This window comes from Dermacentor andersoni, chromosome 8 (assembly GCF_023375885.2).
Source record: "Dermacentor andersoni chromosome 8, qqDerAnde1_hic_scaffold, whole genome shotgun sequence".
Taxonomy (NCBI): Eukaryota; Metazoa; Arthropoda; class Arachnida; order Ixodida; family Ixodidae; genus Dermacentor; species Dermacentor andersoni.
This window is the reverse complement of record NC_092821.1, coordinates 79,894,190-80,014,892: the sequence shown is the minus strand read 5'-3', so window position 1 is coordinate 80,014,892 and position 120,703 is coordinate 79,894,190. Positions and strand designations below refer to the sequence as shown.

The following is a 120,703-nucleotide window of genomic DNA, read 5'->3' as shown; positions in this document are numbered from 1 at the left end:
AGGTGACCTTCCGTCAGGGTATTGAAACATGCCCAAAGACTCATCGAGCAAGGGTTAACGTCCCGGTATTATCCATTCTGGCAGCAAACAAGGCTCCGTAAATAAAAATGTATATGTATTTCTTGCCAGGAAAAAGTCAGCTATCTACCACTGGGGGATGTTGGGAAGCGCTTCGAAGATTGGTTTTTGCAAGCAGTATCTGCCCAGCCGGGAGCCAAACACTGTGATAGGTATGAACAATGCTTCCTATCATCTGAGAAGGTGGACCCTCCTCCGAACTCTAAAGCTCGAAAAGAGAAGTTGTAGCTCTAGCTGTACTCCCATGGAAGTACATGGTATAATAACATCACAAACGCTCAGCTCTAGGAGCTCGCGAAGGCGTCAAAGGTTGCCGATCTCGAACTGTGCAACTGTGGCGATGAGTGGGTCGCTGAGCAATAGGGTCATTCTGTGCTGTGCTGCCTTTGTACTAGCGTGAGCTGAACCTATTTGAGCTTTTGCGAAGCCAGCTGAAGTTCTACGGGTTAAAGGAGAACCAAACGTGCGAACTACATGAAGTACAAGGCCTTGTACTGATTTCCATGCAGACTGTAACTTCACAGAACTGGAACCATTCACTGAAGTACAGCACAAGCATAGACCATAAGCTTTGGGATTCAGACGGCCAGATGAACAACGCCGTCACCGTCACTGTTTGATTGGGGACAGGAGCACTACTTACAAAAGCGGTGAAAATTTTGGTTGTGATGCACTGGTCCAGTGAACAGCCAAAACCTTCGGGTTGATAGCATGAAAGTCAGACGATGCGATAGAGCGTCAGTGATACCTTTCGTTCGCAACAAAATACTGTTATGATGCATGCAGACGTTGCCCGTCTCAAGCCGCATAGGCGTAGCAGGTGAGCCTCAGCACAACGTCATCAGAAGAAGGATCGAAGAAGTTAGCTGTGCCAGAGATCAGTGAATTTATTAATACTTGACATAAATGAAGTGAGCAATTCAGCAGAATTTGAAGCATAACACGTATTGGTCTGTAGCACGACAGTGATAATTGGATATATCTGAGACGGGCATGCCCTTCAACCTGCATTATACTTAAGGCTGATGCTAGAGAAGATGATAAAGAAATTTTGTTATTTATTTATGATGTTACTAAGAAAAAGCGTAGAAGGGGTGTTCATTAAAGCTCGTTGTTATCACTGCCATAGATTTATATAAGGCGTACACCAATGGCATCACAATGAATGTGGCTGTCTAGCTTTGGCGCAATGTAGAACACTTCTTCTGTATAGTGCCGCAGAACGCCGCTAGGGCACGAAAGAAAATGGCAGCATCCAGCGCGAAAGTGCAAACACGTGCAGGGAACCGCTTTCTATATTAGAATGTACAAGATGTCCAGAAAATTCACGTCGAGCTGATGGCGTTGTACGGCAACAATGCCTCAGCATATTACGCTGTTGCGAAATTGCGTAGTCAATTTCAGTGCGGTCAAACAAGACTCAACCATCGCTCGACGGTGAACCGAAAATTGTTGCGCAAGTGGAGGCTCTACTGTTCGCGGACCGGCGGGTAACTGTTGAAGAAGTAGTAGAACAGGTTAACGTGAGTGTAGGCTGCCTTCATAAATGTGCTTCATAACAAGCTGCACATGATGAAAGTTGCCGCGTTCTAGGTTCCGCGTTTGCTGGCACCGAGGTAAAAAGACGTGCAACAATCTTGAAGCTCTGCGAGAGCCAAGCTGGCGACTTTATTGATCATCTGATATGGTAAGTGTCGGGTGCGCAATTATTACCCAAAAGCTAAGCTGCCAAGCAAACAATGTAAGCACGGAAACTCACCTGTTCCCAAAAAGGCCAAGGCTGCGCCGTCATCACGCAAGGTGATGCTGAGTGTCTTCCGGGACTGCCGTGGTGCTCTTCTGACAGATTACGCTCACAATTACTAAACTGTTACAGGGAAGTACTATTGCGAGCTTCTCACCAAATTTCGGAGAGGTATCAAGGCAAAGTGCCGAGGAAAGCTCACGAAATGTGTCCGTCTACTCCATGACAATGCACTGGTTCAATGAACACCAGTGGCAGAGACAGGTGAAGCCAGATTAAGCTATGACATTTTGCCCCACGCGCCATATTCAAGCAGTCTCGCACCAATTGATTCTTGCTCTTCCCTCGCATAAAGAGCACAGAGTGCTCAAGACATTCTCAGGATGACCAGGAAGTAATGATTTAGGTGGACATCTTCCTGAAGTCTCAAATTCAAACGTTCTTCTGCGATGGCCTGCGGCAGCTCATCCATCGTCGACAGAGGTGCGAGACATTGGAACCAGTTAATGTGACAAACAATAAAGTTCCACTCAAAATTTTTTTCTTGGTCCCTGTCACTTCAATTCAATAATGCAAACTTTCTGAATGCCCGACGTATTGCTGAAATTACAGCAGAAAACTGTTTTTCTGCAGTTTTTGCTGAATTAGATGTGACTATACATGATTGCCAAAATTCTTGAACTTAAGAGTACAACGAGCATTGATATAAATATAGCTGTTCTTGCTTCTAAAACATGTTTTATTTCCAGTTAGCAACGGCTGACTCCACAAAAGATATTTCTATGAACAGTAAACAGAGCTTCTATCACATCACAGTTAAAAAGAACAAACTCTTGTTTACTCTCATAGGCGTGTATATATCGCCTTCCAGCAATTTCGAAATCAAAAGATTTGCGGATATCTTGAGTGTTTGTCCCGCCCCATGGGTCATCATAGGAGATTTCAATGCACACCATCCAGCATGGGGAAGTACAAGGACAAATGCAAGAGGACGAAGATTAGCAAGCATCGCCCACAACTATGGCCTTACTCTCCTGAACGATGGTAGCCCCACCTTTCTTCGAGGCGTGACATACGGCAGCTGCCTCGACCTTGCTTTCGTCTCCAACTCTCTCGCCAGATGTGTGAAGTGGTTTCCAGACATTGAGACACATGGGAGTGACCACATTCCCACCTATCTGAACATCAAAGGCTTGTCGTCTAGATCAGGCTTACGGAGTACCATTCGGACGATTCAATGGGCCAACTTCAAATCTGAGATGGAAGATGCCTGCCGCGAGGGCCTACCATCTGGGTTAGAGCAAACGATTAAAATTACGATGCAAAACGCCACTCGCATGATGACGATCTCTTCCACGCGAAATGACTTCGACATAGAATTAGAGCGACTTCGAGCGCTTCGTCGCCGGGCGGAACGTCGATATCGGCGTACAAAATCAATCCATGACCTTAGGGCAGCCAGGAGGATGCAAAAGAAGATTCAGCGCCGTATGGATAGATTAGCGTCGGAACGTTGGGCAACGTTTTGCCAGAAACTCGACCCCCGCAAGCCACTGTCTCATATGTGGAAAACGGTGCAAGGTCTGCGTTGCCTTCCGGAACGGCGTTTCCCATTCAAGGCGCTAGCGCTTTTCCAAGGGCGGCAAGACATCGATGTCGCAGAAGACTTTTGTGCACGGATCGCAGACCAAGCGACTCGTCCAAATCCTCCAGCCCGAGCTGACGTCCCCCATTCCCGTGATTGCCGCATGGACCTTCCTTTTACAATGGAGGAGCTTGAAGCGGCTCTAGCTCTCTGCAGGCGCTCATCATCTCCGGGTCCGGATTGTATTTCATACCGGGCCTTGTGCTATCTCGGAGAATCCGCACGGATAGAGTTGTTGAGCCTTTACAACTCCTCATGGCAGGAGGGAAATGTTCCTGACGAATGGAAAGTAAGCCGCCTGGTGCCACTCTTGAAGCAGGGCAAATCCCCATTAGAACTCACCTCTTACCGCCCAATAGCGCTGGCCAGCTGTGTAGGAAAGATAATGGAACGGATGATCCTTGGCCGCCTGGAATGGTACCTTGAATACTACAAGATTTATCCGATTTCCATGGCTGGTTTCCGACGTGACCGCTCTTCCATCGACAATGTAGTTGATCTCGTTTCATATGTCCAGCACGAAAGGTCCCGTAAGCGTATATCTGCAGCTTCATTCTTAGATGTGAAAGGGGCATACGATAACGTATTACATGAGGCCATTCTCGACGCCCTTGCGACGGTTGGCCTAGGTGGTCGAGTTTTTTTGTGGATTGCCAGTTACCTATCTGAAAGATCATTCTATGTCTTAACTGACGATGGCCCAACTACGCGACGCTATACCAGCAGGGGCGTTCCTCAAGGCGGTGCTCTCAGCCCGACGCTATTCAACCTCGCTCTTGTTGGACTTGCTGAATACTTGCCAACTACCATCAAAATTTCAATATACGCTGACGACATCTGTGTCTGGACTTCGGCAGTTACACGTCCTCAGATAAGTGCGCGACTTCAAAGAGCGGCCACTTTGACAGCGAACTACTTGTGTAAACAGGGTCTCAGCATATCACCAGAAAAATGCGCACTAGTAGCATTTACTCGCAAACCGATGACGCCTTATATCATCTCAATCAATGGGCGGACCATTTCCTATGTCCGAACCCACAGATTCCTTGGCGTAATTATTGACCGAGACCTCTGTTGGAGCCCGCACGTGGCCTACATGAAACGGCGCCTGACAGCAACTTCCCAGGTGTTTAAATACTTGACAGGAAAGACGTGGGGGATGTCAGTAGACGCAATGCCTAAACTCTACAGAGCTCTCTTTCTCGGTTTTCTAAGATATAGTCTACCTGTACTGACCAACACCTGCAAGACAAATATTCGTGTTCTGCAGGCAGCACAAGCTCAAGCACTCAGAGTCTGCCTTGGTTTGCCCAGATGCACGTCAACAGAGGCAACTCTTGCGATTGCTCGGGACCACCCAATGCGAACTCACATTACGGTGGAAGCCCTGAGAACGCACATCAGACATTTTGCACGTGCCACCTATCACCACCTTGCAGCACTACCTTCAGACAGGCACCAATCATCATTCTCTAAAACTATCATCAAATACAACGACAAACTTCCATCGGGCTTCACCGCTGCATCTAAACCATCGATACCCCCTTGGTGTCTTATCAGCCCCACAGTCCATCTCAGTGTACCAGGAATCGGGAGAAAGTCTGAACTGTCGTCGCCTGTGCTGAAACAACTGTCTCTACTTCTTCTGCACGAGAGGTACGCGGACAGCGACCACATTTATACTGATGGTTCCACAAACATGCAGTGTTCGTCCGGTGCTGTGGTTGTCCCAGCAAAAGCTATTACCATCAGCTTTAGGACTGACCACCCAACATCATCGACATCTGCTGAACTAGCTGCTCTTCGCGCTGCACTTCGGTTCGTCAATCGGGAGCCACCTCGACAATGGTCAATCTTCAGCGACTCAAGGGCAGCCCTACAATCTGTACTATCAGCTCTGCGTCGCAGGCCATTCGAACAGCTCGTATTCGATATTAGATGCCTACTCCATACATCACAGGAGGAAGGACACCACGTGATGTTTCAGTGGCTGCCAAGTCACTGCGGCGTCACTGGAAACGAAGATGCCGATAATGCCGCTCGGGCAGCTCTTGAAGACGCACAAGAGGAAGCCATACCGCTTTCACGATCCGACGCAGCTAGCAGACTTCGAGTGCTTGCACAGGAGATCACGCTATCTCTTTGGTGCACACCAAAGAGCCAGACCAACCAGAGCAACCGTCAATACCATCTGCCCTCGTTGATGCATCTCTATATGCCAACTGGACTCCGCCGAAGAGAGGCGACTCTGCTTTATCGCTTATGGCTAGGGGTAGCTTTCACGAAATCTTACTCCTTCCGCATTGGAATGGCCGACAACGCTCTCTGTAATGCCTGTCTTTGCGAGGAGACGCTGGAACATATTCTGTGCGACTGTCCTGAATATAATGTTCAGCGACAGTCCCTGGCATCTGTTCTAGCGCACCTTGACAGTAGACCATTGTCCCTCGACACGATTTTCACATGCCGCCGACAGAAGACATCGCAGGTGAAGGTGACTAAGGGACTACTTCGGTTTTTGAAGGAGACTGGATTGGACAAGCGGCTGTGAGAGTGATGTCACGTACCATGCCTGATTGATGGACTCCAACGGACGATGTGTGTGTGCTGTGCTATGTGCTCTCTCTCCCTCTCCCCCTTCCCCATCTTTATCTCTCCCATCCCTCTCCCCTGTGTAGGGTAGCAAACCGGTTAAGCTAAGCTGGTTAACCTCCTTACCTTTCCTTCTCCACTTTTTCCTTCCTTCCTTCTATCAGGTTTTTACTGTTTGTTTCACTGAGAACAATCTGGCTTGTGAGGAGCGAAAAGTCCACAAGAAATGAGAAGCCTAATTATTACTCCAAACAAGGTAGGGTGAGCCAAAAGAGACATGCTACCAAGCGCGCAGTTTTGAGCTCACCAGTCGCCATCGTTTTGCTGCCCCATCTAAGTGATGCGATATTTAGTGGAGTGATGCCCGAAATACCCTGTGCTCAAATCTGTAGTGATTAGGCAGCGTACTCTAGCGAAAACGAAATTCCAACTTTGTGCCCTTCCGTTGTAAGTCACAAAAAATAATCATTAATGAGCTCGCTAAATATTTTCGACCAAGTACACAGCAGTCCCAATATTCATGCCAGCCAACTAAAATTATTGCTTGTTCTTTCTTTGCACAAGCTACACTTTCACCCACTTATTCTCGGTGCGTCCTAATTTGACGCCTACTAAAATTCTATCAGTAATACTCTAGAGCAGGGGTCATACGCGCCAAGGAGGTTTCGCGGACGCCAAATAATATTTTTAGGGAGCTCAGTGCGTCCTTGCTGCACCATAGCATTCTTGTGTTCTTTTCTTATGCAGTAGGCGAGTACAAGAGAAAGACACCAAGCGTGATTTATTCAAATGTAGCAAGCGGTGAGCACATGAAGCCGTTTATCAGAGGAGTCGGTTTACTCGCACTGCAAAAAGTGTTTCGTGTGCCAGGGAGACATTTGTGGGTAATTTGTAGAACCGGTGGGTAATCTAGAAATTATATACCCTTATATGAATTCTTTTATTGTCAGGGAAAATAAGATCTGAAGCAAATAATGCAGAGGTGAGTATAGTTATCACGTCATCTTCCCCCAATGCCGCTTTCTTCGCAAAGGCTGCAGCAGCGTTTGGAATGCCGCAACTCAGAAAAGTAGAAACGAAAAATGGCTAAAGAGTACGAACGCAAAAGCACCCATTCAGTGGACAAGCATCGTAAGCGAAAATATTCTCGCACTAAATGACACTCGCACTGCTTTAACGAGATGAAAGGGGGTTAACCGAGGGGCCCGATTTTTATTAGTCATATCCTAAGAACAACAAATACTGACACCAAGGAGAACATAGGGGAAATTACTTGTGCTTAATAACTGAAAGAAAGAAACGATGAATTAATGGAAACGAAAGTGCAAGAAAAACAACTTGACGCAGGTGGGGAAAGATCCCACAACTTTCGCATTGCGTGTGCGATACTCCACCTATTGAGCGACCACGGCGCATTTACCCATCCACTTCATTGGGCATTTATCTTTCCTAGTAGATCTCTGGGGGTGTTAGCCAGCGCCACCACTCACATACCTTGCCGGCGGATGTGGAAAATCCTTTCTGCTACAGGCGTCACGGGAACGTGATCGTTTTGGGCGCAGGCAACCGGTCCATAAACCCACACCTGCTACCTGAAAGCATCAATGTTGCCGGATTCGAGACGCTCGGTATGTAATAAACGATAAGAAAGGGGGCTAACCGAGGGGCATGCCACCGCCTGAGAAGAGATTCCGCAAGGCTGACATATGACGCACTACTGATAGAATCCCACTGTGCTACCACTGTGGCGAAGCTGGTCATCTCTACAGAATATCCGAATACCGCAGAGTGGGACTTCCGTAAGCGCTCCTTGCCCAAGAAACGATGAACGCCCTTTTGAAATCCAGGAGTATTTGTCAACGCCCCGAAGTCCCCAGACTTCACAGCAACATCAACCTTGGTGAAAAGCGCCGCTAAGATATCAATCACCGACTGACTGTGATGTTGTTTTTACTCTGTTGCGCGTGTATTGACGCACACACACACATGTATATATATATATATATATATATATATATATATATATATATATATATATATATATATATATATATATACATATATATAAAGCTTTTTCGATGACACTATTACCAACCTCGGTACCATTATAGTGTGTGAGCGCTAGCGCAAGAGTGTCTCTTTGTACCAGCGCGTTTCATTTATAATGCAGCCTCGTGAATTTGTCTGTACATATATATATATATATATATATATATATATATATATATATATATATATATATATATATATATATATATGTCAAAGCCTTATGCAATATACCTTACTAACTTGCGATTCGCTGGTGCTACTGCCTTGCTCAGTAACTAAGAGGAACAATTGCAATGCATGCTCACTGACCTGGACAGGCGAAGCAGAAGGGTGGGGCTAAAAATTATTCTGCAGTAAATTAAAGTAATGTTTAGCAGTCTCGGAAGAGAACAGCAGTTTACGATACCTTGCGCGGCACTGGAAGTGGTAAGGGAATATATATACTTAGGGGAGGTAGTGAGCGCGGATCCGGATTATGAGACAGAAATAATCAGAAGAATAACAATGGGCTGTGGTGAGTTTGGCAGGGATTCTCAGATCATGAACAGCAGGTTGCCATTATCCCTGAAGAGAAAAGTGTATAACAGCTTTGTCTTACCAGTACTCACCCACGGGGCAGAAACCTGGAGGCTTACGGAAAGAGTTCTACTTAAATGGAAGGCGACACAACGAGCTATGGAAAGAAGAATGATGGGTGTAGGTTTAAGCGTTAAGAAGAGGGCTGATTGGTTGAGGGAACAAACGCGAGTTAATGACATCTTAGTTGAAATCAAGAGAAATAAATGGGCATGGGCAGGGCACGTTATGAGCAGGGAAGATAACCGATGGTCATTAAGGGTTACAGACTGGATTCCAAGAGAAAGAAAGCGTAGCAGGGGGCGGGAGAAAGTTAGGTGGGCGAATAAGATTAAGAAATTTGCAGGGACAACATGACCACAATCAGCACATGCGCAGGGTAGTTGGAGAAGTATGGGAAAGGCAATTGCCCTGCAGTGAGCGTAGCCAGGCTGATGATGACGATGCTTTCCACATTGGAATGGCCAACAGCCCCACGTGAGACACACGCAACAACGATGAGGCGCTCGCACATATTTTTACGCGAAGGACGAGTCAGTAAGACGAGCAACTATTTACAGTTTATATTTACAACAGCGGTTACAGAGCTGACCGGTTAGATTCACAGCGCGAGCCCAGTTCGTTCTTCCTCCTCTTGTCTCGAGTGATGGCGCCCACGCGCCATCGCTATCAAATACTATCATTATCAAATGCTATCAAATACATCAAATACTATACGCGTGTAGCATAATCTCCCGGCGGCAGAAGCGACGTCCCGGAGCGTCTAAATGCCATCACTGGGAGGGTGATACTGCTTCAGTCGTGAAACGTGCACCGTGCGTCAGGGGCCATCTCGTAGGTGACGGGAGTCAGGGCACGAAGCACTTCATATTGGCCTGTGTAACGAGACAGCAGTTTTTCTTACAGGTCGACCTGACGCGACAGAGACCATAGAAGTACGAAAGACCCAGTCGGGAAGTTCATGTCTCGGTGTCGCCTGTCGTACAAACGCCTTTGACTCTCTTGGGACTTCAGAAGGCGTTCACGGGCAATTTCCCTTGCGTGGGCACAGCGGGCGATGGCGTCAAATGCACATTCACTGGTCGGTGCCGCCTGAACAGGGAGAGTTGTGTCGAGGGGAAGTGCTGGTTCTCAGCCGAACAGAAGGGAAAATGGCGAATAACATGCTGTGTCGCGGCCTGAGGAATCATAAGCAAATATGACAAGTTCAACGTCTGCCATTCTTTGTTGCGGTTGAGCAGGCGTTGCTATAGTGCATACTTTATAAGGCTATTTAAAATTCTCAACGTTATTGTTCGCACGCAATAGACGTCCTTGCTTTATTGAACATGGCCGTAACGTGCAATAATTTGGGAAGACTTCCGCAGTTTCTTACTCAGCAAATAGCCATGACATAAATAAATTATGAAGACATGTGTATGGACATTTATAAAAAAGAAGACAGAATGGAGGGCTATTGAAACAGTGGCTTGCTTCCTGGGGGGGGGGGGGGCAGTTATATCATGAGCAATCTATTAGGATAGCTTGAAAAATTTTCTTGCTTAGAAATATTGCTTTATAGTGACTATGATATGAAAAAGATAGTGATTATTTTTCGAGCACATGTTTAACCTTATCGAAGTATAGATAGCAGAAAAGATTGTACCATTCACAAGATGTTCCTTCATTGGCCGGAATGGGATTCGTAATAGTACAATGCAAACCAGTTTAGGTACTTCGATACATTTGTGTGCAAGAGCGCGTTTGTGGGACGCAATTCTGCCATTGCTGATTTTAGTTCATTGGTGGAGCGACAGCTTGGACGCACCGCGTGAGAAATCTACAAATAGAGATATAGCCTGATCAATGAACCAGAATGTTGTTTAACAGCAGACTGGTTGTACTTGAGAAAACACTTGGAGCAGCAAATGCAAGCAAAAAGTGCAATATAGGCACTACTCCGGGAACAACGCTGGTTGAGACACTACGTGTTATGTGTAGGGAAATTCATCAGCCTGTGGGGAATGGTTAATAAAGGCATGGCACCGGCGGCAGGACAGGGCAGCGAAACGCTCGTAGCTTCATCGAGCCAGCATGAATGCATGCAGTTCACAGTAGCGTTAGAGAAGCTGACGTTCACGGGTCGTTTCATTTGTGTGATCGGAGCAAGGCCACGTGAACTGAGAATGTCACAGTGTTTTAGTGTTGTCGAGTGGCTCTCCTGAACACGTGACGGTGATTTTGTCAGCAACTGTCTCCTGCACACTGAGAGCACGGTGTGCTCGGAGATATGCTTACTTGGTGCTTATGAGTTCCAGCATCAAATTCGTGCACAACTCCGAATGCGTTTCGAGTGGTAAGCACGACAGCCACGAACGCACTCGGACTCATCATGAATATATTCTCGAAACGTTTTGCTATGTCAATCTTGAAAGGTATTTAAAAAAAACGGTTTCAAGGGTATCAAGAAAGCCGTGTTCATAAAACGTAAAGGAACAAAGTTTTTCTGCCGGGAGCTTTACATTTCGGTCGTTAGATAAACACCTTCATTTGAGGTGTGCCGTTATGTATTCATATATTTCATTTAATTTGAACTGTAACTTGTCCTCTTTGTTGCAGGTGTTCCCAATGCCAAGAACTTGTGCACTGACGTGGTCGTTCGTGAGCAGTACTACTCTCAGCCACTCCACAAAAACTGCGCACCGAGACATCCTTGGTTGGATTGAGTTTCGTATGAGCTGGCTGTGTTGCGTTCGGACAAAATTATTGAGACTTAGCATTCATATACACACAATCTTTCTTTTAAAGCCTTCAGTGTTTTTATTGCAGTGAAAGAGTAAAATTTATTTACTTTTGTATCGCTTTTGGCTATTATTGACATCAGCGTGTATATCAAAATGTTTTCATTGTGTCAGCATATGCTGCATTGGTCCATAAGAGTCCTTATGTGCAGAAATTTATATTTTCAGAAACTCTCCTAAAAGAATGTCACTGTTTCGCCCGAAAGGGGAATCACCGATTGCGATTGCAAATCAGTAGATAGCTACTCGAAGTAAAAATAGTAGCTTTATCGGCCATATAAAATCGTAAAGATTCGCCTACTAACCCACTTAAGAACGATATAATGTGTAGGCGCGACTGAATGCGGACTTAGAAAGAAGCAGACAAACAGAGACAGAACATGATATAATGTGTAAGCCCGAGTGAACGTTTAGTCACGTTTACACTTTTATGATGGATCCGAACCAACAAGCCTGCCAACATGTCTTAATTAACAAGTACGGTGTCACGCGCTCGCAGGTAAACATGAACACATCTCGCTCGATGAGCGCGGAAACCCGCCGTCAAAACGCGGCAGTGAGAAATCGCGGCTGCAGCAGCGATTTATTTGACCTTCGTGCATCTCTCGCTTCAACGCTAACGAAATGTCGAAAGCACAGTGCATGCGAAGCTATCGGCACTACGCACACTCCGCAAACATCGCAGATCGCTTTGAAAATGAGGTCCACACGGGCGCACACGTTGACCACGGCGCAGATCTCTACAAAGCGACACCAAAGGCAAGCATTACGTCAAGCGAAAGTAGTATATTAGTGCGTGAGAATCTCTAAGGCGTCAATATATCGCGAGCAGGGCCTAAATAATCGAGAAACTGAGGTAAATTCAGGACATGATTAGAGACTCCCCCGGGACACTGAAGCACGGACTTGCCCGATGACGAAAGCACTACTCAGTTAAATTCTCTCAGTTATGCTCAGCCACTCGTTTGCAAAAACATCATTGTATAGTGTAATAAGACGAAATAAAATTCTGCTTATCCAGTTCAATTTCAATTTTGGAAAGAAGAACTCATTGAAATTACCCTTACAATGACAAGAGTGGACGAAAGGTTTCGTTTTCGCTCGACTCTGCACCGCCCATGCTTTCTCGTTTACGCAGTTTCGTTATAGCGTAGGGCTGCGCTGGTTTCGGTGGCTTGCGAAACTCGCACAAAGTGCAAGTAGCGAAGAATTGAACTTCCATGTTATGTCGCCAGATACGCGAACGGTCTACGAAACGAGCAAAAAGCAGCTGCAGCAGCGAATCCACCGCTCGGTCATTGCTGAGTGCCGCCGTCTGTCGGGCGCCGTTTTACTCACCGACGGCAGCAAAGGGTGATGATAGCGCATGCAACCTCACCCCTCCACCGGTTGGGTGGCGGGAGATTTGAATTTCGAAAAAGGTATTCGGACCCTTCAAATGCAATTGTCTCGTAAACAAAGTTATTACTTGGCACGAAACAGGCGTTGCGAGGTTACTGGTATGGTATTTAAACAGTCCACATCGACTTATTATTTGCCTTTAGTGTTCATTTAAATATGCGATGCACCCACGGCCGCGCCGCAGAAACAGCCACCTCCGGAAAAGAACGCCGTCCCCTAACCCCCCGCTCGCTCACCACCCTGCCTCGCGCGCGATAGGAGAGGGCGTGCTTTCGCCTCGCTTTCATATGCTGCCTTCCTCTCTCGCAAAGGCTAGATTGAGCCGCGTTCGCCGCCACACCCTCACACTCGTTTACTCGCACATACAGCATGCGGTGCGCTGCGACAATTGTATCACCCTTGGACTTTATATTGAACCGCATGGCGACGGCGACGCCGACAGCATAAGTGCGCCTGGAATGTTCGTATAGTTGTTATCGCAATAAAATATTGGAATGGTAACCGACGTGTGCGAGAAGGGAAATATGTCTAGCGAAAGGCCTAGACCTGATAGGCATAACCGTCACTCGAGTGGTGACGCCGCAGTTTGGAAGCGCTGCTACAAGCAGTGTTATTTCTTACAAATATCTCCTCTCATCAGGTAAGATTATTATGCACAAACCTTTTCATCAGGTATCAAAAAAGCATTGCATATTGATACATAGGCAACGGTGTTCGGCGCCAGGTGACCTGTCTTATAGAGTGTTGTGCAGTGCAAGCATCAGGTTTAATGATGGCTTTCATTTGGGCCATGAAATTAATAACTAACCTCAAGGGCTGCAGATGGAGAACAAGTGATTTTGTCAGAAATAGAACGGCTTGACTAGATCTAATTACGGTGTTGCAGCAAATATGGCGTTCTCCTAATGAATACGATGTCGCGGTTTCTACTCCCTGCTGTGATGGCCGTATTCTAATGGACATGAGTGCATATGCGCTGTACTGCTTGATTTACATGAACGTAGTTTCTACGAAAGGTGGTATAAGAGAATCTCCACCCTTCTATTTACGCAAGAAAGGTGTCTGCAGTCGCGAGTATACTGATCAGTGTATATCATGGCCACCACAAGAACATTGTGACCGTGGTTACTAAGCAACAATGAGAGATACAATAGAGGCTTTACCACAAGTTTTCTTACTACGAAGTCTACAGCTCCGCTGCTAAACACCTTCGCAGGGCAGAATGACCTTTATTTATTTATTTATTTATTTATTTATTTATTGACTTCGTCAAGGTCCACATAGACTCCTAGTGGGAGTAATACGTGAGCGGGTTAAGGAACGGCAAAAATATTAAAAAGAAGCTCAGGTCGCCTCGTTACGTCATCCCAAATAAGCTAACAAAACACAAGCACTGCTAAAAATAAAATAAAATGCGTAATGAACAACTTCTTTTATTCAACTTACCTCACAACGCTGGCTTCTTACGGTAAAGGGAGTTGTTGCTGCCAACGGTTTTTCAGCCTAACCAGTTGAAGGCTAAAGTCTTATGTGGTATGCTTCAAGCCCACAGGAACAAAACATGCCTGATCACCCATCACAATAAGTGTGATGTGCAGTAATAAAACAACAGAAACGTTGTACAGGGAAATGATTGGAGACAGCGCCCATCTTCCTGGTTCAATGATCGCGGCGCTGGCAATTACCTCGCAGCTGCATACTACGCTGTACGTCCAGGATTCTATACGCTGGCGATTCGCAGTCAGTGTAGTGATGCTGCTGACACGTATCGACCGCATGTTGCTTTCAGCGCATTCTGGTAAGACATTCATGCTGCATTTATGCGCGCATCAAACTGGCATTATTGTATGCAATCGTATATTCCGTGCATTCGGTGCCATGGTTTATTGTTTGTCTCATACGGAGAGACATGATTCAGGAAGCGTACTTGAAGAGTGCACCATACGTCAAGATGTGATAGTCCTTCGCCCTAGAAATTGGCGTCCGCTAGAGGATGTAGACTAAGTTATTCTTTATTAGCGTTCCCGAACAGGCCTGAACGCCTGTCCTTTAATAAATGCATTCAGTGCATTCGTGCAATAGAGCTAATTCTAGATCTACTGTGCTATACTTGTGTGACTGGACATGCATGACAAGAAAGCTGCGTGTGATAGCAAACGCCCTGAAGAAAAAAAAAGCGTCAGTGAAACCTTATGTTAGAAAACGGCTGTTGGGGGCTTCAGGTGAGATTTTCAAAGGCCCTCGCGGATATTGTCATCACGTTCATGGCAAAAGTCCTTTGCAAGTGGAAGACACATGCTAAGATACATGGTCCTCACGACCCAGCGATTCGCAAGCGTTCGCTACGCAAGAGACTTCGTGCCCCGCGTTAGTTGCCATTCTCGTCAACCCCTTACCACCATTTTGACATTTCCAACGTCATCTGGCCTTTGTGGTACCAGCATCGGCCGTCATCAACGGCATTGTTTTGCTCTGGCAGTCATTATGTTCCTCGTCATCGAATTGGTGTTATCGCGGGTCACATTTTTGTGCTGAAGTTATCACCGGCATTGTCATCATCATCGTGCCGTCAGCGTCGTCCTTGTCGTCTAAGCAGAGACCTCGATCCCTGGTGCTAAGTTAAAATGTGACTGAAGAGTACGTCCTATCAAGAAGAGGAACGAAATAGATAATATCGATAACAGGCAACTTACCAGGAAAATCTTAAACCAGAGGTTAGCACTACTACTACTGCAGTGTTGCTATGTAATGACGGCAGCTACAGGATTAATTTTTGAGAGTATTTTAGCCTGTTGCCCAGACATTTAATACACGTGCGTGAAATAGCATAAATTGTATTTTCTGAAACCCACACGCTGCTGTTCTTTTTACTACACTTGACAGCTGTATGTTTGCACGTTGCTCAATATAAAGGCGAACGATTGGATGTGCGAACCGTACGGAACAGGTAACAGTACAGGACGTTAACTACATCGGCCATGAAATTCACTCGCTGACCCGGTAGTACACAATAGCATTAGGGACACTGTCACAAGCATCTCGATCAACAATTGGGTGGTGAGAAAAGCTGGTTCCAATTGATAACAGAGATGTCATCGCAGAAATACTCCCTGTGTTGGCATTATTAGGGTAGTTGACGCACTTTCCTGGACCTAACTGTAAATCTATCTACCCGCGGTTCTCTGTATCTTGCCATTTTCTCGCCCACCGGGGTCACTGGTTACATAATTGTCCTATGGGTAGTGGATCAGGCTGCTGGACTGAGGGAGCCAGGTTCGAAATCAAATGTTGCACCATTACCACACTGAGGGTGTGGAAATGCGTACATAAGTGCCGACATTCAACGAACCTTTTTACGCCGACGTCAGTCACTTTAGATTCAGGATTCGCTATATATCTCTGTTTATTGGCACTCTTTGATGCCCAATTGGAGGGTTGTGTATGTGGCATTCGGTTACTGCTGGTATTCAATGAATCTCTTTGATGACATCTTGAGTCACCAGGGTGTCTACCAAGTTTACGTTTCCAAATTCCCTGAGCTTTCCAGGTTTTCCCTGAGTGCCTTTGGAAGATTCCCTCAGTTATGCAGAACTAAGTTTTATGTCGAAGCGGGCTGAAACCATATCTCCCGATGCTGTCACTCTCTAGTAAGAATATGAAAATAATTAAAGAAGAACGACTTAATTCAATTTGAATACTAAGGAGTAGTTTTTATTGTATTCACAAACAGACTAGAAGGGAAGGATTAGTAAAATGCACAGCAAATAAGATGTCTTCGAAAATATTGCAAATTGAGTCGGACATTCTCAAATATGAATAAAAAGGTGTGCATACAGAAGCAAATATTTCCGAATATGAGCTATTTCTATGAATTGATAGCAAGCTATGTGGTATTAGATGGTATTCACGATTTAGATTCTCTCTGAACTGTTTGGCGTATGGTGGTAATTTAACCTCAACTGTCCTGACATACTCTCAGCCCGCGCACGACGCCTCAGTGTTGTGTTTCACTGCGTTAAGGTGTTTATTTTGGTTTGGATGAGCGACACCAGCATCTCGGCATCAGCCAACACTTTGTTTTCTGAGCTAAAGCTTCTTCACAACGGCGGCAGCATGCTTCCTTTCCCTTTCATTGATCAATGCATAGGTCCTTTCTGTTCTTGCCCTTCTTCCGCCACTTGTTCGCCCCACGGACCATTTGAAGCATCTTCTTGGTCAGTTGCACAGTCCCCGCCTGATTTGCACAGTCCCCGCCTGATTTCTTGGCCAGTTGCACAATCCCCGGCTTCCTCGGCGTGCCGGATGGTACACAGTTGATCAGTGAGGTCGTGGCTGAGCAGGGCCGCCTCCCAACGCGCCGCACGGTCCAAGACTGCCATGTCTACTCCGTTCATTGGGGACTCCTGCTGCTCCCTACGGGTGCATGCCCACAGTATGTGCTGCAGCGTCGCTCTGGCTCCGCCCGCTTTGCATTCGTCGGACGAGTAAATGTCGGGGTAGCAGAGGTCAGGATCGTCAGGTTCGTACATGTGTGTGTTTGCAATTGCCTCCAGGCAACCGTCTGTTTCTTGTTTAGTTTGGCGTGTGGGGGTGCGTATTTACATCTGTTCAATATTTAGTGTTGCGTGATGTGTCTGAAAGTGGTCATGCGATCCCCCCACGTCCACTCCCGCATCGCTCTCGCAGTGGGCGAGACGTCGTGGTTGCCGGCGGTCGCCGCGGCTCGGCATCTAAGTCCTCTAGCCGCGGAGTGGGCCGTCTCGTTTCCCGGGAGCGGAGGGTCCGTATGGACGGGAGTCCATACAAGGAAACTATCGTTCTTGCGGCAAATATTGCCATGTTGAATTTGGAGAATCCAGGCCGCTTCCCGGGAGATCCGGCCGTTAGCGTAGTTGCGTATCGCTGCCTGCGAGTCGCTTATTATCACCTCGGCGTCCGTGGTGGCTACTGCGAGGGCTATCGCCGCTTCCTCGGTCGCCTCCGTCTCTTCCGTGCGTATCGTCGCGATCGCGACGCAAGTTCTGCTGTGGTCGGTGATTGCGACGGCGAAACCACGTTGCCGCTCGTAACGGGCCGCATCTACGTAATCGGTTTCTTTGCTGCTGCCGTATTTCTTTTGCAAGTCTCACGCGTGCCTGCTGCGCCGTCCGACGTGATGCATCGGGTGCATATTCTTGGGCAACGGCGAAACGACGATGCGCTCGCGAATCGGTGTGGGTATCGCGACATTTTCACCATGCTGCGTGTGGTAGCTGATGCCCAGCGTCTCGAGGATGTGTCGTCCGCTTCTGTTTTGAAGCGAAAAGCTTTACTGTGGTAGTCAACACCGCACTTCGCGCGAGCCGGCGTATGTCTCAATTGGCTCCGTAAGCGTGTTCGGAGTCGGCGCAGGTGGCCACTGCCGCGCGCTATGCGTCATCGTTTGACGTTTGCCACAAGCGCGGGTTTATTGTTGAAGCCGACTATATAACCGCTCGCCAGGGAATAGGCGTGCGCACTCAACACAGAAGGAGAAGAGTGTGATACTACCGATACAGAGAGCTGTGTTGATGGCTGTACAGAAATCGTAAGACAATGCGCCCAACAATGGTGAATAAAGAAGTTTCATAATCCTGCATAACTTATGGTATATTTCATTTATAAGCAATTTGCATAACTACGCAAGGCACATGTAAAGCATAACCATAAGCTAACCATAATCATATCCATAAGTTAAACCGTAAGCATATCCATAGGCTAAATCATAAAGCGTAACCATAAGCTAAACCGTAAGCATAACCATAGGCTAAATTATAAAGCATAACCATAATCTAAACCATAAGCATCATCGAACCTTTTCGCTTCGAGATATCCAGGCTTAACCTTAGCTAAGCCCCAGCCAATTTTTTAAAGCGAAAGCTTTACTAGACGTGAACTTGCGATTTCGCCGTGGCGGTTCTCCGAGGAGGCACATGATGTCACAACGCGCGCCTCGCAGCGGATATTTCTCTTCCTCGCTCCCTAGTCGCTAGCGCGCATGCGCCACTAGTAGCACCGAGCCACATGTGTTCTGCCGCTGCGCAGCGCCGCAACTTTTCGCCGCCACCATTTGGTAGGACGTCACACCGCGTGCTCGTCGCTGCGTTTGCCTACGCTCACTTCGCCAGCGGCGTCGCATGCCTGATAACATGTCGGAGGATTGAAAAGGACAGCTCGCGTGCACCGCAACCACAGTTGAGGCGGCAGTATGGACGGCCACAATTCTGATAAGCATGGGAGGCCTGGAATCGACATCAGAACGAGATGAAGAAGAAACAAATCGCCCAGGAACTAGACAGCCATAGCTAGACAACCCTACTAACTAGGACTTGCAATCAAGATTAGCCAAGGCTAACCATGCTATCTATGCCTTAGCTTTCGCTACGTGTATCCTGGTATAGCCAGGCTAAGCCACCGCCAATTTTTTTTTTGCCGGACGCTGGTACTGCGCCACGCTGTGCGTTTCTATTATCTCATCTATGGTATTGTGTAAACCCAGTTCGAGAAATTTATCCGTGCTGGTATTGATCTTCAATCCCAAGGCACGCTTGTACGCCTTCCGGATGAGGCGGTCTAGCTTCGTTCGTTCGGTCAACCTGCCACTTGAGGTAGGAGGTGACGTACTTTATGTCTATGGTTACGAACGAATGTACCTGGCAAATCGTATTGCTCTCTTTCATTCCGCTATGTCTGTTTGTGATACGTTTCAGCAACCGTATGGTTTCATCGACCGAACGCTCTAGCCTGCGTACGGTTTCGCCGTTGTGGCCGTGGGCTGACAGGTGCAGGCTCAGTACCATAATGTTGCGAGCATGCGGGATGACAATGCCGTCAGATGCGACCATTCTAATTTCTCTGTCTGCGCGCTCGGCTGCGCAATCGGCGTTCTTGGGTTTGCGATCCCTGTGCGTGGGTCTGTAGAGCAGGAGCTCCGATTTGGCCGCGGAGCATTCGAGGCCTGTGCCGCGCAGATACTCGTGCACCGCGTCGACGGCCGCCAGGAACGTTTGCTCTACGTGGCCGTCATTTTCCTCAGCAACACAGAGCGTGATGTCGTCGGCGTACGAGCTGTGGTGAAGTCCTTCTATCTCTGCTAGTTTCTGGGGTAGCCCGAGAATCACGACGTTAAAGAGCATGGCCGAGATGACGGAGCCCTGCGGGGTGCCTGTGCAACCTAAATCTACGTCTTGCGATTCCAGTCCTCCGATCGCTATGCGGGCACGGCGACCAGTAAAGAAGTTCCAGACGTAGTCGAAGGTTCTCTCGCCCACTCCCAATGTTCGTATACTTTCAAGTGTCGCGGTGTGTTCTACGTTGTCGAACGCCTTTTTAAGGTCAAGACCGAGTATGGCTTTTGATGATCGTTTGGGATTGTCTATCATATGGTGTTTGAGTAGAATTATGACGTCCTGCGTAGTAAGGCCACGACGGAACCACAGCATCGTGTGTGATAGCATGTCTCGGTCCTCGCGGTAGTTGGTAAGGCGAGTGAGAACCGCGTGTTCTATGACCTTGCCGACGCGGGACGTCAGGGATATTGGCCGAAGATTTTCGATCTGTACCCGTTTGCCCGGTTTGGAGATCATAATAATGTGCGCCATTTTTCATGTGTTCGTTATCGCGCCCGCATTCCAGCACACGTTAAAGGGACACTAAAGGTTAATATTAAGTCAGCGTGGACTGTCGAAATACCATCCCAGGAAGCTCGAAACGCTTTTTTCGTGCGAAGAAGAGACTTATTTTAAGAGAAAATGCGTTCTGAAGCGTCCGCGTACCCCTAGCGCAGTTCAAATCACCCGCCCTCCGATCGAGGAGTGTTGACATCTTGGTCGCATAGTGACGTTGCGCCGTCGGTGAGTAAAACGGCTCCCGCTAACGGCGCTACGGCTTTTCTGCACAAAACGCAAACACGCGGCCAGAAACAGAGCCAAGACAGAGCCGACAGCAGCGCGAAAGTGGAACTATGGTGGCTAGCGGAAGGGAAAGCGCGTGACGATAAGCTGGTTCTTTATTTTATGAAGCCAACTTCGATACCACTCGTTGCAATGAACGACCCTGACAACGACACATTGGCTCGCGATGCTGGGCTCGAGTTCAGCGATTTAAGCACTGATGAACGTGACTTGCTGCTGAGCGCTCGCGCTGCCGGCGTCGTTGCGTACTACGACGACGGCGGCCTGCTCTGAAAGGCACTCCACGCGACTTGAGTGCCCACACAGTTGGCACACCGGCTCGCACCGATGATCGCCTGGCGGGTTGTTGCATCCACACCCGCGGCACTTCTTGTCGTTCGAGTTGGGGCACACGTCGGTCCTGTGTCCCAGACGACCGCACTCGTAGCACAAGTCGATTTGTTTCTTGAAGAGAGAGCACCTCATCAACATCCCGCCGTAGTTCACGTAAGGGGGCACGTAGTAGCCATCAAAGATGATGATCACATTGCTCATGTTGCCCATGCGCTTGGCATGCAGGATGTTCGTGTTACGCTCGTTTACGAGACTTCTCACGACGTCCGCCGGCTTTTCGTCTAGCGATATGCCCCTGATCACACCTTTGGACGTGTTCTCCGGAGCCGCTCTGTAGGCACTTGCTTCGAACTCGCGGTCGCCGATGCGCAACTTGCACATGCTGTCGTAACGTCTAGCGCGATCTTCTGACGGACTGCTCACCAATATCACGTTTTGACGCTCGTTCAGGCAAAGGCTGTGCTCCTCGGCTGCCTCGCGTCCCACGCCTGCTGCCTTGTGTATGCAGCAGTGGACGCGGTCCTTCTGGTAGTTCCACACGTTGATGCCGTCCCGGGGTCGCACGACGATCTTGCAGCCGTCCATGGATAGGTTGGGCATTCGACTCGCCATACGGATCTTCCGCACGTAGTGTGTTGCTTTCTTTATAGACGCCGCCTTCTTGGAGGAAGCTGTCGTGGCTTGCTGGTTCTTTGCCGGCTTGTCGTCTCCCGCCGCCTTCTTGGTGTTACGCTTGCTCCCACACCGTCCCTGCTATTTTGCGAGCTCCGTCGGCGAAATTTCCTCCCCTTCGACTCGCACGACTTCCATTTCGGGAGCCGGTGTAGCGGATCGGGGCTCCACTGACGCTGGCTGGTAGACAAGGCATCCCGTGCCTTGTCTACCAGCCTGGCTGACGTGCTGACGTGGCGGCACAGAAAATCGTCAAAAAGTGACCAGAAAACGGGCTCACATGCCAAAATATCGTATCGAGCGAGTCCGTAGAACTTCCGCAAGTACGTGGTAATACCGTGAACAGGATAGCTGTAGAGAATTCGCCGAAAACCATAGAAAATATTTGGAGCCGGTGCGACGCGCTTCCGCAATCTGTGGCCCCCGAGCGGAATCGGCCAGTTGGAAAAAATAAATGCATGTGATTTACTGACCTTAAGGGCTCAAACCGCCACAAGCATATTCGAAAACGCTCTGAAGGCCTGTCGGTACAAGTATTAGGCACATCGGCGCTCGTGCTGTGGCAGGAAATACCGGGTTCACGCGTGTATACTTAAGGAATACATACTGTGTCCCGTGGCAATAACCCCTTCCCACGCTTGTTTGCTTCACTGAAATACTTTCGCGTATGCTTCACTAAGTAACATTCGTCTACGGAGGAGAAGCTAACTTTCGGATACTGGCATTATGCAACGCATCGTGCTTTCGAAGCTTCTAAGCCAATTGCGAGGACCACAAAGACAGAATTCGTGCTGAACGCAGCCAATTATTTCAATAAAAAACACGGCACCCAACGGTAAGAAGCTTCATAGCGAACGTCGAAGCAGCTAGGCCTAGCGTTGACGCCGTGGAGGCTACGGCTGCCAGTGGATCTGCGTGTAAGAACGCCGGTTCGAGCCGGCGAGGTAATCAAAACGGCAGCGGTGGTGGCTTTAATTAATGCCTTTTCGGACCTGCGGTCACGGCAAAACGTCAAGAAAATCGGACGCTGAAGAGTTCTTGCGTCCGAAATTTCTGATGTTCTGATACATTGACTCTTTGGGATAGGTGATGGCACCGCGAAGCCGTTCAAATTATCGGGAATCCGGAAAGTCGGTCTATGACTGTACACTGGTAACTCCTCCAGCCGAAGACAGACAATCTAAAACGACTTATTACGGTTCCTGTCGCTTACTCGAGCCAGCATTAACGCGACTTTCGACCCTTTCAATAAAATTACAGCTCATTTTCCCTGATAGAGGCACAAACTCGAGGTTTTTCCCCTGTGTTTTCCAGGCTACTCAATATCGCTGAGAATTCCCGGTTTTCCCGGTTGGTAGACACCCTGGGAGTCCCTGGGTATGTGCCACTAGGATAGCGCCGAGCGACAGTAACAAAAGGATCATTCCAATTTCTCCAATGGTGGGCGTAATTGAAACCACGTCACCCGAGTTCCTCAAATACAAGAACCCGACAATTTAGCAGGCTGCACCACAGACGGAGAGGGTATGTGTCACTTTTCAATAAACGTCTTTCACGCCAGCGCTTTAGCGAGCGTCATGAACGCACTGAGTATGTGCTGCACTTCAATGAACCGTTCCCCCATATGCGTCTCTGAGTATATGCCACTGGGTCTGCAGCAAGCGAGGAAACATTTCTGAGCGCTCCCACGCACCAGCGCACCGAGATTATCGTCTCGGACGCCACACGCAGACTTTTCGGAGGCGACACTTGATGTAGCATCGTGTACAGAAATAAGCGCGATAGCGTAGCCCGACGGCCACATGACGTGTTAATTGAGTTGGTATTCGTAGGGTACTTCACATATTTCCGAGCGTCAAGAATCTATCTAGCTAACTACTTATGTCTACATGTTTTATCTAACAGTTTTCCCGCCTACCCTCGTCCCTGGGTAGTCCTTGGTCGAATAGCTATAGCATCGGGCTGTGGTGCTGAGGGAACATAGCTTAAAAGGAAGCGTCGGACGAACTTGGGCCACATGGCTTATGACATTGTTAACATATGGGCCGCTCTTCAACTGATCTCAATCACTCCGACATAGGTTATTGAGCAAGAGGGAGTGGGTTGTCCTCCGAAGAAACTCTCACACATAGAGCATTGGGTATATACCATTCAGCGTGTGCTGGTCTTCGATGAAACTCTCCGATGCTAATGTGGTAAACTGAGTGTGTGCCAGTAGACTTGTGCCGCTCTTGAATGAATACATTTAACGCCACCTTGTGTATCTAAGTATGTGTGACTGGCAATGTGCCATTGTTTATTGAGGGAAAGGTTCCCATAATTGTATTCGATGCTGAGCGGAATCAAGCCTCGGGGACAAGATTAGTTCAAGGACAGCAACCCGGCGTTTTAGCAGGCTGCGCCACAAATGCTAAAGGCAGGTACTGCTTTTCAAGGAATACCTTTCATCCCAGCGCTTTAGCAAACTGAGCCATGAATTCATTTGGTATGTGCATCTTCAATTACCCGCTTGCCAACTTGGGTCACTGAGTACATCACTGAGGGTGCGGCCAGCGAAGGAACCATTCTCAGCTTTCGCAGTCACCGGCCCGCCACGCATGTTGTCTCGTTGGCCACGCGTCAACATCTCGTCAGCGCCGCGAAGTGGCGCAGCGTGTCCAAAAAACGATATTGTCAGCTTCCACACACGCCGGCGCCACATGTATTTTGGAAAAGGATAGAAAGTTGGGCGAGTTGGTACGGTAACGTGATTTGGAAGCCCGTATTGGAAGCACATGTATTTTGGAAGCCCCGCGCAGGCTTCACGATGCCGGCGTTAGTTGACGCTTATTAATCCTTTATGGGATGCGCGAAAGAGGAATCCCGGTGCACTACGCGCCTCAAAGATAAGTCGTTGCGACGGTGGCAGTAGGTTGCGTGGTGATATTGATTCTATACTAATCGCATTACCGTCGACAGTCAGAATCAAATAGGTTATACCAAATTTTTTTTTCAGCGTTGGCATGCATGGGCGCGACATGAATTTTCGATACTTCATACAGACTTCTCGGCGGTGCGGCTAGATGGCGCCAGGTGTTTTTAGAAAGCTAGATGTTTGTGCTAGACCTTTGTGGGCAAAATAACCTCGTTATCGTGAATACAATGCGTAAGTATGACGGGCAGACCACGTGGGAAGTAGGAAATCAGCAATCGACCTGTGAAAGCTGCGTGATGACAGAATTCATGATAACTTGAGGTGAATGGTCATTGACGAGAAAGGGTATAGTAGCATACGGAGTGACCATAAACGCACCATATTCAAAATGGGATGTGTAGTGGCGAAAAACAGCAACCAGCACAAAATGACCAGTTCAAATTTGAATGCTGAGCAAATAACAAATATAGTCGCATAAATCAAGGTCGAACTTGGTCAATAGTCAAGCAAATAAGATGAGGTTCTAAGTGTCTTAACGACAGAAACACTGAAAGAGAAGCATCATGCTCGTTGGAAAGGAAAAAAGAAACCGAAATGCTGGTGGAACTGGGAGATACTAGAAGTCTCTGTAAAATTATTAATTTATAATGCCTTATTCGTGTCTCACATACATTATGGGCATCTTGTATGGGGCACCACAACTGAATGTAACTTGAGTAAATTATTTCGTATGCAGAAGAAAATAATACGTGTCATCGCTAATGTACCGTTTGCCGCCCATACTGAAAACCTGTTCAAGAAATACAACATTGCGACAGCCCATAAGATCTATGACTGCAGACTATTACGCGAGTATTACTTTAATACCAAACGTAACAATACTTTACTTGTAGAAGTTGCAAATCTATCCGTCAATTCATACCGTTATTCAACTCGTACACCTGAAGTCTGGAAGGTTCCGCGCTCTAGAACTAACTACGGTTGTCAAATGTTGTCTAACAACCTTCCAAGATTACTGAATTTATACGACAGAGCAGGCTTCAATTTACAAGATTTATCACTGTCACAATTCAAAACTCTATTGCTTTCACTTCTTTAGAGCACGTTTGTTAATGATTAGTAATGTGTGTTATGTTCCTCTTTTTTGTCTATGTTACCAAGTGTATATCATTTATTTATTTCAATGCCGCAGTGTGTTTTGCATTGTTATTGTGGAAATATTTCACTGTTATTTTATATATTGTATAACTGCAATGTTTTATGGCCACTAGATAAATGTAATTTATATGGCGCTTGATGTGTTACCCCATGCAGCCATATTGTACCTAAGGGGGTGAGGTTACCTCAAGCCGCGTCTGTGCGGCTTTTTTCCCTCATCCACCTCCATTTACCACTCCTCTGTACATGTGTGTGTGTAAATGGAAATCAATAAATCAAATCAAATCAAGGACAGAAGGGCTCCCGAGAGCCCAGGCAGGAAGAAAAGCGCAGTTGCCGCAGGATGAAGTAGCCATAAAATAGAAAATATGCCGGGAGAAAAAAATCCATGGTTTAAATATTGGCTCAAGCAAAGATAAAAGGTGAAAGCGAAAGTTGGTTGTCAGAAATACGTGAGAAAAAGAAGGCCGCACTTAGAATATTGTGCAACCACGTAAACTTATTAGGCAGGAAGTCTACAAAATATAACTTATCCTAGACGAAGCAGCAACAAACTGTAAGGGGACACGCCCCTAATCTAAATCCAAAAAATAACAGCCGAATACTCCAACCGCATGACGACGTTTTATTTGAAGAAAAAAGGAGTATGAAGGAGAACTGGATGGAAAAGGAGCTGGAGCTGACAAACTTCAACTGGAAGAAAGTCGAAGAGAAAATTCCTAAGCGGACAGCCGCAGGGCAAGACAGACTTACCATTAAGCCGACCAATGAACTAGGTCCAAAAGTGAGGAAGCTATGCTCAAAGCAGTAGAAGAAAGTTTAATGTATAGCTGAATACCAAACAACTGGCGACAAAGTAGAATGAATTTAATTTATAAAGGTAAGGGGTCGATAGGTAGAATTCGCTCATATAGACCGTTCACCATTACATCAATAATATACAGGTTAGCAAAGTAGACAACCAAATTAAAGATCCATGCATGGGCAGAGAATATTGGATTTGTCCTTACTGAGTATATTGAAACATACCGAGTAGAAAGGAGACCATTATTTCTGGCGTTTTTAGACATTACAGGAGCGTATCTTATGGGTTATTCCAGAACGGTAAGGCTTGGGCGACTATTGTATATAGTTTTGAGAGATATTTACCTAGAAAGTACCGTTTGCATTGAATGGGAAGAGTTGAGGAGCGAAGTGAAAGTTGATGTGAACAAGGGACTGAGGAAGGGTGCCTTTATCACCACTGCTATTTAATATGTGCATGGTGATGATGGAAAAGGCGCTAGAGGAAAGTAATATCGGGTTTAATCTCTCATGCAAAGAGGCGGATACAGTAGTAGAGCAGTAGCTTATAGGATGTTTGTTTTATGCGGACAACATTGTGTTGCTAGCTAACAAGCTAAGTCATATGCAACGTCTGACTAATATCTGTGGACAGCGAGGCCAGAATCTAGGTCTGAAATTTAGCGTAAAAATCAGGTATTATGTTATTGAGTGAAAACTCTGAACAGACAGTGTCAATTAGGGGCCATAAAATACCTCGCGTAAGAGAATATAAATACCTTGATTTTTGGACAAACGAAGGTGATAGATACATGGAAACACAGGAAGGAACAATAACAGCAAACGGGAAGAGAAAAGCGGCCATAATGAAACACGGAGACCAAGGTTTCAGCGAGAGCAGGGGGAAATTAGACATATCCGCAGTAGAGCTTGGTAAGCGCCGATTGCAAGATTGGTGGAAGAAAACTAGGGAAACGACAAACAACAAAGGCGTGCAAAAGCAAAGTTGACAATTGGGATTCAGACAGGTTTGTTATGGGAATTCATGGTGTTTTCTTCCATTTCTTTTTTTTTTGTTTTTAACATAGGTAGATATAAGGGAATAAAATAACAACAACTTGGTGGCGCAGTCCACCACCCCGTTCTAAAGGGGACGCTCATAGCGTCCATACATCCAACCATCCGTCCGTCCGTCCGTCCGTCCGTCCATCCATCCATCCATCCATCCATCCATCCATCCATCCATCCATCCATCCATCCATCCATCCATCCATCCATCCATCCATCCATCCACGCGCGAAACAGGAGCTCCGCTGCAATGCGTGGCTCAATTACAAATAATTTTGATGGTGGCAATACGTCGTGGCGGTGTCTTGATTCAATGCTGAACGCATCACCGCCGACAGTAATCGGCAGATGGGTTCTGTGAAATTTTTTATGGATGTCATGAAAGCACTTATACATATTTTGATAATATATTTTCAATTATTTCGAATGCTCTGCTCACTTTTATTCCTTGTATGGTTTGTTTGTTGTCCTCTTTGCTTAGGAGCTGCGCGTCTGTACCACGAATACGCCTAGGGCCTTCCCCATCATCTCACAAACATGTGCCAGCACGCTTCCAATGCTGGTGTCGTCGTACTACTCGTTGCTATCAACTTATCACCACGTAAGTATATGGGAACATACGTTAAGACAGCGCTGTTGAGTTATACTAAAGATCTGAAAAAATCAAATATTGTGCTAGTCGATTCGGTCATCGATAGTAATTAATTTTTTCATTAGGTCCCCGAATTGACTAGTGACTGTTCTAAAGCACAAATATTTCAGGAATACTTTTAGTATACTTTAAGTAGCCGGCCATAAAAGAACAAATGGCAGCTTGAAGCTCAATTACAATTTTTTCATCAGCAACGACCATGACGGAGTGTAGAGCACTCTGTATCGCTCTGTGCGCAAGCCTTATTCGGCTAAACACGACCACTAGCAATAAAATGCTCTTTAGACAAGTCACTGGGCCTGCGTATTGTTCGGTAATATTTATATATGCAGAAACTGCATCTACTCATCAGATTGAATCCGAATACATATCATTGCTACATGCTTTATATAATAGTGGCAACATTTGTCAATGTATTTACAACTAGAGAAGAGGTGCTTTGTTTACGCTGCCGCAGCTGCACACGACACGCATGTCTAGTAGCGAGCGTATACACAGCTTATAATTGGCCCACAAGGTCAGCATTACAAACATTACTAAATGTTGCATGAATACGTATTTTCCTAAGAGTCTCAAATTTGAGAACAATCTGGTTTGTTGCTCGTAATGTAGTGTTTCCTAGTGGACCCTTAATGCCTTTAATGAAGCGTACTTATTTATAATCTGTGCTGTGACGGAAACACTTGATTGTTGGGAATAACAGAATGCTAAAATTGTTAGGTAGTATGGGTCAGAATGCTGTATATTATTTGTAAACTTTCTTTTTACAAAATATCTGATACTTCATTCAGTTTTGGAGCTATTCAGTTCGTACTCAATTCGGACAGAAAGGCTGCTATTCACAACCCTAGCTTGTACGAATAGTGTTGTGGCACAAGTTATTACGCTTGAGAAAAACAGCCAGTCTTGATTGTGCACATAAAAACCAGCGATCGATGTACAGTTTGGTAACCAATATTCTAGAGCGAAATGATTGCAACAAGGGCAGTAATATTGATTGAACAATCGCATTTGTGAGGTTCCAATGGGTAAACAACAAATGTATACGAGTAAAAATTTGTGAAGGTATATGTCGACGGGTATAACTACTTTTGCACCACGTACTTAACAAATGAAACTTATTCTACATAAGAAAGTTCGTTATATAAATGAATGCTTGTTTTAATGGCATCACCGAAAGCTCCTCGGCATTCATAGTATCACACAACCACTTTAGTAAGCGCACGTAGTACAATACAGATGTCAGCACGTGCACTAATGTTGTGCAAAGATATTTGTTTCGCGTATGCTCCGTGGATTAGCCGGCACGTTATTTTAAATACAAAAATTGATATCCAATACATGCTGTCAAGGTGGTTGGACAGCGAAGCTGGAAAGGATAACTAGAACGAGTAGCCATGGTGATGTAAGTTGAAATTATTCACCTGGCAACATTCGCATGCGAAATTCCTTATTCTTAGACTTGGACATCTTGACGATATGCTACTAGGCTCGCGTTGCTACTTCATGCACCTACAAAGAGTGGACCAAAGAGAAGGAAAATTTGCCGCGTCTCCTATGCACTCGACTCTTCAGAAGTCGTCACCATACCCTTCTTATAGGATTGCCACAACAAAACTGAATTGCTAAACGGGTTCTACTTTTACGTAGAAAAGTGCAGTTACGTCACTACCTGCTTCGCATGCAACGGTCAAGCTGTCGTCGGCGTAGCATTTTGCGGAACAGTAATCCGTACCTCTACTTATAAAGCAGCGCTGCAAAGTTACACCTCTACGTATAAAGCAGCATCGCTGCTTTATAAGTATGTTATTCCAACAAGCACCAACGCAAGCCTTAATCACAACATTCTTTAGCACAAAACGTATGTGGGAAGTGCTACGTGCTTCGCATTGAATGTAGGCATTAGAAAGCCTTATCGTCATTATGTGGTTGGAATGCTTGTTTTGAGCTTACTCTTCATTGAAGCGTTCGCTACTTCGTATGTTGTATATGCAATTCCAAAGGATGTATGTGTTATTCGCTTAACTTAGCTGACCGCTTGTAGCCTCTGCCTTACGGGGGGCATGCGCCATTGTATTCGGGGGGATGAACCATAGATGATGATAGTTTTCTGTCGAAGTCACGCCACGAAGAAATCTAGGAATCCTAGGCATAAAGAGCTTCTCTGTAAAAACGATATGGCCGCATTTACCGCCCTCCTGATAACTGGCAATGTTGCTTAGGAATTGTTGTGGAGAACACTTGGAAAAGGAAATCCAGGAATTGGTTACATTTGCAATAAAATCCTACCAGTTCTTAGGTAGAACAATACCTGTTCGTCGTATCCAAACGTAGAAAACGACAATAGAATGAATGAGACCCAGGGAATGCTTCCAGGAACGATCATGTGGTATAATCTTAGAAATAACCTTTACAAAGGCACTGTTCACAATCTTACATCTCTCTTAAATGCTCACTTAAGTGACGAAACTCTAAAGTGCGTGTGTTCATTAGGTTCGGCTGGCAAAACGCATATTTTAATGCATGTGCTTGCTGTACCTAAACGTCCACGGTATACTTGAAGTCATGAAAGGGAACGCAGCTAGTTAGTTTCTCCTAAAACCTTGATAAGATTTACTGTTTCAATTTCCTTCGAAGTGTTACTTCAGAAATTTCTAAAGTAAACGCTTACAGAAGAAACCAGCAACCGAAACAAACTATTTCCTAATTTTACAGTTCATTTAGCTGCAGTTATCTGTAAATCACTCATGCTGGTATTTAAACACGGTTTCAAAACGATAGAAATGAGTATTTTGAAATACGCGTTCCAAGCCAGAACAATAATATAGCGGAGTGAATATGAACGCGCGTACTGTTCAACAATTTTCAAAACAAACTTGACTGTGAGCTTGTGTATTGTTTGCATGCTGGTAAATCCTGTTTCTGTGTTGTAGTTGCATTGCTTTGCTTGATTCTCGTTTGCTATTACGTCCATGTTCCATTTATTGCTTGCACATGTAATCCAGAAAAAGCACAGGGAAGGCGGTAGATGGAAATTCAAGAAGGTGAGCAAAACCAGAGCAAGGTAGAAGCGCGAGTCAACGTTACGACAAGTGGATTTGCCTTATTCAAGGCCACATATGCGTTCCTGGGCACAAATACTCTGTGCCGGAAGCCTACTGATAGCCAGAAATAAATACTTAGACCACAGCAGTCATCACCAGCGACACTGCAAGCAAGGAGTTTTCGTCGGACAAGCGAAACAAATAAGGAGCGTCATGCGCGAGAGGCAGTCACCGTCGGGTGCCGCCGACCACGTTCATAACAAATGGTCAAATCATGCTCCGGTAATCGAAGCGTCCCACGCGGCAGCCGACTTGATGGATCACGGACATTACCCACGTGGCAGAGAGAATGATGGTCTTTCACCACGGTGAAAGGCTGTCCGTACAGGTGTGATCGCAAGCGCTGTACTTGTAAATCCTTCAAGATTTTCTTGCTCTGCGACGGTGTAGTTGAGCTCGGAATTGCTCAGGGAGCTACTCGCATAGGCATTGCCATGTCCTTTCTTATCGACGCGTTGAATAAAGACAGCGCTGACTCCAATAGCGCTAGCGTCCGTATGAACTTCGGGGGGAGCCGCACGGTCGATGTTTCGGAGCATTCGCTACGCTCCCAAAAGGCGTTTTTTGATAATTCAGGCTCAATTAGTCTCGACGTCCATGAACGGCTGAGTGCCTGTCGAGATTCAGCTTGCCTGCCGCACGTCGTCTTTCTTCGCTTCACCCATCCTGGATGTCCCACATCCTGTTCAGGCGTATACCTGGAACGCGTGTAAGATTGTTGCAATATATTTGCTAAGGTGGTTGATGTATGCTACCTGTACTCTTTGTTTACGCAGTGGCTCTATGACAGGTGCTTACTCTACTCAATTGAAATGCCTCGTGGAGAGGTTGGTTGCATTCTTCAGAATTCTCTATTGCATGCTATTTTACATAGATATTGCCCTAGTTGTATTTGAATTTACTATGGTGAGTATTTTGCTCAATAGTGAAGCAATTTCTAATTGGCCTTCTATCCTACAGTATGTTCCTTCTTGTGAAATACGGTGGTCTATATATTTTTTGAAGTAACTGGTCTCAACTCAACACGCTGTGAGAGAGTGTCGAAGTAGCATTCTTGCTAAGACCATTCCGAAACACGTAGTGCCACTAATGCATCATATAGAAAAAATATGGTATCGCCTTATGTCTGTTGTTGAGAAACCAGAGCTCTATGCTAACGAGAATTTTCAGCCACATGACAGCACAATACAATGTATTCAAAATGGAGCATTGATAATAAAGACAGTATTACAAGCTTGTTTGATATAATATAACACCGATCTTTTACCGAATAGACAAACATTCTGTCTTCTAATGCCGCTTTTCCGCTGGACGTATCTTGCAAATACCTTCTAATGTCGTCGCAGTCACCAATAAAAGTTGTTTGCTACTCGGAACAACTTCCAGCAAAGGTTAGCGGGTGCTGTGGGTATTGCGAAGTTTTGCATTGAATTTCTCTGATGCCTTTACTGCGTTGTCGAATTGGATGATGAAATTCTATGATTATCTTTCACTGTATACATCTTGTTATGTGCAATGCAAAGTTTCTTTGTTACGGCTGGGGAAGGGCAGCGAAGTCCTCTATTAGAAGTGAGAAGTTTCACCCGACGTGCATACAATTGCTGACATGCTACTCTACATAGCTGAAGCTGGAGGGGCTAAAATAGAGTGAAGAGAAAGGAGAATCAAAACAGTTTTTACTTATTTTATGGAGCCCAAATTTTTTTTTACTGCTGCCTGTCTGTAGCTTGCCCGTCTGATAAGCTTGAATGTCACTTTATTGTTTACCAGCATTGACAGTTCTACCGAATGTTTCTCTGCAGTTAGCAAATTTCAAGCTATGCCTACACTTTGATCGAACTAAGATCATTATTCCAAATATAAAAATGGTTTCGTTGGTAATTCGCAAACAAGACTAGCAAGTGCATAAAGAATGGTCATTGGTGTTTTAGAACCTTCGCAAAGGCCCTGCCTCTTCTCAGAAGTGCTTACGGGCGATGTGCCTGTGATTTGCACAGCAAAATAAATAAATGTGGAAACATATACATACAAAAGAATATCAATACCAGAGCCTAGAATGTCAGCATCATGTTATAACCGATGGCTACTATCTACTAAATACGCACACTGCGGTAAACATGCGCTGAAGTGTAGGAAGAGGACAGCAAGCGATAATAAGGAACATTTCCGCTATGGAAGCAGAACCGAAGGCTCAAAGCAGTGTGCTTTTTAAGAGCAACACAGCTGGTGTGATGTACAAATGTGCGCATGCAAAGCGCGAGTCATGGAAAGGAAACTTTATCAATAAATTTAAAACGAAGCTCATTGGCCTATAAACTGCAGAGACGCATTATCGCGACGATGACATTAAACAACCTTAACAAGCCGCCTTTTGGAAGTACATATTTATTTACGTGTTTGGTTAGAGCGAGGTAAAAATATTAAAAAGAACAGTTGATGGTGTTCTAGTGGTGGTTCTAATAAGTAAAAAAACACGAGGAAACATTCAAACTGAGACCAAGGCTAAAGTTCAGCAACCCCATCTACACATTCCAGCACTTGCTGGTGGAATAAGACGTTGCTGCCGCACTTTGAGTACAATATGCGCGCTCCCTTGTGACCTAAAAGGCACGTTAAGATAGAACTTTTCTTTTTCAGTACCATCGCAGCTAATGCCATATCTCTTTTCTATGACAGGTTAGTGGTACCACGTACAGCCTGTACGTTTCGGTACGTTCTCTTTACCAATGCTACTTCAGCAATCTCTCGCACCGTGAAGTTGTCTTGTATTTGAAAAAAAATATCATTACCACCGTTTCAAGCAACAACAAATATGCGCTGTGACGGATCATTGGCCAAGAGGTTACTGGTTCCATTCCAGGTCACAGGGGAAGTATTCCGTTTGGTGAACAATGCAGAAGCGCTGTTGCGTATTTATTTGGTGCACGGTAATCAACCCCAAGTTGCCGAAACTAGTTTGCAGCACCTTCCTTCTCCCCACGGGGCTGTCCTTTATACCACGAGTGCCACAGTTTCTTTTTTCAGCTTGTTGATTTCGGAGGGTCTAAATAAGGGCTGAAATTTTAATTAGGCGTTAATTTGGTCTTGTAGTTCTTGTGCCGCTGGCAGTAAATTGCCCATAAAGGGCAGTTACCTAGCAGCTCTGGGGCACCTGAAAGCCTGCAATGTGAATAGAAACCGCATAAATCATGCACCGAGAAGACTAACGAGTCTGCACGATATTGAGCTCTTTGAACAACCACGATTACCGCAGGGAGCGGCGACTGGGCACGAGCAGAGCCCGAGAGAGTCGAAGAGGACAACACCGTGCTTACCCTCGCGGACATCAAACGATTGGCCGAGGCAAAGCTGGACAATGCCACCAGAAACTACATCGCCCAAGGAGCGGACCAGGAACACACTCTCCGGGAGAATACCGCAGCGTTCACGAGGTACGTAATTTGAAAGATTACATTGAAATTATCATTATACACCCACGGACAGTAGTGAATATTATTTATACATATAGGTGGGATACACACCCGCTCGTACCAGCGGCTACAAAGAAAACCTATATGGTTTCCTCGAAAGAAAAGCCTCGCAGTTGAAGAAAATCTCGTCCTGGTCCGGCACTCGAGCCCGGGACCACGCTTTTACGGGCAAGCAGCAATACTATCTGAGCTAACCAGGGGGCTAGCAGATGGCAAGGTATACGATTCAAACAGGTGGATGTCTGATTTTTCTTGCATTGATTATTCCTCTCCACCTTGCGTGTTTCCGCAGAACTGTTACGTCAGAGGTGCAAAATATCCAGAATCCCTGTTTTGAATCGGAATGTCATCGTGCTTTGCATCAAATTTGATAACTTGATATTAACAATAATTGAATAGATGTTTAGATCTAAATATACAGCGTGCCAGAATAAATTGAAGCCTAAAATCCAGAAACGTATTCAAGTCCGCTGTTATTGCAGCTTTAGTGGAAATACACGTGGCCTTTTCTTGAATATCTGTTTCGAGCAAATATTCGTTGGACGCAAGTTTGCTGTGCAGATCCGTTGGGACTGTGCATGGGTTCGTGGAAAATAACTTTAGGCAATACTGGTGTATGCCAGATATAGAATAAGCGAAGTCGTACAATCACCCTTACACATGATAAAGTGACTTCGGGTAGAACTTTCTAGGCGAATGCCAGTTAGATCACCGTCGAAAGTATTCGTGAGATGAGTTCTGCTGTAATTTGGTTGATATTGCAATTATTTCATCAAGATGCTGGCACGTTTTGTTGTGATTTTCGTCGCACTTTTCATCAAGCGCAGCGGCACTCACCTATCGAATTATTTTTTCGCCGTATATTACACCAATCATCCGATTTGCTTTAAGAAGCGGCTTCAGTTCCTCATTTCAGTACTGCTTTTTCATTGTTTTAGAAGATACCATAACCATGCACTCATATTTCATAGTCGGCATTTATGGAACCTTCTGAGTAGGGGCAATACGTGCGGAGGTGGTTGGACGGTACACGCTAGTAAAAGTAAACTGGCAATAAGACAATGCAGTCAAAAAGAAAGGGTGAAAACAAAATTTTCGTTTAACATTGGGAGTAGGCATACTGTGAATAAAACAAGTGATTCAAGCAAGAGTTTCATGCTAAAATCTCTTTCGCAAAGTTTTAAAAATTAGAAACTTCACTCAAATGTGTAATTATGACAAAATGTTCCAAAACTTGATACGCAGGCTTAGGTTCCGGCCTAAGGTCTTTGTGGACGTATCGAAGATTGACACTGCTACGGCTTTGTTAGGCCAGAGAATATCTTTTCCTGTTGGCTTCTCTCCTACTGCTGCACAGATGATTGCCAACCGGGTGGGAGAGCTCGGTACTGCCCAAGGTATGCGCACAGTTCTTTTATCTGCCTTTATTTACAACTGCGAGAAAAATTGAAGTTGTTGCCCTGCTGGTAACTTCATGGGTGTGGGGAGCTTAGGACTTGTGAGAGAAGAAATTTTTAACACTTTACGCATTGCCGCACGGGAAACGTGGAAATTTCAGGCACTGAGGTGAGAGAATGCACTGTTGCTAAGGGCCGATTGGCGCTTGTTAGCGCTCATTGTTGAGAAATAATGACTAGTTTGGGTGGCGAAACAAAGCTGCAGTCAGCCTTGATGAAAATCTTTGATAAGCACCCCTCCGCGCAGAATAAAATGTTTCAAACACAATGAAGCCACTCTTCGCGCACTCAGAAGTAGGTCACTACTAGGTACATCCCACTTCGCGTAGAGTATTTGTACATAGCTTGCACTCAGAGTACGGAGCGAATGCTCGTTTTTGGAAACGAACATTCGTTCTATAGCCGTTGGGCAGTCCTTGATTGCAAAATCTCATTCTCATCTTAGCTTGAAACTAGGCTCCCGAAAATTTTGCCAAATACAGTTCACACTGCAAGATATCTCTGCCACTAATGTACTTCTGTTTCTCGTCAGAAATTTACTAATAATTGTCATGTGGATACAGAAAAATCCTACCCCAAAGGAAGGTAGCGAATTTCTTAGACGTGGGGTACAACTGGCCTTTCATATGCTTCGTGAAAATACAGTTTGTTGAAGAGTTGATTCATTATGATTGTCGACGGGTCGGTAAATAAAAAGAATGCGACGGCTCAAAAAGCTCACAAGGGCAACGCGAGCGTTCTGTAAGTTATTTTTTTTCACCAAAATGATAGCGTCAGTGCGTTCCACACTGCAAGTAGAGAGCTGCTCAGTGCATCTCAAAACACATTTCGCTTGTCTGCACAGTAGCGTTACGCAATGTCGATGCGTCATTCTACTGCATACGGATCTGCTGTGGTACAATCATGAGTGCAGTGAAACTGCCAACGTATCGGCTAAAACGTGGGCATCCAATATTGAAGGGGAATGCGAGTGCCGGGCAAGTGCCAGGTGATCTAGAAGTGAGTTCGTTTGTACTTCATTTGCTGCAGCGGCACGGGACGCGGGCACGGTGATGATCGTGAGCGCCATGAGCACCGTGTCGCTGGAAGACATCAGAGCCAGTGCCCCGGACTGCCTGTTGTGGCAGCATACGTATCTCTTTAGTAACCGTTCCCTCACTAAATCTATAGTCAGGAGGGCGGAACAGCAGAACATCGCTGCCATCGTGGTAACAGTGGATTCACATGTCGATGGACAGGCGGCAAGCCTCAGCAAGAACCAGCTAGTACTTCCGGAGGGCCTCAGGTGAGTACTTTATCTTGGGGTCTTCTCTAATTGCCCAGCAACTACTACTTAACATTGCAGCGCTACGTTCCACCAAACTGTGATGAGAAACAAGAAGCAAACGTTTTAAGCGAGATCGAAACAAATGAGTACGTTTGGAATGTGCGGGATGTTTCGGTACCTTTCGATTTGTGTAATGCAGGGGGTTTGTGAATATTCGAAATATTCGAAAAATCATGCGCCATTCCAGATGGATGACGAGCGAAGCTATGCAGCACACGACAAAGAGGTGACACAATATTTTGAACAAATGTATGAAAAGCTTCATTGTTCAAAAGGATGGCTTGGTGGGCTAATTGCTGCAGCATCTTAAAGGGTTTACTGGGCGCACAGACGGGGTCATGGTGAAGAACAACAGTACATTGCACTTAACTGGAGGAGGAATGAACGTTTATCGTGATAAAGAGCGAGAAAGTTCTTTCTTCGCCCTAGATGGGCGGCTCTTCGCCCTAGATGGGAGTCCAGAAAGCCGTTGGCTAATGCCACAGCCCGGGCCCGGTCCACCAGACTTCACAGATCTTCTAGGCTCTGTGCCTTTAACATTGCCTCCCATGCTTCTTCGATCACTTGTAGCGGTTCTGATGCATTATGTTTACGGTACTTCTCGCGGTGTCGGCACAGGTATGAGAATTTCGTGGGGTTCATCCGGTGCATGATAATTCCATGGAAATACGTATTCGTTTGTAGTCTGCGGACGGCGGCGGTTTCTTCGTTGCTGAACTTTGGATGTGGTTGAGGATATTGTCTTCATGCCAGTCGGTAACATTGCTATATTACGGCGTAGTTGATGCGAATGTCCTCCACCCTCGTCGCTTTCCGAAGACCGTATGGCAGGAAATCCCGGCTGGTATGCTTTCGGGCGATAGCATGCGCTGATGCTTTTCCTGCCAGGTGCTCGTGGCCATGGGTAGATGCGACGTAGGTTTCGTGTAGTTCTTGTCGTCTTGTTATTTCTTTTAGAATCTTCACTGCTCTGGAAGGAACGTGGCCTTTTCATAGGTTTCTACATGCCGTTTGCGAGTCGCGCAAGGTTATTGCTGTGTGTTTGCATGTGGTGATACCGAGGGCGATGGTCACTTTCTCCTCCGTTTCTAGATTACTGGCTGGTATGGTGGAAGCAACTAGCTCATTGCTTTGGTTGTTGGTCACGGTAATTCCGTATGCTCTTCTATCTGGGCATTTTGCCACATCTGTATATTTTGTGTTGCGGTTATTTGAGTATTTCTTGCTGAGCGCTGTAACTCTTGCTCGTCTTCTGTCTTGGTGGTATGTTGCATGCATGTTGCGAGGTATTGTAGCGACAGAGGTAGAGTCACGAAGACGTGACGGCAACCGGGCTTTCTCGTCTAAGTTTGCTATGAAGTTTTCGCTGTATCGAGTTTGCGAAGTACCGCTCTGCCTGTTTGAATCAGCTTAAGGCGTTCCTGCTGGCTGGCTCTGTCAGCTTAACTCATTTCTTCCCAGGTGGTATGGAGGCGAAGCTTGAGGAGTGTCGTGGTTGACGTCGCACTGAAAAGTCCTAGTGCGCTCTTGATTGCTTTTCTGATGTAGATATTGAGTTTTTCATTTTCAGCTTCCTTGAGGAGTAGATACGGGATGCCATATGTAATCCGGCTTACAAGGAGGGCTTGGATTAATTGGACGCTGGCTATACGCCGAATGAGATGGGTTACTTGTGTTATGGTTTTCTGAAGCTTCGGAAGTGTAGCTGCTGCCGAACCGTCTTTATGTATTGTGAGGCCAAGGACGCGGAGGGAGCCAACTTGAGGGATATCGATTCCATTGAGTCTGACGTTGTGTTCTGGGGCGACGTAGGCTGGTGGTCTTCACCGGGGGTTCGCCTTGAGTATCAGTAGCTCTGATTTTTCGCAGGCACACTGGAGACCACATTTTGAGAGGTACTGTTCTATCTGATCTGTTCCATCTGATCTACCTGCCTCTTGGATGGTAGTTTGCTGCCTGCCGGTTGTGGATGCTTTTGTCCTTTACGTTATATCATCGGCGTATATTGCATGACTTGAACCTTCGATGCCATCGAGTTGTTGCGCGAGCTTAATTATGGCGAAATTGAGCAGCAAAGGTGAAATGACTGACCCTTGTGGAGTTCCTTTGTTGGGCATTTCGAACTTGTCGCTTCGGATGTTGCCGATACCCAACGAAGCCGTGCAATCTTTCAGAAAGTCGTGTACGTATTGGTAGGTCCGGATTCCGCAGCGTGTGTCTTGGAAATTCTCAAGGATTGCTTCATGCTTCACATTATCGAGGGCTCCTTTTACATCTATTGTTTAAATAGACAAATTTTTTGACGTTCTAGGTAGTCCAAGAATTCTTCCTTGAGCTGTAGCAGTATATCCTGTGCTGAGAAGAGCTGTCAGGAGCCAAACATTGTGTCACGCATGAGTACTGAGTCTTCCAGGTTTGTGGCGAGGCGATCGGGAACCATGTGTTCGAGAAGCTTTCCAGCATAGGGACTAAGGAAGATGGACCGTAGGTTGCTGATTCGTAGGAGCTTGTTGTGTTTTGGTATAATTTAATAGTTTCTTGTAAATGTTTTCCTTTTTATATATGCTGTGCCTGAATGTAAACTTGTTTCTTGTAGCCCCCCCCCCCCCCCTATGTAATACCCGCCTTCGATGGCCTTTAGGGCTATTGTATATAATAATAATAATAATAATAATAATAATAATGACTTATGCATACTTCCATTCTGCCGGGAGCTCACCTTTTCCCAGCAGTTATTCATGTAGTGGAGGAGTCCATTACAGGCATTGTATGGGAGGTTTCGTAGGATCTTGTTCGTCACCTTGTCATTTCCTGGCGATGTGTTACGGATCAGTTTGGCAACGGAGACATGGAGTTCAGCAAGCATGAAAGAACTGTCGAGGGTGAGGTTTGGTTCGCCTTTGTACGGTCGGGAACCGGTAACCTTGGCGGCATTGTCTCCGACAAGTTCACGCTTGATTTCTACCAGAATTTGTTTCTCAGTTTGCGGATAGGACTGGTCTTTGTCTCATGTCATTATTGGGTCTTGGTTTTGGTGGTAGCTAGAAGGGCTCGCAGTATATGCCAGGTCTTCTTCGTGCTAAGTGTGCCTTGAAGTTCTTGCCTCGATGTGCTAAGTGTGATGCCAGTTCTGTCTGCTGAGTTGATCTCCCTGTTCTTCTGCTTGCTTTGTTATTGACCGATCCGTTTCTGCTGTTTGCGGTTAAGTTTCATCTTTTCCACTACCTCAGTAGTCCTCTTCTGGCATCCCAAAGATTTAGGAGAGGAGAGTCTACGGCCGGCGTGTTCATTGTGAGTTGAATGACTTTAGTGAGCTTCTCCACTGTCTTTACCATTTCGGTGAGCCACTCTTCAATATTTTCGATGTCTTTTTCTATGTCATGTTCTCGCAAGGCCTTCCAGTCCGTCAACCTGGTTGCTCTGGTTCTTCCAGTTTGGTCAACTGGAGGTTTGTTCTTTTGGTTCGGATAGAGCGACAGTTCCGTTGCTACAACTTCAATGTGAATTGTGGTAATCTATTCTTGGTATTACTCACCATCTTGTTTGAAATCGTTGTTTTTGCACCGGGCCATGGATTACGGTCTGGCTACATTCTGGAGGTCTTTACGTGCTTTTTTGGGAGCCGTCTCGGTGTTGTTGAGTAGCTTTTCTACCAGGGCTTTCGTTACGTGGGTCTGCTTGGCATAGGACATGAAGTTGCTGATGTCTTGGAGGGTAGCATGGATAGGAGCGAGCTGAGCGGTGATGTGTTGCTGGATCTGCTGGAGCGTTGATGTGTTGCTGGAGCTGATGTGTTGCTGGAGCAAATCCCCTTTGCAAATGTGGTCATGGCCTCCTGCATCTGCTCTCGCACCTCCATTTTTACAATTTGTTTGATTCTTTCTTCTTTAAGGGGCGGTGGGATGTTTGGCATTCCTTGAGGTTTCGAGGCTTGATTGGCGGTGTCTTATTCTTGGCACCTTTGCATGAGCTTGTCAATGTGGGCTTGCTGATTTTGGAGTTGTGCTAAAAGATCTCGTTCGGTTTCCATGCATGGGTTCTTGTGCTCGTGTGTTTCCTCCTGCAGCGTCTGCATACATGACTCGCTTTTGTGGGCGGCGTGCACGGGATCCAGACAGTGATCTAGACCAGGGTCCATGGTTTGCATGACCGCCTGTTGATTTGGAATCACTTCTGGATCTGCGTGGACTCTGTAGTAAGGTACTGCTTGATACGGATAGCGCCTGGGAGTCAGAGTCTGAATTTCTGTTCCATCTGTGTTGCTGCTCTTGGATCTTGTTTTGCCATTGCAGTCTGATCTTGTACGGTGGTGGATTTGGTTTCAGTTTATGTCGGCGTCCGTTTTATGCTGTCTCATGGTGTTGTTGACAGATTTTACAACTGGGTTGGCAGTCATGGTCTTCTGGTTGATTTTCCATCCCGCATACGTAGCAGAATTGATAAGGGGTTTCGGGCTTATATCTTGCCGGCGCCCTAGTTCTCCTCAGGTTCTGCAGTATTGCACAAATTGCCTGTATAGTTTGCAGCGGTAGTCACAGCATGTATATATGTTGTATGGGACGTCTGGTCCGTTGAAGTCGATGAATGCTGTTGACGATCTTCCTAGCATGCGCTCTGCGAGGACCGTGTATCTTGCGGATACTCGTAGCCTTTTTAGTAGTTTTTCTTCGCTCTGCCTGGCGGGATGCTGTAGATTACGGCTGTGCTGATGCCCTCTGGTGTCCTTACATGTGCCTTAACTTCGTAAATGGACCTTCCAAGCTGTATGCTGGTGCTTTAAGGAGCATGTCGTACGCTATGTCTTTGGTGTACTTGCGATTATTATATTCTCGACATGTTGCACTTGAATCCGGATGTCGTCATAGAAGTCTTTTTGAAACAACTTGCCAGCTCTGCCGATGGCATGTGTCACTGCCACTAGTGCCCATTTGGAAAGTTGTAATCTCGCTTTAAGTCTGTAGGTGATCTTCGTGTCGTCCACTGGCAAAGGCGGGAGTCTCGGTTTTCTATAATGTGGCACGTTTCCCGCAATAAATAGTGTTGCTCCTGCTTGATGCGTTCGCAGTTGGTCTGCTTCATCGGCTGTTGGTTTTATATGCGCCTGAGTCTTCTTGCCTCTCCTCTCCCATGTGTGCCGTTGTTCCTGGATGTTTATCACCTTTCCACTGCTCTCGTGTTACGTCCACTCCGCTTCCATTTGTTGCTGCTTTTGTATCGTCTCCACGTGCATTTCAACGGTGTTGTTTTCCTGGTTCAGTTCTTGTGCAGTTCTCGCTGCGTCGGATGCGTCAGTCATTGGTACTCAGCGGCAGTGCCGAGTCGACCTCACGAGCGCTCATGAGCCAAGAGACACGCTCCGTGAGCCACGGGTCACGTGCGTTGGGCTGGCCGCTTAGTCTACTAGGGTTAGCTCCATTAGCGTGGCGTGAAACCATCAAACGGTAAAAAATGACGGTAATTCCGCGTACCGCTGATAAGCTTGATATCCTCCGGTACCACTTCAGTGCCCATGTCGTACTCTTCAGTGCCCAGCGTCAGAACTGCTTGGCCCCTAGCGGGCAGTCCCACATTAAAGCGGAACTGATATTTTATTGCAACAAGCAAGACATATATAAGTTGAAACAGCGAATGGAACGTGTAACAAAGCCAAGCACCAAGCAATAATAAAAAAATAAACAAATGGGACTCTCATCATATTACCTTCTGCCCTTTACATGTACAAAGCTTCAAAAAAGGGCCACTATCTTGTCTTGTTTAAATAGATTCTTTCCTTACAGCATGTTTTCCTTTGGCAGAGAGCATTTCTTTTTTGCTCAGATGGCTCGCCTGGTGCCGGCTGGCTACTGCTACATCCGCCTATATATTAGTGGCACGTGGCTTACCCAAAAAATTACACCATGATTACCAACCAGGACAGACAGCTGATAATGAAAAAGAAAGAAAGATTCGTGGTGGTGTTCTACATGCACAGAATTTTACAGAATAGAAAGAAAATAGGCATGCACGCTGGTGTAGATGTTATCTTCTCTGCCACCCGCAAACTTTCAAAAATTTGTTATATAGTCAATCATGATGCTAGGAAGAAAGTAGGAGGCTCAGTAAGGCACAAGGAGCAGTTTAATAATTGCCTGTAATATGTAATTTACTCTCTCCTCTTGGCCTGCAGGAAAAGGTATAGTGGCCGGTCGCGAATGTGTGGGAAGAACAGACATGGGGACATAAGAATCTGGTTGTAATGACTGTCGCATCGCGCCACCTGTCGTTAAAGTGTAGATGTTATACTTGTAAACTGGTCTACAGGGAGTGCACAGTGATTAAGACGGAGAAGGAACTGGTCTACAGGGAGAGCACAGTGATTAGGACGGAGAAAGACAAGCTGACACATGAAGTGATCGCAGCATATGAAATCAATCGTGATAAAGATAATTGCGTAAGCGCGCCTTCAATGACGCTGTCAAAAAGGAAATTGAAAGCCTGGATGACGCTATGTAAAGGATAGAGAGCAGTATGATGACAGTTAGGGTTACAGAATGGCTAATAAGAGAACGGAAGCGCAGTCGAGGACGGCGGAAGACTAGGAGAGGGCGATGAAATGAGAAAATTCACAGGTGCTAGTTCGGATCGGTTGGCCCAGGACAGGGGTAATTGGAGATCACTGAGAGACGCCTTCCCCCTCCCCCCCTCCCCCTCCCCCCCTTTGCTGAAGTGGACATAATATAGGCTGATAATCATGACGTTGACAGTCCTATTTATTTTGTCATTTCATGATGTTCGGCTTTGTTTGCCTTCCCATAGGCTTTATTTGTAAATGAGGCATGTACTGCAGCGGGGCTCCTCTTTCACGCTTGAATGGATGGATGGGTGGAGGGATGGATGCATGGATCGATGCATGGATGAATGCATGCTATGAGCGTCCCCTTTAGAACGGGGTAGAGGATTCCGCCATCAAGTTCTTGTTATTTTATTTGTTAATGTCCTATCTATGTTAGAAAAGAAAAAGGAAATGAAAAAGAAAACACATTATGAATTCCCATAACAAACCTGTCTGAACCGCTACTGTGAACTTTGATTTTGCACGCCTCCACTGTTTGTGGCTTCCCTAGTTTTCTTCCACCAATCATCCAATCACCTCTTACTAATTTGGATTGCGGATATGTTTACTTTTCCTCTGCTTTCGCCGAGCCCAGAGGCTTCAAGGAGGCCAGTTGTGCCTAAATCGACCGCTGGGCAGATACAAATACAAATACAAATACCTTTATTTCAACATCAGGGATGTTAGGGGTACATAAAAACCGGCAGCAACAGAACACGGACATAACAATAAAAGAAAGACTACAGTGCACAGGTAAACATCAAATTCAATAAATATTAGTGAACATCCTCTTGCAATAACAAATAAATGAAGGCGGCAGAAATTAACACGAAACGCTCACGAACACTAAAGAATGCAAAACGAAGAATAACAATAAGAGAAGAAAAAAAGAGGAAGGAGACGCAAACTTGCAGTAAAAAAAAATCGTATCATTAGGTTTTCAGTGCTCATTGCGCCGATTACGAAGAGTTGGAATTATATGTCGGAGCATTTGACGACCGTAATTAGTACGAAAGGATGGCACATGCCAGACGTCGTTGTTACGTGTTGGGTAGTAATTAGCTTTGGGCCGTAAGTTACCTGCGTCATCAAAGAATGTGTCATGATTTTTCCGTTTTCTTTCATATCGCTTACTTAGCAATAAATTATATAGCTCATTAATTGGTATTACGTTTAATGATGCGAAAAGAGGTTGAGTGTGAGCAGTAAACGGGGCATTCGCAATGATACGAATGACCTTTTTCTGTATTTTCTGTAACCTATATGTATTTGACCATGTTGTTGTACCCCACACAAGATGACAATATGAAAGGTTAGATAAAAATAGTGCATTATAAACTAAAAGTCTAACACTCAGAGGTAGTAGAGAGCGGACTCTGTATAACATGCCTGTGCATTTTGCAAGTTTTTTAACCAGATTTTCGATGTGCATGTCCCATGAAAGATTGCACTGCAGTGTCACACCTAGACACTTTACTGACTCCGCTGTTTCAATGCTTTGAAAACCAAGCGTTAGTGTAGGTAAGTGTTCTAGTGGTTTGTTCTTAGGTCTAAAAAGTACAGCTTTAATTTTGGTAGCGTTAATTTTCAATAAAGATTCAGTACTCCATTCGACCAATTTGCGCAGAGTTTCATTAGCCTTTAATGTCAAGTCATTAAGTGTTTTAGCCCTAAAAAATATGCTGACATCATCTGCATACATTATACATTTAGCGCTGTTGTCAATATTCACAATGTCGTTAATATAGATGTTAAAGAGTGTAGGTCCGAGAATACTGCCTTGCGGCACCCCAGAATGAATGGATCTAAAGTGCGATGAAGAATTGTTAATTACAACCCGTTGCTGGCGGTGCTCTAAATATGTTATTAAAAGCTGAAGGAATGTGCCGCGAAATCCATAGTGTTCAAGTTTAAGGAATAATACTTTGTGATTTATGGAGTCAAATGTTTTGGAAAAATCCACGAAAACCCCGAGAGTTAGTTCTTTTTCTTCAAATGACTCTAATATAATTTCCTTCATGGTTAATAATGCTGTTTCCGTTGATTTTCCTGCGACAAAACCTGTCCTGTCTTCCTGTCTTTTTCCTGTCTTCACAATCTAATAAAACATTCTCCATCGTTTCCCTAGCTTGACCGCAGCAAGCACATGCTTCTTCTTCCTCCTTATATCTCGCTTTATAGGTGCGTGTTCTAAGGCATCATGATCTAGCTTCGAAAAGTAATGAGCTTCCTCTGAGTTATCATAAATGATTTCTTTCCTGAGTTCATTTTTTCCTCTAATGCTGTTACTCATGACAGGTTTCTTTTCCATTGCCGCCGCCCATCAGATTATTTCAGCCTCTCTTACCTTCCGCTTGACGTCATTTGTTGCTGTGTTGCCGACCTTACAGGCCGCATAGTTGCTGGTAAGCTTCCTAGCTCTTTCCCTCCACTGTGAATCAATGCTTTCCCTGCACAGATACTCTCCCCCTTTCCCAGCCCACTTACTTTCTTCCAAATTTCTCAGTAGTTTTTCATTATCAATTTTAATGAGAGCTTCCCTCACTTGAAAATTTGTCCAACCCATATCACCCTACACAGCTTCATTTGTAGTCTTCCTGGGAGCGCCCAATCCGACGCGACCCACTGAACTTTGGTTCCCATCGAGTCCTTATTGTACCCCTGATTTGAAGCAAACAACCAGCTCTTCCAAAAGTAAGTCCTTTAACCATTACACCTTTCCACATACCCTGGAGCACCTCCTACCTATTGTATCCCTATAGCGCCCTGTGCTTCATTATGGCTGCATTTCTCTTTCCCTTTACTGTTATTGCTATTTTCTTTGTCTCTATATCTCTATTGCCTTCGTTTATCCACATACTAAGGTATTTATATTCTCTTACTCGACGTATTTCCTGGCCCTGTATTGCCCCTGTCCACTGTTTTCATTGAATACCATATCACCTGATTTTCTAACACTAAATTTCAAACCTAAATTCTTGCCTTCTTGTCCCCAGATATTAGCCAGACGTTACAAATCACTGCGCTTGTTAGCTAGCAACACAATGTCGTCCGCATAAAATAAAACAGGAAGCTGCTGCTCTATTTCTGTACCTACCTGTTTGTATGAGAGATTAAAATCGATATTATTTCCTTCTAGTGCCCTATCCATCCTCACCATGTACATCATAAACAGCAGTCGGGATAAAGGGCACCCGTGTCTCAGTCCCATGTTGATATCAACTTTATCCTCGCTCCTCATCTCTTCACATTCAACGCAAACGGTATGTTCTAGGTAAATCACTCTGAAAAGCTGTACACAGTTATCATCTAAGCCTTCCCCTTCCAGAATATCCCACAAAATCTTGCGGTCTACGTTGTCATACCCTCCTGTAATGTCTAAAAAGGCCACATACAACGGTCTGCTTTGTAGTCTTGATATTTCAATACACTGAGTAAGAACAAATAATTTATCATCCAAACGTCTACCTATTCTGAATCTATTCTGAAGTTCTCCCAAAATTCCCTTATTCACTGCCCATGCTTGCAGCTTTAATTTGATTGCCTGCATTGCTAGCCTGTTTATTACCGATGTAATGGTCAACGGTCTATACGAGTGAATTTTATATTCCTCCCCATTGCGTTTATGAAATAAATAATTCCACTTCGTCATCAACTGTCTGGTATTCGTCTATGTTTTAAACATTTTTCCACTGCTTTCACCAGAGCTTCCTTATTTTTGGTCCTAGTTCATTAATCAGTCTAACGGGAACCTCGTCTAGCCCTGTGGCAGTGCGCTTAGGAATTTTCGCTTCGGCTGTCTTCCAGCTGAAATTTGTCAACACCATCTCCTTTTCCACCTGGTTCTTTTTCATGCTCTTTTTTTCTTTAAATACAACCTCGCCACTGGAAAGATTCAGCTGTTATTTCTCGTACGTAATTTATTGCCGCTTTCCCTTCCAAATTGTTTGCATCTTCGTCTAGGATATTTAGTTGTATCGTTGTTGACTTCCTGCCTAATAATATTATGGGCTTCCAGAAGACGCCAGATGCGGGCTTCTTTTTCTCACGTATTTCTGACAACCAACGTTCTCTTTCACTTTTTATCTTTGCTTGCACCAGTATTTGAACCATACGCTTTTTCTGCCGGAATATTTCCCATTTACTGGCTACTTCATCCTGCGGCAACTGCGCCATCTTTGCCTGACTGTGCTCTCGGGACGTTTTCTGTCGTTCGGCGATCACTTCTCCTATCTCGCTGTTCCACCAGCTTTTAGGTTTCTCTTATCCTTTCCAACGAACATGCTGTTTCTTTCCCCGTATTTCTGTTGTTATTTCGCTTAGATGCTCACTATATTCTCACTCTTTATTTGGTCATTTGCAATGTTCTTTCTCGACTCTAGTGACTATATTCGTTATTTTTTTCAGCGTTAAAATTTGGACTGGCCATTTTGCAATCCTTACTCTCTTTCCCAACTATATATTCCAGCTTCAAAACGATACGTTTATCATCACTCCCTATGCTGCTGTACCCTTCCTCATCAATGACAATTGCTATCAACTTATCAGCAATTCCTTCTGTCATCAAATAGCAATAAATGGTTGACTGCCGGTTTCCCACTTCCCTCGTGATCTGTCCTTCACACTTAGGCTCTGTATTCACGACAACAAGGTTATGTTGCTCACAATGGTCTAGCATTGATTTCCCTTTGTTGTGGGTATAGCCATCTAAATCCTGTATGTGGGCATTTATATTACCTAATAGGGTAATCTCAGCATCATTCCCGAAAGCCCTAATATAAGCACTTATGCATTCCGCTAACTCTTTATTCTTCTCTGTGCAATTATTTGTTGTCCATAAATAGGTAACGCACAGCCAAGTTTCTTCCCACTCATAGTACTTCATAACCAAAGATGCTCTTGACAAGTTGAATTTAGTCTTTTCTATTTGGCTCCTTGACAGATGAGCATTCCGACTCCGCTCCCTTCATTTCCGACATAGTTCTTTTGCACCCTTCCCAAACATAATTATCAATCAATGGTGGCTCTTCCGAGTCTCTAAGGTGTGTTTCTGTAACCGATCACACCCCTATTTGTACTCTATTTAACTGCTCCTCAATTTCTGCCTACAGTTCCTTTCGTCTGCCACCTTCAATGTTTATGTAGACTACTGCGTGGCGAGCTCCCTTACTTGCTTTCCTCCTTTTTCTGTTATTGACGGCGATGCTATTCTGAGGTTCCCCTAGGGGACCTTCTTCATCATTGTCTACTCTGTCCTCCTGAGCGCCGGTGAGCTCCCTAAAAAAGCAACAGCAAAAGCGTAAGTTGACAGCCCACTTCTAGTGCAAGTATGTAATTGAGGTGGATCCCGCCTCGTTGAAAACCACCACACCTTCTCAATTCCTTGTTTATTTCGACAACCTCGAAGCCTTTCTCTCGACTCATTTCCATATCGCCTCATTAGCAGCCACTATGGCTCTATGTACGTGACTGTCATGTACAGGCACCTCCGCACCATGCACACCATGATCTGCACTCGAGGGGATAGCTCGCGCAAGTCGTCCACCCCCTTCGCAAAGCGCTGGGTAAGTCCTGTTCCTTTCCTGTTTAGGACGTCATTTAGCCCACCTGCTACTATGAAAAGGTTGCGCACGTGGGCATTTTCCCCGAGCTTTTCTTTTGTTAATTGGTTACCCCCTTCTCTTTCAAAAATATAATGAAAGTTGTCCTCGCATATTTTTAAATATATTGTTTACGTGCATAGTGTTTACACTGTAAATTTAAAATAATCTTGAAATGAGAAAATATGAATGAGGTAGGCGACGCTGGAGCTTCTAATGCGCTTGTCCTCCACTTGTCTTGTCTCCACTTGTCTCCACTTGTTTCCACTGTCCTCTACTTGCAGAAATATAGCGACCATATGTATGAAAAGTCATGCACGTGCGCCAAGAATGATGTAGTAAGCTATTAGCCAGAACAAAATTTTAGGTCAAGAGGTCCAGGCAAGTCAAAAGAAAGCTGAAATGATGTGGGTGAAAAAGCTCTAGCAATGACACTTTAGGTGCGGGGAAGGGGAGTGTAGACTTTGGCATCGCCGAGGGGTGCTCTGCCCCCCTCCCGCCCAGAAAACTCCGAAGGGGGCTCGGACCCCGGCGCCTCTCTACCCCACCCCATAGTGGCTGCCTATGAAAAGTACAGTACATTTCCACCCTTACGTGTATAGTATAGACATAAAACATGAGAACATACGAAAGGGAAAAGGCTATGCCCCCTGGGCAGCCGTACTTTACTGACTGTACAGCGATCATTTGCGCTCTCTGAAGAGTCATCTGCGTGTGACGAAGCTAGTGTTGGCTACTAATGCTCCATTGGTGCTTTTAGCAAATATAGCTTCATAACATACTAGTTACAGAAACTTGCTAACTTGTTCATTATTCGAAAACCATTAGATATTCGATTCAATTTGCTGCTGGCACTATGCGATTCGTATTTGATTTGGCATGAGAAATGACAATTCTTGAAATGTTAATTTTATAAGGAGCACATTACACGCTTGTCTTATATTGTTACTATAATGTGATTACAAATTAAACCCGACCTTTTAAAACGACGCACAGCTGCGTGCGTATAAATCAAGCAAGACAGAAAACAGCCTCATTTCATTAAGGTTCTCGTTCTCTCACGCATAACAACGGTCACAACTTGCCCGATTCTATTGAAATTTTGCACAGCTGCGCAAACACTGATAGTAAATTCAATATCATTGTTTATGATGTCATGAGGCACGCTTCAGAAAGAGTGTCTGGAAAGGCACAGCTGGGCTCTGAAGCGTTGGTTTCCATGCTGGGTTTCAAGTGTTCTTTTGAATATGTGAAGAACAATTCACGGCATCTGTTCTTTCGCACAGGTTCGCTAACCTGGAAGCTTCATGGAGCGCTAGATCATTCAAATTCGACCCTTCAAGCAATGACTCACTGGGCAACCTCATGTCCACTTCCGCGACGTGGGAGGACATCCGCTGGTTGCGCAGCATTTCGACACTCCCCGTTGTTGTCAAGGGAGTCCTGACCGGTAAGGACTGCAGTTACGAACAACTAACACGGTGCGAAAGGCTTTACCTTCCACTTTGTTTATATAGAGAAGCAGAAATCACTACGTCTAATATGTATCTAGCAGTGTGAAAGATGGTTGGCGTTAGGCCTTTTTTGTTACGTTATAAAATGCATAGTTATTTCTATCAGCATGCCGATGAGCGGTTGGCAGCACTGCTTTTCTGGATAATGTTGTTCATGTGGATATGAGCACTAAGTAAGGGCAGTGCCGCGTGTGCAAGAGAGATGCATTTATAATTTCACACATCTCTCGCTCTCTCGTACAGAAGGAAGTAGCCTAAATTTTGTCTCTGCAATTTCATGACGTGCATGATGCTGGATGCCCGTAAATCAGACAATAGTCACAGCTTGACAGGGGTGCAGGGGCCCGTAATGGACTTGAATATCATTAGACACTTTCAAGCTGAAGCACGTATGCTCTTTCGTACAGTCGCATTCAAGAGACCCTTTTATTGAAGAGGAGAAGCGGAGCCACGCTGACATAGAATTCTGCCTTAAGCCGCAACTACTGCGTACGGATCTCTGTTCTCTGCCACACTTTCACTATGGGCAACAACGTCGGTTGCACGCATTTTTGAAGTTATTGCGTAAATTGCTTTCAATCATTTGCGAGCGATTTCATGTTGAGGAATGTTTTACATTGAACTTAGCATAACTCGTTGAACGTGACTGCCATACACTAGCATAACTCAATGGGCTTAAGTACAATAGCGCATCCCCATGGTCAGCATTTTCAAAAAATGAATTTTGAGAAGGTCTGTGAGTTTATCAAGTTTTCTTTAGCAACATCGATAGGGCACGTCTTTCTAATATCATAAGCATTTAGAGCAGTCAGCCGGCAGTTTACCCTGTGCAATTGTCGGGTTTTGGGGAGGACCAAAACGCTTAATGCTGCTATAATGCGGTACCAAGTTCCGACTAAATGCCGTAAATGCGCATAGGAACAGTAGGAATCGGCATTATGAAACATCGTTCCAGGGCAGAATTGGACACGGACGAGAAGAGAAAGACAACACAATTTGCCCGCGTGACTATTCTATTTGAACTGCCGACTAAGTGACGTAAATGTGCGTGGTATTAAAAAGAATCGGGCTCACGACTGTGCTATTTTAACATGTAGAAACTCGGCAGATCTTTTAAATTATATATACATTTTTTTGAAAATACTGCCAATTAGGTTACGCAGTTGTATCGTGGCGATCTTCAGCAGATTGCCGAAGAAGACAAGTCCGAAATTCCTTGGCATGCTCGCCATACGAAGCCTCGAATTTTTCGGCTGCTAACCCTGTGGTTGGCCCTCATGGAGTCACTACAGCCCTGGTGTGAAGAATGTCCGAAGCTGTCAGAAAAGAATGCATGCAATACACACACTGACGTCATACCGAATCATCATCACCATCAGCCAGTTTTTATGTTCCCTGCTGCGGACGCCTCTCCAGTCGACGTGCAATTGCGCCAATCTTGCGCTAGCTGATTCCGAGTTATGCCTCCAAATTTCATAATTCCAACGCACCACCTGATTACCGACCACACTCGCCTGCGTTTTCCTTCCCTTGGCACGTATTCTATAACTCTGACAGAACACCGGTTATCGACCCTACGCATAACATCGTCTGCTGTGGTAAATTTTTTCCCTTTTTGATTGCAACTAGAATATCGGGTACCTCCACTTGCTGTCTAACCCACACCACCATAATCGTAACTCTTAAGATTGCGCCTAATATTTTTCGTTCAGTCACTCCTTGCGCCGTTTTTATCTTCTTCTCAAGCTTCTTAGTTATCTCCACCTTGTGAGTTTCAGCAGAACTATTTCGTCAAACTCTTGCCTTGTCCAGTTGCTGATAAGTTCGATTTCGCCCTGCCATCTGCTAGTAGCCTGGTCAGCTCAGGTGGGAGAGGGGCTGACGCTGGAGGAGCCCGTGTTGTAAAAAATCTGGAGTCGACTTCCCGCGTCGACATCCAGCGTTCGGCGTCAGGCGCGACATCGGCAAAAAGTTCTTCGAACCACACCTACCCAGACCGTTTATGTGACGGAAGAAATTCAATTACATAATTGAATTTCTCAAGGTAAAATACGTGGAAAAATCTTAAACTACGACTTGCACACAATCTACAGACATGATAGCTCAGGGATTGTAATTTTAATATACCCGGGAACTCAAACAAACCCCTTTTCCAGCGCCTCTACAATGCATAGACCGGAGACGGCGTCCGCTATTTGCGCACGCCGGCGCGTAAATATCTCGGAATCCACGGAGGAGCGCGCCCGCTCCTTTAAAGGACTTACAGATGGCGCTCGCCTCCGCCGCATTGCGGCCCCTGCAAGTGGCCGCGTTTCAATCAGATAGCCAGCCTTCGTGCATAGCGTTCGTAGCGAGCGTTTCTCGGTAAGCATGACTGTCACATACGCTGCATTTACCGGGAAGAGTGAGAATCATTCATGGATCTTTGAGTGCTATCGCGTTCAACTCCCGAAGGCGAAGCTTATGTCTCCTCCAAATTTTTCATTAACTGCGAGGCTTTTCTTTCGAGGAACCCGTATCGGTTTTCTTTGTAGCAATTGCTACGACGGGGTGGATGTCTAATTGTGCTATTTAAAGAAATAATCCTTGTGTTAACCTTCAACTGCGGCCCCATATGCATGTGGCCGCAGAATGCAATAAATGTACTTTTTTTCGTGCAAAACACTAGGCTACCTGTAATCATTGAGTTACACCTGCCGTATGGGCTGTAGCCCATTTTATTTCTTCAGTATATTTCATTTTCTTGACCCAGATATCTTGTGAGTAGGAGACCTAGTAAACTTAGTCTTCCACAGTTTGCCGACGCTGACTGCCAATCTTGAACTTATCATCTCTTGCCAAGCTCTCATATAAATATCGTTTATCTTTTGCATGCAGTCCTCGACGCTGCACGCTTTCTCGGCTAGTGACCTCAATCGCGTTCCCAGTGCAGTAAATCGCCAGCGTTCCTGAATGGGGCAATTTATCTGGAAGTCATAGGATGCAGAAGTATTCGCCGATGATTTTTACTCCGAATGATTCCCGGTCTAATAGATTGAGTGTTTTTTCGAATACTACTCTCATGGCTGACCGTTAAAAGCGATTGGGGGATTAAGGAAGAAACTTTTGACCGAAAACTAAGCAAACTAAATAAAATTTCTCGTTTTTAAGTCGAGAAGCAGCCATGCGAAACAAGAATGTTTAGAGTTTTTTAGTTCATTGCAGCATCCGGAGATGTCACTACCACGCTCATTTTTCGTAAACGTGCCACATCTAACGTAGCCACTGATATCTCGATAGGCCATTCTCTAGATGGCCCGGTACAGTTGTGTTCTGATACGCAGTTTTCAGCGCACTTGAAAATATTTTTGCAATATTGTTACAAATAATCTTGACAGGAGGTACAAATAAATGTAAAGCTATTATCTTTCCAGAGATGTATTTAGGGCCTTGCTTCCAGTCAGCTCAGCTGTTCAAGAAAGAGTGTTAATATTTCATTCGTTTACCAACTTGGCGCGCGGTTTTGGTGAGCGCTGTGCTGTTTCGTTCTAATGACGCGTGCACTTAGTTACCATTAGCCTTGCCCTGTCATATGATTCTCCGCGAACATAAGAGCTTATTACAATGAAGATCGGCTTGTACATCCCGCGGGAAGGCGTTTCCACTGCTGGTGCCATCTGCGACGGGCACAAAAACATCCAGCACAGATTTGTAGATTCGACTAAAAGCTCTTGGCGATGTCACAACTGGTGTGTCTTGCCTCTACCCGACCTGTCGGGTGAAGTTACTATTCAAGGGTAGTTCTCGCTCTTCACACATTAGGCCGCTATAGACCATTTATTATTTGGCTACAACCATTTACCTTAAAACAATTACAATGCCGCATTCCTATCAAACGAGAACTAAAGTTTGCTCATGCTGCACCCTGCTCCACGCGGCACGCACTTGTGCAACCACGGCCCGCCAACGCGACAATTTTCTTCAATCCCACGAGGTTTCGTCAAAGAACTGACCCAAAAGAAACAAAGGAAAATGCATCCTTGAAGATAGCTGGAGCCGTTCACCTCGTCGGGAAACTGTTGCTGCTGTTGGCAACCAACGCTTTTGACGTTGTCGAAGTTCAAGAAACGAGGACACATCTGCAAATAGCACACAATATTAGACGGCAGTTCTTCTTTTGTCCCCTAAGTTACTTGAGGCTTAATGGAACTCTGAGTACAAGAACGCTCAGGAAAATATCGTTACTAAAGCCCGACCTGCACGTGCAAAGCTACAGCTAAAGTTACAGCGAATGCCACAGCAAACGCCACAGTCTAGGCCACATAGGCTTCAAGGAACACAACAGTCTTCGGCAGAGTGTAACATAGGCCCGGGTCGCGACGAAGTGCCTGAACAAGACCGGTATGTAGTACTGGTTAGATTTTTCATGTATACCGTTCGCATGCTCTTGAGAAAGCTGTTGCCTTCGTCAGCCAGAAGTACTCTGTGAGCGTTGCATGTTCCTAATGCATTGCTTACAAGCCTTCATTCAGTAACCACCAAGGTGCGCGCATTGCCCTATTTTCGCACTGAAGTCAGGAAGAATGCGATCTTCCAGGAGAATCACAGAGGGCAAAAGTACACTATCAAAGAGTTCCCTCCATTTGTCTGAACAAACTGCTTTCTCCTGCTTTTCCCTTGTGAACCGAATACATCAGTTTCTATTATGCTGGCAGCTTTAGCGTCTGCTGTTTTGTCCACATTCTTTCTGGAGAAAAAATTCATCGTCTAGTTTCACACATATTTACATATGTCGCATGTTCTCTAGATTTATATTGACAACCAGTGTCACTGCCTTCATATAAAGCAGGGACACTTCTTAGCAATCATTGCCTACTTAAATCCAGCAGGTAGCTTCGACTACAACAGACTTCAAAACATATTCAAAAAGAGCATTTTTCTTGGGTTTTTGCAGTTGACTAAAACGCATATCATATTTTGAACAGAAGCTTGAAGGCTGAGTCCAAGAGCAGCAACCTTGCATCTTTTTCCTAAATCGCCACTTCTGCTTTTTTAATTAGGGCATCCCCACGTATCGATGATGAGCCACTTTTATCAGTTGCACGTGCATCACTTTGGTGCCATGGTGCTTCCATTCGAGATAACATTAGTTTACATAACATAAGTTAGTTAACATAATTTAGTTCATAAAAATGAACAGAAGCAACCATATCCAAGCCTATTTAAATATTTGTGGAGTTGGCGGATCCTTCTTTCGCGTATTGTCTATGTACGACTGGTCTAAGTATAATAGGAAGACTTTGGGATCGTTCCCCACCTCCGGCAGATTGTTTTGCCATTCACTTTCATTTCTATTATTTATCGTTTCTTATTTCATTTATTAAGCACAAGTAATTTCCCTTATGTTGTCTTTCGTGTAAGTGTTGGCTTCTTGTGATATGACTAATAAAAATCGGGCCCCTCCTTTAACCCCCTTTTTTCTCGTTTATACATAACGAGGGTCTCGAATCCTGCAACATTGATGCCTTCAGGTAACATGTGTGGGTTTAGTGACCGGTTGCTTCACCGAAGAAGATCACGTTCTCGTGACACCTGCGGCAGAAAGGATGTTCCACGTCCGCCGACAAGGTCTACAGAAAAACACAAGTACCCAAGAAAATGGACGAGGAAACGACGCGGCGTAGCACAATTGGTAGAGCATCTCATGCGAAATGCGAAGGTTGTGGGTTTGTTCCCCACCTGCAGCAAGTAGTTTTTTCATACAATTTCATTTCCATTTAAATCGTTTGTTTATTTCATTTATTAAGCACAAGTAATTTCCCCTATGCGGTCCTTAGTGTCAGTGCTTGTTGGCTTCTTATGATATGACTAATAAAAATCGTGTCCATCGGTTAACCCGTGTCTAGTCTACGTTTAAGGAATATATGGACAATTCATGTAGAGACCTTTCGCACAATAGCAAGAAATGTTCCCATGGTTCTGAAAAATGTTATGTGTACGTTTACTACGCCAATATCGTGAATAAACCTTGATGCAGAACTCAAAAGACATTGAATGGTACGTCGACAGACAGAATGGTGACATTCGCAAACAATGACACTTTTGGGTAATAGGGCTGCAGAACCCATACAAACGAATGTTCGATGCCACACAGACAAAGTGCTAGAATAGCATTGGGAGTCGTGATGCCAGTTGTGTGATGCCGGGAAACCACTGTCGCAAATATGGAGTATAGTGAAGTGTTTTTTTCGACGCCCACATGTAAGGCACTGTTTCCGAGCTTTGTCCCTACAGGAACGTCGCTACCATCTTGATGGGGCGGAACCATCTTGCACGTAGATTGTAAGCGCGTTGGTCACCATCATTAAATCGGCTCAGAGCGTCGTCTCAGAGGCATGGATACCTGAGAGAACCGTCCGATGGGCGACCTGCCAACATTCTTTGCCATCGGCATCAGATGGCGTCATGTATGGAGCCCTTTGTCATCCGGGACAAACTGCACGTTATAAGGTACTCTGTCACTACATTCGCTCTGCGCACGATGGTGCCACTGCATATTGATAGCAACTCTGCTGCTTGATCCCCATTCTACAATGCGGAAAGTATCCCTTCGGGTTATCGTCCTAGTGGCCGATGGTATTTTCTAGCCCCCAGACAAAATGACCGAGAGTGTTAATCTTTCTTGTCTAGAGTTTTATCATAAACGCTCTAACTTATTCTCGTTTTATAGTTGGAACTCGGCGAAGTCGCTCAACCAGTGACGTCATCGAGCTTGTTTTCTGTATCAGAGTTCATAACATCTCCATCACTTACCCAGTTGAAGAACACAGCAGGAAAAACATAGTAGAAAATACATTGTCGTATTTTCGGACGCTCTGTTGTCTGACGCCTGTTGTCTGTAGTGAGACATCCAATGGTCAGACATTCTGTAGACCTTGATTATTATTTAAATAAGAAATGACAGACGCATCTTTAGGAATACGTAGGTTTGTTAGTGCAAAAAAGTAAGAGATTATAAGTAAAAATAAAGGTTTCCGCCGGGGTTTCTAACTTGCGACCTAATGATCCTGAAACCAGTTTCTTACCACTAAACCACGCCGTTTTTTTTTCTTTCTTTCGCGCTATTCAACCTGACATTCACCAGTTGTGCATAGTCAGAAAAGGGAGAGCACAATGAAAGTTAGACACCGAAAAGGCAGCGTTCATACTGTGGGTCGAACTGTTGCTTTCACTTTAGAAGGGTGGTAAGGATAGGCACCTCCCAAAAATGGGGTACCAGTACGGTTGTATATCCAGACCATCATAAACATGTTTTAGGTGTAGTGTCATCTGGATGACATGTACCCTGTAGGTACAACCGTTTCGGCGTTTCGGTCCATCATTCCCGTTTTCTATAAACTGTGCATTCCCATGACAAAAAAAAAAGATATCGAAAGGTGCATTATTATCAGAGGTCGGCAACAGGTATCGCCCACTATGAGTGTTAATCTCAATGTCTTTCTTCTAAGCCCGTTAGAGGTCATCTGAAAAGAGGATGGCATCGGCACAGCTAATAAAACAATTAATAAAAAGAAAATAAGACATCCACCCACCTATTACGTCTATTACGTCTAATAAAACAATGTACAATTGTCTCTGGCATACTACAAAGGCGACAGTTAACAAAAGAGGCAAACATACCCTTTTTCGTTAGCTAGTTTTTTGCCAGAAGGGTTTTACTATGAAGTTTATGAAATAATGTTTTGCAGCAAGGGCATCTGTACATTTTTCCAACTCTCTTTAGTACATCGTGGCATGGCCATTTAATATATATTGATCAGTAAAATGTAGGCGGAAATATCATGGACAGTAAATCTTTGTATAACGTTTTACGCTAGAAACAGTGCAAGTATTCCGTGGAAAACCTAACTGTCAGGAAATGAACCAAAAAGTAAACTTCTTGCATGAATTCCCACAAGCATAAATGCAAAGAAAGATTGGAAGAAACAACTAAATTACGTAACGCATTAACAATTGCGACTTGCATGAATGACAGATTTATAGGATGCGAAATATCGCAAAAAAGAAGAAGCGAGACACTATTTGCCGCACATAAAGGTGTACTAAGCCCAGCCCGCGTTCACTAACTTGCGTGAATGACCGAATTATAGGATGCGAAGTATCGCGAAAAAGGAAGAAAGGAGACAGTATTTGCCACACATGAAGATGTTCTAAGCCCAGCCCACCTTCACTAACAAGCCTGTCCAACATCTTTATTCTCAACAATACAGTTACCCCAGGGACCAAAGACACCGATTCGCGTTCTTTGTGGCGAGGGCCGCGGGGCAAGCGTCAGCTCTCCAATGGTAGTCAGGGGCGACACGTGCAAATCAGGAAGGGAAAGACGGCGGATCACACAGACTTTAACGAATGGTTGTCGTAATTGAAAAAGGACGTAGAGTCCACCACCAAGACGGTCCGCACGAACCTCAAGGTGGACTGGATCGATAGTCGTCTCACCCACTTCCTCGAGGCCAAGGCTGCTCTCCTGGGCAGGCGTAAGCAGCTCCTGAAGCAGCTCCTAGACGAATCGACCTCCAAGTCCAACCCGTGTGCGCAAACTCACCCACCGCTCCGGGGAAACGCCGCTCGTTGGCGTGGACGCGGATGCAGGGCTCGACGAGGACTCTATCCATGCTTTCAATGAGATCACAAAGCACTATCAACTCGACAGGAGTGTCGATCCCTCGTCCCACGCCAAGCTCTTCAGGCCTCAGTCTTCCACCCTTCGCATGCTGCATATCGGGTCCTATCCCAACCTAGCCAGGGTTAGGAGGTACGTGGACTCATTTGAGTCTGATTGTCAGGATTGCGGATATCCCTTCTGCACTTTATAACACATGCTCTGGCGGTGTCCCTCGTAGGGGACCACGATTATCTCACCACGGAAGAATGGGAGGAGGCGCTCAAGAGCTCCGACCTCGCCGCTCAGCTACGGGTCGTCTAGAGGGCCCGCGGCGCGGTGGTCTGGCACGGCCAGACTGACTGCCATACACTAGCATAACTCAATGGGCTTAACTACAATAGCGCATCCCCATGGTCAGCATTTTCAAAAAATGAATTTTGAGAAGGTCTGTGAGTTTATGAAGTTTTCTTTAGCAACATCGATAGGGCACGTCTTTCTAATATCATAAGCATTTAGAGCAGTCAGCCGGCAGTTTACCCTGTGCAATTGTCGGGTTTTGGGGAGGACCAAAACGCTTAATGCTGCTATAATGCGGTACTAAGTTCCGACTAAATGCCGTAAATGCGCATAGAAACAGTAGGAATTGGCATTATGAAACATCGTTCCAGGGCACAATTGGACACGGACGAGAAGAGAAAGACAACACAATTTGCCCGCGTGACTATACTATTTGAACTGCCGACTAAGTGACGTAAATGTGCGTGGTATTAGAAAGAATTGGGCACACGACTGTGCTATTTTAACATGTAGAAACTCGGCAGATCATTTAAAATATATATACATTTTTTTGAAAATACTGCCAATTAGGTTACGCAGTTGTATCGTGGCGATCTTCAACAGATTGCCGAAGAAAACAAGTCCGAATTTCCTTGGCATGCTCGCCATACGAACCCTCGAATTTTTCGGCTGCTAAGCCTGTGGTTGGCCCTCATGGAGTCACTACAGCCCTGGTGTGAAGAATGTCCGAAGCTGTCAGAAAAGAATGCATGCAATATACACTCTGACGTCATACCGAATCATCATCACCATCAGCCAGTTTTTATGTTCCCTGCAGCGGACGCCTCTCCAGTCGACGTGCAATTGCGCCAATTTTGCGCTAGCTGATTCCGAGTTATGCCTCCAAATTTCATAATTTCAACGCACCAGCTGATTACCGGCCACACTCGCCTGCGTTGTCCTTCCTTTAGCACGTATTCCATAACTCTTACAGAACACCGGTTATCGACCCTACGCATAACATCGTCTGCTGTGGTTAATTTTTTCCCTTTTTGATTCCAACTAGAACATCGGGTACCTCCACTTGCTGTCTAATCCACACCACCGTAATCGTAACTCTTAAGATTGCGCCTAATATTTTTCGTTCAGTCACTCCTTGCGCCGTTTTTATCTTCTTCTCAAGCTTCTTAGTTATCTCCACCTTGTGAGTTTCAGCAGAACTATTTCGTCAAACGCTTGCCTGGTCCAGTTGCTGGTAAGTTCGATTTCGCCCTGCCATCTGCTAGTAGCCTGGTTAGCTCAGGTGGGAGAGGGGCTGACGCTGGAGGAGCCCGCGTTGCAGAAAATCTGGCGTCGACTTCCCGCGTCGACATCCAGCGTTCGGCGTCAGGCGCGACATCGGCAAAAAGTTCTTCGAACCACACCTACCCAGCCCGTTTATGTGACGGAAGAAATTCAATTACATAATTGAATTTCTCAAGGTAGAATACGTGGAAAAATCTTAAACTACGACTTGCACACAATCTACAGACATGATAGCTCAGGGATTGTAATTTTAATATACCCGGGAACTCAAACAAACCCCTTTTCCAGCGCCTCTACAATGCATAGACCGGAGACGGCGTCCGCTATTTGCGCACGCCGGCGCGTAAATATCTCGGAATCCACGGAGGAGCGCGCCCGCTCCTTTAAAGGACTTACAGATGGCGCTCGCCTCCGCCGCATTGCGGCCCCTGCAAGTGGCCGCGTTTCAATCAGATAGCCAGCCTTCGTGCATAGCGTTCGTCGCGAGCGTTTCTCGGTAAGCATGACTGTCACATACGCTGCATTTACCGGGAAGAGTGAGAATCATTCATGGATCTTTGAGTGCTATCGCGTTCAACTCCTAAAGGCGAAGCTTATGTCTCCTCCAAATTTTTCATTAAATGCGAGACTTTTCTTTCGAGGAACCCGTATCGGTTTTCTTTGTAGCAATTGCTACGACGGGGTGGATGTCTAATTTTGCTATTTAAAGAAATAATCCTTTTGTTAACCTTCAACTGCGGCCCCATATGCATGTGGCCGTAGAATGCAATAAATGTACTTTTTTTCGTGCAAAACATTAGGCTACCTGTAATCATTGAGTTACACCTGCCGTATGGGCTGTAGCCCATTTTATTTCTTCAGTATATTTCATTTTCTTGACCCAGATATCTTGTGAGTAGGAGACCTAGTAAACTTAGTCTTCCACAGTTTGCCGACGCTGACTGCTAATCTTGAACTTATCATCTCTTGCCAAGCTCTTTATATAAATATCGTTTATCTTTTGCATGCAGTCCTCGACGCTGCACGCTTTCTCGGCTAGTGACCTCAATCGCATTCCCAGTGCAGTAAATCGCCAGCGTTCCTGAATGGGGCAATTTATCTGGAAGTCATAGGATGCAGAAATATTCGCCGATGATTTTTACTCCGAATGATTCCCGGTCTAATAGATTGAGTGCTTTTTCGAATACTACTCTCATGGCTGACCGTTAAAAGCGATTGGGGGAATAAGGAAGAAACCTTTGACCGAAAACTAAGCAAACTAAACAAAATTTCTCGTTTTTAAGTCGAGAAGCAGCCATGCGAAACGAGAATGTTTAGAGTTTTTTAGTTCATTGCAGTATCCGGAGATGTCACTACCACGCTCATTTTTCGTAAACGTGCCACATCTAACGTAGCCACTGATATCTCGATAGGCCATTCTCTAGATGGCCCGGTACAGTTGTGTTCTGATACGCAGTTTTCAGCGCACTTGAAAATATTTTTGCAATATTGTTTCAAATAATCTTGACAGGAGGTACAAATAAATGTAAAGCTATTATCTTTCCAGATATGTATTTAGGGCCTTGCTTCCAGTCAGCTCAGCTGTTCAAGAAAGAGTGTTAATATTTCATTCGTTTACCAACTTGGCGCGCGGTTTTGGTGAGCGCTGTGCTGTTTCGTTCTAATGACGCGTGCACTTAGTTACCATTAGCCTTGCCCTGTCATATGATTCTCCGCGAACATAAGAGCTTAGTACAATGAAGATCGGCTTGTACATCCCGCGGGAAGGCGTTTCCACTGCTGGTGCCATCTGCGACGGGCACAAAAACATCCAGCACAGATTTGTAGATTCGACTAAAAGCTCTTGGCGATGTCACAACTGGTGTGTCTTGCCTCTACCCGACCTGTCGGGTGAAGTTACTATTCAAGGGTAGTTCTCGCTCTTCACACATTAGGCCGCTATAGACCATTTATTATTTGGCTACAACCATTTACCTTAAAACAATTACAATGCCGCAATCCTATCAAACGAGAACTAAAGTTTACTCATGCTGCGCCCTGCTCCACGCGGCACGCACTTGTGCAACCACGGCCCGCCAACGCGACAATTTTCTTCAATCCCACGAGGTTTCGTCAAAGGACTGACCCAAAAGAAAAAAAGGAAAATGCATCCTTGAAGATAGCTGGAGCCGTTCACCTCGTCGGGAAACTATTGCTGCTGTTGGCAACCGACGCTTTTGACGTTGTCGAAGTTCAAGAAACGAGGACACATCTGCAAAGAGCACACAATATTAGACGGCAGTTCTTCTTTTGTCCCCTAAGGTACTTGAGGCTTAATGGAACTCTGAGTACAAGAACGCTCAGGAAAATATCGTTACTAAAGCCCGACCTGCACGTGCAAAGCTACAGCTAAAGTTACAGCGAATGCCACAGCAAACGCCACAGCCTAAGCCACATAGGCTTCAAGGTACACAACAGTCTTCGGCAGAGTCTAACATAGGCTCGGGTCGCGACGAAGTGCCTGAACAAGACCGGTATGTAGTACTGGTTAGGTTTTTCATGTGTACCGTTCGCATGCTCTTGAGAAAGCTGTTGCCTTCGTCAGCCAGAAGTACTCTGTGAGCGTTGCATGTTCCTAATGCATTGCTTACAAGCCTTCATTCAGTAACCACCAAGGTGCGCGCGTTGCCCTATTTTCGCACTGAAGTCAGGAAGAATGCGATCTTCCAGGAGAATCACAGAGGGCATAAGTACACTATCAAAGAGTTCCCTCCATTTGTCTGAACAAACTGCTTTCTCCTGCTTTTCCCTTGTGAACCGAATACATCAGTTTCTATTATGCTGGCAGCTTTAGCGTCTGCTGTTTTGTCCACATTCTTTCTGGAGAAAAAATTCATCGTCTAGTTTCACACATATTTACATATGTCGCATATTCTCTAGATTTATATTGACAACCAGTGTCGCTGCCTTCATATAAAGCAGGGACACTTCTTAGCAATCATTGCCTACCTAAATCCAGCAGGTAGCTTCGACTGCAACAGACTTCAAAACATATTCAAAAAGAGCATTTTTCTTGGGTTTTTGCAGTTGACTAAAACGCATATCATATTTTGTACAGAAGCATGAAGGCTGAGTCCAAGAGCAGCAACCTTGCATCTTTTTCCTAAATCGCCACTTCTGCTTTTTTAATTAGGGCATCCCCACGTATCGACGATGAGCCACTTTCATCAGTTGCACGTGCATCACTTTGGTGCCGTGGTGCTTCCGTTCGAGATAACATTAGTTTACAAAACATAAGTTAACATAAGTTAGTTCATAAAAATGAACAGAAGCAACCATATCCAAGCCTATTTAAAGGTTTGTGGAGTTGGCGGATCCTTCTTTGGCGTATTGTCTATGTACGGCTGGTCTAAGTATAATGGGAAGACTTTGGGATCGTTCCCCACCTCCGGCAGATTGTTTTTTCATCCACTTTCAATTCTATTATTTATCGTTTCTTATTTCATTTATTAAGCACAAGTAATTACCCTTATGTTGTCTTTCGTTAAGTGTTGGCTTCTTGTGATATAACTAATAAAAATCGGGCCCCTCGTTTAACCCCCTCTTTTCTCGTTTATACATAACGAGGGTCTCGAATCCTGCAACATTGATGCCTTCAGGTAACATGTGTGGGTTTAGTGACCGATTGCTTCACCGAAGAAGATCACGTTCTCGTGACACCTGCGGCAGAAAGGATGTTCCACGTCCGCCGACAAGGTCTACAGAAAAACACAAGTACCCAAGAAAATGGACGAGGAAACGGCGCGGCGTAGCACATTTGGTAGAGCATCGCATGCGAAATGCGAAGGTTGTGGGTTTGTTCCCCACCTGCAGCAAGTAGGTTTTTCATACAATTTTATTTCCATTATATTAACGTTTGTTTATTTCATTTATTAAGCACACGTAATTTCCCCTATGCTGTCCTTAGTGTCAGTGCTTGTTGGCTTCTTATGATATGACTAATAAAAATCGTGTCCCTCGGTTAACCCGCGTCTAGTCTACGTTTAAGGAATATATTGACGATTCATGTAGAGACCTTTCGCACAATAGCAAGAAATGTTCCCATGGTTCTGAAAAATGTTATGTGTACGTTTACTACGCCAATAACGTGAATAAACCTTGATGCAGAACTCAAAAGGCATTGAATGGTATAATACGTTGCCACACAGAATGGTGACATTCGCAAACAATGACACTTTTGGGTTATAGGGCTGCAGAACCCATACAAACGAATGTTCGGTGCCACACAGACAAAGTGCTAGAATAGCATTGGGAGTCGTGATGCCAGTTGTGTGATGCCGGGAAACCACTGTCGCAAATATGGAGTATAGTGAAGTGTTTTTTTCCACGCCCACATGTAAGGCACTCTTTCCGAGCTTTGTCCCTACAGGAACGTCGCTCGCATCTTGATGGGGCGGAACCATCTTGCCCGTAGATTGTAAGCGCGTTGGTCACCGTCATTAAATCGGCTCAGAGCGTCGTCCCAGAGGCATGGATACCTGAGAGAACCGTCCGATGGGCGATCTGCCAACATTCTTTGCCATCGGCATCAGATGGCGTCACGTATGCAGCCCTTTGTCACCCGGGACAAACTGCACGTTACAAGGTACTCTGTTACTACATTCGCTCTGTGCACGATGGTGCCACTGCATATTGATAGCAACTCAGCTGCTTGATCCCCATTCTACAATGTGGAAAGTATCCCTTCGGGTTATCGTCCTACCAGCCGATGGTATTTTCTAGCCCCCAGACAAAATGACCGAGAGTGTTAATCTTTCTTGTCTATAGAGTTTTATCATAAACGCTCTAACTTATTCTCGTTTTATAGTGGGAACTCGGCGAAGTCGCTCAACCAGTGACGTCATCGAGCTTGTTTTCTGTATCAGAGTTCATAACATCTCCATCACTTACCCAGTTGAAGCACACAGCAGCAAAAACATAGTAGAAAATACATTGTCGTATTTTCGGACGCTCTGTTGTCTGACGCCTGTTGTCTGTTGTGAGACATCCAATGGTCAAACATTCTGTAGACCTTGATTATTATTTAAATAAGAAATGACAGACGCATCTTTAGGAATACGTAGGTTTGTTAGTGCAAAAAAGTAAGAGATTATAAGTAAAAATAAAGGTTTCCGCCGGGGTTTCTAACTTGCGACCTAATGATCCTGAAACCAGTTTCTTACCACTAAACCACGCCGGTGTTTTTTTCTTTCTTTCGCGCTATCTAGAGTATAATTCAACCTGACATTCACCAGTTGTGCATAGTCAGAAAAGGGAGAGCACAATGAAAGTTAGACACCGAAAAGGCAGCATTCATACTGTGGGTCGAAATGTTGCTTTCAATTTAGAAGGGTGGTAAGGATAGGCACCTCCCAAAAATGGGTACCAGTACGGTTGTATATCCAGACCATCATAAACATGTTTTAGGTGTAGTGTCATCTGGATGACATGTACCCTGTAGGTACAACCGTTTCGGCGTTTCGGTCCATCATTCCCGTTTTCCACAAACTGTGCATTCCCATGACAAAAAAAAAGATATCGAAAGGTGCATTATTATCAGAGGTCGGCAACAGGTATCGCACACTATGAGTGTTAATCTCAATGTCTTTCTTCTAAGCCCGTTAGAGGTCATCTGAAAAGAGGATGGCATCGGCACAGCTAATAAAACAATTAATAAAAAGAAAATAAGACATCCACCCACCTATTACGTCTATTACGTCTAATAAAACAATGTACAATTGTCTCTGGCATACTACAAAGGCGACAGTTAACAAAAGAGGCAAACATACCCTTTTTCTTTGGCTAGTTTTTTGCCAGAAGGGTTTTACTATGAAGTTTATGAAATAATGTTTTGCAGCAAGGGCATATGTACATTTTTCCAACTCTCTTTTGTACATCGTGGCCTGGCCATTTAATATATATTGATCAGTAAAACGTAGGCGGAAATATCATGGACAGTAAATCTTTGTATAACGTTTTACGCTAGAAACAATGCAAGTATTCCGTGGAAACCCTAACTGTCAGGAAATTAACCAAAAAGTAAACTTCTTGCATGAATTCCCACAAGCATAAATGCAAAGAAAGATTGGAAGGAACAACTAAATTGCGTAACGCATTAGCAATTGCGACTTGCATGAATGACAGATTTATAGGATGCGAAATATCGCAAAAAAGAAGAAGCGAGACACTATTTGCCGCACATAAAGGTGTACTAAGCCCAGCCCGCGTTCACTAACTTGCGTGAATGACCGAATTGTAGGATGCGAAGTATCGCGAAAAAGGAAGAAACGAGACAGTATTTGCCACACATGAAGATGTTCTAAGCCCAGCCCACCTTCACTAACAAGCCTGTCCAACATCTTTATTCTCAACAATACAGTTACCCCAGGGACCAAAGACACCGATTCGCGTTCTTTGTGGCGAGGGCCGCGGGGCAAGCGTCTGGCTCTCCAATGGTAGTCACGGGCAACACGTGCAAAATCAGGAACGGAAAGATGGCGGATCACACAGACTTTAACGAATGGTTGTCGCAATTGAAAAAGGACGTAGAGTCCACCACCAAGACGGTCCGCACGAACCTCAAGGTGGACAGGATCGATAGTCATCTCGCCCACCTCCTCGAGGCCAAGGCTGCTCTCCTGGGCAGGCGTAAGCAGCTCCTGAAGCAGCTCCTAGACGAATCGACCTCCAAGTCCAACCAGAGTCTAGCTATGGATAGGGTTTGCACGAAGCTAAACGGGAGGGCTCAACAGTGGAGGACATTATCCTGTCGTTGACCGACAGATACGTACCCATGGGCTCCGCGGCCGACGCGGATTACCCCTGCAACCGGGGCCTTGAAAGGGAGGACCTGGAAACTGCTTTCTCTAAAAATTAGGTCAGGGAAGCCCTTTTTAACCTTAACGCCCGGTCAGCCCCGGTGCCCGATAGAATTTCGAACAGACTACTCCGCAATCTCGACGAAGAGTCCATCGCCAGTTTAATGGACGAGATCAATCGCGTATACGACTCGGGTGACGTCCTGGACGATTGGAAGCTCGCTTAGGCATTTCGGAATCCAAAACCAGATCGGACCCTTAGCCTAAACAATATCGCTCACTTCGTGCGTGGGAAAGGTCGTTGAACATGTCATTCATAAGCGGATATTTAGGTTTATCGAGGAACGTGAACTCTTCTCCTACAACATGGTGGTATTTCGCCCGTCCCGGTCAACTCAGGACGCCATGAAACTCATTAAACGCCGCATCTTCGATAGGAACCCCCGGGACGGCAGGGGTGTCCTTGTGCTGGATCGCAGAAATGCCTTAGATAACATTTCGCCTAGGCACGTTCGCAATTCATTTTCGAACATTGGCTTTGGGTTTAAGTTCGTCAGTTTGTTCCTTCAGGCCAGGCGCACCATCCTCAAGGGGTGGGAGAGGCAAAGTCTCATCCCATCGAGTTGGGGGCGAGGGGTGCCCCTCAGGGTTCGGTGATCTCGCCGCTTCTCTACAACGTCGTCATGCGTGGCCTCTTCACGCATCTCTCCGAGGTGAATGGCGTCAATCACGCTCTTTACGCCGACAACTTCAGGGTGAGGTGCGACGGCGGCAGTGAAAGCAGAGTCGAGGAATCATTACAGGCGGTTTTGTGCGGCAATGAGGAATTCTTGGCGGACGCAGGGCTCCGGCTCTCCTCAACCAAGTCCTAACTTCTTTTCTTTCGACCGAAAAGGAGGGGGCGCGTCCCCGAAGGTCAGGTCCCACTCAGGAAAGTACACATTTCCATTCACACGGCCATCGGGCAGGTCATTCCTAGGGTAGAGATCGTCCGCACACTCGGTATGCTGATCGAGGCAAACGGTAGTAACGGATAAACGATCGATCGTAGCGCCACAAAAACGGACAACATGGTGAGGCTCATCAGTACGGTCTCCAACAGTCGCGGAGAGCTGGGGGAAGGCAACCTGCCTAGGTTGTACCACGCCTTCCTATAGTGTCACATCACGTACGCAGCCGCCGCGCACCATTGGTACGTTTACGAAACGGCAAAGCTTAAAGCGCTGATGCGCAAGAGCATCAAAAAGGTGGTTGGTATCCCCATGGGCGCCAGCACACAGAAGATCATGAAGCTGAGAGTCCGAAATACCCTCGGCGAGGTTGTCGAGGCGTAGTAGACGGCCCAGGTTGTCCGGCTCTCTTCCTCGTTTGCAGGGAGGCGGATCATGGAGGCGCTGGATTGCAACCCCACTGTCGTCAAAAAAGGCAGGAAGGCGGTGCGCGCTCGATGCGGGGACGCAGGAGACCGTCCCGGTCTCGCCGTTCCCGCGGAACGTGCACCCGCAACACAATGTAGGCTGACGCCTGGACAGGGCGGCCGCACTTCTCGGATCCGTCGCTTGCAATCCATGGTCGTCGCGTTCGCGGACGCTGCCCGAAACGGTTCGCTCGACGGGTTCGTGGCGGTCGCCGTAGATCACAGGGGCTACCTAGTTAACGTTGCGTCTGAGCGGGATGCGTCCCTGGCATTGGGGGAACAGGTCGCGGTGGCCCTCGCCCTCCGGGACGGGACCAGACCCCAGGTCTAAACGAATTCTCGGTTGGTCTCGAGGGAGGCGAGCGCCCCAATTTGCGGCAAGTGTGTCGTTCACCATGTCATCACTTGGTTCCCCACGTCATCACCACCATGGGACCTCTGGTCGCCCCCGTCGTTTCCAACGTCAACGAGCTGACCCACGCCCGTGTGCGCGAACTCACCCACCGCGCCGGGGAAACGCCGCTCGTTGGCGTGGACGCGGATGCAGGGCTCCACAAGGACTCTATCCATGCTTTCAATGAGATCACAAAGCACTATCAACTCGACAGGAGTGTCGATCCCCCGTCCCACGCCAAGCTCTTGAGGCCTCAGTCTTCCACCCTTCGCATGCTGCAGATCGGGTCCTATCCCAACCTAGCCAGGGTTAGCAGGTACGTGGACTCGTTTGAGTCTGATTGTCAGGATTGGGGATATCCCTTCTGCACTTTATAACACATGCTCTGGCGGTGTCCCTCGTAGGGGACCACGATTATCTCACCACGGAAGAATGGGAGGAGGCGCTCAAGAGCTCCGACCTCACCGCTCAGCTACAGGTCGTCTAGAGGGCCCGCGGCGCGGTGGTCTGGCACGGCCTGCCCGTTCCGACGTGGTAGCGGCCGGCAGCGCCTCCTTCCTCTTAAGCGGCTTTAGTAGTCGCTCTTCAGGACCTAAAGTTCACTGCCTGCCTGCCTGCATCATGGGCGCAACAGTTGAAGACCAAACGACGGTTTGAAAGATTCGGTGAAAGCGTTGGATGTAGAGCCTGGTACAGTGAATAACTTGTAATACATACTAAATTTTTGTTGCAGGTTTCAGCTTTTCCAAAAATAGAAAGTTGGTGGGAAACGAATGTCTGAGCGTAACATTGCAGGGTCGAAACCTGTTCTTTCCAATAATGGGTGCTTAATTTATATGCGTCTAGTGGCACGCCAATATACTTTCGCGGGACATCATTCGACTTAACGCCTGCAAACTGTTCTGGTGTACAGCACCATGAGCCAAACAATAAGCCTAAAATAGGATGTAGGATCGGGTTAGTTGGAATTCCATGCGGAAGTGACTAACGCAACAGTGAACACGGGACAATAAAAAAAGCGACAAGGACAAGCACAAGCACACAAGCAGCAAATAGTGGCAAGTCCGTAGAAAGGGAAGTTGTTAGGACCACGCGCCCGCGAATAATAAATTCCTGATCACTTAGGAGCTCAGGATTAAGCTTTCAGAGTGCCAACTGCCAAACGTGTCATTGCGTGTACATTTTGGCCATGTCAGCAGCAAGAATGTCAGCATTGTTTACATTTGTATGTTCAGGGCGTAGATGCGCTTTCACTCCACCGCGCCAAGTGAAGCAAGATCGATGCCCAAGAACTTTACAACGTACTTGTCGATGGTAAGAATGCTTTTGCTCTTCCAAGTTCGACAAGTACGTTGTAAAGTTCTTGGACATCGATTTTGCTTTCCGATTGCCATAATAAATAAATTCAGCAATAAACACTGGTGACATGGGACACTGTTAGGGTTCTTAATGCTAATTTTCACAGCTGTCTCTCGCTCTTTACAATTCAAGCGCGCATATAACTCGTGCGTTCAGTGAAAAATAGCTACATAAACAATCGTGGATAAGTGCTCATTTATACAGCATACAGGTTTCTCACGGCAGCGCTGTGCCAGAATTCTGGCACCCGAGTGACCCAGCTTTTCACGGAACTTTGTGAAACAACCAAAAACTTCTTTTTCGCTTCAAGATATCTTACGCACTATTTCTGTGAAGTTGCCTATTGTCTCAGCGTAACGGCTTGTGTAAGTCAACTGGCCTGCGTGCCACATCTCACCAAATAAAACAAAATGGATACGCAGTCATTCCCGCAGATGGTGTGATTTTGACCAGCGGCCGATATTGAAGAGGTAAGTAGGGCGTTGTTCGTGCCTCGTCGTCACGGCAAAATTATTACACGTGGCCATGTCGACTTTAACACTGGCGTTGGTGCTATCAGCATTGCCGGATTCAGAGACCGCACCATTGAATCCCGCGCAAGTGAAAAATACATTACCGCTGTGAAACTGACATGCACTTTTAAAGCGCCGCGACGTAAAGCGCTTCTATAGCGGCGTCAGAACTTGTCACTGCTACAGATACTGGCGCATTTCTAACACCACGACAGAACTCGCTGTCGGGACAGAGAGTTCCTGTTGCGACGTCAGAATCACTGTTGCGATAGAAAGTTGTTGTGACTTCAGAACTCTTTGTCTACGGGAGAGAATGTTTCTGTCGGGACGTCAGAATTTCTGCCGTATCGTCAGAAATGTCTGCCGCAGTCACAGAAACGTCAGGAACTTCTGTCATACAACATAAATTTCGGTATTTGCGACAGAAATTTCAGTTGTGTTTTCAACTGCGTAGCAATAGCGCTTAACCTGGAGGTCCATGGCGCGTGCGATGCAGTTGACCTTAAATCACTTCTAAGCGCACTTGAGACTGCGGTAGTCGACGGTAGTTTATATAAATAGATAATTTACTACATATTAGGTTGATTCCTGAAGACTAAAGACGGTACAGCTTCGGTATACTACATTGACCGAGGAGTGCCGGAGGAGGTGTGTTGAGCCCGCTATTCGTTCGCAAACTCACCGCGACTTGCTGAAAGCTTACCGTGGACAGTTCAGTTACCCATTTATGTCGATAAAAAATTTCATCTGGGCGTCTGCAGTGACCTGACCGCAGCTGCGAGCAAGGATCCAGCGTTCGGAAACCATGATGGTGTCTTATCTGCGAGTCTAACTAAAAAATTTTAATTATTTGTCTCTAAAAGCAAGTCTGTTGTTGTATCCGGTTTCTTTCAAAAGCCGAGTTGAGCCTTGCTATAAAATGCCCCCTTGGCGTCGCTATTGACCGCGTCCCGCCATGGAGCCCCCATTGCGTCTATTTTAAGAAGTTTTCTGCAGGTTATGAGGTGTTGAAACTCTTAATTCGGAAAACTCCGGATGCCTCTGTGCCTTTCATCTCCCCGTCCAACGAACACCGTTTCTGAGATTCCCGCGTTGCAGTCTACGAGTCTTCTGAAACACATGCAATAAAATAATGACGAACTTGAGATAGGATAGGGTCAATCCCGATGAGCATGTGTGGATTTCCCTCGATGCACACGAGCCCCAGCAACAATCGCTATCGACAGACATCAACTGCTTCGAAGTCACGCAAGAGTCAAACTCTAGGAGCACACCTGCGCCTGCGCTGAAGGAGCCCCGGCCATCACTTGGCTTCCCTGCTGAGGTAATGACACCGTGCTACGTTTTTACCCCTGATCTTCACTCACCACGGGAATATACCAGTAGTGTATTGACCGTGGCCTTCATCGCCCCTGTGGTGTCTTCGACGGCTTCAAGCGCACTGGACTGTTCAAGTAATTACTACTAAAGCTAGTCATTGGTCAGTACCATTGAAGCACATCATGCTACTCTCATTGCATGGAACAAAAGAATACCGCATGCACATTGATACTGGTGGCTTGATGTCACCTACAAGCTCAGCAGGCGCTGTCGTCATTCCAGCAACACGGGTCCAAAGGAAATTTAAGGTTCGCCCTTAACGACCATTAAGGCGGCAGGACTTTTAACGCTCCTTGCCGCTATGAACTGTGCCACAAACGAAAGGAGAAATGGCTCGCGTATTCTAACTCAAAAGCCTGTCTTCAGAGCTTCAAATTATGCCACAGTACATATGAGCAGATAATATCTGAAACACGAGAAACTAACTGCCATACTATGGAAGAACGGCGCCAGGTCATCTTTCAGTGGCTCCCAGGTCGTGGAAGTACTGTCGGTTACGACCTCGCTGAAAAGGTTGCTACCTTTACCCACGGAGGCACCCATACCATTTCAATCGCAGTGGCCAAGATGTAAGTATCAAGAAAACTTTGTTTGTTTGTCTTAGAGCCTTAGAGTTTCCGGAGGTATCTAGCTAGTTCCTTTGTTACGTTTTTAAATGCCAACTACCCTCTCCTGTGGGAATGGAACACTGCTTTCCACCTATGGCTTGTTGCAGTATTTACGAACGCTTATGCTTTCCATCTTACAATGGCCGAGGGAGCATTGTGTGGCACTTGTGGTTCTGAAGAAACTATGGAACATCTGTGGCGCACTTGGCTTCGATTCGACGTGCAAGCCATGTCTTTATTGGCCGGAATAAACCAACGGGTCTCTAGTAAAATTTTTTCTAAAAACATCCTTGGACCCAAATCACATCCACCAATGACGCAGAAAAGTATTAATTCCATTGATTTAAATTCACGACTGAATGAGGTGGTTTATTATATAAAAGTTAGATGCACTGAAATAAAGAATAAAACAATTATGATTGCCGTTAACAGGTACTCATCACATTTACAGAAAAAGATGATGGACAGTTCGTGGCGACTATAGTGTGGGGAAGGCCCTTCCACTCCTTCGCTGAAAAAGGAAAGAATGATTAGGTAAATTCAGCAATCTTTATACGGCCAAGAGAAACTTGCAGTTGGTGACCTGTGCGGTGACATATGTATAAGCGTGAAATGATGTAAGGAGCACTATGATGTGAGGAATATTAAAGCCTCTATATTAAACACAGCTTGGCTATGCGTCGACAGAAAAATAATTTTTAAAATCCAGATTGCACTTTGAGGGTAGGGACGTGTTACTTCGTGAGCATAAGATGAGCTATTGTAACGGGTGGCATGATTTTTCAACACTTTATTGTGATCTACGTGGCATGCTTGATGCTGGTGCCATATTCGGACGCGTACTCTAGTTCCAAACAAATCATTGACTTATAGGTTAATAACTTACCATGTTCGGGCGCGTAACGAAGGGGTTTTTCTGATAACCGGGAACTTGAAACTTAGAATAGTACATTATTGATGCGCTACTGCACTTTCAGAACAACGCCGGCGTTATTGAGGGATTCCAATCGTGCTGAGCATCATAACGTCTGTGCACTGTGATGAAGTTGTAGAAGGTTACACCAGAGTATGCGAAATAACATCATCACTTCTGGACCTAGTCTTTATATCCTCAGAACTGCTACCACATCTTTGTGATTGCGAACGCTGCGAAGGTATATCTGATCACAAAATTGTAATAATGGTTTTAGATATGGTGCCAGATCGTTCGCATAGTAAACGTAAGACGTTTCTAAACTTTGCAGCCGCTGACGACGTTGGTGTGTTGGAATGCCTCGAGGGTTCATTTGATGATATTATGCATCTTGCCGATAATGGTGCTACCGTAGACAAATTATGGGCCTACATTTCAAACATGGTGGAACATTGTATTACGCACTTTATTCCCAAGCTTTCTATATGTACAAGGAAGAAGAATGCCTGGATAACAAGAGAAATCATACACATGAAGCGGAAATTAAAAAGAAAACGGAGGGCAAACAGGATTAAGTCTCTTCCTGGCGATAGCAGTGCCATTAGCCAAATGAGTACGCAACTCAAGCATCTTGTCAAGGTGGCTAAGGACAAGTTCTACAATGTAACACAATAAAAAATTTTAATAGAGGCACCTACCAAATTTTGGCGCTATGTTATTCCTTCAAAGCCTCGAAAAAATGGAGACAAAAATAATGCAGAAAGAGCTGAAAACCTTAAGTCTTTTTTTTCATGCGTCTTCACTTCTGTCGACGGCTTGTCACCAAAAGTAGCAGACGCGCCTGGCTGCCCTCCAGTTCAAGGCTTAGAAATCACAGAGCAAGGAGTGCTTAACTTGCTGCTTCAATTGTCTGTAAAGAAAAGCCCAGGCCCTGATGGAATCCCCAATAAATTCCTGCTTAGATATGCAAAGTGGTTTGCCAAATACATCACAAAAATTTTTCAAATATCCATTACCTCGAGTTCTTTCCCGTCCGCTTGGAAATATGCCAAAGTTATTCCGGTCCATAAGAGTGGTTATTCATCGGTTGTCAGTAATTACCGGCCAATTTTTTTCCTTTGTACATGTTCTAAGTTGCTTGAGCATATTGTATTTAAACACCTTATGGAATATCTTGAAAATTATAACATACTTCATCCTTCTCAACATGGGTTCCGAAAAGGCCTTTCTACAATTACCCAGCTCATAGAAACCGCTCACGATCTTTCCGAGGGAATAAACAGCCGTGGCCAAACTGACATAATATTCTTGGACTTTTCAAACGCATTCGATAAGGTATCCCATCCAAAGTTGCTGCTAAAGATTAATGCTATATTCAGGAACTCAAAAATAAGACACTGGTTTTCTTCCCACCTCGCCTCCCGTGAACAGTTTGTACACCTCGAAGGTTTTCAATCGTCTTCTTCCCCTGTGGTTTCAGGTGTTCCACAGGGTAGTGTCTTGGGCCCCCTTTTATTTTTGGTTTTCATAAATGACCTCCCAAAAGCTATCACGGTCCCAATCAGACTTTTCGCTGATGACTGTGTCGTATACAAAACAATTAGGACCCCAACTGATCAAAAAGAACTGAACGCTAATCTGCATGCAATAGAAGATTGGTGCGCTAAGTGGCAGATGGTGCATAACTCTGACAAATCCGTAATTATGTCTGTTACTAGAAAGAAAAAATATAATGATATACCCTTACTCCATTGCAGGTAAACTAGTTAATAGAGTCCATCAGCATAACTATCTCTGCTTAACCTTCACTACTGACCTATACTGGAACACTCACTTAGATAATCTATGCTCCAAGGCACGCAAAGCAATTTGGGCACTAAGACGCAAAATCCGTAATGCAACTCCCGATGGTAAAACACTCACTTATAACACCCTTGTAAAACCTGTAATTGAATATGGCAAAATTGTTTGGGATCCTTACACTGCGTCTAACAAATTAAAAATTGAGAAAGTTCAGAAACGTGCTTCCCGTTTTATTTTCAATAAATATCGCCGAACTGATTCACCAACCGAATTATGTAAATTAGCAAACCTTAACAGTTTAGAAAACAGCACTAAGGTAGATAGGCTGAAGTTTTTTTGCCTTTTAATTCATGGCCACTTGAATACCAACACATCAACATATTTTACAATACACCCTAATGAGACATCAATACATCGCCATTCCATGTACATTTCTGTGCCGCGTTCTTATAACGATTGTTTTAGGTACATGTTCCATTCGTTATTAACGAATGGAACATGCTGCCTGATTCCATTGTAAATATTAACTCCCTCGGTGCCTTTCTAGAATGCCTGAAATTTTACCTGGACCGTAGTACACCAGTGTAATAGTTGTGCCTCAGCACTTGCATGCGTTTTCTTATCTACTGTTTGATTTTTCCTTTGTCTTTTGTGCCGATATCGTAGTTGTCAAATGTACCTTGTTTAGAATGTGAATTTATTAGATTTTCCACTCCTGTAACAGCCTGAGAAAGGCTGACAGTATCAATAAATGAATGAATGAATGAATGAATGATCGTTCTTTGATGCTCTTTCTCTTAATTTTCACTCCCTTTTTACATTACCTGCATTGTAAGGCAGCACACTGGGCGTTTGTCTGATTGACCTCCATACCTTTCCTTTGGGTCCTTTCGCTCTCTTCCGCGTCGTTTGCTTGACGACCTGCCGTTCCGTTTGGGGCAGGGTTGTTTACGCTGCGGTGCACCATTGCTGTTACATCCCTGATATTTATAGCAGTGCGAGGGCGTTGCACCTGCATTCATATTGTCCAATTATACACGCGCGTGCCAAGAGTAAACACAAAATATTCAACGTTTACAAGCATCAAATACCTGTTTCAATAGGAATCTATGAGGAAGTGTGGGGAGGGGGGGAGGCTGTTCTCAAGATTCATATATGGACTGCGATTTGTTCTTGGCAAAAGTAGACAGTTATGTTATGGTGAACACGCCGAGATCCAAATCCAACTGCACACAAGTGAGGCATGTTCTCAGTTTTTTTAGCTATTCCGCTTACCTCCAGTTTTTTTTTTTCGGCATTGTGTGTGAAAGAAAAAAAATAACTGTAGTTTTTGTTCTTAGGTACGTTCGCTACGATAAAAGTAATAGGATGGACAATGAACGTTCTTTGGCGCTCGCATTTCTTTTTCTTTGCTGGGAAGCATATATCTTAAACAAAAACATCTACCGCGCAAATGTAGCAATAAAAACAGCCGTTAACGGATAGTAGAACTGAAAATGTTATTTGTTTCCCCTAAATAGGGTTTTCAGTATCTGGCCGGTTTCGTTAGGATATATTGTTTTGATTTCAATAAATCCAAGAAACAACGTTCTCGGGTGACGCAGGACTTCGCTTATTTTGCTGCTTTTAAATTTTGGGAGATTATAAAAAATTAAGTTGGGGAAGCATGGCTGTAACCTCTTTCCTGAACTGGATGTCATTGAGGCTTGATCTCTGCAAACAACTAACGATCGACCGTACAAGAGAGCGCCACACTGTTCGGTTCCATGGTGTTTATTAGTAGATCAAATTCATGCGGCGTGAGTTTTATGTGGTGCCTGTGTTGAAATACCGCTGCTGCAGACAGAAATTGAGCCCGCAAAGAAAGTTTAGACAGCAATTTGAAGCATTTACAATCATCGCGGCGCTGTTTGTTTGGTAAGAAAACGAAATCTACTTCGCTCTTTTTGTGCATTGCGGTTTGTCCTTTCGCGCAGCGCCATTGCAGAAGAAAATTGTTTGCGTTGTTGCAGCTGAAATGGCACTGAGAGCTTACAAGAACGGTGCATCGGCTGTTATGGTCTCAAACCACGGAGGACGGGTGCTTGACGGCGACCCTGCACCGGTGAGCATCTGGACGAGCTTTATTTCTTGCCGCATCTGTTAACTCACGGATACTTATTTGATAAGTTGCTTGCTTCCTAAGCATCACCAGGTAAATTTCAAAAATTGGCAGTGGCTTAGCTCGGCTATGCCAGGATATACGTAGCGAAAGCTAAGGCATAGCATGGCTAGCCTTGGTTAATCTTGACTGCAAGTCCAGGTTAGTCTGGTTGTCTAGCTACGTTGTGGCGTTTAGCCAGTCGTTCGGCGCGCTGTCCGTCTGTTTCCTGGGCGATTCGTTTCCTCTTCATCTCGTTCCGATGTCGATTCCAGGCTTCCTCCTGCTTATCAGAATTGTCGCCGTCCACACTACCGCCTCAACTGTGGTTGCGGTGCACGCTAGCTCTCCTTTTAAATCATCTGACATGTTATCAGTCTTGCGACGCAGCTTGCGATGCGAGCGGAGGCGAGCGCAACGACGAGGAACGCGATGTGACGTCATACCAAACGGCGGTGGCGGCGTACCTGTGGCTCGGTGCTACTAGTAGCGCATGCGCAGTAATGACTAGGGAGCAACATAGACAGAGAAATATCCTCGGCGAGGCGCACCTTGTGACGTCATGTGCCTCTTCGAAGCACCGCCACGCCGAAATCGCAAGTTCGCGTCAAGTAAAGCTTTCGTTTCAAAAGAAGAGGCACGAAGACAGCCTCGTAAGCCATGCACATTTTTGCACGGCACATATTAGGTCCTATTGCCCTAGAGCGACTACTGCTAGATGTTACATGCTGGTATTCTTTTGCGAGACAGACATAAAGCGTCTAGAGTACGTTGCTTTGACTTTAGAAATATCTGATGTCTGAACAACTTTACATCTGGGCATTTATTCAATCCACACGTAAATATTTGTCCTCCCATTGACCTTTTTTTTCTAATTTCGTTGTACCTGAATTGTTTTTCTAATTTGTTGCAATTTTAAATGGAAACATATTATGTCTCCTGTTAACACTCTTCGATCTGTATTGCCTGTTTTCTGTAACAATTGACTTTAAAACTTTGGCTAATCCCATATGACATTTTCGTCATGTAGGAAGCCTAGAAGAATGAGTACATTGAAATTCCTTGTGTGTTCCCATGTACACATATATGTGCGCAATATATGTCTCCTCTTTCTTGGGGGAATTGCATCTGACACACACAGTCTGTTGCGAAAGTAGTATTACCACGTTGAAATGACGATAAAGAATGACACAATACCAAAGTGTGAATTACAAACGTAACCCTGTATTGGGCGAACTGCTGGTTTGAATAACAAGTAATAAACCGCAATGACAGCAGCGAGCAAAATCGGCGATCGTCGAAAATCTGACCTACGAGTCAGGGGCGTCAATTTTACACACGACTCGTCGATGGTTCCCGCGTAATGGCTACTGCCCGCATGCCTTCCAGAAAGTACTACATACTTCGTGTCACACATACAATCTGATTAAATGTTGAGGTAACGTATGTGGTTTACTGGGAGAAGCACTGTATAGTGTACTTCATGAGTGCCTTCTTTTACCCCGTAACAACTCAGATGGAGGAATGAAGACTAGTGGAGTAGAGTGAGTGACGAGTGGAGTGGAGTTCACTCCACTCCACTCGACATTTTGCGAGAGAAAAACAACGCTTTGAAGAGTAAATCGACCGCTTCACTCCTGGGATACCCTCCCTAGTTCTTACAGTGAATAAACAGCTACAGTGGAACCTTTCACGAAGGTTATCTCATGTTTTTTTTGTGAAGCTTCCTAGCATTGCGCATGGGAGCGCACAGATTCACGGAGCTTTTCGTTCGCTGAAAAAAAGCAGCAGCACGCCGTGTTTGCACACGACATTTTTTAGTCTATGCGAGAGTTTGTGGATATAGGGAACAATTTCAGGCCTGATCCTTGAGGTCTGCATAGCAGCCGCCTCCGCACCTGTTCCACTTTTAAACTTGTGAAGTAATGTCTTGGGAACGGCAGTCCCGATCGAAGATGGGAAGCCGGCAGCCAAAAGCTGGCTCTCCTCCATTGCTAAATCTTTATTACATCCTATGTGGACACGATTTCATCAGCGCAGACCCATAGCAGACCTGAGACCAAGTGAAGCTACACTTTACAATTTTAGAATGTTCAGCATCGAACAGCAAGTCTTTCTTAACAGAGAGATCATTCTTCAGATGGGGCTCTTTTTTCGCTATGCACTGGATGCACTCTGCAGTCACTGCTTAACCGGGAACTTGGCTTTGTCAGAGACAGAACTGCTTAGAAAAAGTTCAGTTCAATATGATTCGCCGCCAACATGCACACCTGCAGTTTTCGGTAAATGCATATGCTGCAATGTAGGCGTGCCTCGACGTCAATGGAAATACGACTCCGCTATACCTAAACGTCGTATAACCACAGAGCATACTTACGGCACTTCCAAGTTTGTCGAACCGACAAATATTTCTAATATATTCCGCTGGTAGCATCAGGGATTGCCTGCCTTTAACACTGAAATGTGGAACTTTTGTGAGTACGGGTACTTGAGAAGAAAAATGTTCTCGAAAGGTGTTTAATGGCGCTTCGTTCTAGCAGTTAGTGGATCAGTGTTTATTTTCATACGCTAATCATCCCAGCACAACCTTTCGAGAGCCTAGCGGAGGTGCAGCGCAAATATTGGAAGCTTCACTGCTTTGCAAAACCTAGTTTGTTTTCACATCTTCCCTTGCTAGGCGCATATGACGTGGCGACTAGTTAGAGCTGCCATAGGTGTGGTGGCGACGAGGTGCAGCGAAGGAAGGGAGAAAAGAAATCGAGGCCTGGTTAAAAAAATATGTTGTGGCACTTACTGCGACCTATATACGCAGCGAGTAAAAACCGACACTTTCTCCTGCCACTTGCAGTGAGTTTTAGCGAAATGTCCACTGCATGTGCGCACGTGATGTAAAAGCATTCTGTGCATTCATGCACATCATGTTCGTTGTCTGCGGACACAGACACATAACATATTTTTTGAATAAGGAGAGTGATTTATGTACAATAGAAATACATTACATGGTGCCCAGCATAGTTTCACTGCAGCTTTTTAAGAGATTATAGGGCTAATATACCACGGTCTGAAATTAGAACGTAAAATAGACCCTGCAACAGGAAATACAAAACAGATAAGCAGTGTTCGTGCCCACAGCTTTTAAAATGTGAGACAGTACGTACCCACCCGCTACCTTTCTCTCTACCCGCTCTTAATCCCCGTTTATCCTCCCTTGACTTATCTCTAAATTTTTTCATCCATCCAACAATAGTGCACGAATTTGCATGAATATCATGCAGTTATTATGCCCAACAAAAATCGGGCCTCTCAGTTCGCCTCCTCCTTGTTCATTAAGATAACTTTCGTTTGTAAATGAAATTTATGTCAAATAGCAAGCAGGTACCAATAAGAGGAACAGAACACACACGTATCTTAGCGCGATAAATACGTTTGAGACACGAAAGTGCTTGTCCTTGTCCACATTTCTTGTCACTGCAGTGTTTATCGCGTTAAGGTACTACTTGAATTACACATGTCTTAATATTTACTACAAAGTATTGTTTTACCAATTGTTCCAATAAAGTGCCGTTTAGATAAGTTTTTACGTGGGAATTTAGGCAGCTATGTCTTCGTAGCTCTAATGAAATGTATATATTCATCACTAGCGTGGAAAAATGAAAAATGAAAGTCTGTATCAAATGCGCGTTTTTGAAATAAAAAACTCTTCTGGAAGCCAAGCAGCATAAAAAATCCTTTGTCCTGCGGAACACACTTTGTATACATGTCTCAATGTTTAGGTGAACGCAGAAAGATCTAAGTGATTTTTTTTTTATGTATACATTGCCAAAAAGTAAAACAAGCGTTTTAAAATATCTATTTTATTTTGGGATAACTGCTTTGTTGCCAAAAGCAAACCAGATAGCCGTCAAATATGTCCAAGATTTCTTGCCCTGATGACTCCAGGACTTCTAGGTGATCGTCGTACTTGGAAGTAAAAAAGAAATTGCTCTGAAACTGCCAGAAATTGGCTCGCCTTGGCGGCTCGCCTTAGAGCCGTGTTGTAGTCGATAGTAATCCAAGAGCATTATAAAGCTTATCTTGCACGAAATATGTAAGAACACTTCAAGACCGACTGCAACGAAGATTCACTTCGGCTATATTGAATATACATACCTAGCGTATACTCTCAAAATTTTCCTGGCGAAGCTGCAGGGCTAGGAAGTGTGTGGTTTTGTTATTAGCAGCTATTACGTAGCGCCTATACCGACGACACGTGCACCTGGCGGCAAAGCGGTAGCGATGGGGACATGGCGAATATTGAAGTATTGTACGCGACTGCTGATCTCTTAGTTGCACCATGTTGCGCCTAGGCAGCCAGGCATATTGCTCGCTCATCATTTGCCATATGACCGGCGTCTCTCTCGGCGTGCGTTCTCCCTGTTGCGTTCGTGATTTGAGCTGTTGCAAGGAAGCCGACGCGTTGCGTGGCCCTCGCGTGCTTGAATACTTACTTGAACACGAGCAATGATGTGCAGTACGCAACGCTGAGTAGAGGAAGGCCGAACACATCTTTCCTGTCCCAGCTTCAGGGCGAAAGCGGGCACCACGGCAAAACGGGGAAGTGCGACGCGGACCAACCGACGCGCACAGAGCATGTGCACTACAGCTGACGCAGCTGCACAAGCTACATCTCAACAGCACAGTCATTTACCTGTCAAGATGTGGTTTGAAAACGCTTTCCCGGGGTGAATATAGGCATTTTACGCCACAATGGCGCACGAAAACCTAGGATAACGTTCAAAGGTAAATTGTACTCAAGGCCGACATTCTCGAGCGATGATTTCCAATAGGGAAAATATCTTCAAGATATTTCGTGCGTCTCTACATCGGACGCTTCAACATAGATGGAGGAAATGCTTTCTGACACAGCGCCAGAAACGAGCCGGAACCGCATATTGCATTTGTCACGAAGCAGAATGCGAGGCGGTGGCTATGGTGTAGATGCCGCGGCAAGCCACGCAGGGATTCAATGCTGCCAGTGCGAAGTATGGGAAGCTTTATCCGAGCCGCAGTCTGGACTGTCTGGCCGCGAGTTTGCATACACTAAGCACCATACTTATCACCAAGTCTATCTAGCCCGGCTGGGCCGAGCCCCATGCGCATCGTTTACTACAGATGGTGGCTGTTGTCTGACCAGACGACGAGTCCTGGGCTTCCAGCGTGTCAGGCAGAGGCCGGTGAAGTGGGATACGTCATGCCGGAGGTGCTAAGATCGCTAAAATGCTACCCTGCGCTTTAAACGTGACCAACAGCAGCGCGGTGATCAGTTGTTGTCTCTGCGCTAGCGGACATGTTCGCGGTGAGCGAGCGCTTCTTTGACGAAGGCACAAACGCAACATGCTGGCTTCAGTGAATCCGAACAGCATGCATCTGGTCAGATAAGCTAGCGCGCCATGCAGCCTGTTCCAGCCGCTCCGGGGTGCGATAGGACACGTTCTATTATAGCGTCAGCCACATTAGACTGTAGAGCATCTAATTTTCGATGACGTAGGGTTACTGCTCTACGTGTGGTTCGTGTGGTGTGGTCTATACCTCACCTTTACCGGACTATACCGCACTTGTTCTGCGGGCTGTTTCTGTAGCGCGCTGCATCGCATCTATGTGCAGACATTCTTTTCATGTTTAAATTTCGGCTTTCTTGTTTTCTTTCATTACACTTTCGCCAAAACTGAATAGGTCGCTTGTATTTACACTTACTAGGGAGCATGTTTTCGTAGCTTTCTTCCCCCTTCTAAGATCACGTTTACACCCTATATACACCCAAATTTACCACGTCTCAACGTGGTAAATTTGGGTGTATATAATTTACGACAGAAATCAGAACATTTCATATCACACACTTTAAGGGCTATAATTCATAAAGGCGTCCGACTTAAGAAATTACCTAGCTTTATTTTAAATTTCACTAGCATTAACGACAAATTGCGCCTCCTTAATGTGGGCACCATTAGCTCATATGCACAGTAAAGAAAGTATTCAAGGCACGACAATAAAAAAGCAACAGACGTAATGCTCTCGGCAACAAAAGTGAGAAAAACGCGTTTAGTTCAGGCAATGCACAAACATATTTTACAAATACAGGGTTTCTGCTAAATCAACTCACTACGGTCGAGCTTACGCTTCATTTCACAGTCATTTCTTCAAATTTGCCGCTAATAACTAATAGGTCCCTATATTCAGCTGGCACTCAGGGGCACTAACTTATGTCCCGTACACTTACTGTCATTCAACTGCACTTGCGTCCATTCAGAATCGCCTAAAGTAACTCAGTGACTTTCCAGTCTTGAGATGTCAGCACAAACGAGTAAGAAGGCTCCCGAATGGTTATGTACCTGTGGCGATATTAAAGCGTGTCTAAGTGCTTTAAACTCTTGCGCATGCGAGAAACTTCCTAAACAGTTTCTCATTTTTACCCCACCCCACTTAAGTGCTGCCAAAATATAATCTTTTTCTAGATGTGCAACATCATACGTATATGAGCTTCGCACACTCCAATGAACAGCCATTCTAAGCCTGGTTTTCGCTTACCACTACTGCGTTCCAATGAATGAAAAAAAAACTTGTAGCAATTTGAAGTCGAGAAGCATAAGGTCATAAGGAAGGTCTCTTTAAGGTGTATTTATGGCGTAGTTTACAGCAAATTGCCACGGAGGAAGCATATTTAGGAGGTGAAACTCCCGTTAGCGCGGGCGCGCGCGGGTGACCAGATAACGTCACAAAAATGTGCTCCGAAGGAGGCGCATGCAATGGCGGCGCCTAGTGGCGCTTATGCGAAGCGCAGCGGGAAAAAAATGCACACGCCTAGTCGGGTAGCTTGGGGCGCTCTCTTAAGCGGCGCGCGTGTTCCGCCCAAAGCAGACGACAAGCAGACGACATGCACGTTCACTCCAGCGAGCACGCCGTAACGTTGTATTTGTGCACCCTTAAGGGCCCTTCAGGAGGTCAGGCCATATTCAGCTGACAAGCGCAGTGCGTACAATGCGAGCTAACGGTCGTATCTGCTAAGTATTACATCACTAGTCGCCGAGAAAAGAGCTGAAATTTCAAACGGAACGCAATTTGCCGTTCTTCTCGCGGGCGCCGCACTCCAGGCCTTCGGGTGATGTATACATGCTAGAGCGCTTACGTACGCCTACCTTTGTGGTATGACGCCGTGACACTTAACTTCGAGAATTATTCAAGACGACATCTGTTATTTGTATAACCTGTTCGTTCAACAGGGGAATTAATATTTAGAGAAATAATAAAATACACATACTGAATGTCTGCGTGTTTTTGTTTTACTTCGCACCGCAGCAAGAGAGATGTACTTCCGTTTCGTCCGCTTCTTCCCACGTCATGCAGTTGCGCGCGCTGACACCGAAACTATGCCATTTCCTACCGTGTTCCAGAGCGCGATCATGCTGTGATCGGCTTGTGTCGGCCTCATTGTTCAAGCACCGCAGTACACAAAGTTACGTGCTGTGCGAAACGAATCGCAACAGCTCGCGCGCGACGCCGTCAGTGGAATGTGCACAATGTTTCTCTATTATTTAATCGTGGCTTTATTTATATGCCACAACCCATAGGGGTTTTTTTACATACCAAATTGGGTACACAACTGTTCCCGGATGAGTACCCCTCGTTGTCGGTGTATATATAGCGGAACGAATGCATATATGTATAACGATCCCGTAACGGGGCTGTTTTACTGCCCCGTTATAGGATCTATGTTGAGGGGAGGGGGAGGGTAAGGGGCACGGCTAATTTTAGTGGCCGCCATCTCGGCTATGATGACACCCCGAAAACCGTCATCTTAAATTTGGGAAACCGAAACTATGGCGCTATTTCGACCTATGGTGTCATAATCATGTGCTTCCACCGCTATCTGCCATATTAGATTGTTACGTCATCGTATGCACAGGAATTTGGCCGCCATATTCCATTTCAAATTTCGAAACTATGCTGCTATCTTTGATTATGACGTCATAATCACACGGATTCACTTCTATTCGCCATATCGGATTACGGCGTCAACATTGGCACCAAATTATGGCCACCATTTTGGGTTATGACGTCACAGCCACGTGACTTCACCAATTACCAATTGGGTTGCTATTGAGTGACTATGGGGGCTGCCATCTTGTATTTATTGGTGACGTCATCAATTGGCAGCCATCTGGAATATATATCAGTGACGTCACCAATCAATCCCCAGTTGGGTTGCTATATTGATTTACTATGGGGGCCACCATGTTGAATTCCTCGGACTGAAATTTTCACGGTGAAGGGAGGTGGTAGCAGACCCCAAGAAAGCGAGAAACGTGATGAGTTATAGTTCACGCTCCTAACAGAAAAACCAAGGCGGGACCCGTGATCTATGCATCACACCATCCTCGAACTCCAGTATGGAAGAAGGCAAAGAAGGAATTTCGCTTGCAGAAGGTGGACGGGCAAGAGGAGAAAATGTCTTTCTTCATAGTGGCGCTCGCCTCCTGAATTAATGTGTTCGCATCACTGAAATATATCCCAGCTATTATACAGCCGATTTGAAAATTTATTGTAGCAGAGCGCATAACAACTCAGACACATAACAACTTTCACCGTATAACCGAAATTTGCTATGACTTGGTCAGGGGCCCCTTAAGTGAAACAATAACCGTTCTGATCAGTGTCTGTTAGAGCGCCGTAATACTAACAGTGCTGTTACGCGTAAATGCACTACTTCGGATTTTGCTAGCCCAAGATGGGACGCAGCTGTTTTGTTGAAAACTACAAAAGCGGGTACAAGTGTTGCAGGTAAAAAGTGAGCATCTTCAAGGCCCCAAATGATCCTGAACATCCGCAAGCATGAACTGCGGCGATACCTAGGGACGACCGTCAGTTCATATCGACAGATTACGTCTGCGAGAAGCACTTCACGACCAACATGATGAGACGGCATAAATATTACGGTGAGTTTAGAGGCAAGGTAATCCTAGAACACCAGAAAAAAAAAACGCCTTGATTGCGTCCACAGACTGTTCCCTGCATCTTTCTTCCGTCTCCAGCATCTTTTACATCCCCAAAAAAGAAGCGGACTTCCCGTGAAGGGTCATCAAATGTCAATCATGCTACCGGCAAAAGATTAAGAATGACTGTATACGACAAGCCAGGAACATCAACGGAGGTGAATGAAAATGGTGTTGACGCAGCGTCTCAGGCTCGTGAGCTTGAGGAAAATCACCTTGGTCACATACTCGAAGTAATTGAAGGCTAGATTGCCCTCGACGAATTCCAGCCGCCCTTACGCCCATCCAATCAATCATCGCTTGGGTGTCAGCCTGTAGGGCCGCGTACAACCGGAAGTACAGGTCACGGTATTATAGCGGTCATCAAGAGGAATGCCTTTTTAATTTTTTACTCTGCTCCAATGGTTGAAGCGTACGATCAATCACTGTCCAGGCTACCAGCGCTAAAAAAGCGTGCGTGAGTGTACTCAGTAGAACTTTTGCCAGGCGGGCGGGCCGAACTCCAGTAACACACGCGACCGGTTGCCTTGACAACCGAAACGGCAGTAATTTCTTTCTCGGCCGCTATATGCCGTTAACATGATAGTGACTCCGCGGGCTTGTCACCTTTTCTGGTCGCCGCAAAGAGCGGAGTTACCACTCCTAAATATTTCCTGCTCCGCGCACAAGGCCCAAATTCAACACTTCATTGTTTGATAAAAGCAAAGTATCCGTCTTCTTCCTATATTTTTAAATGTTTTTATTTATGCCGATGTTGTTTTCTACGACCTCACGAAACAACAGAAGTAATGAAAACAACAGGTTCTTCATTCGGCAAGAAAAACTTGAAACTGCTACGTTTTACGTGAGATAACGCGCTGTTGAAACTTTGCCAGTAGCATTGAACTTAACCCGTTTTACAAGTAGTGATATACTGCTCATCTCCTACATATTGCCGCACCAAATTATGCTTCTAGCTCTAAACCACACTACAAAGCTGGTGCTTCATCAGAGGTAAATGAATATTTGCGCGTCTAGCAAGCTTCGTGATAAGTTGGGGTTATAATTGTGAACCCGACGCATTCAACAGGAAAGCGAGAAACCTACGCAAATTCACCACACACTATACAGAGGAAAGCGCGGAACACACCAGAAACTTGTTCAGAGTAAAGCAGTTCTTCTACAAAAATTAACGAGGTATTTCAATGAATTCATTTGTCGAAGTACACGAAGGTGATCAGTAAGGGTAGCTACTAAAAGACGGGCATTCGTACATTTATTGGTCATTTCTGCAGAGCTTGTAGGCCATGTGCAATAATAAATAGCTGGAAGAAAAACAAACAAAAAAGAATAAATATGTCCGAGGAGAAATCTAAATAACTAATTGAATAATATTTTAAATATGCCATGTTTTGCTTGCTTAGGGCTCATTTAACTTTATAAATACCAGGTGGAGGCTTCGCAAAGTGCACCCATTTGGAAACAATTCGAGTACCAAACATTTAGGAGATAATAATTTTCAAAGTGTCAGACGAGACGAATTGGTATTCCTCTTACTTTTGTGCGTTATTGCAGATAACAGCGCTTTCTTATAAAAAATATAAGTGGAACAAGAGTGCACTTTTAGCTCATGTTTGACAGCGCTTATATTGAAACGTGTGCCATATTTAGAATTTGTGGTAGGTCAATTTGGCTTGCGTATTCACTAGCGACAATTCGTAGTTTGAAATATGTGCCATTAAGTAAACAATTAAAAATTAATTTGCATAATTATGCAAATACGTAAATGAGGCAACTTGATGTCACCTAGAAGTAATAGCCGCCTCAGCGAGTAATTTAAACCGAAAGTTACGGGCTTTTGGGACTTGCCAGGTAAAGCGTCAGCGTCGTTTCCAGTTCATATTCTTGTGCTCATGCAGCGAATGATTGATCGAGTGGCCGAGCTACGCATTCCGCAGCTCACTGTGTCGAGATGGACGCCGTATTCTTGGAGTATTGGAATTACTTGTGGCAGTTACCTAATTGGTGGATACAGTGTCAGAAATAATCTTATTGGACGAAGTTATTGTAACTAGTTCGAGTTCAGTAACATACTATGAGTTCATATTGATTACGTGCCGACTAATCTCGCACGCGCCAATTTTACTTACAGATCGACGCCTTGCCAGAGGTGGTTGCTGCGGTGGGAGACCGTATGGAAGTCTACATGGACGGTGGAGTGCGTTCAGGAGCCGACGCTGTGAAGGCGTTGAGCATCGGTGCACGCGCTGTTTTCATTGGCAGACCCATATTCTGGGGACTCGCTTACAGAGTATGCATTCTCGGTTCTTGTTCTCAAGTTGTCGAACCCACTGTGCTAGCACCTGTATCAGACCATCTAAGCCTGTGCGAGAGAGACTGTCGCGGTACGTCTTGACGCTATCACAAATGTGTGTAACACGCTGACTCTTCCTGCCAGCGTTTAATCCCACCAGATACGTTAGTCCTCCAGATTTTTGTGGTAGTTTAGTAGAAGCTTAAATTAATGTCTGCTAAATGAAAATAGAATAAATAAATGGATTAAGGATCCAGTGCAGAGGTAAAAAGAGATATAGATGGCGTAGAAAGATGTACATGTGTTAAAAACTGTTTGCATCATAATCGCCACCATGCTGGTGGTATACGTGGAATTGTTCAAAGAGTGGCGAAGAAAGCGGAATAAGCACTTCTGTTTAATTCGTAATGAAGCACCAGACCGCGAAGTGTGCTTTATCGGCAGCACCGTACTCACAATGCATATCGAGGGAAGCCAATACTGCGCTGATTTCCGCGCCATAGTCCCACTCAGAAAGGGACATCTTTCTCAAGCCAGGGTTCACCACGAATAACTTGCCCGGTGTTTTACGTCAGCAGGGGAAAGCCTGAAGGATGCTCTGGCATACTGTAAAGTTTAGAATACAATACGTTTACTTTGAGAGATAGCTGTGGATGTTTTCCCAACATGACTGAAGAAATTACGCCGGTATCCTGTTCCCATAAGCATGTTGAATTCTAAGACGACTGCGCAGGCCTTGAAATGATTTTAGAGATGACATTCCCACTGATATTCCTTCAACAAGTAAGAGATATAGATCGGTCGACTTTTATAAATGAAACGCGTACACTTCCAGTACAGCTGTAGTATTCTAGTGTTGTTTGATAACGTGGTCTGATGATGCCAGCATAAACTTCTGTCATGTTTGTTAGGCGGCATGACAACGTGCGAATTACGACGGCGGTTCAACTTCGTTAGCAGCATTACTAAAATGTTTTGACAACGAGAGAAACTCGCCAGCTTTTCGACGATAGCGCGAGGACCAAAGTACCTCCATGTATGACAAAAGCCTGACGGCAGTGAAACTGCTATTGAGGAGAGGAAGAGGTTGATTTTCTACTGCCCATTAGGGCCTACGTTTCAGCATCTCGGAGTAAGGCAGTGAGACATAAAGAGCGAATAAGATAGAAAAGGTTGTCCAGGTCACCGCACACCTAGCTGGCAATTGCAGGTAAGTGGTGCACTAGTCATATGTACTCAAATAATCTAAGAAGGTGCTTGAAGTGGAAGGCGCGGTGCCAGTGCGGGAGCAGAAGATACTGAGTCCCAGCCGTCGAAACAATGTTGATAGAGAAAACTTCTACTTATTGAAGGCAGACTGTGACAAGGAGAGAGACTGGTGGCGGCGAGTCCTACGCAGTGGCGTTCTTTTCGATCAGATAGAAGCCGTCCTGAAGGCCCATGATACTGCGGTAAGGTTAAACCTTACTGTCCCGACGTGGCAGCCACCTGCGTCAACCTAAGGTTTGATCTTCACGACATTAATAAAGTTAATCATACCATACCGTACCATACTGAAGGCAGCGCCGAAGCCGAGTGGTATGTACGCGGTAGAAAGTGGAGACGAAGCCAGGTCCTTCTTTTGCATCCGTGACGTTATCCAGGAGAAGCCAATTTGCAGGCACAGCATGACAGATCACTTCAGCCTTGTGAGACTGAGGTGGCGAAAAGCGGCTGTGCCCCTATGTTTATTTCTCTCCTTGTTTACTTCGTGGATGCCACATTATCCTCCGACCATTTCCTCCAAAATCATGCAGATCCCATGCACTGTGAGAGTACATGCATACGAAGCTGTTGGAAGCCGCCAAGACTAAGCAGTGCGTCTCAACAACAGAGAGGCAGTGGACTTTGGCGACGAGTACACCGCATAACCGTCGGTCCAGACAACAGAGAAAAGCGGTGCAGCAGCACGACCGATGAGATCACGTAATCCTGAAGACTCCCCAAGGCCCTTGGTCGACAGCACGTATAAGTGCAAGAGCTACGTGTTGTTCAGCAACTAACGCGCAAAACAATCTTCAGGTAAGGCTCTTGCATAAGTGCAGATAGGCGACAAAGCGGATTTCTTATCTCCGCAACCCACCGGACCATCGCAGAGCCTTGCGAATGGGTTGTGTGAAATAAGTCGCCTTGTCGCGGAGCCATAGCGATTGGTGTGATTTTTTGCTGGACAAGAGGACACGCGTTGGAAATAGTACATGGCTACTGACCACAGTTTTGAAGGTGTTGTAAAGGATTCTTTGCAGCTGGAGACCCAGCAGTCTCTGGAGACCCAGTGACCCAGAGAGCATGTAAGGCTTCCCATTCTGTTTTGTAATAAGTAACACAATTTATTTCATTTACTGATTCTGACCCTAATTAACGCTACATGCAGGACTATTTAGAGATATCCCGGTTAGTTTCGGCGCCGCTCCGACGTCGAAGGTCGCGCCCACGACAAAGAATGCGAAATATTTCAAAGAAAATTACGGTGCGACAGACGCAAAACACAAATTTGCTTCGTATCAGTCAAGCCACGTGAAACAGTCTTAAAGCCAACTGCACAAGATTGCCACTGTGGCTTTGTTTTATAAATAAAAATACTGTCTCTGCCGTAATAGTGAGTAGCTGTAGGCATGAAATGTCAAACGGCAAAGCAGATTGGTTGGAGATGACACTTGCCATAATCTTAAAATGTCTGTAGTGCACGTTCGCAACGGAACATCCCCACCCCACCACACGACACAACACACCGCACTACGTCATACTGTGCATTGGTCCATATTGCTACAAGGCGTTGTCAGCGATGAAGATGAAGAGAAAGAAGACGACGACGCTCGGTGATGTTGGCGTGCTGTGGTGGATATCTTGAGTGACATCCAAAGCTTCTATTTGTATGTAATCTGTAAACATATTACGCGACTTTCCGTATGGTATGGTATGAAGAACTTTATTTAGGTCCTGAGGAATCACTCTGGGACTGATGCGGGCCGCTCCCACGTCGGTACAGAGAGGCCAAGCCCCTCTGCCATCACACGGGCCCTCTGGACAACCCTGAGTTGGTCCGCGAGCACTTCACTGTGCAGCATCCGCTGCCACCACTGTTCACCTGGAGAACCATCACCGGCCGACGCCAAGCAGCGCCAAAGCATGTGTTCTAAATCGAGAAAACCTCCACACTTACTACAATAGACTGAAACCCCGCAATCCGGACTAATCTTATTCATGATGACCGGCTTAGGGTACGTTCCGTCCCCGCAAAATTTTCGTGGAGGGTGCAAGGTCTTGAACACTGAATGCGTATCTACGCAGCGGACGCTCCCCGGCTCCATCTGCGATGCCTTCTCAAAACGATTGTGACAGTACTTGAGGCACTTCACCGACTGTGCCGGAACCGACTAGCACCAACCGCCCTGTTGGGCTCATACAACCGCGTAACGAAGATGCATTTTCCGGTGACGACAATTATGTCGGAGACTGGCTGCAAATGTACGAACGGGTAAGCGGACGCAACAACTAGGACCATGAACTCATGCTAGCCAATATAGTATTTTACCTTGCGCGATCGGCAGAAGTTTGGTGTACAAACTACAAAGAAAAATCACGGCTTAGGATGTGTTTTACCAAAACCACAGGAATTTCTTTGGCAAGCCGACCGTACGCCTTCGTGACTGTCAGAAAACACTTGCAATCTGGCTTCAGACCTGCACTGAGTCGTATCTGACATATATCGAAGACCTTATAGCGCTCTGTCGCAAAATCGATGGAAATATGCTGGAATATGTAAAGGTCGCCCGAATCCTTAAGGGTATAGCAGACGACGCGTTTATCTGTCTCGTTTTCAAAGACTCGTCCAGAGTTCAGGACGTCATGAATGAATGCTGGCGCTTTGAAGAAGCGAAATGTCGTCGTATTGGAAACCAGTTTTCATGCCTCCCTAACCCGCCTTCGACATCTACATGGGAGGACATCCGCCTACCACCCGTTCCTTTTGCACCAAAGAATATATTGCATATCGTCCGACGGGTGACTGAAGATGCCTCAGTGGTTCCGCTGCAAGTGCGTGCCCCCGCTAATTCCAAAACGACACTTTCCCTCATCCAAACCGTTGTACGGTATGAAGTAGGTAACGTGAGGCTGCAGTCGCGTTGCCGAGTCAACACACCGGACTACCAGCAACTTGTAGCACCTGATCTATACCGACGCTCGTACGCTCGTCCTCGTTTCAACTCGGCAGCAAGGCGCACCTCTTAAGATAGGCCTCTTGGAACGCGCTGCTAGGCTGAGCTAATCGAGTACAAGCAACCACGCGTCCCAAACAACAGCTCGACTTTTATTCTCTCCGAAGCTCATGAATAAGAATTGGAGGAGGCTTAAGCTTCGCCTTCAAGAGTGGAACGCGATAGCGTTATCGCACCCCGTTCGCACCGCCTACTCAAACGATCTACGCGAGCCAAGCGTCGCGATCGGCACGGACAGCCGGGCCGCGACGCGCCATGAAGGCGGACGCGATCATGGGGCGATTGGCGCGCCACGTGTCGGGGTAGCGCCGTACATTGCGAGGAGGGGTCTTCTGTGCTAGCCGCAAGATGGCTCTGCGTGTGCGCAGAGAGCAGAAGAAATGTTGCGGAAAGGTTCTTCGCTACTCGTGAAACTGTGACTTCTGTAATTTACATGGTCATAATTACCAATATACATCGCAGTATAACTTTCTTCGGCACGTTTCAAAGACAATGCCGCATTCACTAGAGGCGATTTTGTCCCGCTTCGAACGAACGAACTCGTGGCTGTGTGGTAGCGTCTCCTTCTCACACTCCGGAGACCCTGGTTCGATTCCCACCAGCCCATCTTGCAAGCTGTTTTTTATTTATGAAGTGCCTTCCGGGATTTATCGCTCACGGCCAACGCCGCTGACGCCGACGACACCGGCTTTTCTGCGACACGAGCTCCTTAACGCTGTCGCGTTAAAAGTCACGTGGTTCATCGCGCATGCGCTCTTGGCATTGCGCACGGAAGCGCCGTTTCGCGGCACTACAATACTTCTCCCCTAGTGAATGGGTCCGCAATCAGCTGCGGTTCTTAAGTTTATAGCCGACGGAAGTCTTGTGCGCCATCCACTCCGTGTGCACCTTTCGACGACTGGTTGGGCCGGTTCAGTCTGGTGTGCTGGTAGTCATTGCGGCTGTGGAACTCGAGATGATGCACGCATTTCATTCACTGTTGCTGTCTACGTGCGCTGCGTTTACACGGTCAAGCAAAACCACGTCGTGACGGCCACCTCGGTCGATCGTGATGTATTTTTCTCCTCGTTTCACCACCTTGAACGGCCCATCAAACGGGGGCTGGAGTGGACGCTGTACGGCGTCGTGCCTTACAAACACGTGGGAGCTGGAGGAGAGATCACTGTGCACGTACACAAACTGTGGTGCCGGCAGACGTGGAGGCACAGCGCGTACTTTGCTCATAATGTCCCGCAGTCGCAGGGTGTAATCATTGTTGACCGGGGCGTTTGATTTTTTACTGTCCGCAACAAACTCCCCCGGAAGGCGAAGTGTCGTGCCGTATAGGAGTTCAGCCGAGCAGCAGCCAATGTCCGCTTCCAGAGCCATCCTAATTCCCAAGAAAACCAGGGGTAGCGCCTCTACCCAACTGTCACTTGAAGTTGCCGTCAGGCTAGTCTTCAGCTGGCGATGGAACCTTTACACCATGCTGTTGCTGATGGAATGGTAGGCCGTTGTTCTGATGTGCATGATTCCTAGAAGCCGCTTGACGTTCCCGAATTGGGCAGATTCGTATTGCGTTCCGCGATCCGTTGTCACTGTTGATGGAACTCCGTATCGCGCTACCCAATGGTAGTTGAAAGCGCGGGCCACAGCATCAGCAGTCATATGAGGGATTGGGATGGCCTCCGGCCACCGCGTAAAGTGGTCGGCGCAAGTTAGTAAGTTTTGCCCTTGGCAATAAGGCAATGGTCATAGCAATCATATCAGGGATTGGGATGGCCTCCGGCCACATCGTAAAGTGGTCGACGCAAGTTAGTAAGTAGTTTTGCCCTTGGCAATAAGGCAATGGCCCGACAAGATCCAAATGCACATGGGAAAAATGAGTGTCCGGCTCGGGGAAGGATCCTAAGGGGGTCACAGTACGGCGCTGCACTTTGGAGCGCTGACATGATAGGCACTCCCGTATCCGGTTTATACCGTGCCACACGAACCTAACTGTGCCCAGCCTTTTAGTGGCTTGAATCCCCGGATGCGAGGGACCGTGCAACAATTCATAAATTTTGCGGCAAAGATAGAGGGGCACGAACAGCCTGGCCCTACCTGTGGACATGTCACAGCATACAGATCCTGTCGGTCCATCCACCCATTGCAGCTTCAAGGCGCTGGTTGTGGACTTCAGAAGGTGTTTCAACTCCCTGTAGCTGCGTTAAGCCGTCGTTAGTGCGGTGAAGTCAATGCCGCTCCTTAGGCTGATGGCGTTCACTATAGCATCTGCCGCTGCATTGTCCGTCCCGCTGACATGGCGTATATCCGTCGTGAATTCTGCGATGTATGACATTTGGTGGAGCTCTCGTGCTACGTGTGCACCCGTATCTGAGTTGATCGCGCGTAATGCATAGGTCAGCGGCTTGTGATCCGTGATTACAAAGAATTCTCGCCTTTCTACGTAATGGCGGAAATGTCGTACAGCAGCGTGTATGGCCAGGGGCTCCCTAGCAAAGGTGCTGTACCGTCGTTCGGATGGACTCAATTTTCTGGAGAAGAAGGAAATCGGTCGCCACCTTCAGCTCGACTTCTGCGCCATACAGCTCCATAGCTGCGTCGGAGGCGTCTACCATCATGCATTGCGGAACACCAGGCTGCGGGTGTGTGAGCAGAGTAGCATTTGCGAGAGGCTCCTTAATATGTAGGAACGCTTCTACGGCTTCGTCGTTCCACTGAATGGCGCTTGCATTAGTGCCTGACGCTGGTAGTAGGCTGTGCAGCGGGTGAAGGATGTGGGCGCATTTCGGAACGAACCTACGGTAAAAGTTTACGAGTCCCAGGAACTCTCGGAGCTAGCTGATTGTTCTTGGCTGTGGAAACCGTCGTACTGTTTCGACCTTGTCCTGTCGTGGTTGCACTCCCACGCTTGAAATGCTGTGGCCCAAGAATGGTCGCGATGGTACCCCGAACATGCACTTGGCCGTAATGATAACGATGCCGTGCTCTGCTAGTCGCTGTAGCACGCAGCGTAGATGACTCTTGTGCTCTTAGGACGTTTGGTTTGCAATCAGCAGGTCATCCAGGTAAACCTTGCAGAAGTAGAGGCCCCGGACAACGCCATCCATGAACCGTTGAAAAGTTTGGCCTGCATTCCTTAAGCCAAAAGGCATCCGTAGAAATTCTAATATTCCCAATGGCGTTGTTATTGCAGTGTTGGGAACATCCTCTGGTGCTACAGGTATCTGATGATATGCTCTCACCAGATATATTTTTGGGAAGATGTTAGCGCCATGCAGGCAAGAGGTGAGGTCGTTGACGTGCGACACTGGGTAACGGTCGGGTACAGTCACACGGTTTAGTGCCCTTAATCCCCACAAGGACGCCAATCGCTGCCCGTTGATTTCGGGACCATGTGCAGAGGCGACGCATATGGGATGGACGAAGGGCGTACTATGCCGAGTTCCATCATATGCAAAATCACCTGTCACGCTAGTCGTAGTTTTTTGGGTGAAAGACGCCATGGCCGCGCGTAGACAAGTGGTCCTGTTGTTTCTATGTGATGCTGAACATCGTGTTTCACTTCGGCGAATGGCTGTTGCTGTCGCGTCAGATCTGGGAACTCTTGTACTATGGTGGTGAAGCGGGTTCTCCGGAGGGACAAAGTAATATCGGGCTGAGAGGAAGACGCAAACACGGCTTGCCTTGTACCAGTGCACGACATACAGGATCCTGAAACCGTTTGTTCGGAACTTCAACCAACAGACCGAAGTATTCCAGAATGTCAGTGCCCAATATGGCGAAATTGACATCAGCGACTATGAACACCCATTTGAACGTCTGTTGAAACCGATGTTCAGCGTGAGCGAACGGTGTCCGTATGTTCGTATCACCATGTCATTGACGGCTTGTAGTGGCGATGTACTAGGGTTCTTCCTTTCGGCTTTTGACGCGGGCATCGCACTCACCTCGGCGCCTGTGTCGAGTAAGAAACGGGCCCCGTTGTTGCGGTCTGTAACAAAACATACCGAGGGACGACTTGAAGGCAATGTAGAAGCACTGGTCACCCTCAGTGCTTGCCGCGGTCGTTTCCCGAGCGCACACAGGGTGGAGCACAGTAACGCGCAGGATTCCCGAACCGCCGATGATACCAGCATATATTCTCCCGCTGGGATAATGTGATAATGATGTGTTTGGCTCGCTTAAATTTTGTGCTTTCCTGCTTATCCGCAAAGTTGATAACATCTCGGTAAGTCAAGAAATATCTTCACGCATTTGCTGAAGTTTGTCCTGAGCCTGTGGTGCTCGCAGGGCAGCCAGGGATGTGGGCGTAGTGATCGCTATGAGATGATCGCCAAACTCGGCGACCGCATATAGGTCTTTCTGCTCTAACACAGCAACAACCAAGTGGACACTTGACGGCAGCGTTTGCAAAAAGAGTTCTCGGAGTAATGCTCCCTCTTCAGTGTTTGTTGTTTCGCCGCGCAACAGTTGCATGTGCCGCAACAGCTGACTGGGAGTACGGTCGCCGAGGTCCGTGTCGCGAAGCAATTACTGTAGTCGCTGCGACTAGGGGGGCGGGACACGGCGGATGAGGTTTTTTTTTTTAGCGTTGCATATGCCTTTACAGCAGGCGGGTCGAGTAAAAGATCGCATATTTCACTGGCTATGGGTAGTGGTATTTGGTAAGGTCTGCTGTGATGCCTCGCGCTGCGAACTGCGCTTCTACTTGAATAAACCAGAGTGTGGGGTCCGCGGTCCAAAAGGGGGGGCTGCTTACTATCGACTGAAGAGACTGTCGGCGTAACGTCCGTGGTTTACGTCGAAGTCATAGTCGTGGAGTCCGTCCACGACGTCGACGTCATAGCGACGTTGATGCTCAACGCCGGTTGCTGCTTATCACGTCCGGGTCACCAATGTTGGAACGCGCTGCTATGCTGATCTAAGCGAGCATAAGCAACCACGCGTCCCAAACAACAACTCAACTTTTATTCACTCCGAAGCTCACGAAGAAATGTATTTAGTTTCTCGTGGATGGGCTCTTGGCATTGCGCACGGAAGCGCAGTTTCGCGGCGCTACAGGCCTATCTCCTTCTGATGTGACGAGCCGCACATATTTCCCGTCAATGCCGCACTCCGTGCAAATCACAACCTCACCAGACGCACTCAACTTTTCGACGCCCGCATTGCCTCCGCGACAGAGCCACTCACAGTCGCCATCACGAAGCCAGTCCCGGTCGCCCCAGCCCCGTCGCTTTTCTTCTCTGGCCTATACCCGCCGCTTCTCGAAAAACTTACGGGCGCAGCTCCGAGAGGTGAACCTGCCATGACCACCTGACTCGAAATTCCTGCATGCACGCTACTTGCACATCGTAACTTAATCAACATAGACGTGCACGGTACACCTGCCATAGCTCTCATTGACTCCGGCGCCCACCTATCAGCTATGAGCTCGGTCCTCCGGGCTCGTCTAAAAAATGTTCGCGCCCCCGGTTCGATCACTATAGTCGGCGTAGCTGACTGTGCAACTGCCCTTGTTACAGCGATGTGTACCGCCCGTGTCACTGTTGATAGAAGCCATCTTCTGTTTTGTTTTATGTTTTGGAACAATGGTCACATGAAATCATCTTGGGATTCAATTTTCTGGCTGCACATTCAACCCTTATTGACTGTTCGGCCGGCATTGTTCAACGCCCTACCATATGTCGTTGAGCCGTCTGCTCCAAAGCCTAGTCGACTATGCTCTGCTCAATGCGTTCGCCTGTCCCAGTTTGCTGTGACGTGCATAGACGTCACTCCCGATCCACCAGTCGCTGACGGTGAGTACATCGCGTCACCCAACTTTGACGTTCTCGGTTCGCGCAACGTCACATTCCACACATGGTCTTTCGTATAAAGAAAAGTACCGCGTATCGTTCAAATCTGAACTTCGGCCTATGTCCTCACGTGTGCCTCCCATGCAACTATTGAACTAGCATTCGACAACGTTATTTCCGCTTTAACTTCTACTGCCCCATCGCCTACCGTTCCCAATTTGGATCATGCAACTGCGTTAGAAAGCGCTACAAAAACCGTGCATCTGTGACCTTCCGGCTCACCACATGAGCGCGCTCCGTTGCCTTTTCGCATCGTACTGGGACATATTTGATCTCAGGAACTGACCACTAGGCCAGATATCCATTGTGAGGCATCGCATAAACAGTGGCTATGCAAGCCCAATACACCGATGACTCAATCGTGTATCCTGAAGTAAGCGCCAAGTCATGCAGAAGGAAGTCGAAAAGATGCTGGCCTGAGATATCACTGAACCGTCTTCAAGTCCCTGGGTTTCCCTTGTTGTGCTTGTTAGAAAGAAGGGTAATAGCTGGCGCCTCTATGCAGATTACCGGAATCTTAAGGATTAACGATGAAAGGTGCATGCCCCCTGCTACGGATAGTGATGGCCTTGACTGCCTCTATGGTGCAAAATATTTTTATTTGTTAGAACTGAATTCGGGGTACTGGCACATTGTTAATGACAACGTGGCCCATGAAAAGAAAGCCTTTACTACACCTGACGGGCTCTATCATTTCCAAGTGATGGCATTTGGGACATGCAACTCCCCAGCTACATTTGAATGTATGATGGACGCTCTTCATTACGGTTTTAAGTGGTCAATCTGCTTGTGCTCCCTCGACGACGTAATTGTCTTTTTTCCGACTTCTGAAACACACCTCAAGCGTCTCTCGACAATTCTTTCTGCTTTCCTCTAAGAAGGCCTCCAACTCAATATGTCAAAATGCAGCTTCGCGCCGGCAACTTTCTGTTCTCGGACACCTTGTCGATTTTTCTGGTGCTCGCCCTGATCCCGATAAAGTTTTTGCAGTCAAGGATTTGCTTTTGCCGACATGTGCCAACGACGTTCGAAGCTTTGTGGAACTCTGCTCCTACATTCGCAGATTCGCATGCAATTTCGCTGACGTTTCACGCCCTCTCACAGAACTTGCAAAACAAGACGTTCTTTTGCTTGGGGTAATCAACAAGCTACTGCATTCACCAAGCTGTGCTGTTTTACCCTTAAATTGACAATTCGATTGACGAACCATTTTCAATTTTTCATGTGATTATTCATAAATCATTGCTCTTGATTATGGTGTCTCTTGTGGGAAAAAGCAAGACCATCTAGCACAAAGGTACAATACGCTCTCTGTTTCCTACAGGGCTGTGTAATTGATGCTATTCTTCCGATAAAACGGACGAGCGTTGCTCCAAAGAACGTACTACGAAAACCACTACACTTTGTTCTGTACACAGTTTCAAACACGGCATGCTAAACTTTTGGATATATGCAAGCACGGTTATCAAACTGTATAGGTTTGTGCCTTTTAGGGTATCGTTCATATAATATCGCCAACTCTAAATAAAAAGTACGTAGGACCGGTAGCTCAGGTGAATTGATTTTAATTCATTCTGTTTAACGGCCACGGAAAATTTGGCTCACACGGGCTTCCCGTGGCGCGTTTCTAGCGCCATATCTTATCATGGCTTTTTCACGCGCCATGGCGAAATAGGACCAGTTCTCCACCATTAAATGCTTTGTTGCACACCAACAGCGTCTGCTAACGCGAGCTCCATGTGGTGCTGCCAGGACGTGCTGCAAATGAAAAACCCGTAAAGAAATAACACAGAAAGAAAAAAATATATCACATCATATTAGTACACTGTACCACCATTTGTGCCTGATTACACCATAAACCATTTTTTCTTGTAATATATTCCTGAAATATGGAACAGTTGCACATGTTTGCTGCAAGAAGCACAAAAGAAATTCTTGATAGCCCCTACAACACCACACAAAGAGTGTCAGTCCGAGTATAAGGGTTGTTCACTGATGTCATCGAGGTCAATAAATTGGCGTAGAGCAAGCACGGTAAAAATATGCACATTATCTAGATCCGCTTATTCCAAGCTGCATTGTGCAAGCTGTGAGTACGAGATCGAATAGGCATAGGGGACAGCATGCGAATACTCGCCATAAGCCAGGATGCTTCAGTAGCCCCCATGGCGTCAATCTTTTATAATGTATTCCCTGAAGGCACGTTCACACCAAAAACAGAGAGTCTAAGTGGCTATACGGATATTCAACGCGGCGCGGCGGCGACCACGCGTGCTCCTTCAGACCGGACGGCTCACCTGGCGGCCCGCGTTGCCGAGGAGGGGGAGCATCTAGCGCTTTCCAGGAGGTGGTACCACCATCTCGTGGCACCGGTCATCCGCATTAACTGCTGCAGTTTTCATCCAGACCTCCTCTTTGTGTTCTATTTCCACGTATCACGGAAGTGTTTTGCTGTACAATACCGGGTACTGCTTAACTATTTCCATACCTCACCCCCAGGGCATTGTTAGCTCGTTAATGACGGTTTGAAAGGCTGCTTTTGAGACCTTCCGCATCAGTTGCGGACACACTGCGTATCCGGCTTGAAGGAGCAGAACTATATTTTTGTTTGCTAAGCAGTTTGCATTACCCGCCCGCTCCCCAAGGGTAATTTTTGAACGCACTGCGATGTTTTTTCGCGATCGTCAAAGTGGAAAGCGACAATGGCCACCCGCTAATGATGGTTTAAAACGCCGCTTGCGAGACTTCCCGCACCGCTCACGGAGACTCTGTGCCATAGGGCGTCAAGGAGCAGTACTAAATACTTGTTTTCTACGTATTTCGCTTTTTCCCAACCAGGCGCTCATTTTGTAACGCACTCTGAAGTTTCGCGATCGTCAAAGTAGAAAGATCGAAGATCTCGCGATTCCATAGCATCTGCGGCTGTTTTTATCGATGGGTCGAGCAGCAGTGAGGCTTAGGATGCTGCCTTTTCAAGGAACGACGAGAGCGGCGACGACGCAAGCCAACCCGGAAGATCGGCAGCCGCAGCCCGGCATGCGAGACAGAAGTGGTTCCTGTGGGAAAGGAGGAAAGGCTGGCACTACCTTCTGCAACCCATGCGGGAGCTCAGCGCCAGCAGGGCCGGGGAGATGGGATTAAAAGAAAGCGAGGGTAGGAGTGAGAAATGTAGAGGGTCGTCCCAGCAGCATGAGAGCAGCCCGGCCGGGAGGGCCCAGTGGGATCGGCCGGGGGAGTAGGCTGGAGGTAGACCATGTCGGATTGAAATTTTACTGCTTTCACTTAATTTGTTGTGACAGAATACGTGTTCCACAAAAATTTTGTCGTTTTTTTGGAGATAGTGCTAATTAGCCGATCATATATTTCGTACGTCTCATAATTCTGTTACACATGTTTCTTAGTAGATACACGCGGGCCTTTACCAACCTTGTTCAGTTTTATCCCGCAATGTTGATTCTGGCAATTTATATATTTTTTATAACATGTATTTTGGTAATAAAACATTTTTGCTGAAAAGGGCATTTATTTTTCTTTTTGTATGTATTACACAAGGTATTGAGTGCAGTAGTGTGCAGTAGTATTGAGTGCAGTAGTTAAAATTGGCGTAACCTACAAGAACACATATTTTCCTTATGCTAGGGAGATAGTTATTTGCATCGATTAACAGTTCAGCAGAGAACCCAGAGGTGGTCGGACATGGTGGACGCCATTTGCATTATGTCAACCGGATATTTGCATTCGAAATACACCAGCGCCACCATCGTATTCCGTCCTGATTGGCTGCGGCAATGCGGGGAGCACCGGTGGTTGGGAGAAAATCGGTGCGGAAGCGATCGGGCTCGGCGCCTTGTTTTTCACTCGCTTTACCCGCTTTCCGCTTGCCAGTTCGCCCGCTTTGGCTGCTCCGCCTTGGGTGTGAACGTGTCTCAACAGTTGCGATCACCCCCGCTTGTGTGCGAACGAGACCGGCCTTAGTTGAAATGCTAAACACATAAATGCGATTTTGTAGTTCTATCGGTTCAGCGAACTTTTCGCTACAGGTGTAACATATGTAACAAAGAACGTGGCACAACTCACTGTATTGTGCTCCCACGAGCAATATAGAGGTGACATCGTTCGGGTAAACTGACAGCTTCTAGCTGGGCTAAAATGCAAATTCTCGTTGCTCAGTGTTTTCCTGCTAGAGCGTTAAAAGCGCCGTGACGCATAAAATTAGGCTTCCCGCGTCAATTGCATTCTCGCAAAAAATCATTCTGGACCGCGCATAACCCGTGGGACCACCGTGTAGCCCAGATACGTCACTGAACTAAATGAATTTGCGAAAGTATTATGCGTTTGTTAATGTAATATGCGTCAAAGTAATGGTATAGTAGTATTTACACGCAAGCTACAAACTGATAGCATCGGATTGCAATTTCAACATTCAAGCAAGCATAATTCTGTTAGGCGGAAACTCAAATGCAAACCCCTTTTACAGCATTCCCACAATTCATGCAATAGCGTGCCCGGTTCCTTGCAACACCTCCAGACAGCGCTCGCCCTCCGCGCATTCGCGGCCCAAGCAAACGGTCGCGTTTCGACCAGAAAGTTCTCCTTCGTGGGGGAGTGGAACGCTGTGGTTGCATCATGCATCGGCTCCGTCTTTTTTCGTGTGCTGTGTCCATATTTTTGCCTCGGTTCTCGTGATTTTTGGACCACTGGTGCATTAAGTGACCCGCTGTCGAACGACACTTCTTCAGCGGAAATCGGACCTGTCATCTTCAGTTCATCGCCGATTATTCGAAACATCCGAACCACCGCGCCCCTACCTCGCAACGCCGGCAGCGTGCGTCGGCGGTAGCAGCTGCAGCAGCCATGAGTCAGGACGGCGTCGTCGACAGCGTCGACATGACTCCGGAAGAGATGCTCGATTGGCGCGAGAAATTTATTTACTCCGACACCAAGAAGCCTTCGCCCACCTCACCCAGCACCCTCAAAACTCCACCGCAAGTAAGCCACATTCATCCTCGTCCTCCTCCACTTCCAGCCGCAGAATACAAAATAATTCTTCGTGTGCACGGTGGCGTCAACTGCGCCAACATACATCCAGTCTCTCTCCGCGACATCGTCATCAAGTCCACTGGTCTCTCCACGGCTGCAGCATCACTAGATCGACTCCGGGCCAACGAGATTAAAGACACAGTCATCATAAGCACTCCCTGCATGGACAGGGCTGATTGCTATTTGAAGATCGCCACCCTCACCATCATGGGCAAGAGCTACGATGTCTCCACGCACGTGGCAGACCCCAAAAATTCATGTAGGGGTATCGTCAAGCTACCGGCCTCCCTGGTAGAAGGGAACGTGTTGGCTAACCTTCGAGAGTCCAATCCAGCAATCCACATCCTAGCTGCTTGAAGAATGGGCTCCACAGACTCCATCCTGGTCACTTTTGAAGGCACAAAGGTACCCTTCTAATTGACTACCTCCGCGCAGACCTCCGCGCAGACCTCCGCTGCCGACCATATCGACAAAAAGTGGAGGCGTGTACTAAGTGCCGGCAGCTTGGCCATCGCCAACATGTCTGCCCCAATGTAACCATATGTCTCTGCCCAAAATGCGGCACGCCAGATCCTCCTCAGGACCACAGCTGTACTCCCACTTGCATCACCTGCAACGGAATGCACGAGACTGGTTCCTCAGAGTGCAAACTTCGTTACAAACCACGGACACCGCCCCCGGCACCTCCAGAGTCTAGAGTGACACTTCCGGCCAGGAACGCTGTACAGGCCCCCAATCAACGCACTGGACAAGAGAAGCCGCAGAGCAACTCTGGCCGCAAGAACACTGCAACAGCGGCGCAGTTGGCATCATCGAAGCAAGCTTGGCCTCCGCTGACTCCACGCAACGAGGAGAGACCACCCATCAACCATACAAAGGTGAGCTGGGCAGGAGTAGTCTCCCACAATAGCAGCTCCTCACAAGATGCTGATAGCTCTCTCATCAAATACTTGCTAAATCGGAACGAAATGCTTAAAAATGAAATCAATCAGCTTAAAGCAACGCTCCACCCCCCCATCGAAATCACTGACGCTCCTGCTGCTACTTCCAAACCACTGCCACAAACGCTTGCGCCCACACTCACACGTCCTCCGCCAGATCAAATGGACACTCTTGCATCCACTGCTACGAAGGAAGCCGCAAGTCCAATGCCGCCTTCATCACACACGCAGCCCCCACCAGCAAAAAGGAAGAATGCCGAAATAACAGACACCGAGAACACCGTTGAAAACGCCGTATTTGTACTCACTGGCCGCATGGACATCCTCGAAAACAAACTTGTTGCCCTTGAAAATCGGCTTCAGAGCAAGCTTGACGCATTTATTTGTGAGGCATCTGCACAGTTTTGCCGGTTCCAAGAGCTAATCGACAGCTGGAGAAGACGCTCCGCGACGTCACAAGTTCCCATCCTTCAAAACGACAATAATGATGAAGCCAGCCCGTAGTCTAGTTATCTGGCAGTGGAACTGCAGGGGGTTCCGCAACAAGCGCGCATGCCTAACACTATTTCTAAAGAGTCTTAACGAGCACCCTGACATTATAGCCTTGCAGGAAACACACGGGAATGTCACGCTTTCTGGATACAACACATTTCAAGACCCTCACATAGACAAGCCCAACACTGCCATACTTGCAAGACGACATCTTTCTTTTAGATGGGACGCATTCAGCAGTACTGAAATCCCCCACGATTTCATCAAAATTCTACCTCAAAGCCACAAACAACCCACCCTATGCGTGTTGAATGTTTATAGCCCTCCCAATGCTCGACAACACCGCTTTGAGCACATGCTTACTCAGGGCAAAGCTAACGCTAATAAACAGCCGCTAGTCGTAACGGGCGACTTCAATGCCCCCCATCAATTGTGGGGCCACTCCGCATTCACTCCTAAGGGAAGAGCTTTATGGCAGCACATACAAAATCAAGGTTTCACCATCTACAATGACTTTACTCTTCCTACCCGGCTAGGAAATAGCGTCAGTAGGGATACATCCCCTGACCTCACCCTAACTCACCGCATCACTCAGGCGACCTGGTAAAACCTCCAAAACAACTTAGGAAGCGACCATTACATCCTCGAACTCCGTGTAGATTTTAAGCACAGACCGCTAGCCACAAAACCACTAAAGCTTACCAATTGGACGGAATTCAGAAATTCTCGCTGCAACACTAACGAGGAAACCATTACCGACATTAAGCAATGGGCGAACGCCTTGCAGGCAGACGTAGACTCCCATACCACCACTCTCCCGCAAGGCGCACCCTTGGCCACAATTGATTCCAAGCTACTACACATGTGGGAAGCGAAGCAAGCCTTACTTAGGAAATGGCTAACAGCACGTTACAATCATAAACTCCGAATCAGAATCGCCAAATTAGACTCTCAGATCCAATAATACGCTATAAAATTGGCGGCACAGCAATGGACTCAGGTTTGCGAAGGAGCGCATGGTAATCTCAGCACTAAAAAGACCTGGCAATTGCTCCGGCACCTGCTCGACCCCACCACATCTAGGACGCACAATAACCACCAGATGAATAAACTGCTGCATGAACATGCAGCCGACCTGCCGGCCATGTTCCGCAACCTGGCCTCCAAACATATGCCCCCTCCTACGCAAATACCCATGCCCGACTATGCTGGTGAACCCAATGAGGAGCTTTGCAGTCCCATCACAGAAACGGAGGTTCGACATGCCCTCAACCAAGTGCGAACCACCACGCCACCAGGCCCAGACTCTGTGACCAATAAAACGCTTCGCAACCTCGATGAGCAATTCATACGCAAACTCACCGAATATTACAACCACTGTCTCGAAGAGGGGGAGATACCCCAACAGTGGAAAGCAGCCAAAGTGATCTTCATTCCAAAGCCGAATAAGACAATGCACATTGATAACTTCCGTCCAATTTCTCTCACTTCATGCATAGGGAAGATCTTGGAGCACGTAATCCACCCACGCCTCTCCAAATATATTGAACATAATCACTTGTTCCATTCGGAAATGACTGGCTTTCGCAAATCTCTTTCTTGTCAGGATGTCATGCTAAGGCTCAAAGAAGACATTATCGAACCGAGCGGCGCACGTGACACACAAGCGTTGGTCGGCCTCGACCTCAAGGGCGCCTTCAACAACGTGTCCCACTTGGCCATACTACACGAACTTAGCAGTATAAACTGCGGGGAGCGAATCTATCGCTATATACGCAGCTTTCTCACGAAGCGCACTGCGACGCTACAATTAGGCAGCGAACAATCTGGCCAAATAAGTTTAGGAAGCACTGACACGCCCCAAGGGGCAGTACTTTCCCCCTCCTCTTTAATTTGGCTATGCGACCTTTAGCTTTCACTCTCAAGAAGATTCCTGACCTCCGATTCACACTGTACGCAGATGATATTACGCTGTGGATGACCGGAGGTTCTGACGGGCACATCCAAGACACCCTCCAAGCAGCAATTGATCAGGTCGAACAAGTAGGTCACGAGTTGAATCTCACGTGCTCCCCCACCAAATCCCAGCTTCTCCTTCTGCGCCCCACGAGACGCTTCAGGACTTCACCCCCGAATATCCAACTCACGATTGAAGGGCAACCTATACCCCAAGTAGACAGGATAAGGGTCCTAGGATTACACCTCCAGTGTAACCGAACAAATCAGCATACCTTGCAAGCACTACAAACAACGGTAGATAATACGCTCCGCCTGATAGGGAGGATTTCCAACAAACACGGAGGGCTTCGAGAGAAGGAGCTAATGCAGCTAATCAAGGCTTTTGTCTTAAGCAAAATCACCTTCGCACTACCGTATCTCTCCCTCTCTCGGCAGGAAGAGGATACTGTGAATTGCTTGATCCGCAAGATACACAAAGTCGCTCTTGGTGTTCCAATTAGAGCTTCCACACAAAGGGTGATGGCCACGGCCACAGTAAATACCCTTCAAGAATTAACCGAAGCACATCTATCGTCGCAATACCACAGACTCACCACCACTGAAGCTGGGCATGAGATCCTGAGACAACTTCATCATGCACCACCATTCAACGAGAGCAAGCGACATCAACTTCCTCCGAACATACACGGCCAATACCACATCCAGCCCCTACCCAGAAACATGCACCCCGAATTTCACATCAAACGTCGCAAACTTCGAGCCAAGGCGCTACAACGCGGCTATGGACAGGCTGAAGGAGTCTACTATGTGGACGCGGCAGCCTACACCAGTAAACATCGTTATGCTCTAGCGGTCGTAGACAACCAGGGCAACACTGCTTGTTCAGCATCAATCAAGACCACCTCGGCGGGCGACGCGGAAGAGGCCGCCATTGCACTTGCATCGGGGCTACCCGATTGCGACGTCATCATTTGTGACTCTAAGACTGCTATCCGGAACTTCAGTAACGGCTACATTAACAATCTCGCGCACTCTCTACTTATAGCTCACCCACCAGAAAACGACATCGCTCTCGTATGGACTCCAGCACATCAAGGACTCCATGGCAACGAAATGGCTCATGCCGCTGCTCGAGGATTCACGGACCGAGTGGCTGCAAATATGGGCCTAAATCTAGAACCCCATGACTCCCAACAACACACCAATAAAGACACACTCGTCACATTCCATGAAATTTGCACACATTACAGACACCAACGCCTTATGTACCAACCTCTTTCTGTGCCTAGAACGCGCCAGAGAGAAATACTGTGGCGACAACTACAAACTCGCACTTTTCTTACCCCGCGCACTTTGCACTTATTCTTTCCCGCCACATACCCGACACCCAAGTGTCGCTTTTGCCCTGTCCCGATTGCAGATCTCTCTCATATCATGTGGCAATGCCCCATCAAAACTCCCCCCCCGCACGCTCAAATCATTCATTAGTAGCGAGGAGCTGTGGGAGACTGCCCTGCGCAGCTCCGATCCCACCCTACGGGACCGATTCCTGAGGTGGGCTGAGGAGGTAGCGGAGGCCTACCACGACTGGTAGACGTACTTCTAGCCACATAATATGGGGACGGACGCCTGCTGCGACTGGAGTACTTGGACCTCCCTCTCTCCCCCCGGCCCCTCCCCTCTCTTAAAAGGGGGAATAAAGTTCATTCATTCATTCTCCTTCGTGCGTAACGTTCACCGCCAGCGTTTCATCGTAAACATTACGGTTACAAAAGCTGCAGTGACCGGGAAGCGTCAGAAGCACTTAGGGATCTTTGAATGCTATCGTGCTCTAAAAGCGAAGCTAAAGCGCACTCCAATTTTTTTAATACAATACGAAACTAAAATAAACCTTAAAACGCCATCACTTTAAACTCATATCCTCGCTTTTTCAACGAATAAACCAACCATTTACTTGAAAGTGTTCGTCGTTAACCTAAGTGTAAAAGTCGGCAGGCGGACGTCATATACAAAAGGCAAGAGTTGCTATATTCAACAGTAACCTTTATTGCCGCGAGAAATGTCATTCAAATTGTGGAATTATACGTGCCAAAAGCGCCCTATAATTACGAGATACACTGCAATGACGGACTCCGAACTAATCTTTATCGCCTATGCTTATCCAACCTGCACCTAAACATAAGTGCGTGAGTGTTTTGTATTCGTCGCCATCGAATAATGCGGTAACCCTAGCAAGAGCGTAGGGCGGCCGCAATGCGGCCACCCTAGCCGGAAGCGAATCCACGAAGCAGAGCTCAGCAAGGTGACACCTTATCCACCGACCTACTGCGGTGGCTTAGCCAAGCGTAGGTCGGTGGATTCGGGTGTTCGGGGCTAAAATACACACCCATAGTCCATGATGGAAATTTAGGCTGGGCAGAGCTGAAATCCAGAATATATATTCACGCCGTCAGATGACTAGTTTCTTTAGTCCGTCCGAACGCTCCAATGCCTGCCTGGTTAAAATTTCAAAGGTGTGTTTCTTTTGGCAAGCCGGCAAAATCAGAACATAACATACCCATTCACCTGAAGCTTTAGTTATTCTATGGAAACCCAGCACTTACTACCTTCTGAAATCCACTAGAGATCTTTTTGTTCGTTATTTGCAGGGGAAACAAGGTGTAGACAAGGTTCTGGACATTCTTAGGAGTGAATTCAACCTTACGATTCAGCTACTAGGTGAGTGATATTAACAAAAAGTACGTGTAGCGGTCGCAGTTATTTTTTTTATTTGTGAGCAGCACATTTATACTTACACAGGTAATAGGTACCTGTCACTTAATATGACTTATTGGTAAGGAATAATTTTAGCCACATAAGTAGAGAATAGTACGCAATACTGATCCCAACGGCAAGAACCTGTAGTATATGCTCAACGTGAAAGTCAATTACATTGTTTAGTGAAAAGGGGTCCTAGAGGGATAGTATTAGGGTCAGCTTTTGTGAGTCAACCGCGCCGTATTTGTCGTATCCAGCTCGTATCCTGCTCGTATCCTGCTCGTTACATTATGCTGCTGTTATTCTCAACGATGTTTTGTTTGGCTACACAAAGATGGGCTGTCTAAGCGCAACGTAAGGCCCAAACCGAATAACGGTGTCGTATGCTGGTGTAGAGAACAATTCAATGCATTCTGTGTTCGAATGTTTCGCCATGGCAAGTGTGAATTCTTCTATATTTACAGCCGCCCAAGTGTGATTGACTGTGCAGTACATTGGCATAGTTGCAATAGCCCATTGCAGCTTCAGTGCCGCTAGAGTGAGAGGCGCATGTTGACGTACACTCGTGGGCAAAATGATACGGACCAGGGATTGCGCGATTAATCCGATTTATCCTCTCACTCTATATGCAACTTGAAATTAAGGACGGCAGCCCAGACTTTGCGTTGCAAACTTTCCGGTGTACTCGTCAATATTAGTTTAGGCATGTGGATTGCAAAGAAACTAGTTACATTTGGAAATTAGTCTTCTTCCACAGCTGGCTCACTGGCACCCCTTGGCGCTACTGCGCGAACGCGCTCGTGCCACTGTTCCCGCGTGTGTCAGCGGCATTGATTAATTAATTGATTAATTAATTAAGAAACGCAAGGACATAACCAATTTTACAGCGTATTACAGCGAAGCTGCTAAGGGCTACTCCTGCCGGGATCGTGGCCGCGTGTGGACACAAAACTCCCCATATGTGGGCCAGTCTCGAAGTTAGTGCAATACCGGGCCGAGGCGCGGCGGAGAGGAAGGAGGCGTTAAGCATTCCCCACACGTGGCAGGACCCGCTGCGGAGGGGCAGTTTGCCATTAAGGGGCCCATATACACACGTTCGCTGGTCATCCTTCTTCACAGAGTGAAAGGGCACTTAATTTTTGATAGAGGCGTTATTTCTTTCAATATTTGAAAACACGCCGTATTCATGGCAGGTGTGCCTATGAGCTACTCGTCTCCATTTACCTAATGAATTCGGCACTGCAGAGTCCCACTTCATCATCCAATATACCTAGTCTAATCATCAACTCTAAGTGTTCAATGAAAAAAGCAATGTAGCCGACCAATATTTTCTTGAGGCTGGTCACTGGCAGATATAGTGCGTGTAAACGTCCACCTGTATTTTCAAGATAGTGCATTTTGCCGCTGAACGCAACTTAGCCATCTATTTATTAAGACAAGGCGATTGCATTGATATAGCAGCGATGTAGTGTGCATTTACAGTTTGTGATTTTACAATAAACGGATGGCTGAACAGGTAGAGTATAAAAACCAAGCAAGAGAATATAAGGAAAGAGACTGACGAAAACATTGTATGAAAAGTTCATGCTGTGATATGCGTCTCACCTCCTCTGACTTTCTACGCGTTATGAGCCCGGTCACAAAAAATGTCGCGAAGTTTATCATAAACTCAGTATTTAAAAAAAAAAAAACAGGAATTCCACGAGCCCTTATTTTACCTTTCTGAGCACTTTTTCTGATATGGACAATAACTGCCAGCGGTTTACGTTTGGTGATACGAAATATTTGCATTTGGGCACCGTGATGTAAGCAAATTTACGACGCCAGCACGAGGCTAGCATTCGTACGCGCAGGAACATTAAAAGACGTCATGCTGCGTAGGACCCTCCTTTGGTTGTCAACGCGCATGCGCAAACAGTTCGTCCAGCGACCGCTCGCTAAGAATAGCGCTTCAAATAAGAGTGCATGACCGTGTACCTCCATGCGAACACCAACACATTGATAGCCCTGTTTAAACTGTGCTGAGACATTTTTATAGATATTCAACGTGTGCCATGCTTTGTTGCGGTTGAGTAAGTGTCCCTATAGTGCATAGTTTGCAAGGACGTTTAAACTTCTCAACGCTACTGTTCGCACGCAATATACGTCCTTAGGTTATTGAACTTGGCCGTAACGGGCCATCATTTGGGAAGACTTCCGCGCTTCTTTACTCCGCAAGTTACCATGACATAAATAAGTGATCATGAAAACAACTGTGAGGACATTGCGGAGACAGAGCGGAGGGCTGCTAGAATAATCGCTTGTTTCTGCGGTGCCAGTTACATCATGATCAATCTAGTAAAACAGCTTTGAAAAAGCTTTTCCATGCTTAGAAGTATTGCGTTATAGTGATTGTGAGCACAGGTTTAAATTTACTGAACTATAGAAACCAGAAACAATCCCACCATCCACAAGGTGCTGCTTTATTGGCCGGAATTAGATTCGTAGAAGCAGAATCCAAACCAGCTTAGCCGCTTAGAGAGATTTGTGCGCAGAAGTGTGTTAGTGGGATGCAATTCTAGCACTGGCTATCCTAGTGCATTGTTGGAGCGACAACTTGGATGCACCGCGAGCGGAAGCTACAAATAAAGTTAAAGCCAGAAGAATGAACCAGAATGTTGTTTAACAGCAGACTGGTTCTACGTGAGAAAACAGTTGGAGCAGCAAATGCGAGCGAAAAGTGATCAATAAGCACTGCTCGAGGAACAATGCTGCTTGAGGCACCATAGGCGTGGGGGAATTTTTCAATTTGCGGCGATTGGTTAATAAACGCATGGCACCGGTGGTGGGACTCGACAGCGAAACGCTCGTACCTTCATCGAACCGGCATTAAGGCGTACAGTTCAAAGTGCGGTTAGAGAAGCTGGCATTCACGGGTCGTTTCATCGGTGTGGTCGGTGCAAGGTCACTTCAAGTGAGAATGTCACAGTGTTTTACTGGTGTCCAGTGGCCCTCCTGAGCACGTCCCGGTGACTTCGTCAGCAACTGTCTCCTGCACACTGAGAGCACGGTGTGCCCGGAGATACGCTTACTTGGTGCTTATGAGTCCGAGCATCAAGCTCATGCGCACGCTGCGGGTGTTTCGCGCGGGAAACACAACAGGCACGCGCACACTCACATTGGTAGTGAATATGTTCTCGAGACGTTTTGCTATGCCCAGTCGTGAAAAATATAAAAAATAAATGGTTTGAAGCGTATCAAGAAAGCTGTATTCATAAAACGTAAAGGAAGAAAGTTTTTTTCCGGGAGCTTAACATTTGGGTCGTTAGATAAGCGCATCCGTTTTAGGTGTGCCGTTGTGTAATCACATATTTCGTTTACTTTGAGGAACTGAAAACTGTCTTCTTTATTGCAGGTGTTCCCAATGCCAAGGACTTGTGCAATGACGTCGTCGTCCGCGAGCAGTACTACTCTCAGCCACTCCACAAAAATTGCGCACCGCGACGTCCTTGGGGGGATTGAGTTTCGTATAAGGTAGCTGCGTAGCGTTCCGATAGAATAATTCAGGCTGTAGCATTCACATAAACACAATCTTTCTTTTAAAGTTTTCAATGTGTTTCAAAGCAGTGAAAGAATTAAATTTATTTGCTCTTGTATTGTCTTGGGCTATTGTTGACCTCACCGTGTAGAGCAAGTTGTTTTTATAAGAGTTCTTATGTGCAACAGTTAGGAAATAAATTTTCAGAAACATATCTTAAAATATGTCGCAGTTTCGCCCGAAAGGCGAAGCACCGATTGCGATAGTAATTTAGTACAAGACTAATCGATGTAAGGATAGTAGTTATATCGGCCATATAAACTTGTAAACATTCGCCTACTATCTGAATTAACAATGATATAATATGTAAGGGCGACTGAACGGGGACCTAGAAAGAACCAGACACGCTGAGGCAGCGCATGATATAATGTATAAGCGCGACTGAACGATGGCATAGAAGGAAACCAACACACAAAGACAGCGCTGTCGCTGTTTCCCCGTTTCTTTCTACGTCCTCTTTCAGTCACGCTTACACCTTCTATCATGGATTCAAACCAACTAGGCCGCCAACGTGTCTTATTTAAGAAGAACAATATCACGCGCGCTCAGGTAAATATGAACACATCTCGCTCGATGAGCGCGGAAACTCGGCGTCAAAATGCAGTAGGGAGGAATCGCAGCAGCAGAAGAGATTGAATTGACCTTGGTGCATCTTTCGCTTCAACGCGAAAGAATCATCGAAAGTACAGTGCATACGAAGCTACCGGGACTACGCTCACTTCGCCAACATCGCAGACCGCTTTGAAGATGAGGCGCGCGGAGGCGCGCACTTTCGCTACGTCGAAGATCGCTTTGAAGAGACACTGAAGAGAAAAATGTTTTCTTCTGCATCAGTCAATTACCTTTCTACAACACCAAAAACACCCCTCTTACCACGATAAGACTCTTGGTAAGCCAGAAAAAGTGCAAGAAGGAAAGACAGGTCGCGACGCCTCCATGACGTTCCAGCACATGGTCGCTGTGACGTCATAGATTTTGGTGGCATGTTCTAGGGCCAACTTAATTATATAGTGGTACAGGCGGACTACATTGTGTTCTCAAGGAACCAAATATTGAACATGGCAAGTTTCGGGAACCTTTATTCAGCCAACGCGGCCCAAATGCGAAAACATACTTTGGGATCCCTGACGTCTCACTGACGTTCCGGCGTCGGAGTATCGGTGCGAAATTCAAATACTGAGACTTCAGCCATCATTTTCAAATCTAATAATCAAACTATTCTTTTGAAATGACTACCTTCAGGGCTCTCAAACGATGCTTTATTAGTCTAAATTGATTTATTGTTTCGCTTTAATTTCCCTTTCAGGATAAGGTGCCCGCACGGCAGCAGCCGCCGCCGGATAAGAACACCCCCTCCCATTCGCTCGCTTTTCCCTCTCTTCACCCCCTGTTGGCGCGCGACACGAGAGGGCGCGCTTATCTCTCTTGGGGGTGCAAACATGTGACAGTCCTCATCAGCCATGGTGTGTACGTGTTGTGAACTATTTTGACTGAATTAGTTTTAATGCAACGAAGAAAACCAGCACCTCTGTATTGCATGGAAAGGGAAAATCTGCTCAATATCTGAATTATGAGGTTTTACGTGCCCAAACCACTTTCTGATTACGAAGCACATCGTAGTGGAGGACTCCGGAAATTTCGACCACCTGGGGTTCTTTAACGTGCACTTAAATCTAAGTGCACGGGTGCTTTCGCATTTCGCCCCCATCGAAACGAGGCCGCCGTGGCCGGGATTCGATCCCGCGACCTCGTGCTCAGCAGCTTAACACCATAGCCACTGAGCAACCACGGCGGGTCTGCTCAATATCTGCTCGCTTGGCGTAGGAACTAAAATATAAGAGCGCATGCTCGTGTACGGCCAACCCACGTGGGCCATCCTCCCATTATCATACTCCCAGTGATGACATTTAAACGCTCCGAGACGTCGCTTTTGCCACTGGTGGATTATGCTGAACGCGTGTGTTATTTGATTGTTTGAACGAGCCGCGTGGGCGCCATCAATAGACAACGGAGGAGGAAGAACGAGCTGCAACCGGTGCAGCACTGTAACCGCTGTTGTAAATATAACCTGTAAATAGTTGCTCGTATTGCTGACTCGTCCTTCGTGTAACAATATTTCTGCATGAAGGTCGCCTAATAAAGAACCTTAAAGATATATGTGCGCATGGTAGCGAAGCTGCCATAGATGCCCATACGCCCTGTAATAGTGGCTTGTGTAGGCATGACAGCGCCATCCGCATTTCCGAGGGTCAACTTCTCAGTGGAAAAAAAATCAACGTTTAACGTTTTAAAGGATTGTTGCGCCTAGTCATGCGCTGCGCCAACTCCTATCACATAGCATATACAGAGCACGCAAGAGTACAAATGAAACGTAAGTACGTGAGAATATTCGCGTCAACATCGCGCTACGGAGTAGCCTATATAAACCCATCGGTATTTGTAGTCCTCATTCCATTACGGCACGCATCACACGGGTAAGCCTTGAGATATTTGCATGAATTCAGAGCTACGGCTTAACCGAAATTTTGAACTAAGTACAATCTGGGTGTTTCTATGGTGCCAACACATATCTGTTATTTTAGTATGCTGATAAAATGAACATCACAGTGAAATAATTGCCAAAACACACTTGGGTGTTCACTAACAGAGCACGTATGGCGCAAGCAGCTTTTCTTTGGCAATAAAGGCATATCTGAAACACAATATATAGCGAAAATACCCTTTAACGAAGAAAGTTAGTGATGAAATCATGTAAGGTTATTATATATATATATATATATGTGTGTGTATGTGTGTGTGTGTGTGTGTGTGTGTGTGTGTGTGTGTGTGTGTGTGTGTGTGTGTGTGTGTGTGTGTGTGCATATGCTAAAGGCGTTTATTAGTCATCGGCGTTTGGAACCGACCGTGAGAGCAGCGCACGGACTCTACGCGGTGTCTCCCGGGAACCAGCGGCGTCTCCCGGGAACAGCGCTGGAGAGCTTCACCAACTAGATAGCGGTACATAGGGAGGATGGCGCACTTTAGTGTTCCTTTTTGCTAGAGTTACCACCGGGAACGAAAAGGGAGCCGTCCAGCGACGTAACAGCTCCTCAATATGAGTGAATCATAGTATGACTGGAGGTGCTCGACGTTGACAATGTTTTGTCCACGACGGCGCATGTCAGCACACGGTTCAATGGATTCGATCACGTAGTTAACGTGGGATGCGCGCTCGACAATACGGTGTGCCCCTTCATACGTGGGAGTAGTTTTGAAGAGAGCACAGGTGCAGTGGAAGGAATGCCCCACAAGTGCTCCAGGAAGAAAGGTCGGTGCAGAGGTGGTGTCACCGCAAATGCTCCTCTGGCGCTCGTCGCCATTGGAGGTAAAGGCCCGTGCGAGATAGCGGCACTCCTCAACATGTCTTGCCTTGGCAGAAATGGACACACATTCAGACGCACTCGGCCGGTATGGTAAAATTGCGTCGACGGTGTGCGACGGGTGCCTACCGTGCAATAATAAAAAGGGTGAAAAACCGGTTGGTGCTCTGACTAGCGGTGTTGTACGCAGAGGCTACGAAGGGCAGAATGACTTCACAATTTGTGTGGTTGGAGGCGACGTATATTAACGCGACAGCGTTAAGGAGCTCGTGTCGCAGAAAAGCCGGTGTCATTGGTGTCGGTGTCGGCGGCGTTGGCCGTGAGCGAAAAATCCCGGAAGGCAATTCATAAATCAAAAGAACTTGCAAGCTGGGCGGGAATCGAACCAGGGTCTCCGGAGTGTGAGGCGGAGACGCTACCACTCAGCCATGAGTTCGATCGTTCAAAGTGGGACAAAACCGCCTCTAGTGAATGCGGTGTCGCCTTACAAACGTGCCGTAGAAAGTTATACTGCTGTGTATATCGGTAATTTGGAGCATGTAAATTACAGAAGTCGCAGTTATACGCGTAGCGAAGTACGTTTATGGTACATTTCTTCTGCGCTTTCCGCACACGCAGAGCCATCTTGCGGCAAACACAGAAGACCCCCTCCTCACCATGTACGGCACTGCCCCGACAGGTGGCGCGCCACGCGCGCATTGTGGCTGTGCGGGGACCGGTGCGAGGCGCGTCGCCGCAAGACTGGCTGTCAGTGCCGATCACGACGTTCCGAGACGACGAGTTCTTTGGTTCGTTCCGCTTGCTCGGCGCACGTTGAGTTGCCACGCCGAACGCTGCGTTTTGAAAGCGTGTTGCTTAGTGTACGGTTGAGGTTGAGTGTTGAGGGCATTGGTTTGAGGATGGTACGCCGTAGTTCTACGATGAACAACGTGACACTCTTTAAGAATAGTTTAAACTACTTCGGATAGAAAGACACGTCCACGATCAGTGAGCAGTTCCTCCGATAGTACACGACGCAGGATGAATCGATAAAGCAGGAAGGAAGCAACATCGTGCGCTGTAGCTGCCGGGAGGGCGACAGTTTCAGCGTATTGCATGAGGTGGTCAACCGCCACAATGGCCCAGTGCTTTCCTGCCGATATCAGGGGAAGGGGCCCTTACTACTCGACGCCGACGCGCCCGGATGGCCGGGTAGGGCAAGGTAAAGGTTGCAGAATGGCTGGTGAGTGGAGGGGTGAAATTTCAGGCGCTGACAGACAGGACAAGAGCGAACGAACTACGGAAAGCAGCTGTAAATTTCTCGCCAATAGTACCGCTGTCGAAGGCGCTCATAAATTTTGAGTACTCCAGAGTGTGCACAGTGTGGATCGACGAGGAAAGCTGCGTATATGTCGGAACGGTGACTGCGAGGTACTACTAATAACCACTGGCGCCCGTCGGGGTTATAATTTCGTCGCAGAAGAAGGTTGTCGTGAATGGCAAAATGGTGGGCTTGACTATGCCAGCATGCGAGTGGTTGGTGGGGCTGATGAACCAGAATACAATAGGTAATCCAGTAGGTAAGAGGAAATTCAATAGTCCTTACGCTACTGAGACGCGATAGTCGCAAGGTCGAGCGAAGAAACTGTAAACAGTGAGCAGCAGGCAATGTCGTCAGGCAAGTCAGAGCGCGAGAGGACGTCGGGCTCAGCATACTGGCAAGAAACAAGCGGAAGAATGAAAGCGTGGCCACGTATGTAGAAAACATGTTCCGCCTATTGCGCCTAGCTGATCCGAACTTAAGCGAGGACAAGAAACTGCGCCATCAAATGCGGGGCGTAAAACAGGAACTGTTAGCAGGGTTGGTTCGGAGCCCGCCGCGCACCATCGCTGAGTTTCGTTCTGAGGCGGCAACAACGGAAAGAACGTTGCGACAGCGATGCAGGATGTACAACCAGGAAATGATCATCACATCTGTAGACGCAGTTCCAGCCGTCATCGGAAACAGCATAGAGGTCATACGGGAGCTCGGGCGATCTGTAGTGCGAGAAGAGCTTCAGAGGGTACGGCTCGAGCACAACACTCCAACGCCGTCGTGGCTGGCAGACGTGGTTCGCCAAGAGGTCAGACAGGCGGTTGGAGAACCGCAGCTCA

General features: G+C 46.3%; 2 protein-coding genes across 2 annotated transcripts; both read left to right on the top strand.

Moving 5' to 3' along the window:
• Positions 1-31,404: 31,404 nt before the first annotated feature.
• LOC126538694 (uncharacterized) lies at positions 31,405-39,217 on the top strand. Its single transcript, XM_050185412.1, has 5 exons — positions 31,405-31,420; positions 34,734-34,911; positions 36,196-36,347; positions 37,437-37,692; positions 39,196-39,217. The coding sequence occupies exons 1-5, from the start codon at positions 31,405-31,407 to the stop codon at positions 39,215-39,217; spliced, it is 624 nt and encodes a 207-aa protein (XP_050041369.1).
• A 12,000-nt stretch (positions 39,218-51,217) lies between these two features.
• LOC129386766 (2-Hydroxyacid oxidase 1-like) lies at positions 51,218-115,269 on the top strand. The gene is made up of 5 exons (XM_055074970.1): positions 51,218-51,376; positions 78,900-78,991; positions 90,185-90,343; positions 111,526-111,595; positions 115,029-115,269. The coding sequence occupies exons 1-5, from the start codon at positions 51,292-51,294 to the stop codon at positions 115,133-115,135; spliced, it is 513 nt and encodes a 170-aa protein (XP_054930945.1). The 5' UTR covers positions 51,218-51,291; the 3' UTR covers positions 115,136-115,269.
• The last annotated feature ends 5,434 nt before the right edge of the window (positions 115,270-120,703 follow it).

Excerpts from the sequence above, each read along its gene's own strand:
- LOC129386766 (XM_055074970.1), top strand. The coding sequence starts at position 51,292 with ATGTCCACTTCCGCGACGTGGGAGGACATCCGCTGGTTGCGCAGCATT. Across the intron at positions 51,377-78,899 it reads TGTCAAGGGAGTCCTGACCG|CTGAAATGGCACTGAGAGCT; the intron begins GTAAGGACTGCA and ends GCGTTGTTGCAG. Across the intron at positions 78,992-90,184 it reads TTGACGGCGACCCTGCACCG|ATCGACGCCTTGCCAGAGGT; the intron begins GTGAGCATCTGG and ends TTTTACTTACAG.
- LOC126538694 (XM_050185412.1), top strand. Across the intron at positions 34,912-36,195 it reads AATACCGCAGCGTTCACGAG|GCTTAGGTTCCGGCCTAAGG; the intron begins GTACGTAATTTG and ends CTTGATACGCAG. Across the intron at positions 36,348-37,436 it reads AGAGCTCGGTACTGCCCAAG|CGGCACGGGACGCGGGCACG; the intron begins GTATGCGCACAG and ends CATTTGCTGCAG.